Source organism: Pelophylax lessonae, assembly GCF_965119305.1.
Source record: "Pelophylax lessonae genome assembly, chromosome: 2".
Classification (NCBI taxonomy): domain Eukaryota; kingdom Metazoa; phylum Chordata; class Amphibia; order Anura; family Ranidae; genus Pelophylax; species Pelophylax lessonae.
The window spans coordinates 1,043,579-1,181,382 of NC_138769.1; the positions used below are offsets into that span (position 1 = coordinate 1,043,579).

The 137,804-nt window shown below is 52.1% G+C and overlaps 2 protein-coding genes across 2 annotated transcripts in view; both read left to right on the plus strand.

The window, feature by feature from the left end:
* AGPAT3 (1-acylglycerol-3-phosphate O-acyltransferase 3) overlaps positions 1-21,564 on the plus strand; it is a 46,868-nt gene extending 25,304 nt beyond the window's left edge. The window contains exons 2-9 of the mRNA XM_082247073.1: positions 1,256-1,487; positions 3,841-4,010; positions 4,487-4,648; positions 16,374-16,527; positions 17,815-17,917; positions 18,792-18,867; positions 20,814-21,012; positions 21,101-21,564. Of these exons, the coding sequence (XP_082103199.1) occupies positions 1,310-1,487; positions 3,841-4,010; positions 4,487-4,648; positions 16,374-16,527; positions 17,815-17,917; positions 18,792-18,867; positions 20,814-21,012; positions 21,101-21,189 (1,131 nt within the window). The 5' untranslated portion in view covers positions 1,256-1,309 and the 3' untranslated portion in view covers positions 21,190-21,564. The remainder of the gene's footprint in view (positions 1-1,255; positions 1,488-3,840; positions 4,011-4,486; positions 4,649-16,373; positions 16,528-17,814; positions 17,918-18,791; positions 18,868-20,813; positions 21,013-21,100) is intronic.
* Positions 21,565-56,757: 35,193 nt separating this feature from the next.
* TRAPPC10 (trafficking protein particle complex subunit 10) lies at positions 56,758-116,026 on the plus strand. Its single transcript, XM_082245825.1, has 22 exons — positions 56,758-56,919; positions 75,294-75,375; positions 75,737-75,872; positions 87,038-87,234; positions 90,570-90,765; positions 93,228-93,339; positions 93,519-93,766; positions 93,845-94,106; positions 95,825-95,901; positions 95,980-96,071; positions 97,382-97,522; positions 100,510-100,622; positions 105,498-106,009; positions 106,156-106,297; positions 106,611-106,769; positions 106,970-107,175; positions 107,250-107,350; positions 107,565-107,682; positions 108,364-108,534; positions 111,788-111,965; positions 113,243-113,434; positions 115,475-116,026. The coding sequence occupies exons 1-22, from the start codon at positions 56,844-56,846 to the stop codon at positions 115,711-115,713; spliced, it is 3,750 nt and encodes a 1,249-aa protein (XP_082101951.1). The 5' UTR covers positions 56,758-56,843; the 3' UTR covers positions 115,714-116,026.
* Positions 116,027-137,804: the final 21,778 nt, after the last annotated feature.

The window sequence follows — 137,804 nt, forward strand, 5'->3', positions numbered from 1 at the left end:
GTGAAGTCATCTACTCCTCTCTATATTACCCCCCCCCCTCTTATCTACTCCTCTCTGTATGATCCCTCCCTCTTATCCACTCCTCTCTGTATGATCCCTCCCTCTTATCCACTCCTCTCTGTATGATCCCTCCCTCTTATCCACTCCTCTCTGTATGATCCCTCCCTCTTATCCACTCCTCTCTGTATGATCCCTCCCTCTTATCCACTCCTCTCTGTATGATCCCTCCCTCTTATCTACTCCTCTCTGTATGATCCCTCCCTCTTATCTACTCCTTTCTGTATGATTTCCCCCCCCCCCTCTTATCTACTCCTCTCTGTATGATTTCCCCCCCCCCCTCTTATCTACTCCTCTCTGTATGATCCCCCCTCCCTCTTATCTACTCCTCTCTGTATGATTCCCCCTCTTATCTGCTCCTCTCTATATGATTCCCCCTCTTATCTGCTCCTCTCTGTATGATTCCCCCCCTCCCTCTTATCTGCTCCTCTCTGTATGATTCCCCCCCTCCCTCTTATCCACTCATCTCTGTATGATTCCCCCCCTCCCTCTTATCCACTCATCTCTGTATGATTCCCCCCCTCCCTCTTATCCACTCATCTCTGTATGATTCCCCCCCCTTATCTACTCCTCTCTGTATGATTCCCCCTCCCCCCCCCTTATCTACTCATCTCTGTATGATTTTCCCCCCCTCTTATCTACTCCTCTCTGTATGATTTCCCCCCCCCTCCCTCTTATCTACTCCTCTCTGTATGATTCCCCCCCCTCCCTCTTATCTACTCCTCTCTGTATGATTCCCCCCCCCTCCCTCTTATCTACTCCTCTCTGTATGATTCCCCCTCCCCCCTCTTATCTACTCCTCTCTGTATGATTCCCCCCCTCCCCCCTCTTATCTACTCCTCTCTGTATGATTTCCCCCCCCCCCCCTCCCTCTTATCTACTCCTCTCTGTATGATTCCCCCCCCCCCCTCCCTCTTTATCTACTCCTCTCTGTATGATTCCCCATCTTATCTACTCCTCTCTGTATGATTCCCCCTCCCCCTCTTATCTACTCCTCTCTGTATGATTCCCCCGTCTTATCTACTCATCTCTGTATGATTCCCCCTCCCCCCTCTTATCTACTCATCTCTGTATGATTTCCCCCCCCCCTGTTATCTTCTCATCTCTGTATGATTCCCCCCCCCCCTTATCTACTCCTCTCTGTATGATTTCCCCCCCCTTCTTATCTACTCACTCCTCTCATTATGTCTCCTCACAGGACGGTGGCGCTGAGCGAGGGCCCGTGTAAGCGGCACTAGATGCTCAGTGCAGAATGGGGGTTTGGGGGTTCGTGAAGACGCAGTTTGTGGTCCATCTGCTCATCGGATTTGTCTTTGTAATAAGCGGCCTCATCATCAACTTCCTGCAGCTCTGCACCCTCCCACTATGGGGCGTCAACAAGCAGCTGTACCGACGAATCAACTGCCGGCTAGCCTACTCTCTGTGGAGCCGTGAGTACGGAGTAGGGGGGAGGGGTGTGTGTGTGAAGGGACACCCCCATATATGAAGCGAGCCCCCTGTATATGAAGGCATCTTCCTGTATGTGATTGGATGCTTCCTGTATATGAAGGGGCCCCTCTTCCCGTGAAAGGTTTTCTCAAGTATATGAAGGGGACCCTCCCCTTGTATGTGTGTGGGGGGATCAAGCATCCCACTTTCAGAATCCAGTCTAGTTGCGGGGTATCATGCTCAGTAATTTCTTGCTGGCATTTGGGGGATCAGTGCTGGATGGGAGCTTCTACCATGAGTGTGGCCCTCAGGGTAGTCTGCAACCAGATTGTGTTGCCGTGTCCCTTTTATGTATAGAAAGGCTCTTAAATGAAGAGGTTATTGGTGGGTGGGGAGAGTGTCACTGGTGGGTGGGGTGGGCGGGGAGAGTGTCACTGGTGGGTGGGGTGAGCGGGGAGAGTATCACTGGTGGGTGGGGTGAGCGGGGAGAGTATCACTGGTGGGTGGGGTGGGCGGGGAGAGTGTCACTGGTGGGTGGGGTGAGCGGGGAGAGTATCACTGGTGGGTGGGGTGAGCGGGGAGAGTATCACTGGTGGGTGGGGTGGGCGGGGAGAGTGTCACTGGTGGGCGGGGAGAGTGGGGAGAGTCACTGGTGGGCGGGGTGAGTGGGGGGATGGAGTGTCACTGGTGGGTGGGGTGAGTGGGGGTGGAGTGTCACTGGTGGGCGGGGTGTGTGGGGGGGAGTGTCACTGGTGGGCGGGGTGAGTGGGGGGGAGTGTGGGGGGAGTGTCACTGGTGGGCGGGGTGAGTGGGGGGGTGTCACGGGTGAGTGGGGGGGTGAGTGGGGGGAGTGTCACTGGTGGGCGGGGTGAGTGGGGGGAGTGTCACTGGTGGGCGGGGTGAGTGGGGGGAGTGTCACTGGTGGGCGGGGTGAGTGGGGGGAGTGTCACTGGTGGGCGGGGTGAGTGGGGGGAGTGTCACTGGTGGGCGGGGTGAGTGGGGAGAGTGTCACTGGTGGGCGGGGTGAGTGGGGAGAGTGTCACTGGTGGGCGGGGTGAGTGGGGAGAGTGTCACTGGTGGGCGGGGTGAGTGGGGAGAGTGTCACTGGTGGGCGGGGTGAGTGGGGAGAGTGTCACTGGTGGGCGGGGTGAGTGGGGGGAGTGTCACTGGTGGGCGGGGTGAGTGGGGGGAGTGTCACTGGTGGGCGGGGTGAGTGGGGGGAGTGTCACTGGTGGGCGGGGTGAGTGGGGGGAGTGTCACTGGTGGGCGGGGTGAGTGGGGGGAGTGTCACTGGTGGGCGGGGTGAGTGGGGGGAGTGTCACTGGTGGGCGGGGTGAGTGGGGAGAGTGTCACTGGTGGGCGGGGTGAGTGGGGAGAGTGTCACTGGTGGGAGGGGAGAGTGTCACTGGTGGGCGGGGTGAGTGGGGAGAGTGTCACTGGTGGGCGGGGTGAGTGGGGAGAGTGTCACTGGTGGGCGGGGAGGGAGGGGAGTGTGTCACTGGTGGGAGGGGAGGGAGGGGAGTGTGTCACTGGTGGGAGAGGAGTGTGTCACTGGTGGGAGGGGAGTGTGTCACTGGTGGGAGGGGAGTGTGTCACTGGTGGGAGGGGAGTGTGGGGAGAGTGTCACTGGTGGGCGGGGTGAGTGGGGAGAGTGTCACTGGTGGTGGGCGGGGTGAATGGGGAGGGAGAGTGTCACTGGTGGGGAGGGAGAGTGTCACTGGTGGGGAGGGAGAGTGGGGAGAGTGTCACTGGTGGGCGGGGTGAGTGGGGAGTGTCACTGGTGGTGGGCGGGGTGAATGGGGAGGGAGAGTGTCACTGGTGGGGAGGGAGAGTGTCACTGGTGGGGAGGGAGAGTGTCACTGGTGGGGAGGGAGAGTGTCACTGGTGGGAGGGGTGAGTGGGGAGAGCGTCACTGGTGGGAGGGGTGGGCGGGGAGAGTGTCACTGGTGGGTGGGGAGAGTGTCACTGGTGGGCGGGGTGAGTGGGGAGAGTGTCACTGGTGGGGAGGGAGAGTGTCACTGGTGGGGAGGGAGAGTGTCACTGGTGGGAGGGGTGAGTGGGGAGAGCGTCACTGGTGGGAGGGGTGGGCGGGGAGAGTGTCACTGGTGGGCGGGGAGAGTGTCACTGGTGGGCGGGGTGAGTGGGGAGAGTGTCACTGGTGGGAGGGGTGAGTGGGGAGAGTGTCACTGGTGGGGAGGGAGAGTGTCACTGGTGGGAGGGGTGAGTGGGGAGAGCGTCACATGGTCGACTGTTGGAAAACTAAAAGGGTGACTACAGCTGGCCCTCTACATATAGTTCGGGGAATGTATAGAGATTGTACATGGATCAGACCTGACCCCGCCTTCTCTCATACAGAGCTGGTGATGCTATTGGAATGGTGGTCCGGCACGCAGTGTACCCTCTTCACAGACCAGGAGACGGTGGATCACTTCGGGAAGGAGCACGTCATCATCATTCTTAATCACAACTTTGAAATTGACTTCCTATGTGGCTGGACCATGTGTGAGCGCTTTGGAGTGTTGGGAGTAAGTACACTGACAGTTTGCAGCTGGGTCACTTACAGCCCTCAACCTACCTGCATGGTTTCCCCCTCCTAGAAATGAGCATACCTGTCTGAGTGATGGCCTTCCGCCCCCCCCCCCCCCCCCATACCTGTCTGTGTGATGGCCTTCCGCCCCCCCCCCCCCCATACCTGTCTGTGTGATGGCCTTCCGCCCCCCCCCCCCCCATGCCTGTCTGTGTGATGGCCTTCCGCCCCCCCCCCCCCCATGCCTGTCTGTGTGATGGCCTTCCGCCCCCCCCCCCCCCCATACCTGTCTGTGTGATGGCCTTCCGCCCCCCCCCCCCCCATACCTGTCTGTGTGATGGCCTTCCGCCCCCCCCCCATACCTGTCTGTGTGATGGCCCCCCCCCCATGCCTGTCTGTGTGATGGCCCTGTAATTGAGTATTATATTTTCATTGTATTTCTCCTTTCTGTCTGCCTCTCCATTTACTCTCCAGAGCTCGAAAGTTCTTGCGAAGAAAGAGCTTCTAATGGTTCCTCTCATTGGCTGGACATGGTACTTCCTGGAAATTGTGTTCTGTAAACGCAAGTGGGAAGAGGACAGAGACACGGTGATTCAGGGACTACACGACCTGCGGGACTACCCTGAATACATGTGGGTGAGTGGGGGGATGTTTCTTCTGGTGGGCAGATGTTGGGTGGTATTCTCCTCAGTGTGATGGGTATGAGGGGTGTTCATAGAATCAGTGATAGAAGACTCGGCACTGTGATACCTTTTGTCCTATCTCCTGGATAGGCAGTCCGAGGTCTGTAATCACCTTTTACGATGCTGGAAATCCCTCGCTAGGCAGGTATAGTGTTGTTATTGGGAACATGGTGAAGGAGAACCTCCAGGAGGCACGAATGGTACAAATTTACAGTTTTTTGTGAAAAAAGTGTTTTAAGTGAGAGCCGCTAAATAAAAGTGCAGTACAGGACCTACAAATTGACCTATTATAGAAAGTCTCTGATGCCCAAGTCTGTCTTCCATTTCATGCCACATTAAGCTGCCAATTCAGGCTGAAATTAGGATAAAAAAGCATTTCCCTTCTTTACGAATCCATGAAAAATAGATCTTCCATGTATTCCATCTAGGATGGCAGTCCATCTGAGGACATGTGAGGGGTACACTAAATGGGAGAGGACATGCGAGGTGTACAGTAGAGGGGGAGGTCTGAGGACATGTGAGGTGACTCTAGAGGGAAGAGAGCCATCTGAGGACGTCAGGGGCTCACTACAGAGGAGAGGGCCATATGAGGACATGTGAGGGGTACACTAGAGGGGAGAACGCCATTTGAGGTTATGAGGGGTTCCTAGAGAATAGAGGGCAATCGGAGGACATGTGAGGGGTAAAGTAGAGGGGAGAAGTCCATCTGAGGACATGTGAGGGGTACACTAGAGGGGAGAGGACTATCTGCGAACATATGAGGTGGACACTAGAGGGGAGAGGACCATCTGCGAACATATGAGGTGGACACTAGAGGGGAGAGGTTAATCTGAAGACGTGAGGTATAGACACTAGGAGGGAAAGGTCCATCTGAGGTACACTAGAGGGGGAGGGCCATCTAAGGACATGTGAGATGTACAATATAAGGGAGAGGGCCATCTGAGGACATGTGAGGGGTACAATATAAGGGAGAGGGCCATCTGAGGACATGTGAGGGGTACAATATAAGGGAGAGGGCCATCTGAGGACATGTGAGGGGTACAATATAAGGGAGAGGGCCATCTGAGGACATGTGAGATGTACAATATAAGGGAGAGGTCATCTGAGGACATGTGAGATGTACAATATAAGGGAGAGGGCCATCTGAGGACATGTGAGGTGTACAATATAAGAGAGAGGTCATCTGAGGACATGTGAGATGTACAATATAAGGGAGAAGGCCATCTGATGACATGTGAGGGGAACAATATAAGAGAGGGGGCCATCTGAGGACATGTGAGGGGTACAATATAAGGGAGAGGGCCATCTGAGGACATGTGAGGGGTACAATATAAGGGAGAGGGCCATCTGAGGACATGTGAGGGGTACAATATAAGGGAGAGGTCATCTGAGGACATGTGAGGGGTACAATATAAGGGAGAGGTCATCTGAGGACGTGAGGGGTACAATATAAGGGAGAGGTCATCTGAGGACATGTGAGGGGTACAATATAAGGGAGAGGTCATCTGAGGACATGTGAGGGGTACAATATAAGGGAGAGGGCCATCTGAGGACATGTGAGGGGTACAATATAAGGGAGAGGGCCATCTGAGGACATGTGAGGGGTACAATATAAGGGAGAGGGCCATCTGAGGACATGTGAGGTGCACACTAGAGGGGAGAGAGCCAACGGAGGTCATGTGAGGGGTACAAGTCCTGTGTTGCTCCAGGACAAAAAGCCTCTGTTTAAAGTTTAGCCTTAAAGAGGAAATTCAGTTGCATGCCCTGGTTGCAACAAAGGCATATGGAAGAAATGGACTGGATGGCAGCACTCCAAAAAAATTAGACATTTATTGAAGAAAACAAAAATGCAAAAATACATGGTGTGAACAAGGACAAGCGTTTGGACCACACTGAAAGGATCCTTTTAAACTGTAACCAATGGGCACAATGTTGTTTGCTCGTGTATAGACTAGGGGGACGGTGTTCTGCTCGTGTATAGACTAGGGGGACGGTGTTCTGCTTGTGTATAGACTAGGGGGACGGTGTTCTGCTTGTGTATAGACTAGGGGGGCGGTGTTCTGCTCGTGTATAGACTAGGGGGGCGGTGTTCTGCTCGTGTATAGACTAGGGGGGCGGTGTTCTGCTCGTGTATAGACTAGGGGGGCGGTGTTCTGCTCGTGTATAGACTAGGGGGGCGGTGTTCTGCTCGTGTATAGACTAGGGGGGCGGTGTTCTGCTCGTGTATAGACTAGGGGGGCGGTGTTCTGCTCGTGTATAGACTAGGGCAGTGGTCCTCAACCCTGGCCTACAGGGCCCACTAACAGGCCAGGTTTTAAGTATTACCTTGGGGAGATGCAGACTAGAATACTGCAATCACTGGGCAGCAAATGATATCACCTGGGATGTATTTCAGTTATCTTGCAAACCTGGCCTGTTAGTGGGCCCTGTAGGCCAGGGTTGAGGACCACTGGACTAGGGGACAGTGTTCTGCTCGTGTATAGACTAGGGGACAGTGTTCTGCTCGTGTATAGACTAGGGGACAGTGTTGAAACACGAAAAAAAAAGGACCACTACAGACCCCCCCCCCTTATCAGCATTCCTGATAACAATATTTCTATACTTAGATTTTACAGAGCTCTGGTCTCAGGAATGGTCAGATTGGTAGATATAGAACCCTCTGAACACTTCCTAGCAAGGAGAGTTAAATCCTTCGCCACAAGTTTTTGAATTAAATCCATATCCTTACCCCGAGAATTACCAGGATAAAAGTATTCGTAGTCTGAATGGTATAATAATGTGGCCACCTGACAAATCTGCCGGGTAAGGATTCGATTCGGATGCCAAATCCTCAAGGTCACATAATGAAAAGATCGGAAAATTGAAGTGGAGAGGTTGAAGACTCACTGGCAGGATTAGTGTTACCGGAGTTATCCTGAGCCACAACATCGGGTATCTGAAAGTAGTGCTGGGTGCGCACAAATTTATTGGCATCCAGAATAGTGTTAAACAAATCAAAATGGCGACTAGGGCAGAAATTAAGACCTTTAGACAATAAGGAAATCTCAGAATGATTCAAAGTTCGTTGTGACCAATTAAGGACATTACTGATCACTTCCGTGTCCGTCCCCGTTGCTGATACCGAGCGGCTTCCTCCATGTTTTGTGTCTCCTTCCTCCCCTCCCTGCTCTTTCTTTTTGGATCCACTGGTTTTGTTTAACCTCCCTGGCGGTATTCCCAAGTGTGGCTCGGGGTTAATTTTCGGTACCAAAAGCGGTAACCCCCGAGCCACACTCAGGATTACCCCAGAATGTTACCTTCCCTGTGATTCCCCCGCCCTCCTCACACTCTCTCCCGGCTCTGTGCACGGCCGATGCCGGAAACTGTCTTCGGTTCCCTTCCCTGCGAGCATTGCGACTCGGGGGGTGGAACCGGTGGCAATTTCAAAAATGTAAATCTACCAAATGAGATTATAGAAAGCTGTGATTGGATTACACTGTATCATCCCATTTCACCACAGGATTTCACCTGGTGACTTTTCCAGTGCCTTGCTTGTGCTTTTCCAGTTCTTTTTGCCTGAAAAATAGAGAACGACCATGGCGTCCAAAAAGAGTTCTTTTTGCGCAAAAGCGCTTTTAGACGAACTGGAAAACAGCGACAGGAAAACGGAGTTACTTGAAGAGCTAAGCGATAGCGATTGGTGGGAAAATTGGTCATCGGGTACTGAAAGTGAGGACAGCGACGATTCTGATGTCTCTTTCTGGCACATCGCTCCGTTGGAAATTCTGAAGAATCATTTGATATACTTCCCAAATTCCACATCTATGTGCCAGAAAGAGACATCAGAATCGTCGCTGTCCTCACTTTTTCCGTACCTGATGACCAATTTTCCCACCAATCGCTATCGCTCAGTTCTTCAAGTAACCCAATTTTGCCGTCACTGTTTTCCAATTTGTCTAGAAGCGCTTTTGTGCAAAAAGAACGCTTTTTGGATGCCATGGTCGTTCTCTATTTCCAGGCACAAAACTGGAAAGCCACAGGCAGGGCACTGGAAAAGCCACCAGGTGAAATTCTGTGGTGAAATGAAATGATTCAGTGTAATCCGATAGGATCACAGCTTTCTTTCATCTCATTTGGTGTATTTACATTTTTGAATTTGCCGCCAGTTCCACCCCCCTGCGTTGCAACGCTCACAGGAGGGAACCGGAAGGCAAGTGTGCCTGCATCGGCCGAGCACAGATCGGCGAGGACGGCGAAGAGAGGGACGGCGGGGAGAGAGAGTGAGGAAGGCGGGGAGGACGGCTGGGAGAGACAGGAAGCCATTGAGGAAGCTGGGGAGGATGGCGGGGAGAGAGTGTTAGGACGGCGGGGAGAGACAGGAAGCCGGTGAGGACGGCGGGGAGAGACAGGAAGCCGGTGAGGACGGCGGGAAGAGAGTGAGGAAGCCGGTGAGGACGGCGGGAAGAGAGTGAGGAAGCCGGTGAGGACGGCGGGAAGAGAGTGAGGAAGCCGGTGAGGACGGCGGGAAGAGAGTGAGGAAGCCGGTGAGGACGGCGGGAAGAGAGTGAGGAAGCCGGTGAGGACGGCGGGAAGAGAGTGAGGAAGCCGGTGAGGACGGCGGGAAGAGAGTGAGGAAGCCGGTGAGGACGGCGGGAAGAGAGTGAGGAAGCCGGTGAGGACGGCGGGAAGAGAGTGAGGAAGCCGGTGAGGACGGCGGGAAGAGAGTGAGGAAGCCGGTGAGGACGGCGGGAAGAGAGTGAGGAAGCCGGTGAGGACGGCGGGAAGAGAGTGAGGAAGCCGGTGAGGACGGCGGGAAGAGAGTGAGGAAGCCGGTGAGGACGGCGGGAAGAGAGTGAGGAAGCCGGTGAGGACGGCGGGGGGAGAGACGGGAAGCCGGTGAGGACGGCGGGGGGAGAGACGGGAAGCCGGTGAGGACGGCGGGGGGAGAGACGGGAAGCCGGTGAGGACGGCGGGGGGAGAGACGGGAAGCCGGTGAGGACGGCGGGGAGAGAGAGTGAGGAAGCCGGGGAGGATGGCGGGGAGAGACAGGAAGCCGGTGAGGACGGTGGGGGGAGAGAGTGAGGAAGCTGGGGAGGACGGCGGGGAGAGACAGGAAGCCAGTGAGGAAGCCGGGGAGGACGGCGGGGAGAGACAGGAAGCCGGGGAGGACGGCGGGGAGAGACAGGATGGCGGAGAGAGACAGCGAGGACGGCGGGGAGAGACAGGAAGCCGGCGAGGACGGTGGGGAGAGAGAGTGAGGAAGCTGGGGAGGACGGCGGGGAGAGACAGGAAGCCAGTGAGGATGGCGGGGAGAGAGTGAGGAAGCTGGGGAGGACGGCGGGGAGAGACAGGAAGCCGGGGAGGACGGCGGGGAGAGACAGGAAGCCGGTGAGGACGGCGGGGAGCGAGAGACAGGAAGCCGGTGAGGACGGCGGGGAGCGAGAGACAGGAAGCAGGGGAGGACGGCGGGGAGAGACAGGAAGCAGGGGAGGACGGCGGGGAGAGACAGGAAGCAGGGGAGGACGGCGGGGAGAGACAGGAAGCAGGGGAGGACGGCGGGGAGAGACAGGAAGCCGGGGAGGACGGCGGGGAGAGACAGGAAGCCGGGGAGGACGGCGGGGAGAGACAGGAAGCCGGGGAGGACGGCGAGGAAGCCGGGGGAGGGGGGGGGGGGAGTGTGATTCTGGGGTAATCCCGAGTTTGGGTTACTGCTTTTGGTACTGAAAATTAACCCAGAGCCATACTCGAGAATACTGCCAGGGGGATTAATCCCGATGCATTAGCAGAAGATTTGCCAGTAATAGACCGACATGCACTATCAGGGGAGGAATCGGATGCGGTGATGGCCAGAGTATCATTAGTGGATTCATTCTCTGTATCTGAAAAGTTACCATGTTTCTTGGCGGAATACTTCCGTGATCGATATGGAAACAATGGTTCCTTCCAGACATATACATTATTGCTATCATAATCAATACGATCTCTGGCCAGCTTGTCCTTTTTGCCCATCCTAACATCCCACTCTAGTCTATCCAATTTCTTATTTAAACATCCATCCAAAATCAAAAATTCATTCTGATGCTGTAATACAGTTGGATCTTTTTTTGTACAACAGAAATCTCACCTTGTAGCGTCTCTAGTGCCTCAGTTCTTGAATCGATGATAATCTGAATCAATTTATACGGAACATGCTGACAAAGTATCTATCCGTGCTTTTTTATAACCGTCATTAAAAAGATCAAAGATAGGAAATTTCTTAATCCTCGAGGGATCTGCTCCAAGCTCATACATTATCTCACAAAAGTAAGTACACCCTCACATTCTATATTTACATTGTAGCAAAGTCTCATTTCTTCAGTGTTAAGTAGTGAGTGTACAGCTTGTATAACAGTGTAAATTTGCTGTCCTCTCTAAATAACTCAACACACAGCCATTAATGTCTAAACCGCTGGCAACAAAAGTGAGTACACCCCTAAGTGACAATGTCCAAATTGGGCCCAAAGTGTCAATATTTTGTGTGGCCACCATTATTTTCCAGCACTGCCTTAACCCTCTTGGGCATGGAGTTCACCAGAACTTCACAGGTTGGCACTGGAGTCCTCTTCCCCTCCTCCATGATGACATCACAGAGCTGGTGGATGTTAGAGACCTTGCGCTCCTCCACCTTCCGTTTTGAGGATGCCCCACAGATGCTCAATAGGGTTTAGTTCTGAAGACATTCTTGGCCAGTCCATCACCTTTACCCTCAGCTTCTTTAGCAAGGCAGTGGTCATCTTGGAGGTGTTTGGGGTCGTTATGTTGGAATACTGCCCTGCGTCCCAGTCTCTGAAGGGAGGGGATCATGCTCTGCTTCAGTATGTCACAGTACATGTTGGCATTCATGGTTCCCTCAATGATCTGTAGCTCCCCAGTGCCGGCAGCACTCATGCAGCCCCAGACCATGACACTCCCACCACCATGCCTGACTGTAGGAAGACACACTTGTCTTTGTACTCCTCACCTGGTTGCCGCCACACACGCCTGACACCATCTGAGCCAAATAAGTTTATCTTGGTCTCATCAGAGCACAGGAGATGGTTCCAGTAATCCATGTCCTTAGTCTGCTTGTCTTTAGCAAACGTTTTACCGCCGTTCTTGTGCATCATCTTTAGAAGAGGCTTCCTTCTGGGGCGACATGCAGACCAATTTGATGCGGCGTATGGTCTGAGCACTGACAGACTGACCCCCCCCCCAACCCTTTCAACCTCTGCAGCAATGCTGGCAGCACTCATATGTCTATTTCCCAAAGACAACCTCTGGATATGACGCTGAGCACGGCACTCAACTTCTTTGGACCATGGCAAGGCCTGTTCTGAGTGGAACCTGTCCTGTTACACCGCTGTATGGTCTTGGCCACTGTGCTGCAGCTCAGTTTTAGGGTCTTGGCAATCTTCTTATAGCCTAGGCCATCTTTATGTAGAGCAACAATTCTTTTTTTCACATCTCTAGAGCGTTCTTTGCCATGAGGTGCCATGTTGAACTTCGTTACCAGCATGAGAGAGTGAGAGCGATAACACCAAATGAAACACACCTGTCCCCCATTCACACCTGACACCTTGTAACACTAACGAGTCACATGACACCAGGGAGGAGAAAAGGCTAATTGGGCCCAATTTTCGACATTGTCACTTAGGGGTGTACTCACTTTTGTTGCCAGCGGTTTAGACATTAATGGCTGTGTGTTGAGTTATTTTGAGGGGACAGCAAATTTACACTGTTATACAAACTGTATACTCACTACTTTACATTGTAGCAAAGTGTCATTTCTTCAGTGTTGTCACATGAAAAGATAGAATGGGAGGGGTGTACTTACTTTTGTGAGATACTGTATATTCCGTAAGGGTGTTTGACATCCCAGAAGGATCGAATCGTCATACTTTGCCATCAGACTCTCCAACTTGCGGAAAAGCAGCTTTAATGTAACTTCCCCATCGTTGGATGATTGAAACGTGTGTTGATGCTGACCCGATGTCAAGGAATTATCCGATGGCGCTGACCCGATCTCAGGGAAATATCCGATGGCGCTGACCCGATCTCAGGGAAATATCCGATGGCGCTGACCCGATCTCAGGGAAATATCCGATGGCGCTGACCCGATCTCAGGGAAATATCCGATGGCGCTGACCCGATCTCAGGGAAATATCCGATGGCGCTGACCCGATCTCAGGGAATTATCCGATGGCGCTGAACCGATCTCAGGGAAATATCCGATGGCGCTGAACCGATCTCAGGGAAATATCCGATGGCGCTGACCCGATCTCAGGGAATTATCCGATGGCGCTGACCCGATCTCAGGAAATTATCCGATGGCGCTGTAATTGGTCTCCACTGAAGCTGGTGTGTTCATATCCTTCATGGTATAAAACAGAAACTGAGGTTGATAAAATAATAAGAATATGAGGGGTAAAGGTCTGAGCAAACACTGAAGCAATCAATCCGAAACACAAGCAAGACAAAAAGTCTCCGTTCAAAGTTCAGCCTCGGAGAGGAAATTCAGGTGCACGCCCTGGTTGCAACAGAAGAACATGGAAGAAATGGACTGGATGGCGGCACTCCAAAAAAAATGAGTCATTTATTGAAGAAAGCAAAAATCCTACCACAGCGGAGATGACACTGGCAGCTAATGCGTTTCACACCCAAGCTGGTGCCAAGTCATTTTACTTTACTTCATCGATGAGACTTCGGTGTCACAAAGTAACTTTTTTGGCATTTTATTGATTTTTATGTTTTATTTTCTTTCTATTTGTTTCAGGAATTTGGCCTTTACGGTTTGTCTATGGCCATCTCCTGTTGCTAATAGTTAATTTGTGTTGTCCAATTTTCTCTAATTGGAGATGTGCAGGTTGTCGTGGAAATGAATAGGGCTTGGAGCATAGAAACCTGCTCAGTGGGCCCAAGATTATTACGCACCAAACGCTATTAATAGCTTGTACTGAAAAGTACAATTGTACCGCTCTTTTGTGTAAAGGTTTCCAAGCGCTGGCAGTAAAGTAATTGAACAGACAAGCTTGCTGTAGTCAATTCGATGCTCTCTGGAGGGTCCCTCTGAGTAACTGCTTCCTCCAGGACACATCGGGTTTATTTAACAAAAGGGAGTTACAGGGAGTGGCTTCAAGACCACCAATCACAGAACATGTATACATTCAAAAAACACAATAGAAACTGTGGAGTACATGCCCATGAATGGACACGAGCGAACAAAGGGCTCAACTGCCACAAGAGGCACATTGCTTTTCATTGTTCATTCATGTCAATCCATAAACATGAATCCATTACCTGTTAGTGGGTCTTCATCAAACATGATTCACATATAAAGCATATTTGATAGTGACCATTCTATTTGTTCCAGTTGATGAGGTTTTATCTGCATAAGATAATAGCAACAGCCCCTCAATCACACCGATCAAATGTGACTGAAAGGTGCCATCTATTAATCTTGGTAAAATGATAAGAATTTCCATATCAAAAACATATCTCAGCAGTACAGGGCCCCGAACTGCGGACATAGATCCGTGCGATGGACTCTCTTTGCTACTAGTATTGTGCCATCTCATCCAATGGAAGGTTTTCACTAACAAGTCTTTCCTGTAATGACAGTTAAAGCAATAATCACTGTGAATAGCGATTATCGGTAAAACTCGACACTGGGAGACATTATGACTATTTAAAGAAATGTCCACAACCAAAATTTCCACAACAAGGTGAGCCTGGTTAGAATGAGCTCTAGAGGTATTCACTGTTGTTTATATATATATATATATATATATATATATATATATATATATATATATATATATATATATATATATATAATGTATGTATCTATATCTGCATATTTGCCCATTATTCCAGCTGTGACTAAGCACCAGCTGGGGTGTGAAACGTGTTGGTTGCCAATGTCATCCTCTCCGCTGTGGTATGATCACCCTTTTATGTATTTTTGCATTTTTGTTTTCTTCAATAAAGGACTCATTTTTTGGAGTGCTGCTATCCAGTCCATTTCTTCCATGTGAGGGGTACACTAGAGGGGAGAAGTCCTATCTGAGGATATGTGAGGGGTACACTAGAGGGGAGAAGTCCTATCTGAGGATATGTGAGGGGTACACTAGAGGGGAGAGGTCCATCTGAGGATATGTGAGGGGTACACTAGAGGGGAGAAGTCCTATCTGAGGATATGTGAGGGGTACACTAGAGGGGAGAAGTCCATCTGAGGGTATGTGAGGGGTACACTAGAGGGAAGAAGTCCCATCTGAGGATATGTGAGGGGTACCCTAGAGGGGAGAGGTCCATCTGAGGACATGTGAGGGGTACCCTAGAGGGGAGAGGTCCATCTGAGGATATGTGAGGGGTACACTAGAGGGGAGAGGTCCATCTGAGAGTATGTGAGGGGTACACTAGAGGGGAGAGGTCCATCTGAGGACATGTGAGGGGTACCCTAGAGGGGAGAGGTCCATCTGAGGATATGTGAGGGGTACACTAGAGGGGAGAGGTCCATCTGAGGACATGTGAGGGGTACACTAGAGGGGAGAGGTCCATCTGAGGACATGTGAGGGGTACCCTAGAGGGGAGAGGTCCATCTGAGGATATGTGAGGGGTACACTAGAGGGGAGAGGTCCATCTGAGGACATGTGAGGGGTACACTAGAGGGGAGAAGTCCCATCTGAGGATATGTGAGGGGTACACTAGAGGGGAGAAGTCCCATCTGAGGATATGTGAGGGGTACACTAGAGGGGAGAGGTCCATCTGAGGATATGTGAGGGGTACACTAGAGGGGAGAGGTCCATCTGAGGGTATGTGAGGGGTACACTAGAGGGGAGAGGTCCATCTGAGGATATGTGAGGGGTACACTAGAGGGGAGAGGTCTATGTGAGGGGTACACTAGAGGGGACAGGTCCATCTGAGGATATGTGAGGGGTACCCTAGAGGGGAGAGGTCCATCTGAGGATATGTGAGGGGTACACTAGAGGGGAGAGGTCCATCTGAGGGTATGTGAGGGGTACACTAGAGGGAAGAAGTCCCATCTGAGGATATGTGAGGGGTACACTAGAGGGAAGAAGTCCCATCTGAGGACATGTGAGGGGTACACTAGAGGGGAGAAGTCCATCTGAGGACATGTGAGGGGTACACTAGAGGGGAGAGGTCCATCTGAGGATATGTGAGGGGTACACTAGAGGGGAGAGGTCCATCTGAGGATATGTGAGGGGTACACTAGAGGGGAGAGGTCCATCTGAGGATATACAGTGTGAGGGGTATACTGAGGACATACAGTGTGAGGGGTATACTGAGGACATACAGTGTGAGGGGTATACTGAGGACATACAGTGTGAGGGGTATACTGAGGACATACAATGTGAGGTGTGTATCCGAGCGTAGAGGTGTGTATTGGTGGTGAACCATTAGCAAATTCTACAAGAAAATTTTTTGAGAAGGGTGATAAATGGGTGAATGTCTCCTGAATCTATTTCATGTAATCTAGAGGTGTCCTATTCATTTAAATCCAGTGTGTCACTTTAAGATCTCCTTTTTTTTTGGCTCCCAACCACCAATCAGTTGCAGATCTTCGTTGCATCTTTTGCTCTCCATGGAAGGTTGGAATCTGATTGGTGATTGTGGAGTCCTATGAGACAAATGTCCTCCTCATTGCTCTCCTTTGTCCTCAGTTCCTGTTGTACTGTGAGGGGACGCGCTTCACAGAGACCAAGCATAAAATCAGCATGGAGGTGGCAGATAAGAAAGGTCTGGCTCGTCTGAAATATCATCTCCTGCCTAGAACCCGAGGATTCACCACCGCGGTGCAGTGTCTCCGAGGAACAGGTAACCCCGACAACACTTGACTCCTATTTCATACTTTGTATCATTGTGTTTGTGTGTGTGGTGCCAAAAAGAGAGAAGCAAAGGAGCCGCTGCTGATGGTCTCTCAATCCCCCCCATCTCCCTAGTTATGGTTTATCGATCGCCATGTGCCAACATTTTAGTCCATCTCTGGGATACTGCCAGCCCTGCCAGGGCCAATGCTGTTCATGCCCAGACAACGCCTACTTTCTGGTGTGGTTCAGCTCTTAGATATGTGGGAGCGCCCCTATAATCTTTTCAGTTCTCACTGCTCCTTAACGCAAATAAGGATGATGCCTATAATGCCAGGACATCATCAGGACAGAGGTCTGAGATGTGGGACTGTCCTGGCATGGCCAGAAAAGATGGCATCAGCGCGGCTTCTTCCTTCGTAGGTCTACCACCTCTCACCCCTAGGTCACAGTCTGACACCTCTCATTGCCAGGTGTTAGTATCTACTGGGCTGCAGGGGATATGGTGGCCTTAATGGAGCGTCCTGTCCTCTCCTGGGTTGCAGGGGATATTGTGCTCTTCATGGAGCGTCCTCTCCTCTCCTGGGCTGCAGGGGATATTGTGCTCTTCATGGAGCGTCCTCTCCTCTCCTGGACTGCAGGGGATATGATGGCTTTCATGGAGTGTCTTGTCCTCTCCTGGGCTGCAGGGGGTATTGTGCTCTTCATAGAGCGTCCTGTCCTCTCCTGGACTGCAGGGGATATTGTGCTCTTCATGGAGCGTCCTGTCCTCTCCTGGGCTGCAGGGGATATTGTGCTCTTCATGGAGCGTGCTGTCCTCTCCTGGGCTGCAGGGGATATTGTGCTCTTCATGGAGCGTGCTGTCCTCTCCTGGGCTGCAGGGGATATTGTGCTCTTCATGGAGCGTCCTGTCCTCTCCTGGGTTACAGGGGATATTGTGCTCTTCATGGAGCGTCCTGTCCTCTCCTGGACTGCAGGGGATATTGTGCTCTTCATGGAGCGTCCTGTCCTCTCCTGGACTGCAGGGGATATTGTGCTCTTCATGGAGCGTCCTGTCCTCTCCTGGACTGCAGGGGATATTGTGCTCTTCATGGAGCGTCCTGTCCTCTCCTGGGCTGCAGGGGATATTGTGCTCTTCATGGGGCGTCCCTTCATATGTCTGTCTCTGATAAAACACATCCATACAATAGAATGTGTAATGCTTGAGCTGACTGAACATGGAGATCTCTGTATTAGACTGAGGTCTCCTCCAGTCATTCATCATTTGTTTTGCCGACCTTCTTCTTCTCTCTTGCAGTCTCAGCTGTTTATGATGTGACGTTAAACTTCCGGGAAAACAAGAATCCGTCCTTGCTGGGAATTTTGTACGGGAAAAAATACCAAGCGGACATGTGTGTGAGGTGTGTGTTACTTATTACTCCCTCACCTTGGGGCTGTCCTCCCATATTTTTTTATTTGATTCTTTTTTCTACTGACCTCTCTTCTTTTCTTGGTCCTCTGCTGATCGGTATTTCTTTTTCTTCTGACCTCTGTATGTTCTCCTCTGATCTCTCGCCTGACTGACACTGACATGTTCTTCGCTCTATCCTCCACCGACCTCTTCTTCCTCCTCTTCTCTTTCCTCCGCTCTTCTTCTCCTGTCTGCTCTTCTTCTCTGTCCTCCGCTCTTCTTCTTCTTTGTCCTCCGCTCTTCTTCTTCTTTGTCCTCCGCTCTTCTTCTTCTTTGTCCTCCGCTCTTCTTCTTCTCTGTCCTCCGCTCTTCTTCTTCTCTGTCCTCCGCTCTTCTTCTTCTCTGTCCTCCGCTCTTCTTCTTCTCTGTCCTCCGCTCTTCTTCTTCTCTGTCCTCCGCTCTTCTTCTTCTCTGTCCTCCGCTCTTCTTCTTCTCTGTCCTCCGCTCTTCTTCTTCTCTGTCCTCCGCTCTTCTTCTTCTCTGTCCTCCGCTCTTCTTCTTCTCTGTCCTCCGCTCTTCTTCTTCTCTGTCCTCTGCTGACCCTTCCGTTCTTCTCTGTCCTCTGCTGACCCTTCCGTTCTTCTCTGTCCTCTGCTGACCCTTCCGTTCTTCTCTGTCCTCTGCTGACCCTTCCGTTCTTCTCTGTCCTCTGCTGACCCTTCCGTTCTTCTATGTCCTCTGCTGACCCTTCCGTTCTTCTATGTCCTCTGCTGACCCTTCCGTTCTTCTATGTCCTCTGCTGACCCTTCCGTTCTTCTATGTCCTCTGCTGACCCTTCCGTTCTTCTATGTCCTCTGCTGACCCACCCTTTCTTCCATGCTCAGGCGTTTCCCACTGGAAGAGATACCTGAGGATGAGAAGGAAGCGGCAGTCTGGCTTCACAAACTCTACCAGGAAAAGGTAAGCTGTGCATCTCCTGGGCTTAGTGGACAGATGGCAGAGGGTGAGGGAGTGTTATAATCTGGATTGAAGATAATGTGGAGTAGATCTGAGGGTGGCAATGTGAGATGTTGCAGCTCAGAGGTGATGAAGTACAGTTATCACCGAGTAAAAATCTGATGGATCAGCTCTTTTTATATCCTTTTTATGTTTGGTTTTCCCGGGAGTAAAGATGCTGTCATGGTCGTCATGGAGCACCACATCTCCTCCTGTATGATATACAGGTAGTCTGTACATGAAGACCCTCAGTGTGTTTCCATAGATGACCCCTACAGTATGATATACAGACACCCTCTACATGAAGACCCTCAGTATATTTCCATGGATGACCCCCCCAGTATGATATACATACACCCTCTACATGAAGACCCTCATTTTTCCATGGATGACCCCTACAGTATGATATACAGACACCCTCTACATGAAGACCCTCAGTATATTTCCATGGATGACCCCCTCTCCCTCCCAAGTATGATATGTTTTCAGGAGATGGATCCATGCTGAATCAGCCAGTCCATGGTGGGTTTTCAGGAGATGGATCCATGCAGAACCAGCCAGTCCATGGTGGGTTTTCATGAGATGGATCCATGCTGAACCAGCTAGTCCATGGTGGGTTTTCATGAGATGGATCCATGCAGAATCAGCCAGTCCATGGTGGGTTTTCATGAGATGGATCCATGCTGAACCAGCTAGTCCATGGTGGGTTTTCATGAGATGGATCCATGCAGAATCCGCTAGTCCATGGTGGGTTTTCAGGAGATGGATCCATGCAGAACCAGCCAGTCCATGGTGGGTTTTCAGGAGATTGATCCATGCAGAATCAGCTAGTCCATGGTGGGTTTTCAGGAGATGGATCCATGCAGAATCCGCTAGTCCATGGTGGGTTTTCAGGAGATGGATCCATGCAGAACCAGCCAGTCCATGGTGGGTTTTCAGGAGATGGATCCATGCAGAATCAGCTAGTCCATGGTGGGTTTTCAGGAGATGGATCCATGCAGAATCAGCTAGTCCATGGTGGGTTTTCAGGAGATGGATCCATGCAGAATCAGCCAGTCCATGGTGGGTTTTCATGAGATGGATCCATGCTGAACCAGCCAGTCCATGGTGGGTTTTCAGGAGATGGATCCATGCTGAACCAGCCAGTCCATGGTGGGTTTTCATGAGATGGATCCATGCTGAATCCGCTAGTCCATGGTGGGTTTTCAGGAGATGGATCCATGCAGAACCAGCCAGTCCATGGTGGGTTTTCAGGAGATGGATCCATGCAGAATCAGCCAGTCCATGGTGGGTTTTCATGAGATGGATCCATGCTGAACCAGCCAGTCCATGGTGGGTTTTCATGAGATGGATCCATGCAGAATCAGCCAGTCCATGGTGGGTTTTCAGGAGATGGATCCATGCAGAATCAGCTAGTCCATGGTGGGTTTTCAGGAGATGGATCCATGCTGAACCAGCCAGTCCATGGTGGGTTTTCATGAGATGGATCCATGCAGAATCAGCCAGTCCATGGTGGGTTTTCAGGAGCTGGATCCATGCAGAATCAGCCAGTCCATGGTGGGTTTTCAGGAGATGGATCCATGCAGAATCAGCCAGTCCATGGTGGGTTTTCAGGAGATGGATCCATGCTGAACCAGCCAGTCCATGGTGGGTTTTCAGGAGATGGATCCATGTAGAACCAGCCAGTCCATGGTGGGTTTTCAGGAGCTGGATCCATGCAGAATCAGCCAGTCCATGGTGGGTTTTCAGGAGATGGATCCATGCAGAATCAGCCAGTCCATGGTGGGTTTTCAGGTGGAGGTTATCTGTGCTTAGCAGATCTGGTAAGCTTAAGTTGCTCTGACTCTTCTACATGTATGTTGGTGATTGTTCTCATGATGTGGATTACGTCTGTTTTTCCTCATTTGCAGGATGCTCTACAGGAACGGTATTTCCAAGAGGGCACCTTCCCTGGTCCCCAGATAATACCCCACCGCCGACCATGGACCCTCCTAAATTTCCTGTTCTGGGCCACCCTCCTCCTCTCACCTCTAATCTCGTTTGCAATTGGTATCTTCGCCAGTGGTTCCCCCCTTTTGATCCTCTCCTTCTTGGGCTTTATGTGGACAGGTAAGGAGATAGTTCTACCTTTGTGATGATTTTATGCTTCTGGATCCCTCTGCCTCTTCTAACCAGCTTGTGTTCTTCTCTCTCTCAGCCTCGTTTGCTGTCCGACGTCTCATTGGGGTGACGGAGATAGAACGAGGGTCTAGCTATGGTAACAGCGAGGTAAAGAAGATGGATTAGCTGCAGGCGGCATGCACTAAAGAGGCATTATGGACTTTCTCTGGATTTATATTTCTTACTAATGTGAACTGAGGGGGAGGAAATGCCTTTCCGGCCATTCGTCAGGGAGCGGCACAACCAGCCAATAGGAATCTGCCATTTCTTGTGTGCGAGAAACCCAGCGTACTGCTCGCTCTGCAACACCACAGGCTGTGTTACCCCTAATCTCCGCCCTCCGCTCCATCCTGTCCCCCATCACTGGATCTGTATTACCCCCTGGTACAATCTGCTGCTGGATCTGTATTACCCCCCTACTCCCCATTTCACCTCAATGCACTACAGCCATTATATTACCCTCTAATCTCCATCCTTCCTACCTCCATCACTGGATCTGTATTACCCTCTGGTGCACTCTGCTGCTGGATCTGTATTACCCCCTACTCCATTTTACCCCTCAATACCACAAGATGTACATTTCCCTCCAGTATCTGCCCTTCTCTCCTTCCTGCCCTGTCCAGGATCTGTATTACCTATGCTATTGATTTCCCTGATACCCAGCCTTTCTTTCTGGATTAGGATTGTCCCCTCCTCTGTTCTCCCCCTGTACTGGATGTCACTCTTACTCCTCTCGGCCTGTTCTACTCCTGCTCTGTGTTATGTCCTACTGTATATCATCTGCTCTGCCTCATTGCTGTCCTTCTATAGATCTGAATTCTCCTTCCAGAGAGTCAGCGCTGTCGCTCCTGGTCTCTCTTGTTCCTCCAGAGTGTCAGCGCTGTCGCTCCTGGTCTCTCTTGTTCCTCCAGAGAGTCAGCGCTGTCGCTCCTGGTCTCTCTTGTTCCTCCAGAGAGTCAGCGCTGTCGCTCCTGGTCTCTATTGTTCCTCCAGAGAGTCAGCGCTGTCGCTCCTGGTCTCTATTGTTCCTCCAGAGAGTCAGCGCTGTCGCTCCTGGTCTCTATTGTTCCCCCAGAGATTCAGCACTGTACCTCCTGATCTGTGTTCTCTTCTCTTTCCATAGTGAGCTCTGTCCTTCCTGGTCTGTATTCTCCTTCTATAGTCGGCACTGTCCCTCCCGGTCTGTATTCTCCTTCCTGATCAGTACTGTCCTTCCTGGTCTGCATTCTCCATCCATAGAGTTAGCATTGTCCCTTCTGGTCTGCATTGTCCCTCCCTGTCTGTATTCTCCTTCCATAGTCAGTATTGTTGGTCCTGGTCTGTTTTCCTTCCATAGAATCAGCACTGTCCTTCCTGGTCTCTTGTTTCCCTTCCATAGTCAGCTCTGTCCCTCCTGGTCTGTGTTTCCCTTCCATAGTCAGCTCTGTCCCTCCTGGTCTGTGTTTCCCTTCCATAGTCAGCTCTGTCCCTCCCGGTCTGTATTCTCCTTCCTGATCAGTACTGTCCTTCCTGGTCTGCATTCTCCATCCATAGAGTTAGCATTGTCCCTTCTGGTCTGCATTCTCCATCCATAGAGTTAGCATTGTCCCTCCCTGTCTGTATTCTCCTTCCATAGTCAGTATTGTCGGTCCTGGTCTGTTTTCCTTCCATAGAATCAGCACTGTCCTTCCTGGTCTCTTGTTTCCCTTCCATAGTCAGCTCTGTCCCTCCTGGTCTGTGTTTCCCTTCCATAGTCAGCTCTGTCCCTCCTGGTCTGTGTTTCCCTTCCATAGTCAGCTCTGTCCCTCCTGGTCTGTGTTTCCCTTCCATAGTTAGCTCTGTCCCTCCTGGTCTGTGTTTCCCTTCCATAGTCAGCTCTGTCCCTCCTGGTCTGTGTTTCCCTTCCATAGTCAGCTCTGTCCCTCCTGGTCTGTGTTTTCCTTCCATAGTTAGCTCTGTCCCTCCTGGTCTGTGTTTCCCTTCCATAGTTAGCTCTGTCCCTCCTGGTCCTGTGTTTCCCTTCCATAGTCAGCTCTGTCCCTCCTGGTCTGTGTTCTCTTTCTCCCCTCCTCTCCTGATCTGTTTCCAGAGTCGGCACCACCCCCCTCTATTCTTTCCTCCCTTCTCTCTGCACCTTTATCATGTTTTGTCTGATCCTCCATGGTTGTCCCAAGTGTCACAACTGACAGAGGGTCCCCATGACTCTCGTACACAGGTAATCTGAGCCGGCCCCAGGACTTCATACGTAACCAGGATGTTCCAGCATGGAGTCACAGCTACTGTCCGAAAACATTTCTGCATTACCCACAATGCTTTGCAGCCTGGGACAAACCAGCAGCTGCTGTGAATGTTTCTATCATGCACATCCACCCTACCACTCTGTTATTTTGCAGTTGGACTCTACTCAAGATGCTGAGAGTGTAGTCTATTGTATACCTCCGACCCCCCCCCTCCCCCACACCTCCCGCCACCACTATTGGCCGTCTCAGGAAGGGCATTCCAGGTGTCGTGGTTCTGGGAGACTCACCGCCGCCCCCTATTGTTACCGGTGTGCAGTCCATGTGGCTGCCTCTGCCAGGGATTAGCACTTAGTTTCTAACATTTCACTAGCATGTAACGACCAGAGACGGTCCCATGCGTTAACATAATGTCAGACATATCATCCCCTAGGGAGGAGATACTGCATGTAGGGGCTAATCCTGTGTGTTCACACGTGTGGGAGTGACACCCAGTCATGGATGTGACATGTAGTCACCGCTGTCTGCACTCCTCACCAAGGCCGTACACTGAGAAGGCTTGCTCTGTGTGAACACTGTAGATTGCTATCATGTCGCTGCCTGTCTGATCACCCCTTTCCTTTACAGAGAAATTAGGAGTACAAATAAAGAGATGAATTGAAGAGTGGTCATGCTGGTGTGCTGGCTATTTATTTCATTACATTGAAGCAGTGGGGTTTTGGGGGGGGGGGGGGTCACAGTTTGGATGGAGGCTGCTGAGTGTTGGAATGAGGGGACGTGGAGCCTGAGAGTACGGGAGCTGTGGATTGTGGCTGCTGAGTTATTGGTGTATGGATAGAGGCCAGACTTGGGTGGAGGCTCCATTGTTGTTGAGGTGTGTGAATGGAGGCCAGATTTGAGTCAAGTTTGTGAAGTGTGTGGAGGCTTCAGAGTGAGTTGTGGATAGAGGCTGGACTTGGGTAGGGGTTGTGAAGTGGGTGGGGGCTGGACTTGGATGCAGTCTGGGGTGTGGATGGAGGCTACAAAGTTGTTTGGGTGTGGATGGAGGCTGAAGAGAGTTGAGGGGAAGGGGGAGTGGAGGTTGCAGAATGGTTGGGGTGTGAATTGTGGCCAGACTTGCTTTGGGACTACAGAGTTATTTGGGTGTGAACGGAGGCTGGACTTGAATAGAGGTTGTGAAGTGTTCGGGGTGTGGATGGAGGCTGCAGAATGTTGAGGAAAGGAGGAGTGGAAGCTGCAGACTGGATGGTGTATTGAGATCCGGCTACAGAATTTAGGTATGGATGTCAGCTGTAGAGCTGTTAGGGTGTGGATGTCGACTGGAGTCGGTGCAAGCTGCAGAGTGGTTAGAATGTGATTGGGTGGAGACTGGAGTGGATGGAGGCTGCATTTTAGTGGAGATTGTGGAATGGATGGATCCTGGATTTGGGTGGAAATTGTGAAGGGGTTGGGGTGTGGGTTGTAGCTGGAATTAGGTGGTGACTGTGAAGTGGATGGAGGCTTGGTGTGTATGAGACTGTGGAGTGGATGGGGCTGGCTTTGGGTGGAGACTGGGGTGGTCAGGGTGTGGATTGAGGCTACATTTGGGTGGAGGCTGGATTTGGTTGGGTGGAAATTGTGGCATGGCTGGATTTGGATGGAGAATGGAGTGGATGGAGGCTGGATTTGGTTGGATGGAATTTGTGGAGTGATTGGTGTGTGGATTTTGGCTGGATTTGGGTGAAGACTGTGGAGTGGATGGAGGCTGCATTTTGGTGGAGAGTCTGCAGCGGTTGGAGCGTGGATGGAGGCTGCATTTGGGTGGAGACTCTGCAGCGGTCGGGGCGTGGATGGAGGCTGCATTTGGTTGGAGACTGTGCAGTGTCCGGGTGTGGGTGGAGACTGTGTGCAGTGGTCAGGGTGTGGATGGAGGCTGCATTTGGGTGGAGACTGTGCAGTGGCCGTAGCGTGGGTGGAGGCTGCATTTGGGTGGAGATTGTGTGCAGTGGGTGGAGGCTGCATTTGGGTGGAGACTGTGAGCAGTGGTCGTAGCGTGGGTGGCGGCTGCATTTGGGTGGAGACTGTGCAGTGGTCGGGGTGTGGGTGGAGACTTTGCTGTGGTCGGGGGTATGTGTGGAAGCTGCATTTGGGTGGAGACTTTGCTGTGGTCAGGGGTGTGGGTGGAGACTTTGCTGTGGTCAGGGGTGTGGGTGGAGACTTTGCTGTGGTCAGGGGTGTGGGTGGAGACTTTGCTGTGGTCGGGGTGTGGGTGGAGACTTTGCTGTGGTCGGGGTGTGGGTGGAGACTTTGCTGTGGTCGGGGTGTGGGTGGAGACTTTGCTGTGGTCGGGGTGTGGGTGGAGACTTTGCTGTGGTCGGAGATTTTGCTGTGGTCAGGGGTGTGTGGAGACTGTGCAGTGGTCAGGGGTGTGGGTGGAGACTGTGCAGTGGTCGGGGTGTGGGTGGAGACTGTGCTGTGGTCAGGGGTGTGTGTGGAGACTTTGCTGTGGTCGGAGTGTGGGTGGAGACTTTGCTGTGCCCGGGGGGGGGGGTGGTGGTGGAGACTTTGCTGTGGTCGGGGTGTGGGTGGAGACTTTGCTGTGGTCGGGGGTGTGTGTGGAAGCTGCATTTGGGTGGAGACTGTGCTGTGGGTGGAGACTTTGCTGTGCCCGGGGGGGGGGGGTGGAGACTTTGCTGTGCCCGGGGGGGGGGGGGGTGGAGACTTTGCTGTGCCCGGGGGGGGGGGGTGGAGACTTTGCTGTGGTCGGGGGTCTGTGTGGAAGCTGCATTTGGGTGGAGACTGCAGTGTGAATGGAGGACAGCTCAGATGGGAGGGTAGAGCGTCTGTTCGCAGAGGAACCAGAGCCATTGATGATGTATTTTCCGAGGTTGCCCTATAGATCTGGTTGCACTGCGCTGGGACTAGAGGGCGGTACGGAGCTCCTGGCAGATCTGAATTTATGATCTGTTGTAGAACAAACTGCACCATTACCAATTTGATCACTCAAAATTAATTTTAAATGTGACTTTCAGCACGATGGTGACGACTACAGATGGGTCTTTAGAAAACAATTTGGTGTGAGGGACTCTGGTCGTTGTATAATGACATCGGGGGGGAAAACTCCATTCCGTAACATGAGACACCGCTACATTCAATCTCTTCAATCCGTATCTGGGCACGTAGACGGCCTCATCAGCGGGAGGAACGGTTGGAGAAATTCCCCCTCTAGCAACCAATAGCTGACAGTGATTTTATTAACCTGTAAACAAATCCACATAAACATATTTTCTGTTTCAATCGTTTTTATTTGTATTTTGTGTAAAAGTAAGAAAAATACTGTAAAATATAGAGCATCGAACGATCCTCGAGTGCCCTAATAAAAGAAAGTGAAGATCCATTGGTGGGAAAACATCAACGGAGAACTCAGAAGAGGATTACTTCTACTTAGAGGTTGAGGATGTATTATTGGTTGCCAAGTGTATTCTAATGAACCAGTTAAGGATGAGATTTGTAGAAACATGAATATGAAATATACCTGATAATCTAGTCAACAACAGTAGATACCCCCCCCCCCCCCGCATATCTGTTGTTTTAAGGATTCCATGTCGAGCACAAGAGCTTTAGACCCGGAGTTCAAAGTTGATTCGGACTGACCTGACCGGCCACGGGTCTCCCCAATTGAGGAGCCATGTCCGGCCCTCAGCAAATACTAAACTTTCTCTTTCATTCTGTGACGGACACAGCTCCATATCTTCTTTGACCCTTGGGTTATGCTGCTCTCCATAGGAGTAGGACTAGGCGGAAACAAATTGACTACTTCCCTAGGGCAGTCCTAGGGGGTATACTTTCTACTTCCTGCTATAGGACTTCAGTTTTTTTCTGCCAAGTAAGGGCCTAGTTCCTTGCTGAGATCTCTGGTCCTGGCATTTATTCCTTTTAAATGGAACATTTTTTTTTTCTTTTGGTGGTGATGTCAGGGTGGTAGTCCCTGTTAGGGCCCCCCCTTGCAGACTGCAAGTACCTGGAGGGCATGGGTGCCGCACCGCCATTTTGCTGTGGATGGCTGTTTTACAGCTTCGGCAGCCATGTTTTCGGAGTTTCCCATTGAAATCAATGCGGCGGCCATTTTCCTGTAGCCTGTGGCGCAGTACGGTGGGCCTCTAGTGGCAGTGACGGCGCTTCCTCCTTTTCTTTGATCCCTGCGTGGCAAGCAGCTCGGTGCTCTGCATCCTTCCCTAAGTCGGTAGTGGGGAGTCCCTGCGGGTGTAGAGTTCCCTCTTTATACTATAGCAGCGCCGCTGGTGCACTGGGACTTGTAATACTACCGCTGCAGCGGTGAGGGGGGGGCTTTATTGTAACTTTTTTCACATATTGCAGGCGGCCTCCGGGTTAACCATGGAGACCCTGGAGCATGTCTCACCACCTAACCCACTCTTGGAAGCTGTGGGAGCCTCTGGGTCTTAGTCTACCCTGGCGGCCATGATTGTGGTCCTGCAGTCACTAGTGTCTAAAGTTTATTTCTCTAGCGCTCATCGACAGACGTAGTCCTCGGTGATACACCACCTTCGGGTTATGTTACCTCCGCAGGAGCAGGACTAGACAGGAAATTAAAAAGCTCTGGCCACACCCTAGGGGCAGTCCCAGAGGGTATATCCTCTCTCTCTCTGCCTCAGCAAATCAGTTATTTTCTGTCTAGTTAGGAGTAAGGACCTAGTTACCTTGCTGGGATCTTCGGTCCTGGCAAGATTTTTTTCTTAAAAAGATTTTTTAGACAGCTTTTTTCTCCAGTGTTCCTGTGAGATCTTCAAGCAAGAAAGCTGAACTGGGCGACGGGCTGGATGTTGAGATCCGGTGGTCACCCCAGTTCAGCCTACGAGCGCGTGCAGGCCATAGCTCCGCGCTGGGTCGGCCGCGACAAAGTCCCATTAAGGGACTGACCCCGCGAGTTAAACGTCTCGCTGAAACGCCAAAGACCATGAGTCACGGCGTCCGTATTGGTCGACAGCCCTCCCGCCCCGGTGGAGAGGGGTACTGTCAGGAGTTGGTGCCCGCCTGGTTCCGGTATGGTGAGTAGTATGTTCCCCCTTTTTCCCTGACGGGTTTTGTGGTGAACGCGGGCCCATCTCTGTATGGTAAGAAAGAGTCCTTTCTATCCTATAACATGTCACAAATCCTCCTACTTTGAGTGTGATTTATGTGTGCAAAAGCCAGGAGGCTTGGTTTGGGAGCTAACAATCTATTGTATACATGTTTTAAAGATGTAATCTGTGGCATTCTGGGAATCTTATGGGTTAAGTATAAGCTACCTACCAGTCAGAAGCCACGGACATGTAGACTGCCTTCCAAATCAGATCTCCAGCTATTTAGCAGGCCTCCCGAACGGCCACGCGGTCCGCCAGGGCCGGTACCGCCAACCACGCATATCCCCATGCAGAGAGAGTGTTGTGTGCCCTGCAGCACACCGCTATTCAGTTTAGGCCGCCGCCATTTTTTTTTTTTTTTGCTGGATCGCACGAGCCGCCATTTTGGCGTAGCCTCGTGTCTCCAGCATGGGGGCGGCCATGTTTGAGGTGATTCTACACCTCGTGGAGCTTGGGGGAGGCGCTGGAAGGCGTGCAGAGGGGCGGAGCCGCCTCCTTTCTTCCTGGGCAGCCAGCCAAAAGACTTCCTGTTTGTCAAGACAGCGCTGTAACCTGTTGCAGTTTAACTCTGAGCATCAAGTGTTGAGCCTGGGGGTCTATCTCTCTCTCTCTCGATCGATAGGGATCCCTAAGCAGGTAACACTAAGGGGCTTTTTGTGGCGCTGGGGGTCAGAAAAGAAAAAAAAAAAAAAAAAAAGTTTTTTTCTTTACTTTTGAATGATATTATCCAGGAAGTAACTGGAGTCATTATGGACCCTGCCACACATATTCCCCCACCTGTTTCCCTTGAGGGGGCCTCGGGACCCGCCGGTGCACAGAGTATAGAGTCATTTACAGCAATTTTGGAGTCTATGGTGGCTCGGGTGGAGGCGGCCTGTCAGGGACGGGGGTCAAGGAAGCGACCCCCGCCTACCCCTATACCATCTGACACCTCTGACTCAGATTCAGAGATGGTCACGGCAGTTGCAGGTTCCTCTGCAAGGGCTGTTATCCCAGGTAAAGCCCCCTCAGACAGTGAGGAGGACGCTTCTTCTCCTGCTATAATTCAGGAAGAAGCATTGGTGGACGCACTAGTTGTGGCAGTGCAAGAAACCTTAAAACTTGAGGCTTTACCGGCAGAGGCAACTGAAACAGAGAGGCCTTTTGGGACTAATAAGCCCATCAAGACGGCGAAGGCTTTTCCTGTACCTAAATGTTTTGGTAATCAGATTAAAGGAGAATGGGAGCATTCTAAACGTACCTTTACTATTTCCAAGCGTATTGCTAGACGCTATCCGTTTGAGGAATCCATCATTAAGAAATGGACGGTACCACCAGTCGTGGATCCGCCTATTTCCAGGCTGAATAAAGCCACGGTTATTCCAGTGGAGGACACTTCCTCCTTTAAGGACCCGGTGGATCGAAAGATAGAAGCAGAGTCCCGCACTATCTTTTCTCTGATAGGGTCAGCATTTAGACCAGTAATCGTTATTGGTCTAGTTTCCCAGACACTTACGGAATGGGCGAAAATGGTACGCCAAGATCTTAGGGGAAAAGATATTCCCCAGGAGACATCTGATTTGATGGAACAGATCATACAAGGGCTACGGTTTATCTGTGACGCAGCCTTGGACACTACTCCCCTATTAGGGCATGCATCTAAGTTAGCAGTGATCCTCAGACGTGTGCTGTGGTTAAAATGCTGGTCAGCTGACCTAGGTTCCAAAAAGACCTTGACCAATCTCCCCTTTCAGGGGAATCGTCTATTTGGAGCCAACCTAGATGAAATCATTAAGGATGCCACTGGGGGCAAGAGCACTTTTTTGCCACAGGCTGCAAAAGCTAAGGGACCTCGCAACAAGCGAGGACCTTTCTTTACCGCCCATAAAGGGCGCCCGGCTGGTACTAGCGGGAAAGGCAAGACTCCTCCAGGAGGGTTCAAGAAGGGGACCAACCCAGCCAAACCCGAAGCAAAGGAGTACACAGCCTGAAGGTGCGCCCCCACCCGGTTTCAGGGTGGGGGGACGTTTTCACCGGTATTCAGGACATTAGATCGAGCATCAACCACTACTACCGGTGCGATTCTTCCCTTCCAACATTTAAGTACCACAGGAAGCGGTAGTTACCGTTCCCTGAAAAGATCTTTTCCCTTACCTTTTCCTAAGATTAGTCTTGATACCTCACAGGAATCGGATCTGGTTGACCAGATAGGCCAAGTAGCCTCTAGTCGGGTGACTTCGGTCCCTGAGGTTCAACCAGAAAAGATCACCTTTCCTGATAACCATCAGGTATCTGATAAATGTGTGGGAACAGAAAACGACCAGACTTTCTTGGATGGTCGGGGCCAGATACCTCTAGGGACGCCTGGTTCAGATCCAATCAGCGCCAGTGGTCCTAGAAATTCTAGGCTGGCCTCCTCAAGCCGGCCTGGCCGACTTGGACATGTTAGTCGCAGACGTTCCGTGGGAACTTCGTCTCAGGGAGTGTCTGTGGTCTCAAGGACCAATTTACCTTCGTGCTTTACAGTCGCTGGTTTTAATGGCCTGGCCATTGAGACCCAAGTACTGAAGGACAGAGGTTTGTCTACTTCAGTCATTCCTACCCTTATTAAAGCAAGGAAAGCGACTTCCAGCAAAGTCTATTATCACACATGGAAGTCTTATATTGCGTGGTGCGAATCTTTAGGATTTCCTCCACGTACCTATTCGGTGACTCGAATATTGGCCTTTTTACAACAAGGGGTTGAGCAGAAGCTAGCCTTGAGCACCATCAAGGGTCAAGTTTCAGCATTAGCAATCTTCTTTCAGAAGCCTTTAGCTACCAAATCCTTGGTGCGGAATTTCATCCAGGGGGTGCGGCACCTGGCTCCTCCAGTCCGCGCGCCCTTACCGCCCTGGGATCTTAATTTGGTTTTGTCGGTTCTACAGAAACCTCCCTTTGAAAACATCAGGGAGATTCCCTTGCTTACTCTATCCCAGAAGGTGGCCTTCTTGGTGGCTATTACTTCTGCTCGCAGGGTGTCAGAACTGGCTGCATTATCATGCCAGTCACCATACCTAGTGATTCATAGGGATAAGGTAGTACTTCATCCTAAGCCATCTTTTCTTCCCAAGGTGGTTTCAGATTTTCATCTGAATGAAGATATTGTACTACCTTCCTTGTGTCCTCAGCCCAATCATCATCGGGAACATGCGTTGCATTCCTTAGTTGTGGTTCGGGCAATCAGGGTATACCTGAAGGCTACGGAATCATTCCGTAAGACGGATTCACTTTTTGTGATCACGGGTGGCCCCAGAAAGGGTTTGCCTGCATCTGCCGCGACCATTGCCAAATGGATTAGACAAACGGTGGTACAGGCTTATTCTATTAAGGGTCAGAGTCCTCCGTTCCCTGTTAGGGCGCACTCCACTCGAGCGCTCAGTACTTCCTGGGCCTTTCGCCATCAGGCGTCAGTGGTCCAGGTATGTAAGGCGGCCACCTGGTCGTCGGTACATACCTTTACAAAATTCTATAAAATTGATGTGACGGCATCGGCGGATGCCTCATTTGGCCGCAAGGTTTTGCAGGCCGCAATTTGAGGAGACCGGTGGTCTACCTCGAGGGTTTTTTCTGTTTGAAAAAAAAAAAAAAAAATTGTTTTCTCTTTTTTTGGTTGAGTCTCATCATTAAGGATGAGCATTGTAAACTTCTAGTTGGCACCGGTTGGGCCTTCTAGATTGGGATTTGATTTCCATTTTCCCACCCCTCAGTTGTGATACTGCTCTGGGACGTCCCGAAGGTGGTGTATCACCGAGGACTACGTCTGTCGATGAGCGCTAGAGAAAAATGGATTTTTGTAAAATCTTACCGTAAAATCCTTTTCTCTTAGCTCATCGACAGACGTAGTCCCCGCCCCTCTGTTTTGGAGTTGGGTTGGGTTAAATTCTCTAAGCACTGCTTTTTCACATAACTGATTTGCTGAGGCAGAGAGAGAGAGGATATACCCTCTGGGACTGCCCCTAGGGTATGGCCAGAGCTTTTTAATTTCCTGTCTAGTCCTGCTCCTGCGGAGGTAACATAACCCGAAGGTGGTGTATCACCGAGGACTACGTCTGTCAATGAGCTAAGAGAAAAGGATTTTACGGTAAGATTTTACAAAAATCCATTTATGACCTTTCCAAAGTGGCCTAGAAAGAAGCGCAACCCCCCCGCCTTCATTTGTCTCCTCTGCCTCCACAGATTCTGAGGTGGATTTGGCCGCGGTGGACGCAAGTCAGCCCCATGGGGTCTGCGTCCATGTACCCTGAGTGCTCTGACAGTGAGGATGAATCCTCTTCCACTACGGCCGCGCATTAAAATTGAAGGACTGTATCTGTGCAATTTGGTACCCGCAGACCATCCAAGGTGACTAAGGCGTTCCCCTTTCCTGCCTATTTCGATGAGATTGTCGCAAGTCATTGGGGATCCCCGAAATGCATAGTTGGGATACCTAAGCGTTTCGCTAGGAGGTATCCTTTTGAAGAGCCGTTTTGAAAAAACGAATGGTTCCACCGTTGGTGGATTTTCAGGTTTCCAGAATGAATAAAGCCACGCTTCTTCTGGTGGAAGATTCCCCGTCTTTTAAGAGCTGAGGCTCTGGTCTGATACCTTTTACACTGTGGCATGTTCAATGCTGAGCCTAGTGTTTGCCATAACCTTGGTCTCCCAGACCTAACAGAATGGTCCAAGCTTCTGCGCCAGGATTTGAAAGGGGGTCAGCATCCTCCTGAGCTGGCGGATCAGTTGATACAGGGGTTACAGTATATCTGTGATGCCTCTCTGGATACGGCCCTTTTAGCCTGCAGATTGTCTGTGACAGCTGCGACCCTTCGCCGCATGATTTGGCTGAAATACTGGTCTGCGGACCAGACTTCCAAGAAGGTATTGACTGGATCTCCCTTTTTTTTTTTTTTTTAATGAATCTTTATTTAGTTTAATAGAGGAACATACAAAAAGGTGAGACAACACCGTCGAGGGTAAAGGAGGGGAGGTGTAGCCAAACAATGCCACAGCTCTGGGGGTACAAAAGTGCAATTTGATACGTATCGTAGAAAAGGCAGTAAAATTCAAACATTGTGCATAGCAAAACCAACTGTTGACAGAGGGCAGACTGCCGGAGGCCACGAACCATAGTTGACCAATGACAGCCACAGGTGTCTATTAGGCGCGGAACCCTGGCCTGGGAGAGCCCCAAGCCAAAGCCTACCGCAGGGGGAGGGGGGGGGGGACAATGGCCTCCATCAGACCTCCCCCAATGCGGCTCCTCAACCCGGGGCCCCCCCGAGCCCGTCCACCCACCCAAAGCGGGCAGGAGGGGGTGCCCGACAGAAATTCAGGCCCCCATGGGAAAACTGCGCAACCCCCAGGCCACCCGAACGGCCTGAGAAGGTTGGGGGGGAAAAAACACATTCAGCTCCGGCAGTCTGCGAGACACATTCTTAAAGCATCCCACCTGAGATAGGCTGGGCTGCATGTGGTAAAAGAAAAGAAAGGGAAAAGTGGAGAAAGAGAGGAGAAAAAGGGAATAGAGAAGGGAAAAAGGAGAGAAGAGAGTAAGGGAAAGACCCAAGGAAGGGAACTGGATCTCCCTTTTGTAGGAGACTGCCGGTTCGGAGCTTCTATGGAAGAAATCATTAAAGGTCTTACGGGAGGTAAAAGTACTCTGCTTCCACAGGTTGCAAAGAGCCTCGTCGGGTCCTTCTCGGCTCACAAATGGTCCTTTCTTCTCGACTCACAAACAGCCCTTTTCGTCCCGCGGGCTCGCAGGACAAAGGACAAAAATCCACCCGTAACTTCGCGGGAGGTTCCAAGAAGCCCTGGGCTGGTAAGTCAAAAGCAGGTTTCACTGGTTCTGAAGATGAGTCCTCCTCGACCAGAAGGGGCGCCCTCACCCATATCTGGAGGGGGGGGGGACGTCTTTGTTTCTTTCCAGACCTGTGGATCTGTTTCATTCAAGACAAATGAGTCCACAAGTTGATTTGGTCCGGTTACAAGATTGAGTTTCGGTTCTTGCCTCCGGCAAGGCTCTTCCCTTCCAACTTGCACTTGTCCCCGGATCAGCTGCAAGGCCTTTATGGGGGCGGTGCAGAATCTGCTATCACAGGGAGAAATTGTCCCGGTTCCAGAGTTGGAACATTTTCAGGGATTTTATTCAAATCTGTTTACTGTTCCCAGTAAAGGAAGGAAGGCAAGCTCTGTCCAATCTTGGACCTCAAGGCCCTGAATCGCTTTGTGTGGGTTCAGAAATTTCGGATGGAGTCCATTCACACGGTGGTGGCATCCCTTCATCAAGGGGATTTTCTGGTCTCTATTGATATCAAGGATGTTTCATCTTCCAATATATGTCTGGCACCAGCGTTTTCTTCACTTTGCCTTTGGAGAGGAGCATTGTCCATTCGTGGCGTTACCCTTTGGTCTCACCTCAGCTTCTCGGGTGTTCACAAAAGTGTTGGCCCCAGTGTTAAGCCCCGTACACACGCGTCGATAATTGGCCGTGAATTTTTGGCCAAACGTCCGATCGGCCGATTTTCGGCTTGTTAGTATGATGCTTCCAACAACAGACTCCGACTTTTCGGCCGAAAAAAATCTGGTGTGCAGGCTATAAAATTTTTGTTGGCCGTCAACACAAAGGCCGATTTTCCGTCAGTCAGTACAGATTTCGGCAGACAAAAATCTGATGAGCAAGACTGGGCATGCTCAGAGAAGAAAAAACACAAAGAAAGCAATCCAACACATGACATCACTTCTGAAAAAGAATTTTGTTGGCCGAGAAAATTTGTGTGCAGTCTAGGCACATTCCAATCAACAAAACACCACTCTGGACAAAAGTCGGACGATCGGTCGGCCGATAATCGTTGCGTGTGTACAAGGCTTTAGACTTGCTCAGGCAGAGGGGGATTGCGGTACTGGGGTACCTGGACGATCTCCTTCTGTGAGCAGAGTCTCCGTCTGTCTTACAAGACAATCTGGACACCACTGTGCGAAGTCTGCAAGAGTTCAGCTGGATACTGAATTTTCAGAAATCAGCTCTGACTCTAACAACCTGGACTACTTGGGCCTGACTTTGGATTCAGCCTCAGCCAGGGTGTTTCTTCCAGAGGTGAAACTGCAGAAGTTGCAGCATGCGATTCGGCTCCTGTTGTCCAACCGTTGGTCATCTCCCAGGACTTGCATGCAAGTGCTAGGCTTCATGGTCTCCACCTTCGAGGCGGTTTCATTTAATCAGTTCCATACCAGACCTCTGCAAAAGGAGATTCTTGCCAAATGGGACAAGAATCCTCACTCTCTAGACAATCTGATCCTGTTGAGCCGGGGTGTGAGGGGATCCTTGTTGGGGTGGCTCCGTTCCCCGGCGCTTCGACAGGGGAAGTTCTTTCTCCCTCTGTACGGGTCAGTGGTTTCCATGGACGCCAGTTTGGCTGGGAAGGAAGGTGTCTTGGGTACAGTTTTGGCTCAAGGTGTTTGGTCTCGGGAGGAGTCCAGCCTGCCAATCAATATCCTGGAGATTCCAGCGATCAGGCTTTGCCTGTCCCTTTGGATGGATCGTCTGCAGGGGTGTCCGTTAAGGATTCAATCGGACAATGCCACTGCTGTGGCATATGTCAATAATTAACGGGGCACCAAAAGTGCCCTGGCGGCCAGAGAAGTAGCTGGCATTCTAAGGTGAGTAGAATATGTTCCGGCCCTCTCTGCTGTGCACATTCTAGGGGTGGAAAATTGGCAGGCGGACTACCTCCGTTGACAGGCGTTTGAGCCGGGCAAATAGTCTCTTCACGTGAAAGTGTTTCAACAACTGTCTCTCCGGTGGGGGACTCCCGATGTGGACCTGTTGGCCTCTCATCAGGAAGGTTCAGATGTTTGTGGCAAGATCTCGGGATCCTTTGGCCGATGGCGCCGAAGCACTGGTGGCCCCTTGGGGGTCAGTATCGTCTGATTTTATGCCTTTCCTCCACTGCAGCTTCTGCCGAGACTTCTGTGCAGATTTGAGGTAGAAGGGGTTCTAGTGGCTCTGGACTGGCGTTGCCGGTCTTGGTATGCAGGCCTAGTAAGACTGGTAGCCGATGTTCCTTGGAGACTTCCTCTCAGAGAAGATCTTTTATCTCAAGGGCCGATCTTCCATCCTGCTTTACGGTCGCTGGCTTAAACGGCCTGGCTATTGAAAGCCAGGTCCTGAAGGATAGAAGGTTGTCTGATTCAGTGATTCCTACTGTGTTAAAAAGCTAGAAAATCTACTTCTAGGCATACATTTCTTGGTGTGAGTCTCGAGGGGTTTCTCCCCCTCACTGCCCTGGAGCAGGCAGACTGTGGTGCAGGCCTATTCCATCAGGGGTCAGGGTCCACCTTTACCAGTTAAGGCGCATTCTACAAGGTTGCATAGTGTCTCCCTGGGCATTCCATCATCAGGCGTCCGGGGATTCAGGTGTGCAAGGCAGCCACCTGCTCGTCTGCATACATTCACAAATAGGGAAGGTAATATTGGGCGTATGCTATAGGCCCCCCAACCAGAGGGAGTAGGGGGAGGCGGTCCTCATTTTACAGATACGATTGGCAGCAAGGATGGGAAATGTCATTATAATGGGGGACTTTAATTATCCAGATATAGACTGGGCAGAAGGAACCGCACACTCAGGCAAGGCTCAGCAGTTCCTAAATGTATTCAGGACAATTTCATGGGTCAGATGGTGAATGCACCGACAAGAAACAATGCGGTACTTGACCTACTGATTACCAACAATACAGACCTGCTCACGGATATAGAAATACGGGACAACTTAGGAAACCGTGACCATAGGTCAATAAGTTTCAGTATTAATTACAGTTATAGGAAGCAGAGGGGTAATATAAGGACACTGAATTTCAAAAGAGCCAATTTCCCAAAACTGCGCTCTCTGCTAGAAAATATCAATTGGGATAGAACCCTGGGAACAAAGAACACGGAGGAAAAATGGGAGTGCTTCAAGAGCATACTAAACAAAGAGATTGGCCAGTGCATTCCAAAGGGGAATACATTTAAAAGAGCAAAACTGAACGCTGGGTGGCTAAACTCCAACATAAAAATGCATATTAGTGCTAAAGAAAAGGCCTTCAAAAAAATACAAGATTGAGGGGTCATTGGCAGCATTCAAGCATTTTTTTTGTTGGTTTTTTTTATGAACTTATTCACTTCACATAATTGTTTGGGTAATTATCACCAATTCAATTGTCAATATCTTAGCGACTCAAAATCGCAGGGATTATATATTTTTATAAATATTTGTTATTTTTTTTCCTTTGGTTTTTGTGAACATATTCGCTTTACACATATTTTGGTGCACACCATTAATTTTATTGTTATATATTTTGAATATTGAAGTTTTGGGTTAGTGCTACACATTCTTTGCAATATCATCTGGATTCTCTATAGCAGCTTCTCTCCTATATCACATAGGGTATTTCTTTTATGAGTTATAGTCACTTGTTTTATACATATTGAATAGTAATTTTTTAGCGCAGAAAATCACCCTTCCTTCCACTCAGAACAGGCCTCACCATGGTCCATCAAAGAAGTTGAGGGCCGTGCTCAGCGTCATATCCAGAGGTTGTCTTTGGGAAATAAACGTATGAGTGCTGCCAGCATTGCTGCAGAGGTTGAAGGGGTGAGGGGTCAGCCTGTCAGTGCTCAGACCATACGCCGCACACTGCATCAAATTGGTCTGCATGGCTGTCATTCCAGAAGGAAGCCTCTTCTAAAGATGATGGACAAGAAAGCCCGCGGTTTGCTGAAGACAAGTAGACTATGGTCATGGATTACTGGAACTGTCTCCTGTGCTCTGATGAGACCAAGATAAACTTATTTGGTGTCAGATGGTGTCAAGCGTGTGTGGGGGCAACCAGGTGAGGAGTACAAAGACAAGTGTGTCTTCCTACAGTCAGGCATGGTGGTGGGAGTGTCATGGTCTGGGGCTGCATGAGTGCTGCCGGCACTGGGGAGCTACAGATCATTGAGGGAACCATGAATGCCAACATGTACTGTGACATACTGAAGCAGAGCATGATCCCCTCCCTTCAGAGACTGGGCCGCAGGGCAGTATTCCAATATAACGTCCCCAAACACCTCCAAGACGACCACTGCCTTGCTAAAGAAGCTGAGGGTAAAGGTGATGGACTGGCCAAGCATGTCTTCAGACCTAAACCCTATTGAGAATCTGTGGGGGATCCTCAAATGGAAGGTGGAGGAGCGCAAGGTCTCTAAAATCCATCAGCTCTGTGATGTCATCATGGAGGAGGGGAAGAGGACTCCAGTGACAATCTGTGAAGCTCCGGTGAACTCCATGCCCAAGAGGGTTAAGGTAGTGCTGGAAAATAATGGTGGCCACACAAATTATTGACACTTTGGGCCTAGTTTGGAGATTGTCACTTAGGGGTGTACTGACTTTTGTTGCCAGCGGTTTAGACATTAATGGCTGTGTGTTGAGTTATTTTGAGGGGACAGCAAATTTACACTGTTATACAAGCTGTACACTCACTACTTTACATTGTAGCAAAGTCTCATTTCTTCGGTGTTGTCACATGAAAAGATAGAATGGGGGGGGGGGTACTTACTTTTGTGAGATACTTTATATCCTGCAGTAATTCTATAACAAGGTAAAGTGGTCACGAGATTAATCTCATGAACAAGAGAGGATCAGACAGACATAAACAATAGGTGATCCAATTAGCAATGGGAGAGACATACTTAGCTGAAAAACATAACACCTTAATAAACAGACTATAGCAGGAAACCTACTTAGCATGAACACATTATGGCCGGGCACCCCAGTGGTTTGAGCGGATTACATTAAAATCGGTCATTGCTGGTTTGAGGCAATGGACCCCAAATATATATATGGAACCTCCAGTTCCCAGCGTCTGAGTGTTTTGGGGAGATATGGACTTGAATCCACAGCAAAACCACTCCAAGTATCCCCCAGGCACACACCTCCCGAAGAGTGGTGTTCCCTTAACTTGTTGTTGCCCGCGCTATAGCCAAAGTACGGCTACAGCGCGGACTCGAATTTCCGGGAGGCCGTCTTTATACGGCCTCCCAGTGACAGGCTCCCCGCATGCTCCCGCGAGCGCGCATCGGGGGGAAAATCTGTGTCGGCCATGTCCCTTGGACACAGCCAATCACAGATCGTGGTAAATGGCCAATCACAGCGGCCATTCACCACGTGATCGGACCGTGCAATGAGAGATGATCTCATATGTAAACATATCTCTCATCTCTCATCGACAGCGCTCCTTCCTCACATGGAGACTGCAGTGTGAGGAAGAGCAGAGCTGAACAGCGATTAGGGGACACAGAGACATGTAATCAGGGCACTGATCACCAGTGCCCTGATTACACAAGAGGGAAATAAAATACAATAACTGCCCACCATCAGTGCCCATAGTGCTGCCAGTCAGTGCTCATCAGTGCCTGCTCATCTAGGCACTGATGGGCACTGACTAGCAGCACTATGGGCACTGAGTGTGGGCACTGATGGTGCTGCCCATCAGTGCCACCCGTCAGTGTCAATCAGTGCCACCTATCAGTGCTCATCAGTGCGGCATATTAGTACTTCCTCATCAGTGCCCATCAGTGCAGCCTATCAGTGCCGCCTCATCAGTGCACATCAGTGAGGTCCGGTTCACACTTATGCGATGCGGGAAGGCTGCAAATTCGCAGCCTGTTCCCGCATCGCACACGCACCCCCGGGAGTTCACACTGCCATATGCGATATGCTGGGGGTGTCAATGTAATCTTAACGACACCCCCAGTTTGATCGCATATCGCAGTGCGATCGTGCAGTTCGCACAGGATCGGATCGCACAAGTGTGAACCGCTGTGCGATCCGATCCTGAAGCGGCTTCCAATAAGGGTCCTGTGCGTGTTTGCTGCGGCTGCGGTGCGAATTTAGCCATACAAAGTGTATGGCTAAACTCGCACCGCACAGCCGATCGCATGTAATGTCGGAGCAGAGCGCTCCGACATTACATGCGAACCCCGCACACGCATAAGTGTGAACCGGGGCTGAAGGAGAAAAGTTTATTTATTTTCAAAATTTACTCGCAGAAAATAAGAAAAACGTTTTTTTTTTTTCAAAAATTTCTGTCTTTATTCTTTTTTTTTGTAAAAAATAAAAAACCCAGAGATGATTAAATACCACCAAAAGAAAGCTCTATTTGTGTGAAAAAAATGATAAAAATTTCATATGGGTGCAGTGTAGCATGACCGCGCAATTGTCATTCAAAGCGTGAGAGCGCTGAAAGCTGAAAATTGGCCTGGGCAGGAAGGGGGGTGAAAGTGCCCGGTAGGCAAGTGGTTAAAAACCAAGGCCCATAGTCTATAAGCAGGAGGCCACCCTGCAGTCCTCTCCAAAAGCCCCTGTCCTGGTTGGATCTCTCATGGGTTGGGTTGAAAGGTAGATTCCATGTTGTTGCCCTTAGGCCCCAGCAATAACATTTCACCGTACACCAGCCGAGGAAAACTGGCCGAATCTGGTGATCGATACGCTGAGCTGCTCCACTCAATGTCTGGAAGGAGCTGATAAAATTTCGGATGTAGGAAAGAGATGAAACCATGAATGTAACGTTCTATTTTCCTGTACAAGTCACATTTGGACTATGGCGATCGGTTTTGGGCACCACATTGAAAAAAGGAGAACGTTTGGGAGAAGTTTCAGGGGATGACCGCTGCGTTGTGAGCGCCATCCTAGGAGGAATCCAAAGAAATATTCCCAACGCAAATGTTCCTGGTCAACCATAAAAACAGTGCTTGATAAAAGCATGTAATACAATTCTGGGCAATATAAAAAGTCTGTTAGAAATAAATAAAACCAAAAGTGAAGAAAAAATGTTTATAAGTCCCAAGGAGAAACAAAGCAAAAAAACAATCCCAAGGGACCGGTGATCCTGTTGACCAAACGTAAAGGTGTATCCCAAAAGAGACAAAATTCAAACTCCAACTGAATCACCACAGTGAGGGCAAGTCCCAAGAAAGGAGGGTGGGAAAAGTGGTTGGCCAGTCCTGGGGATGGATCGGGGTGGGAAGTGGTTGGCCAGTCCCGGGGATAGATGGGGGGGGGGGGGGGGTTGGCCAGTCCCGGGGATAGATGGGGGGGGATAGAAGTGGTTGGCCAGTCCCGGGGATGGAGGGTGGGAAGTGGTTGGCCAGTCCCAGCGATGGAGGGTGGGAAGTGGGTGGCCAGTCCTGGGGATGGAGGGTGGGAAGTGGTTGGCCAGTCCTGGGGATGGATGGGGGGGGGAGTGGTTAGCCAGTTGCGGGGATGGGGGGGAGTGGTTGGCCAGTTGCGGGAATGGAGGATGGGAAGTGGTTGGCCAGTCCCGGCCCGGGGATGGATGGGGGGGAAGTGGTTGGCCAGTCCCGGGGATTCGAGGGTGGGAAGTGGTTGGCCAGTCCAGGGGATGTATGGGGTGGGAGGTGGTTGGCCAGTCCTGGGGATGGATGGAGGGTGGGAAGTGGTTGGCCAGTCCCAGGGATGGAGGGTGGGAAGTGGTTGGCCAGTTGCGGGGATGGGGGGGAAGTGGTTGGCCAGTTGCGGGGATGGGGGGGGGGAGTGGTTGGCCAGTTGCGGGGATAGAGGATGGGAAGTGGTTGGCCAGTCCCGGGGATGGAGGGTGGGAAGTGGTTGGCCAGTCCCAGGGATGGATGGGGGGGGGGAATGGTTGGCCAGTTGCGGGGATGGGGGGAAGTGGTTGGCCAGTTGCAGGGATGGGGGGGAGTGGTTGGCCAGTTGCGGGGATGAAAGATGGGAAGTGGTTGGCCAGTCCCGGGGATGGATGGGGGGGAAGTGGTTGGCCAGTCCCGGGGATTCGAGGGTGGGAAGTGGTTGGCCAGTTCCGGGTATGGAGGGTGGGAAGTGGTTGGCAAGTCCAGTGGATGGATGGGGTGGGAGGTGGTTGGCCAGTCCTGGGGATAGATGGAGGGTGGGAAGTATTTGGCCACTCCTGGGGATAGATGGAGGGTGGGAAGTGGTTGGCCAGTCCCAGGGATGGAGGGTGGGAAGTGTTTGGCAAGTCCAGGGGATGGATGGGGTGGGAGGTGGTTGGCCAGTCCTGGGGATGAATGGAGGGTGGGAAGTGGTTGGCCAGTCCCAGGGATGGAGGGTGGGAAGTGTTTGGCAAGTCCAGGGGATGGATGGGGTGGGAGGTGGTTGGCCAGTCCTGGGGATGAATGGAGGGTGGGAAGTGGTTGGCCAGTCCCAGGGATGGAGGGTGGGAAGTGGTTGGCCAGTCCCAGGAATGGAGGGTGGGAGGTGGTTGGCCAGTCCCAGGGATGGAGGGTGGGAAGTGGTTGGCAAGTCCAGGGGATGGATGGGGTGGGAGGTGGTTGGCCAGTCCTACGGATAGATAGAGGGAGGGAAGTGGTTGGCCAGTCCCAGGGATGGAGGGTGGGAAGTGGTTGGCAAGTCCAGGGGATGGATGGGGTGGGAGGTGGTTGCCCTGTCCTGGGGATAGATAGAGAGTGGGAAGTGGTTGGTAAGTCCCAGGGATGGATGGAGGGTGGGAAGTGGTTGGCCAGTCCTGGGGATGGAAGGTGCGAAGTGGTTGGCCAGTCCCGGGGATGGATGGGGGGGGGGAAGTGGTTAGCCAGTTGCGGGGATGGGGGGGAGTGGTTGGCCAGTTGCGGGGATGGAGAATGGGAAGTGGTTGGCCAGTCCCGGGGTTTGATGGGGGTTGAAGTGGTTGGCCAGTCCCGGGGTTTGATGGGGGTTGAAGTGGTTGGCCAGTCCCAGGGATTCGAGGGTGGGAAGTGGTTGGCCAGTTCCGGGGATGGAGGGTGGGAAGTGGTTGGCAAGTCCAGTGGAAGGATGGGGTGGGAGGGGATTGGCCAGTCCTGGGGATAGATGGAGGGTGGGAAGTGGTTGGCCAGTCCCAGGGATGGAGGGTGGGAAGTGTTTGGCAAGTCCAGGGGATGGATGGGGTGGGAGGTGGTTGGCCAGTCCTGGGGATGGATGGGGGGGATTGGTTGGCCAGTCCCGGGGATAGATGTGGGGGGGGGAAAGTGGTTGGCCAGTCCCCCGGATGGAGAGTGGGAAGTGGTTGGCAAGTCCAGGGGATGGATGGGGTGGGAGGTGGTTGGCCAGTCCTGGGGATGGATGGGGGGGATTGGTTGGCCAGTCCCGGGGATAGATGTGGGGGGGGGAAAGTGGTTGGCCAGTCCCCCGGATGGAGAGTGGGAAGTGGTTGGCAAGTCCAGGGGATGGATGGGGTGGGAGGTGGTTGGCCAGTCCTACGGATAGATAGAGGGTGGGAGGTGGTTGGACAGTTCCGGGGATGGATGGAGGATGGGAAGTGGGTGGCCAGTCCTGGGGATGGATGGGGGGGGGGGGGGAAGTGGTTAGCCAGTTGCGGGGTTTGATGGGGGTTGAAGTGGTTGGCCAGTCCCGGGGATTCGAGGGTGGGAAGTGGTTGGCCAGTTCCGGGTATGGAGGGTGGGAAGTGGTTGGCAAGTCCAGTGGATGGATGGGGTGGGAGGTGGTTGGCCAGTCCTGGGGATAGATGGAGGGTGGGAAGTATTTGGCCACTCCTGGGGATAGATGGAGGGTGGGAAGTGGTTGGCCAGTCCCAGGGATGGAGGGTGGGAAGTGTTTGGCAAGTCCAGGGGATGGATGGGGTGGGAGGTGGTTGGCCAGTCCTGGGGATGAATGGAGGGTGGGAAGTGGTTGGCCAGTCCCAGGGATGGAGGGTGGGAAGTGTTTGGCAAGTCCAGGGGATGGATGGGGTGGGAGGTGGTTGGCCAGTCCTGGGGATGAATGGAGGGTGGGAAGTGGTTGGCCAGTCCCAGGGATGGAGGGTGGGAAGTGGTTGGCCAGTCCCAGGAATGGAGGGTGGGAGGTGGTTGGCCAGTCCCAGGGATGGAGGGTGGGAAGTGGTTGGCAAGTCCAGGGGATGGATGGGGTGGGAGGTGGTTGGCCAGTCCTACGGATAGATAGAGGGAGGGAAGTGGTTGGCCAGTCCCAGGGATGGAGGGTGGGAAGTGGTTGGCAAGTCCAGGGGATGGATGGGGTGGGAGGTGGTTGCCCTGTCCTGGGGATAGATAGAGAGTGGGAAGTGGTTGGTAAGTCCTAGGGATGGATGGAGGGTGGGAAGTGGTTGGCCAGTCCTGGGGATGGAAGGTGCGAAGTGGTTGGCCAGTCCCGGGGATGGATGGGGGGGGGGAAGTGGTTAGCCAGTTGCGGGGATGGGGGGGAGTGGTTGGCCAGTTGCGGGGATGGAGGATGGGAAGTGGTTGGCCAGTCCCGGGGTTTGATGGGGGTTGAAGTGGTTGGCCAGTCCCGGGGTTTGATGGGGGTTGAAGTGGTTGGCCAGTCCCAGGGATTCGAGGGTGGGAAGTGGTTGGCCAGTTCCGGGGATGGAGGGTGGGAAGTGGTTGGCAAGTCCAGTGGATGGATGGGGTGGGAGGGGATTGGCCAGTCCTGGGGATAGATGGAGGGTGGGAAGTGGTTGGCCAGTCCCAGGGATGGAGGGTGGGAAGTGTTTGGCAAGTCCAGGGGATGGATGGGGTGGGAGGTGGTTGGCCAGTCCTGGGGATGGATGGGGGGGATTGGTTGGCCAGTCCCGGGGATAGATGTGGGGGGGGGAAAGTGGTTGGCCAGTCCCCCGGATGGAGAGTGGGAAGTGGTTGGCAAGTCCAGGGGATGGATGGGGTGGGAGGTGGTTGGCCAGTCCTGGGGATGGATGGGGGGGATTGGTTGGCCAGTCCCGGGGATAGATGTGGGGGGGGGAAAGTGGTTGGCCAGTCCCCCGGATGGAGAGTGGGAAGTGGTTGGCAAGTCCAGGGGATGGATGGGGTGGGAGGTGGTTGGCCAGTCCTACGGATAGATAGAGGGTGGGAGGTGGTTGGACAGTTCCGGGGATGGATGGAGGATGGGAAGTGGGTGGCCAGTCCTGGGGATGGATGGGGGGGGGGGGGAAGTGGTTAGCCAGTTGCGGGGTTTGATGGGGGTTGAAGTGGTTGGCCAGTCCCGGGGATTCGAGGGTGGGAAGTGGTTGGCCAGTTCCGGGTATGGAGGGTGGGAAGTGGTTGGCAAGTCCAGTGGATGGATGGGGTGGGAGGTGGTTGGCCAGTCCTGGGGATAGATGGAGGGTGGGAAGTATTTGGCCACTCCTGGGGATAGATGGAGGGTGGGAAGTGGTTGGCCAGTCCCAGGGATGGAGGGTGGGAAGTGTTTGGCAAGTCCAGGGGATGGATGGGGTGGGAGGTGGTTGGCCAGTCCTGGGGATGAATGGAGGGTGGGAAGTGGTTGGCCAGTCCCAGGGATGGAGGGTGGGAAGTGTTTGGCAAGTCCAGGGGATGGATGGGGTGGGAGGTGGTTGGCCAGTCCTGGGGATGAATGGAGGGTGGGAAGTGGTTGGCCAGTCCCAGGGATGGAGGGTGGGAAGTGGTTGGCCAGTCCCAGGAATGGAGGGTGGGAGGTGGTTGGCCAGTCCCAGGGATGGAGGGTGGGAAGTGGTTGGCAAGTCCAGGGGATGGATGGGGTGGGAGGTGGTTGGCCAGTCCTACGGATAGATAGAGGGAGGGAAGTGGTTGGCCAGTCCCAGGGATGGAGGGTGGGAAGTGGTTGGCAAGTCCAGGGGATGGATGGGGTGGGAGGTGGTTGCCCTGTCCTGGGGATAGATAGAGAGTGGGAAGTGGTTGGTAAGTCCCAGGGATGGATGGAGGGTGGGAAGTGGTTGGCCAGTTCCGGGGATGGAGGGTGGGAAGTGGTTGGCCAGTCCTGGGGATGGAAGGTGCGAAGTGGTTGGCCAGTCCCGGGGATGGATGGGGGGGGGAAGTGGTTAGCCAGTTGCGGGGATGGGGGGGAGTGGTTGGCCAGTTGCGGGGATGGAGGATGGGAAGTGGTTGGCCAGTCCCGGGGTTTGATGGGGGTTGAAGTGGTTGGCCAGTCCCGGGGTTTGATGGGGGTTGAAGTGGTTGGCCAGTCCCAGGGATTCGAGGGTGGGAAGTGGTTGGCCAGTTCCGGGGATGGAGGGTGGGAAGTGGTTGGCAAGTCCAGTGGATGGATGGGGTGGGAGGGGATTGGCCAGTCCTGGGGATAGATGGAGGGTGGGAAGTGGTTGGCCAGTCCCAGGGATGGAGGGTGGGAAGTGTTTGGCAAGTCCAGGGGATGGATGGGGTGGGAGGTGGTTGGCCAGTCCTGGGGATGGATGGGGGGGGATTGGTTGGCCAGTCCCGGGGATAGATGTGGGGGGGGGAAAGTGGTTGGCCAGTCCCCCGGATGGAGAGTGGGAAGTGGTTGGCAAGTCCAGGGGATGGATGGGGTGGGAGGTGGTTGGCCAGTCCTACGGATAGATAGAGGGTGGGAGGTGGTTGGACAGTTCCGGGGATGGATGGAGGATGGGAAGTGGGTGGCCAGTCCTGGGGATGGATGGGGGGGGGGGGGGAAGTGGTTAGCCAGTTGCGGGGTTTGATGGGGGTTGAAGTGGTTGGCCAGTCCCGGGGATTCGAGGGTGGGAAGTGGTTGGCCAGTTCCGGGTATGGAGGGTGGGAAGTGGTTGGCAAGTCCAGTGGATGGATGGGGTGGGAGGTGGTTGGCCAGTCCTGGGGATAGATGGAGGGTGGGAAGTATTTGGCCACTCCTGGGGATAGATGGAGGGTGGGAAGTGGTTGGCCAGTCCCAGGGATGGAGGGTGGGAAGTGTTTGGCAAGTCCAGGGGATGGATGGGGTGGGAGGTGGTTGGCCAGTCCTGGGGATGAATGGAGGGTGGGAAGTGGTTGGCCAGTCCCAGGGATGGAGGGTGGGAGGTGGTTGGCCAGTCCCAGGGATGGAGGGTGGGAAGTGGTTGGCCAGTCCCAGGAATGGAGGGTGGGAGGTGGTTGGCCAGTCCCAGGGATGGAGGGTGGGAGGTGGTTGGCCAGTCCCAGGGATGGAGGGTGGGAAGTGGTTGGCAAGTCCAGGGGATGGATGGGGTGGGAGGTGGTTGGCCAGTCCTACGGATAGATAGAGGGAGGGAAGTGGTTGGCCAGTCCCAGGGATGGAGGGTGGGAAGTGGTTGGCAAGTCCAGGGGATGGATGGGGTGGGAGGTGGTTGCCCTGTCCTGGGGATAGATAGAGAGTGGGAAGTGGTTGGTAAGTCCCAGGGATGGATGGAGGGTGGGAAGTGGTTGGCCAGTTCCGGGGATGGAGGGTGGGAAGTGGTTGGCCAGTCCTGGGGATGGAAGGTGCGAAGTGGTTGGCCAGTCCCGGGGATGGATGGGGGGGGGAAGTGGTTAGCCAGTTGCGGGGATGGGGGGGAGTGGTTGGCCAGTTGCGGGGATGGAGGATGGGAAGTGGTTGGCCAGTCCCGGGGTTTGATGGGGGTTGAAGTGGTTGGCCAGTCCCGGGGTTTGATGGGGGTTGAAGTGGTTGGCCAGTCCCAGGGATTCGAGGGTGGGAAGTGGTTGGCCAGTTCCGGGGATGGAGGGTGGGAAGTGGTTGGCAAGTCCAGTGGATGGATGGGGTGGGAGGGGATTGGCCAGTCCTGGGGATAGATGGAGGGTGGGAAGTGGTTGGCCAGTCCCAGGGATGGAGGGTGGGAAGTGTTTGGCAAGTCCAGGGGATGGATGGGGTGGGAGGTGGTTGGCCAGTCCTGGGGATGGATGGGGGGGGATTGGTTGGCCAGTCCCGGGGATAGATGTGGGGGGGGGAAAGTGGTTGGCCAGTCCCCCGGATGGAGAGTGGGAAGTGGTTGGCAAGTCCAGGGGATGGATGGGGTGGGAGGTGGTTGGCCAGTCCTACGGATAGATAGAGGGTGGGAGGTGGTTGGACAGTTCCGGGGATGGATGGAGGATGGGAAGTGGGTGGCCAGTCCTGGGGATGGATGGGGGGGGGGGGGAAGTGGTTAGCCAGTTGCGGGGTTTGATGGGGGTTGAAGTGGTTGGCCAGTCCCGGGGATTCGAGGGTGGGAAGTGGTTGGCCAGTTCCGGGTATGGAGGGTGGGAAGTGGTTGGCAAGTCCAGTGGATGGATGGGGTGGGAGGTGGTTGGCCAGTCCTGGGGATAGATGGAGGGTGGGAAGTATTTGGCCACTCCTGGGGATAGATGGAGGGTGGGAAGTGGTTGGCCAGTCCCAGGGATGGAGGGTGGGAAGTGTTTGGCAAGTCCAGGGGATGGATGGGGTGGGAGGTGGTTGGCCAGTCCTGGGGATGAATGGAGGGTGGGAAGTGGTTGGCCAGTCCCAGGGATGGAGGGTGGGAGGTGGTTGGCCAGTCCCAGGGATGGAGGGTGGGAAGTGGTTGGCCAGTCCCAGGAATGGAGGGTGGGAGGTGGTTGGCCAGTCCCAGGGATGGAGGGTGGGAGGTGGTTGGCCAGTCCCAGGGATGGAGGGTGGGAAGTGGTTGGCAAGTCCAGGGGATGGATGGGGTGGGAGGTGGTTGGCCAGTCCTACGGATAGATAGAGGGAGGGAAGTGGTTGGCCAGTCCCAGGGATGGAGGGTGGGAAGTGGTTGGCAAGTCCAGGGGATGGATGGGGTGGGAGGTGGTTGCCCTGTCCTGGGGATAGATAGAGAGTGGGAAGTGGTTGGTAAGTCCCAGGGATGGATGGAGGGTGGGAAGTGGTTGGCCAGTTCCGGGGATGGAGGGTGGGAAGTGGTTGGCCAGTCCTGGGGATGGAAGGTGCGAAGTGGTTGGCCAGTCCCGGGGATGGATGGGGGGGGGAAGTGGTTAGCCAGTTGCGGGGATGGGGGGGAGTGGTTGGCCAGTTGCGGGGATGGAGGATGGGAAGTGGTTGGCCAGTCCCGGGGTTTGATGGGGGTTGAAGTGGTTGGCCAGTCCCGGGGTTTGATGGGGGTTGAAGTGGTTGGCCAGTCCCAGGGATTCGAGGGTGGGAAGTGGTTGGCCAGTTCCGGGGATGGAGGGTGGGAAGTGGTTGGCAAGTCCAGTGGATGGATGGGGTGGGAGGGGATTGGCCAGTCCTGGGGATAGATGGAGGGTGGGAAGTGGTTGGCCAGTCCCAGGGATGGAGGGTGGGAAGTGTTTGGCAAGTCCAGGGGATGGATGGGGTGGGAGGTGGTTGGCCAGTCCTGGGGATGGATGGGGGGGGATTGGTTGGCCAGTCCCGGGGATAGATGTGGGGGGGGGAAAGTGGTTGGCCAGTCCCCCGGATGGAGAGTGGGAAGTGGTTGGCAAGTCCAGGGGATGGATGGGGTGGGAGGTGGTTGGCCAGTCCTACGGATAGATAGAGGGTGGGAGGTGGTTGGACAGTTCCGGGGATGGATGGAGGATGGGAAGTGGGTGGCCAGTCCTGGGGATGGATGGGGGGGGGGGGGGAAGTGGTTAGCCAGTTGCGGGGTTTGATGGGGGTTGAAGTGGTTGGCCAGTCCCGGGGATTCGAGGGTGGGAAGTGGTTGGCCAGTTCCGGGTATGGAGGGTGGGAAGTGGTTGGCAAGTCCAGTGGATGGATGGGGTGGGAGGTGGTTGGCCAGTCCTGGGGATAGATGGAGGGTGGGAAGTATTTGGCCACTCCTGGGGATAGATGGAGGGTGGGAAGTGGTTGGCCAGTCCCAGGGATGGAGGGTGGGAAGTGTTTGGCAAGTCCAGGGGATGGATGGGGTGGGAGGTGGTTGGCCAGTCCTGGGGATGAATGGAGGGTGGGAAGTGGTTGGCCAGTCCCAGGGATGGAGGGTGGGAGGTGGTTGGCCAGTCCCAGGGATGGAGGGTGGGAAGTGGTTGGCCAGTCCCAGGAATGGAGGGTGGGAGGTGGTTGGCCAGTCCCAGGGATGGAGGGTGGGAGGTGGTTGGCCAGTCCCAGGGATGGAGGGTGGGAAGTGGTTGGCAAGTCCAGGGGATGGATGGGGTGGGAGGTGGTTGGCCAGTCCTACGGATAGATAGAGGGAGGGAAGTGGTTGGCCAGTCCCAGGGATGGAGGGTGGGAAGTGGTTGGCAAGTCCAGGGGATGGATGGGGTGGGAGGTGGTTGCCCTGTCCTGGGGATAGATAGAGAGTGGGAAGTGGTTGGTAAGTCCCAGGGATGGATGGAGGGTGGGAAGTGGTTGGCCAGTTCCGGGGATGGAGGGTGGGAAGTGGTTGGCCAGTCCTGGGGATGGAAGGTGCGAAGTGGTTGGCCAGTCCCGGGGATGGATGGGGGGGGGAAGTGGTTAGCCAGTTGCGGGGATGGGGGGGAGTGGTTGGCCAGTTGCGGGGATGGAGGATGGGAAGTGGTTGGCCAGTCCCGGGGTTTGATGGGGGTTGAAGTGGTTGGCCAGTCCCGGGGTTTGATGGGGGTTGAAGTGGTTGGCCAGTCCCAGGGATTCGAGGGTGGGAAGTGGTTGGCCAGTTCCGGGGATGGAGGGTGGGAAGTGGTTGGCAAGTCCAGTGGATGGATGGGGTGGGAGGGGATTGGCCAGTCCTGGGGATAGATGGAGGGTGGGAAGTGGTTGGCCAGTCCCAGGGATGGAGGGTGGGAAGTGTTTGGCAAGTCCAGGGGATGGATGGGGTGGGAGGTGGTTGGCCAGTCCTGGGGATGGATGGGGGGGGATTGGTTGGCCAGTCCCGGGGATAGATGTGGGGGGGGGGAAAGTGGTTGGCCAGTCCCCCGGATGGAGAGTGGGAAGTGGTTGGCAAGTCCAGGGGATGGATGGGGTGGGAGGTGGTTGGCCAGTCCTACGGATAGATAGAGGGTGGGAGGTGGTTGGACAGTTCCGGGGATGGATGGAGGATGGGAAGTGGGTGGCCAGTCCTGGGGATGGATGGGGGGGGGGGGGAAGTGGTTAGCCAGTTGCGGGGTTTGATGGGGGTTGAAGTGGTTGGCCAGTCCCGGGGATTCGAGGGTGGGAAGTGGTTGGCCAGTTCCGGGTATGGAGGGTGGGAAGTGGTTGGCAAGTCCAGTGGATGGATGGGGTGGGAGGTGGTTGGCCAGTCCTGGGGATAGATGGAGGGTGGGAAGTATTTGGCCACTCCTGGGGATAGATGGAGGGTGGGAAGTGGTTGGCCAGTCCCAGGGATGGAGGGTGGGAAGTGTTTGGCAAGTCCAGGGGATGGATGGGGTGGGAGGTGGTTGGCCAGTCCTGGGGATGAATGGAGGGTGGGAAGTGGTTGGCCAGTCCCAGGGATGGAGGGTGGGAGGTGGTTGGCCAGTCCCAGGGATGGAGGGTGGGAAGTGGTTGGCCAGTCCCAGGAATGGAGGGTGGGAGGTGGTTGGCCAGTCCCAGGGATGGAGGGTGGGAGGTGGTTGGCCAGTCCCAGGGATGGAGGGTGGGAAGTGGTTGGCAAGTCCAGGGGATGGATGGGGTGGGAGGTGGTTGGCCAGTCCTACGGATAGATAGAGGGAGGGAAGTGGTTGGCCAGTCCCAGGGATGGAGGGTGGGAAGTGGTTGGCAAGTCCAGGGGATGGATGGGGTGGGAGGTGGTTGCCCTGTCCTGGGGATAGATAGAGAGTGGGAAGTGGTTGGTAAGTCCCAGGGATGGATGGAGGGTGGGAAGTGGTTGGCCAGTTCCGGGGATGGAGGGTGGGAAGTGGTTGGCCAGTCCTGGGGATGGAAGGTGCGAAGTGGTTGGCCAGTCCCGGGGATGGATGGGGGGGGGAAGTGGTTAGCCAGTTGCGGGGATGGGGGGGAGTGGTTGGCCAGTTGCGGGGATGGAGGATGGGAAGTGGTTGGCCAGTCCCGGGGTTTGATGGGGGTTGAAGTGGTTGGCCAGTCCCGGGGTTTGATGGGGGTTGAAGTGGTTGGCCAGTCCCAGGGATTCGAGGGTGGGAAGTGGTTGGCCAGTTCCGGGGATGGAGGGTGGGAAGTGGTTGGCAAGTCCAGTGGATGGATGGGGTGGGAGGGGATTGGCCAGTCCTGGGGATAGATGGAGGGTGGGAAGTGGTTGGCCAGTCCCAGGGATGGAGGGTGGGAAGTGTTTGGCAAGTCCAGGGGATGGATGGGGTGGGAGGTGGTTGGCCAGTCCTGGGGATGGATGGGGGGGGATTGGTTGGCCAGTCCCGGGGATAGATGTGGGGGGGGGAAAGTGGTTGGCCAGTCCCCCGGATGGAGAGTGGGAAGTGGTTGGCAAGTCCAGGGGATGGATGGGGTGGGAGGTGGTTGGCCAGTCCTACGGATAGATAGAGGGTGGGAGGTGGTTGGACAGTTCCGGGGATGGATGGAGGATGGGAAGTGGGTGGCCAGTCCTGGGGATGGATGGGGGGGGGGGGGAAGTGGTTAGCCAGTTGCGGGGTTTGATGGGGGTTGAAGTGGTTGGCCAGTCCCGGGGATTCGAGGGTGGGAAGTGGTTGGCCAGTTCCGGGTATGGAGGGTGGGAAGTGGTTGGCAAGTCCAGTGGATGGATGGGGTGGGAGGTGGTTGGCCAGTCCTGGGGATAGATGGAGGGTGGGAAGTATTTGGCCACTCCTGGGGATAGATGGAGGGTGGGAAGTGGTTGGCCAGTCCCAGGGATGGAGGGTGGGAAGTGTTTGGCAAGTCCAGGGGATGGATGGGGTGGGAGGTGGTTGGCCAGTCCTGGGGATGAATGGAGGGTGGGAAGTGGTTGGCCAGTCCCAGGGATGGAGGGTGGGAGGTGGTTGGCCAGTCCCAGGGATGGAGGGTGGGAAGTGGTTGGCCAGTCCCAGGAATGGAGGGTGGGAGGTGGTTGGCCAGTCCCAGGGATGGAGGGTGGGAGGTGGTTGGCCAGTCCCAGGGATGGAGGGTGGGAAGTGGTTGGCAAGTCCAGGGGATGGATGGGGTGGGAGGTGGTTGGCCAGTCCTACGGATAGATAGAGGGAGGGAAGTGGTTGGCCAGTCCCAGGGATGGAGGGTGGGAAGTGGTTGGCAAGTCCAGGGGATGGATGGGGTGGGAGGTGGTTGCCCTGTCCTGGGGATAGATAGAGAGTGGGAAGTGGTTGGTAAGTCCCAGGGATGGATGGAGGGTGGGAAGTGGTTGGCCAGTTCCGGGGATGGAGGGTGGGAAGTGGTTGGCCAGTCCTGGGGATGGAAGGTGCGAAGTGGTTGGCCAGTCCCGGGGATGGATGGGGGGGGGAAGTGGTTAGCCAGTTGCGGGGATGGGGGGGAGTGGTTGGCCAGTTGCGGGGATGGAGGATGGGAAGTGGTTGGCCAGTCCCGGGGTTTGATGGGGGTTGAAGTGGTTGGCCAGTCCCGGGGTTTGATGGGGGTTGAAGTGGTTGGCCAGTCCCAGGGATTCGAGGGTGGGAAGTGGTTGGCCAGTTCCGGGGATGGAGGGTGGGAAGTGGTTGGCAAGTCCAGTGGATGGATGGGGTGGGAGGGGATTGGCCAGTCCTGGGGATAGATGGAGGGTGGGAAGTGGTTGGCCAGTCCCAGGGATGGAGGGTGGGAAGTGTTTGGCAAGTCCAGGGGATGGATGGGGTGGGAGGTGGTTGGCCAGTCCTGGGGATGGATGGGGGGGGATTGGTTGGCCAGTCCCGGGGATAGATGTGGGGGGGGGGAAAGTGGTTGGCCAGTCCCCCGGATGGAGAGTGGGAAGTGGTTGGCAAGTCCAGGGGATGGATGGGGTGGGAGGTGGTTGGCCAGTCCTACGGATAGATAGAGGGTGGGAGGTGGTTGGACAGTTCCGGGGATGGATGGAGGATGGGAAGTGGGTGGCCAGTCCTGGGGATGGATGGGGGGGGGGGGGAAGTGGTTAGCCAGTTGCGGGGTTTGATGGGGGTTGAAGTGGTTGGCCAGTCCCGGGGATTCGAGGGTGGGAAGTGGTTGGCCAGTTCCGGGTATGGAGGGTGGGAAGTGGTTGGCAAGTCCAGTGGATGGATGGGGTGGGAGGTGGTTGGCCAGTCCTGGGGATAGATGGAGGGTGGGAAGTATTTGGCCACTCCTGGGGATAGATGGAGGGTGGGAAGTGGTTGGCCAGTCCCAGGGATGGAGGGTGGGAAGTGTTTGGCAAGTCCAGGGGATGGATGGGGTGGGAGGTGGTTGGCCAGTCCTGGGGATGAATGGAGGGTGGGAAGTGGTTGGCCAGTCCCAGGGATGGAGGGTGGGAGGTGGTTGGCCAGTCCCAGGGATGGAGGGTGGGAAGTGGTTGGCCAGTCCCAGGAATGGAGGGTGGGAGGTGGTTGGCCAGTCCCAGGGATGGAGGGTGGGAGGTGGTTGGCCAGTCCCAGGGATGGAGGGTGGGAAGTGGTTGGCAAGTCCAGGGGATGGATGGGGTGGGAGGTGGTTGCCCTGTCCTGGGGATAGATAGAGAGTGGGAAGTGGTTGGTAAGTCCCAGGGATGGATGGAGGGTGGGAAGTGGTTGGCCAGTTCCGGGGATGGAGGGTGGGAAGTGGTTGGCCAGTCCTGGGGATGGAAGGTGCGAAGTGGTTGGCCAGTCCCGGGGATGGATGGGGGGGGGAAGTGGTTAGCCAGTTGCGGGGATGGGGGGGAGTGGTTGGCCAGTTGCGGGGATGGAGGATGGGAAGTGGTTGGCCAGTCCCGGGGTTTGATGGGGGTTGAAGTGGTTGGCCAGTCCCGGGGTTTGATGGGGGTTGAAGTGGTTGGCCAGTCCCAGGGATTCGAGGGTGGGAAGTGGTTGGCCAGTTCCGGGGATGGAGGGTGGGAAGTGGTTGGCAAGTCCAGTGGATGGATGGGGTGGGAGGGGATTGGCCAGTCCTGGGGATAGATGGAGGGTGGGAAGTGGTTGGCCAGTCCCAGGGATGGAGGGTGGGAAGTGTTTGGCAAGTCCAGGGGATGGATGGGGTGGGAGGTGGTTGGCCAGTCCTGGGGATGGATGGGGGGGGATTGGTTGGCCAGTCCCGGGGATAGATGTGGGGGGGGGGAAAGTGGTTGGCCAGTCCCCCGGATGGAGAGTGGGAAGTGGTTGGCAAGTCCAGGGGATGGATGGGGTGGGAGGTGGTTGGCCAGTCCTACGGATAGATAGAGGGTGGGAGGTGGTTGGACAGTTCCGGGGATGGATGGAGGATGGGAAGTGGGTGGCCAGTCCTGGGGATGGATGGGGGGGGGGGGGAAGTGGTTAGCCAGTTGCGGGGTTTGATGGGGGTTGAAGTGGTTGGCCAGTCCCGGGGATTCGAGGGTGGGAAGTGGTTGGCCAGTTCCGGGTATGGAGGGTGGGAAGTGGTTGGCAAGTCCAGTGGATGGATGGGGTGGGAGGTGGTTGGCCAGTCCTGGGGATAGATGGAGGGTGGGAAGTATTTGGCCACTCCTGGGGATAGATGGAGGGTGGGAAGTGGTTGGCCAGTCCCAGGGATGGAGGGTGGGAAGTGTTTGGCAAGTCCAGGGGATGGATGGGGTGGGAGGTGGTTGGCCAGTCCTGGGGATGAATGGAGGGTGGGAAGTGGTTGGCCAGTCCCAGGGATGGAGGGTGGGAGGTGGTTGGCCAGTCCCAGGGATGGAGGGTGGGAAGTGGTTGGCCAGTCCCAGGAATGGAGGGTGGGAGGTGGTTGGCCAGTCCCAGGGATGGAGGGTGGGAGGTGGTTGGCCAGTCCCAGGGATGGAGGGTGGGAAGTGGTTGGCAAGTCCAGGGGATGGATGGGGTGGGAGGTGGTTGCCCTGTCCTGGGGATAGATAGAGAGTGGGAAGTGGTTGGTAAGTCCCAGGGATGGATGGAGGGTGGGAAGTGGTTGGCCAGTTCCGGGGATGGAGGATGGGAAGTGGTTGGCCAGTCCTGGGGATGGATGGGGGGGGGAAGTGGTTAGCCAGTTGCGGGGATGGGGGGGAGTGGTTGGCCAGTTGCGGGGATGGAGGATGGGAAGTGGTTGGCCAGTCCCGGGGTTTGATGGGGGTTGAAGTGGTTGGCCAGTCCCAGGGATTCGAGGGTGGGAAGTGGTTGGCCAGTTCCGGGGATGGAGGGTGGGAAGTGGTTGGCAAGTCCAGTGGATGGATGGGGTGGGAGGGGATTGGCCAGTCCTGGGGATGAATGGAGGGCGGGAAGTGGTTGGCCAGTCCCAGGGATGGAGGGTGGGAGGTGGTTGGCAAGTCCAGGGGATGGATGGGGTGGGAGGTGGTTGGCCAGTCCTACGGATAGATAGAGGGTGGGAGGTGGTTGGACAGTTCCGGGGATGGATGGAGGATGGGAAGTGGGTGGCCAATTCCGGGGATGGATGGGGGGGGGGTGGATTGGTGGAGGGGCCCCTCTGTACAGAGGAGATGTATCGGGGTCCCGGGCCCCTGATTGGTGGAGGGGCCCCTCTGTACAGAGGAGATGGGTGGAGTTCCCCCTTAGAAGGACAGGCTGTGATTGGGGGACCTCCTGGTGCTGCCATGGTAACAGGCTGAGGGGTGTATGGAGGGGCGGAGCTCTGTGTACAGGACACACCCCCTAGGAATGTCTGAGTTGCCCACTGCAGCCACATACTGGGCTGCCCACAACAAATATGGCGGCTCCGCTCACTCCCGTCGGCGTCATGACGTCACCGCTAATCACAATTCAGCTGCTGGAGACTTACCCCCAACCCGCTGACCATTGAGGAGGCGGTGCCGGGACCGGAAGTCGGGGTCAGGAGGAAGCCGGAAGTGAGTGCGCGGCAGCCGAGGGCCCAGGATGGAGCGGTGACCGGAGGGGCCCATGGAAGGGGCGGAGCCCGGGGGAACCGGAGACCCGGGAGTGCTGTACACCATGGAGAACAAACCCATCGTCACCTGTGAGACCCCCCTCCCCCACCACCCACCATACATGTCACCTGTGAGACCCCCTCCCCCATACATGTCACCTGTGAGACCCCCTCCCCCATACATGTCACCTGTGAGACCCCCTCCCCCACCACCCACCATACATGTCACCTGTGAGACCCCCCTCCCCCATACATGTCACCTGTGAGACCCCCTCCCCCATACATGTCACCTGTGAGACCCCCTCCCCCATACATATCACCTGTGAGACCCCCCTCCCCCATACATGTCACCTATGAGACCCCCTCCCCCACCTGACATTCTATATACCCCCCTCCCCCACCTAATAGTATACACCCCCCTACCCCCTCCATGTCACCTGTGAGACCCCCTCCCCCCACTTGATATTATATACCCCCCCCCCCATACATATCACCTGTGAGACCCCTATTCCCCCCTTCATTGACATTCTATATACCCCCTCCCCCACATATATATAGAAAAACAAATCCAGAGATGGGGGTCACCCCCCCCCCAACACCCCATAGAAAGTATTCCGGGGACACACAGAATTCACCTATAGGAATACAGAGAATGTAAGGGGGGGAGGGGACCGTCACCCCCCAACACCCCATAGAAAGTATTCCGGGGACACACAGAATTCACCTATAGGAATACAGAGAATGTAAGGGGAGGGGGGGACCGTCACCCCCAACACCCCATAGAAAGTATTCCGGGGACACACAGAATTCACCTATAGGAATACAGAGAATGTAAGGGGAGGGGGGGGACCGTCACCCCCCAACACCCCATAGAAAGTATTCCGGGGACACACAGAATTCACCTATAGGAATACAGAGAATGTAAGGGGAGGGGGAGGGGACCGTCACCCCCCAACACCCCATAGAAAGTATTCCGGGGACACACAGAATTCACCTATAGGAATACAGAGAATGTAAGGGGGGGGGAGGGGACCGTCACCCCCAACACCCCATAGAAAGTATTCCGGGGACACACAGAATTCACCTATAGGAATACAGAGAATGTAAGGGGGGAGGGGACCGTCACCCCCCAACACCCCATAGAAAGTATTCCGGGGACACACAGAATTCACCTATAGGAATACAGAGAATGTAAGGGGGGGAGGGGAGCGTCACCCCCCAACACCCCATAGAAAGTATTCCGGGGACACACAGAATTCACCTATAGGAATACAGAGAATGTAAGGGGGGGAGGGGACCGTCACCCCCCAACACCCCATAGAAAGTATTCCGGGGACACAGAATTCACCTATAGGAATACAGAGAATGTAAGGGGGGAGGGGACCGTCACCCCCAACACCCCATAGAAAGTATTCCGGGGACACACAGAATTCACCTATAGGAATACAGAGAATGTAAGGGGGGGAGGGGACCGTCACCCTCAACACCCCATAGAAAGTATTCCGGGGACACACAGAATTCACCTATAGGAATACAGAGAATGTAAGGAGGGGGAGGGGACCGTCACCCCCCAACACCCCATAGAAAGTATTCCAGGGACACACAGAATTCACCTATAGGAATACAGAGAATGTAAGGAGGGGGAGGGGACCGTCATCCCCCAACACCCCATAGAAAGTATTCCAGGGACACACAGAATTCACCTATAGGAATACAGAGAATGTAAGGGGGGAGGGGGGGGCCGTCACCCCCAACACCCCATAGAAAGTATTCCGGGGACACACAGAATTCACCTATAGGAATACAAAGAATGTAAGGGGGGGAGGGGACCGTCACCCCCAACACCCCATAGAAAGTATTCCGGGGACACACAGAACTCACCTATAGGAATACAGAGAATGTAAGGAGGGGGAGGGGACCGTCACCCCCAACACCCCATAGAAAGTATTCCGGGGACACAGAATTCACCTATAGGAATACAGAGAATGTAAGGAGGGGGGGAGGGGACCATCACCCCCCAACACCCCATAGAAAGTATTCCGGGGACACAGAATTCACCTATAGGAATACAGAGAATGTAAGGGGGGGGAGGGGACCGTCACCCCCAACACCCCATAGAAAGTATTCCGGGGACACACAGAATTCACCTATAGGAATACAGAGAATGTAAGGGGGGGAGGGGACCGTCACCCCCCAACACCCCATAGAAAGTATTCCGGGGACACACAGAATTCACCTATAGGAATACAGAGAATGTAAGGGGGGGGGAGGGGACCGTCACCCCCAACACCCCATAGAAAGTATTCCGGGGACACACAGAATTCACCTATAGGAATACAGAGAATGTAAGGGGGGAGGGGACCGTCACCCCCCAACACCCCATAGAAAGTATTCCGGGGACACACAGAATTCACCTATAGGAATACAGAGAATGTAAGGGGGGGAGGGGACCGTCACCCCCCAACACCCCATAGAAAGTATTCCGGGGACACACAGAACTCACCTATAGGAATACAGAGAATGTAAGGGGGGGAGGGGACCGTCACCCCCCAACACCCCATAGAAAGTATTCCGGGGACACACAGAATTCACCTATAGGAATACAGAGAATGTAAGGGGGGGAGGGGACCGTCACCCCCCAACACCCCATAGAAAGTATTCCGGGGACACAGAATTCACCTATAGGAATACAGAGAATGTAAGGGGGGGAGGGGACCGTCACCCCCAACACCCCATAGAAAGTATTCCGGGGACACACAGAATTCACCTATAGGAATACAGAGAATGTAAGGAGGGGGAGGGGACCGTCACCCCCCCCAACACCCCATAGAAAGTATTCCGGGGACACACAGAATTCACCTATAGGAATACAGAGAATGTAAGGAGGGGGAGGGGACCGTCACCCCCAACACCCCATAGAAAGTATTCCGGGGACACAGAATTCACCTATAGGAATACAGAGAATGTAAGGAGGGGGGGAGGGGACCGTCACCCCCCAACACCCCATAGAAAGTATTCCGGGGACACAGAATTCACCTATAGGAATACAGAGAATGTAAGGAGGGGGAGGGGACCGTCACCACCCAACACCCCATAGAAAGTATTCCGGGGACACACAGAATTCACCTATAGGAATACAGAGAATGTAGGGGGGGGAGGGGACCGTCACCCCCCAACACCCCATAGAAAGTATTCCGGGGACACACAGAACTCACCTATAGGAATACAGAGAATGTAAGGAGGGGGAGGGGACCGTCACCCCCCCAACACCCCATAGAAAGTATTCCGGGGACACACAGAATTCACCTATAGGAATACAGAGAATGTAAGGAGGGGGAGGGGACCGTCACCCCCAACACCCCATAGAAAGTATTCCGGGGACACACAGAATTCACCTATAGGAATACAGAGAATGTAAGGGGGGAGGGGACCGTCAACCCAAACACCCCATAGAAAGTATTCCGGGGACACACAGAATTCACCTATAGGAATACAGAGAATGTAAGGAGGGGGAGGGGACCGTCACCCCCCAACACCCCATAGAAAGTATTCCGGGGACACACAGAACTCACCTATAGGAATACAGAGAATGTAAGGGGGGGGGAGGGGACCGTCACCCCCCAACACCCCATAGAAAGTATTCCGGGGACACACAGAATTCACCTATAGGAATACAGAGAATGTAAGGAGGGGGAGGGGACCGTCACCCCCCCAACACCCCATAGAAAGTATTCCGGGGACACACAGAATTCACCTATAGGAATACAGAGAATGTAAGGAGGGGGAGGGGACCGTCACCCCCAACACCCCATAGAAAGTATTCCGGGGACACAGAATTCACCTATAGGAATACAGAGAATGTAAGGAGGGGGGGAGGGGACCGTCACCCCCCAACACCCCATAGAAAGTATTCCGGGGACACACAGAATTCACCTATAGGAATACAGAGAATGTAAGGGGGGGAGGGGACCGTCACCCCCAACACCCCATAGAAAGTATTCCGGGGACACACAGAATTCACCTATAGGAATACAGAGAATGTAAGGGGAGGGGGAGGGGACCGTCACCCCCCAACACCCCATAGAAAGTATTCCGGGGACACACAGAATTCACCTATAGGAATACAGAGAATGTAAGGGGGGGAGGGGACCGTCACCCCCAACACCCCATAGAAAGTATTCCGGGGACACACAGAATTCACCTATAGGAATACAGAGAATGTAAGGGGAGGGGGAGGGGACCGTCACCCCCCAACACCCCATAGAAAGTATTCCGGGGACACACAGAATTCACCTATAGGAATACAGAGAATGTAAGGGGGGGAGGGGACCGTCACCCCCAACACCCCATAGAAAGTATTCCGGGGACACACAGAATTCACCTATAGGAATACAGAGAATGTAAGGGGGGGGAGGGGACCGTCACCTCCCAACACCCCATAGAAAGTATTCCGGGGACACACAGAATTCACCTATAGGAATACAGAGAATGTAGGGGGGGGAGGGGACCGTCACCCCCCAATACCCCATAGAAAGTATTCCGGGGACACACAGAATTCACCTATAGGATTACAGAGAATGTAAGGAGGGGGAGGGGACCGTCACCCCCAACACCCCATAGAAAGTATTCCAGGGACACACAGAATTCACCTATAGGAATACAGAGAATGTAGGGGGGGGAGGGGACCGTCACCCCCCAACACCCCATAGAAAGTATTCCGGGGACACAGAATTCACCTATAGGAATACAGAGAATGTAAGGAGGGGGAGGGGACCGTCACCCCCCAACAACCCATAGAAAGTATTCCGGGGACACACAGAACTCACCTATAGGAATACAGAGAATGTAAGGGGGGGAGGGGACCGTCACCCCCAACACCCCATAGAAAGTATTCCAGGGACACACAGAATTCACCTATAGGAATACAGAGAATGTAAGGAGGGGGAGGGGACCGTCACCCCCCCAACACCCCATAGAAAGTATTCCGGGGACACACAGAACTCACCTATAGGAATACAGAGAATGTAAGGAGGGGGAGGGGAACGTCACCCCCCAACACCCCATAGAAAGTATTCCGGGGACACACAGAATTCACCTATAGGAATACAGAGAATGTAAGGGGGGGGGAGGGGACCGTCACCCCCCAACACCCCATAGAAAGTATTCCGGGGACACACAGAACTCACCTATAGGAATACAGAGAATGTAAGGGGGGAGGGGACCATCGCCCCTCAACACCCCATAGAAAGTATTCCGGGGACACACAGAATTCACCTATAGGAATACAGAGAATGTAAGGGGGGGGAGGGGACCGTCACCCCCCAACACCCCATAGAAAGTATTCCGGGGACACACAGAATTCACCTATAGGAATACAGAGAATGTAAGAGGGGGAGGGGACCGTCACCCCCCAACACCCCATAGAAAGTATTCCGGGGACACACAGAATTCACCTATAGGAATACAGAGAATGTAAGAGGGGGAGGGGACCGTCACCCCCCAACACCCCATAGAAAGTATTCCGGGGACACACAGAATTCACCTATAGGAATACAGAGAATGTAAGGAGGGGGAGGGGACCGTCACCCCCAACACCCCATAGAAAGTATTCCGGGGACACACAGAATTCACCTATAGGTATACAGAGAATGTAAGGAGGGGGAGGGGACCGTCACCCCCCAACACCCCATAGAAAGTATTCCGGGGACACACAGAATTCACCTATAGGAATACAGAGAATGTAAGGAGGGGGAGGGGACCGTCACCCCCCAACACCCCATAGAAAGTATTCCGGGGACACACAGAATTCACCTATAGGAATACAGAGAATGTAAGGGGAGGGGGAGGGGACCGTCACCCCCAACACCCCATAGAAAGTATTCCGGGGACACACAGAATTCACCTATAGGAATACAGAGAATGTAAGGAGGGGGAGGGGACCGTCACCCCCCAACACCCCATAGAAAGTATTCCGGGGACACACAGAATTCACCTATAGGAATACAGAGAATGTAAGGAGGGGGAGGGGAGCGTCATCCCCCAACACCCCATAGAAAGTATTCCGGGGACACACAGAATTCACCCATAGGAATACAGAGAATGTAAGGGGGGGAGGGGACCGTCACCCCCCAACACCCCATAGAAAGCATTCCGGGGACACACAGAATTCACCTATAGGAATACAGAGAATGTAAGGGGGGGGGAGGGGACCGTCACCCCCCAACACCCCATAGAAAGCATTCCGGGGACACACAGAATTCACCTATAGGAATACAGAGAATGTAAGGAGGGGGAGGGGACCGTCACCCCCCAACACCCCATAGAAAGTATTCCGGGGACACACAGAACTCACCTATAGGAATACAGAGAATGTAAGGGGGGAGGGGAGGGGATCTTCTATGTGTTTGTAATCCCTCCATATGTATTATTATTATTTATGCATAAAAATCCCCCAAAACTATCAACACATCTTTATTCACAATGTATATAATGTATAGAGTGTATATAATGTATATATAATGTATAGAGAGTTTTGGGGGACTTTTATGTACAAATAATCTTTGTACCCCCTCCCAGAGCGCCCCCACAGTGTTCCCTCTGTAATGTGAGGGTAAATACTGGGGTTTGGACTCCCGGTATTTTCTTACAGGGTGGGCGGTCCTCTCCTGGTTTTTTCTTACAGGGTGGGCGATCCTCTCCCGGTATTTTCTTACAGGGTGGGCGGTCCTATTCCGGTATTTTCTTACAGGGTGGGCGGTCCTCTCCTGGTATTTTCTTACAGGGTGGGCGGTCCTCTCCCGGTTTTTTCTTACAGGGTGGGCGGTCCTCTCCCGGTTTTTTCTTACAGGGTGGGTGGTCCTATTCCGGTATTTTCTTATAGGGTGGGCCGTCCTCTCCCGGTATTTTCTTATAGGGTGGGCCGTCCTCTCCCAGTATTTTCTTACCGGGTGGGCCGTCCTCTCCCGGTATTTTCTTACCGGGTGGGCGGTCCTCTCCCGGTATTTTCTTACCGGGTGGGCGGTCCTCTCCTGGTATTTTCTTACCGGGTGGGCGGTCCTCTCCTGGTATTTTCTTACCGGGTGGGCGGTCCTCTCCCGGTATTTTCTTACCGGGTGGGCGGTCCTCTCCCGGTATTTTCTTACCGGGTGGGCGGTCCTCTCCCGGTATTTTCTTATAGGGTGGGCGGTCCTCTCCCGGTATTTTCTTACAGGGTGGGCGGTCCTCTCCCGGTATTTTCTTACAGGGTGGGCGGTCCTCTTCCTGGTATTTTCTTACAGGGTGGGCGATCCTCTTCCTGGTATTTTCTTACCGGGTGGGCAGTCCTCTCCTGGTATTTTCTTACTGGGTGGGCGGTCCTCTCCCGGTATTTTCTTACCCGGTGGGCGGTCCTCTCCCTGTATTTTCTTACCGGGTGGGCGGTCCTCTCCCTGTATTTCTTACCGGGTGGGCGGTCCTCTCCCTGTATTTTCTTACCGGGTGGGCGGTCCTCTCCCGGTATTTTCTTACCGGGTGGGCGGTCCTCTCCCGGTATTTTCTTACCGGGTGGGCGGTCCTCTCCCGGTATTTTCTTACCGGGTGGGCGGTCCTCTCCCGGTATTTTCTTACCGGGTGGGCGGTCCTCTCCCGGTATTTTCTTACCGGGTGGGCGGTCCTCTCCCGGTATTTTCTTACCGGGTGGGCGGTCCTCTCCCGGTATTTTCTTACCGGGTGGGCGGTCCTCTCCCGGTATTTTCTTACCGGGTGGGCGGTCCTCTCCCGGTATTTTCTTACCGGGTGGGCGGTCCTCTCCCGGTATTTTCTTACCGGGTGGGCGGTCCTCTCCCGGTATTTTCTTACCGGGTGGGCGGTCCTCTCCCGGTATTTTCTTACCGGGTGGGCGGTCCTCTATCATATAAAAGTGGTTCCAGCGGTGAATTCCCCACAGGAACACTTTCATGGGCGGCGGGATAGATCCTGTGAGAACAAGCTGGCCCCGCTCCACTCTATGGCCTTGGAGGACCGGAGTGACCTCATAAATCACTTCCAACGGACTTTATTGGCCCATTTTCTCTTTCGTTTATTTACAGACACGGCTCCTGGTTCTTCCTAACAATTGGGTTATACTGCCCCCTACAGGAGTAGGACACAAGGCAGGAAAATGTCTGGCTACGCCTATGGGCGGTCCCAGGGGGTATACTCCCCCCCCCCCCCCCCCTCTCTGCTATAAGCACTCAGTTTTTTCTGCCTAGTCAGGAGTAAGGACCTCGTTCCTTGCTGGGAACTCTGGTCCTGGTGATTCAGTGGGGGATGGCGGTACTGGGGTACCTTGATAATCTTCTGCCAGCAGAGTCAGACTGCTCTGATGGATTACTGGAGATTGCTCAGCAAACTCTGAAGGAGTTCGGTGGGATCCTGAACCTTCAGGAGTCTGCTTTGGTTCTGACCACAAAAAATGGCCTATCTGGGTCTGACTCGGCCTCAGCCCGAGTGTTTCTTCCTCCACTCCAGACATTGCAGGAGGAAATTCAGCAGATGGTCATCTATCCAGACATTGCAGGAGGAAATTCAGCAGACCGTTATCCCTCCAGACTTGCATGCACATGCTGGGCCTGATGGTGTCCACCCTCGAGGCGGTCTCTTCCACACAACATCTCTGCTAAAGAGATTCTGGTAAAATGAGTTAAGGATCCTCGGTCTCTAGAGGTGGCTTCATTCTCCGGCTCTTCAATAGGGAAAATCCTTCTCCTCCAGTACTGGATGGTTGTCTCCTCAGATGCCAGCCTGTCCGGGTGGAGAGACGTCCTCACAGGGGGTCCGGACTCTGGCAGAGCCCAGACTGCTGATTAGTGTTCTGGAACTCCGAGCGATCAGACTTTGTCTGGCTCATTGGACAGTCGTCTTCAGGGGTGTATGGTATAAATTAATTAGGACAATGCCACGGCCATGCTCTGTCATTTACCAAGGAGGCACAAGAAGTGTCCTGGCGGCTCGGTAAGTAGCCGGCATTCTAAGGTGGGCTGACCCATTTGTTCCAGCCCTCTCAAACTTCTGCCATGGCACCTGTGCAGGATTCGAGCAGAAGGGTTTCTGGTCATTCTAGTGGCTCCAGACTGACCTTGCTGGTCTTGGAATGCCGATGTGGCACGGCTGGTTGCCAGCGCTCCTTGGGGGATTTCCTCTCAGGGAGGGTCTGCTGTCCTAAGGACCAATTTTCTATTCTGCCTTACAGTCACTGCCTTTAACAGCTTGGCTATTGAACACCAGGTGCTGAAGGTTTGTTGGATCAGTGTTACAAAATTAGAAAGAAGTAATACAAAAAAAGGGGGGGGGGTGTATCTATCCCTGAAAATATAGTAAAAAGGCCACAGAGGGACAAAGGGGGGGGGGGGGGAATTGGGACTATGCGATAGAGAACATTCTCTATTACATTGTTCTTTATTTGGTATTGGAAAGTCCCAATTCCCCCCTTTGTCCCTCTGTGGACTTTTCACTATATTTTCAGGGATAGATACACCCCCCCCCCCTTTTTTTTTTTTTTTTTTATCTATCCCTGAAAATATAGTGAAAAGGCCACAGAGGGACAAAGGGGGGAATTGGGATTATGCAATACCAAATAAAGAACAATGTAATAGAGAATGTTCTCTATCGCATGGTCCCAATTCCCTCCTTGTCCCTCTGGACTTTTACTTGTGGAATCAGTGATTCCTACGCTGGTAAAGGCTTAGAAATCTGCCTCTAGGAAGATCTACCATCGTACATTGCGTGTGGTGAGTCTGTTGAGGTTCATACTTTTTTTTTGGGGGGTATTTTTTTACTTTTTCCTTATTACTATACAATAATTCTATATGTGTATTCCCCGGTAATAGGGTGTCCCCAATATACTCTTTATGGGGTGTTGGAGGGTGACTACATCCGGATTGTCTCTCTGGGATTTTGGGACGGATATAAAGAAATGTGTTCTGATTGGTGGTGGGAAATATATAAAGGATGTAATGATATTATTTCATGTTTGTACCTGAAGAAGGGTGCAAGCTTTATATCCCCAAACTGTTCCCGGGAACGATCTACAACTTATCTGTATGTGAATTCTCTTCTATAAATGTTAGTGCAACAATCCCTGGATTAGATTTTCTATATACGGCCCGAGGGATGGCCTGATTGCTTGCACTGAAACTAGGGGTGCACCGATCCGTCTTTTCTTGTCCCAATACTGATATTTGGCATTGTGTATCTGCCGATACCGATCCGGAACTACACACATACACAATATGCATGCGGCTGCAGTACAGAGCAAAGCCGCTGCTTCATGTGTACGGCTCCTCCATTCACAGACGGAGTGCATCTGATATCACTCCACCTGTGAGCCGGCCCTATACAGGAAGTAGCGGCTCCTATCCCATACTACTACTACACCAAGTAAGGGACGGCTGAGCCGGGACTCAGCAAAACCGGATCGGCCCATGGATCGGTTAATTTTACCGATCCCTTGATCCAGCTATTGTGGCAGTATCGGCAGCGATATCCGATCCTAATATCGGATCGGTGCATCCCTAACTGAAACACCATGTGATCTCACCTGTGAAGATGTGTGTGTGTGTGTATATATATATATATATGTATGTGTATATACCTGTCATAAGTATTCACCCCAGTGGTTGTAGCATTTCATGGACCAGCCCTGTGTCGGTGGTTCTGGCTGGCCATGGACCGGCCCTGTGTCGGTGGTTCTGGCTGGCCATGGACCGGCCCTGTGTCGGTGGTTCTGGCTGGCCATGGACCGGCCCTGTGTCGGTGGTTCTGGCTGGCCATGGACCGGCCCTGTGTCGGTGGCTCTGGCTGGCCATGGACCGGTCCTGTGTCGGTGGTTCTGGCTGGCCATGGACCGGTCCTGTGTCAGTGGTTCTGGCTGGCCATGGACCAGCCCTGTGTCGGTGGTTCTGGCTGGCCATGGACCAGCCCTGTGTCGTAGGTTCTGGCTGGCCATGGACCGGCCATGTGTCGGTGGCTCTGGCTGGCCATGGACCGGCCATGTGTCGGTGGCTCTGGCTGGCCATGGACCGGCCATGTGTCGGTGGCTCTGGCTGGCCATGGACCGGTCCTGTGTCGGTGGCTCTGGCTGGCCATGGACCGGTCCTGTGTCGGTGGCTCTGGCTGGCCATGGACTGGTTTCTGTTTCGGTGGTTCTGGCTGGCCATGGACTGGTTTCTGTGTATGTGGAGGTCCATGGACCAGTCCTATGTATGTGTTTGTGGTTGTGGAGGTCCATGGATCGGTCCTGTGTCAGTAGTTGTAGAAGTCCATGGCCTGGTCTTGTGTGGGTGGTACTGGAGGTCAAGGGACCGGTCTTGTGTCAGTGGTTGTAGCGGTCCATGGGCTGATCCTGTGTCGGGGGGTCTATGGGGTCAGATCAGTGGCAGAGTATTCAGGAATATAATGGGGTCCTGAATACTGTGATTTGCACTGTAAAGCAAGAGGATGACGATGATCCTTCAGAACTGTTAGTGACCTCATTGTCCTCCAGTTTAATATAACCTCTGGAGATATTCCCCAAACACCCACCCTCCATCATTTATCTGTACCCAACGCTAACACCCAACCCCCCTTTAGTAGCAATCCACACAATTTAGTTTCCATTCCTCTTCTTCCCAAAGCCAGCTTCCCCTTCTCCTGCGCTCTTTGGAAAGCCTGCTCTGTCTTCAACCTCTTTATCACTGACTTCTTTAATCTGCTCACTGTTACTGAAAGCTGGCTTCATGAACCAGACTCTGCTTCTCCTGCTTCCCTTTCCCATGGTGGTCTTCTCTGGACTCACTCCCCCAGGCCCAGTGGACAGAAGGGAGGTGCAATGTTTCTATACTTTAATAGCACCTTCCAGGTTTTTCACCCACCCCTCTCTCTGTCCCTCTCCTCCTGGGAAGCACAGGGTCGCTGATAAGGCAGTACAACTGGTCCTGTTGCACTGGGCCCCCAGCCTCATTAGCTAAACAGGGGGGCTTGGGGCAGCTACATTTGTTCATTTCTGCCTAAATTAATAAATTGGTTTTACTGGACCACAGCTCGACTCCTATTTGCTTACCAGGGCTTTCATTACATTTCCCTGGGCCCCATCAAGTCAACAGTGGGGCCCAGGAGGTGAGCGCAGAACGTTTTTTTTTTTTTTCATTTTCTGGACATAGGCAGAAACCAGTCAGTGCCACTGTTCCACTGCACTGGGGGAGGATTGGCCTGTAGGCAGGGTTGGGGGGTCCCATCAGGAAGACTGTACGGAGCCCCGTGATTTCTAACAGCAGCCCCGGTGAAGCACATTGTATTCGTCTGTTCCCAGTCTCTTTTAAGATTCGCTGTGATCTACCAGCCCCGTGGATCGTTCCCAACCTTCTTTGATGATTTCTCTGCCTGGCTACCCTACTTTCTCTCTTCTGAAATTCCCACGTTCTTGGTGACTTCAACATCCCTGGTGACAATCCTACTTCTAAACTTCTCATACTAACCTCCTCCTCTGACCTCATGCAATGGATGCATGCTTCTACTCACTCTGATGGCAACACCTTTGACCTTGTATTCTCCCATCTCTGTACTCTGTACAACCTCTTCAACAATCCTGTTCCTCTCTCTGATCACTACCTTATTAGTTTCACTCTCTCCCTGTCTTCTACCTTCTTTCCCTCCAACTGCCTAACGGTTACCCGTAGAAATCTTTACCACTTCAACCCTTCTCTTCTCTATTCTGCTACTAATCACCTCTGACAAAATCTCACCCTTGTTCTGCCCCAACCTGGTCACTTCCATCTCTAACGCTTCACTGTCATCCTCCTTGGGCACACTGGCCCCACCCGCTTTACTCAGAATCGGGCCCCGACCCCCTACAACCTTGGCAAACGGAAGACACCAGAAGTCTCAAAAAACTTGACGCGCTCTTGAGCGTCTGTGGCGTAAGACTAAGGGGGTTGATATTCTAAAAGTAAATAGTCTGCATACCGCAAGTGCAGTTGCTCTAGATCAGAGGGGAACATGCAAGGAAAATAAAAAACAAAAACTGAATTTTTTGCTTGCACATGATTGGATGATAGAAATCAGCAGAGCTTCTCATTTCAGAGATTCAACCTCCTGGTTTCAAAAAAGATTTCAACCAATAAATCTGACCTCCAGAAATACAATACCTGCCTCCTCACTGCCAAGCAGAACGATTTCATCACTCAATAACACCTTCCCATCCCATCCTGTCACCTCTTCTCTACCTTCAACTCTACTTCGTCCTCCACCAACTCCACCCACCAACTCACTCACTGCCAGACAAGACCGATTTCATCACTCAATAACACCTTCCCATCCCATCCCGTCATCTCTTCTCTACCTTCAACTCTACTTCGTCCTCCACCAACTCCACCCACCAACTCACTCACTGCCAGACAGACAGATTTCATCACTCAATAACACCTTCCCATCCCATCCTGTCACCTCTTCTCTACCTTCAACTCTACTTCGTCCTCCACCAACTCCACCCACCAACTCACTCACTGCCAGACAGACCGATTTCATCACTCAATAACACCTTCTCATCCCATCATCTCTTCTCTACCTTCAACTCTACTTCGTCCTCCACCAACTCCACCCACCAACTCACTCACTGCCAGACAGACAGATTTCATCAATCAATAACACCTTCCCATCCCATCCCGTCATCTCTTCTCTACCTTCAACTCTACTTCGTCCTCCACCAACTCCACCCACCAACTCACTCACTGCCAGACAGACCGATTTCATCAATCAATAACACCTTCTCATCCCATCATCTCTTCTCTACCTTCAACTCTACTTCGTCCTCCACCAACTCCACCCACCAACTCACTCACTGCCAGACAGACCGATTTCATCACTCAATAACACCTTCCCATCCCATCCCATCCCGTCATCTCTTCTCTACCTTCAACTCTACTTCGTCCTCCACCAACTCCACCCACCATCTCACTCACTGCCAGACAGACTGATTTCATCACTCAATAACACCTTCCCATCCCATCCCGTCATCTCTTCTCTACCTTCAACTCTACTTCGTCCTCCACCAACTCCACCCACCAACTCATTCACTGCCAGACAGACAGATTTCATCAATCAATAACACCTTCTCATCCCATCATCTCTTCTCTACCTTCAACTCTACTTCGTCCTCCACCAACTCCACCCACCATCTCACTCACTGCCAGACAGACTGATTTCATCACTCAATAACATCTTCTCATCCCGTCCCATCAATTCTTCTCTACCTTCAACTCTACTTCGTCCTCCACCAACTCCACCCACCATCTCACTCACTGCCAGACAGACAGATTTCATCACTCAATAACACCTTCCCATCCCATCCCGTCATCTCTTCTCTACCTTCAACTCTACTTCGTCCTCCAACTCACTCACTGCCAGACAGACCGATTTCATCACTCAATAACACCTTCCCATCCCATCCCATCCCGTCATCTCTTCTCTACCTTCAACTCTACTTCGTCCTCCACCAACTCCACCCACCATCTCACTCACTGCCAGGCAGACCGATTTCATCACTCATTAACACCTTCTCATCCCATCCCGTCATCTCTTCTCTACCTTCAACTCTCTACTTCGTCCTCCACCAACTCCACCCACCAAATCACTCACTGCTCAGGAGATCCCCAATCACTTCAAACTTACAGAGATCACTGTACAGATATCGGCCAGAGCGGGTACCTGTCAAATCTAGGTACCCTTTACTTCCTGCCCGTAACTCAAGTATGCATGCAGGAGAGTGTGCTGAGAAAACCCCTCCTGAAGACTCCTGGGATGTATGACATCATTTGCCTCGGTCAGAAACCAGGAAGTAACTTAAAAAATGTAAAAAAAAAAAAAGTTTAAAACAAGTACATATAATATACTTTGCTATCTATTTACTAAAGCTAGCAGTATGAGGAGAAAAAATAATCATTGGGAGAGTGAAGTTCCACTTTAAAAAGCCCTTCACTGGACCCCACAAATCTTAGCAATCTACACCCCATCGTCTTTCTCCCGCTTTCCTCCAAACACCTTCAACATCTCTGCTCTACAACCGACTTAGTGACCACCTCACTGAGAACAACCTTCCACCCCCAACACTCCACGGAAAGTACTCACAGCGCTTCACTTCTTCCACATGTTGTTATGTTACAGCCTTATTCCAACATGGATTAAATTCATTATTTTCCTCAAAATTCTACAAACCCCTCCCCCATAATGACAACGTGAGAGAAGTTTGTTTGAAATCTTTGAAGATTTATTAAAAATAAAAAAAAAATAAAAACTCCCACTTACATAAGTATTCATACCCTTTGCCATGTACATAAGTATTCATACCCTTTGCCATGACACTCAGAATTGAGCTCAGGTGCCTCCTGTTCCCACTGATCATCCTTGAGATGTTTCTACAACTTGATTGGAGTCCACCTGTAGTAAATTCAGTTGATTGGACATGATTTGGAAAGGCACGCAGCTGTCTATAGAAGGTCCCACAGGTAACAGTGCATGTCAGAGCACAAACCAAGCCATGAAGGCCAAGGAATTGTCTGTAGACCTCGGAGACAGGATTGTATGGAGGCACAGATCGGGGGAAGGGTACAGAAACATTTCTGCAGCATTGAAGGTCCCAATGAGCACAGTGGCCTCCATCATCTGTAAATGGGAGAAGTTTGGAACCCCCAGGACTCTTCCTAGAGCGGGCCGCCCGGCCAAACTGAGTGATCGGGGGAGGGGGGCCTTAGTCAGGGAGGTGACCAAGAACCCAATGGTCACTCTGACAGAGCTCCAGTGTTTCTCTGTGGAGAGAGGAGAACCTTCCAGAAGAACAACCATCTCTGCAGCACTCCACCAATCAGGCCTGTGTAGAGGAGTGGCCAGACGGAAGCCACTCCTCATTAAGTCACATGACAGCCCGCCTGGAGTTTACCAAAAGTCCCCTGAAGGACTCTCAGACCATGAGAAACAAAATTCTCTGCTCTGATGAAACAAAGATTGAACTCTTATGCCTGAATGGCAAGCGTCATGTCTGGAGGAAACCAGGCACCGCTCATCACCTGGCCAATACCATCCCTACTGTGAAGCATGGTGGTGGCAGCATCATGGTGTGGAGATGTATTTCTGTGGCAGGAACTGGGAGACTAGTCAGGATGGAGGGAAAGATGAATGCAGCAATGTACAGAGACATCCTTGATGAAAACCTCCAGAGAGCTCTGGATCTCAGACTGGGGTGAAGGTTCATCTTCCAACAGGACAACGACCCTAAGCACACAGCCAAGATAACAAAGGAGTGGCTACGGGACAACTCTGTGAATGTCCTTGGGTGGCCCAGCCAGAGCCCAGACTTGAAACCGATTGAACATCTCTGGAGAGATCTGAAAATGGCTGAGCACCGACCCTCCCCCATCCAACCTGATGGAGCCTGAGAGGTCCTGCAAAGAAGAATGGGAGAAACTGCCCAAAAATAGGAGTGCCAAGCTTGTAGCATCATACTCAGAAATACTGGAGGCTGGAATTGGTGCCAAAGGAGCCTCACCAAAGGGGGTGAATACTTATGTACAGAATGTACATGTGTGAGAACTTTCCAGATGCATTGTACTTACTAACAGCAAAATCCAATGGACATTATTCTGTACTATTACTACTGGACCTCTACGCTTCCTTTGACACAGTGGACCACCTCCATAGAAAACCAAGTCTTTGGTCTCCATGACTTTATTCTTCCCTGGTTCTAATCATCCTATGTATCCAACCGCACCTTTAGCCTTACCATTCTACTGCCTCCTCTCCTTCCTTTGTTGGGGTTCTGTCCTTGGACCTCTCCTATTCTCCATCTACACCTCCTCCATGGGTCAGCTGATGGCCTTCCATGATTTGCAATATAATTTCTATGCTGACAACACCAAAATCTATCTCTCCTCCCCTCCGCTCCTTCCATCAGTCTCCCATACTAACAGATATATCAGTCTGGATGTCACACCTCAAACCCAATCTATCCAAACCAAGCTCATAATATTACCCCCCCACCCCACCCCCGATTTCTCTATCAAGATCAACCCATCTCCACATGCCAGGGTGCTAGGTGTTATCTGAACCCCGCCAACATCCCTGGAATACTCCCCTTCCTAACCAATGACACCACAAAGCTCCTAATCCACTCCCTGGTCATCTGTCACCAACTACTGCAACTTCCTCCTCATTGGCTTGCCTTTATATAGGCTCCTCCCCCATCAGTCCATCATGAATGCTGCTGCCAGACTCATCCTCCTTACCAACCGTTCAGTGTCTGCTACTCCTCTCTGCCAATCCCTCCACTGGCCTTCACCCCTCTCTGCCAATCCCTCTACTGGCCTCCACCCCTCTCTGCCAATCCCTCCACTGACCTCCATTCAGTGTCCTCCACCCCTCTGTGCCAATCCCTCCACTGACCTCCATTCAGTGTCCTCAACCCCTCTCTGCCAGTCCCTCCATTGGCCTCCATTCCGTGTCCTCCACCCCTCCCTGCCAATCTCTCCACTGCCCTCCATTCAGTGTCCTCCACCCCTCTCTCCTGATTCCTCCACTGACCTCCATTCCGTGTCCTCAACCCCTCTCTGCCAATCCCTCCATTGGCCTCCATTCCGTGTCCTCCACCCTTCTCTACCAATCCCTCCACTGGCTTCCATTCAGTGTCCTCCACCCCTCTCTGCCAATCCCTCCACTGGCCTCCATTCTGTGTCCTCCACCCCTCTCTGCCAATCCCTCCAGTGACCTCCACTCAGTGTCCTTTACCCCTCTCTACCAATTCCTCTACTGGCCTCCATTCAGTGTCCTCTACCCTTCTCTGCCAATCCCTCCACTGACCTCCATTCAGTGTCCTCCACCCCTCCCTGCCAATCTCTCCACTGCCCTCCATTCCGTGTCCTCCACCCCTCTCTGCCAATCCCTCCACTGACTTCCACTCCCAACAAATTAATTCAAAATACTAACAACTTACAAAGCCATCCACAACTCTGCCTCCAGCTACACCACTAACCTGGTCTCAAAATACCAACCAAGCCGCTCTCTTCAAGACCCTCCTGCTCTCTAGCTCCTTTATCACCTCTGCCCATGCTCACCTCCAGGACTTTGCCCGAGCCACTCCCATCCTCTGGAGCTCCCTACCCCAATCTGTCCGACTATCTCCTAATCAATCCACTTTTAGGTGATCCCTGAAAACTCCTCTCTTCACGAAGGGCCTACCCTGTCCCCACCTAACAATTGTACTTTTATTTTGTCCTTCAGCTCACCCCCCCCCCCCCCCCCCACAGTTATTACCTTTTTGTATTAATTGACTCTCCCATTTAGATTGTAAGCTCCTAGGATCAGGGCCCTCTGATTCCTCCTGTATTGTACCTATTCTGTCTGCCCTCATATTGTAAAGCGCTGTGCAAACTGTTGACGCCATAATCCTGTATAATAATGATATCCATTCTCCTCTCACTCTGCAGGTGCCGGAGACCAGAGCTTGTTCACCTCCGTTTACTCCACCCTGACTCAGCAACTGCCCCGAGAGCCGATGGAATGGAGGAGGTGAGCACCCCCTACTGAACTACTTCACCATTGCCTCTGTAATTTATATTGTCTGCTGGTTACGTAATACTTTGGTACACAGTCCCTCTTCTCTCTGTCCGTCTCTTTGTCCCCTCTTCCCTCACTGTCCCCGCGCTCCGTCCCCTCTTCCCTCACTGTCCCCGCGCTCCGTCCCCTCTTCCCTCACTGTCCCCACGCTCCGTCCCAGCGCTCCGTCCCCGCCCTTTCTCTTCTCCGTTTATTCTTACCCCCAGCGTCCCTCCCCTTTCTTTCTCCGCCCTCTCGCTGTCCCTTGCCTCTGCCCTCTGTGTAGCTCTAATCCTCTTTGCTCATATCTTCTCACCATTTTATCTTTTTTCAGATCATATGGACGCGCTCCGAAGATGATCCACCTAGAGTCAAATTTTGTCCAGTTTAAGGAGGAGCTTCTTCCGAAGGAAGGAAACAAAGCACTGCTTACCTTTCCTTTTCTACACATCTACTGGACTGAATGTTGTGTAAGTAATGTCGGGGTGTAGTATGAGTGTTGTAGTCTGTTCTTGGACATCGTGGGTCTCTCCAGAGATGCCATCTGTCCTCAGGCATCAGGAGTCTCTCCAGAGATGTCATCTGTCCTCAGGCATCAGGAGTCTCTCCAGAGATGTCATCTGTCCTCAGGCATCAGGAGTCTCTCCAGAGATGTCATCTGTCCTCAGGCATCAGGAGTCTGTGCAGAGATGCCATCTGTCCTCAGGCATCAGGAGTCTGTGCAGAGATGCCATCTGTCCTCAGGCATCAGGAGTCTGTGCAGAGATGCCATCTGTCCTCGGGCATCAGGAGTCTGTGCAGAGATGCCATCTGTCCTCGGGCATCAGGAGTCTGTGCAGAGATGCCATCTGTCCTCGGGCATCAGGAGTCTGTGCAGAGATGCCATCTGTCCTCAGGCATCAGGAGTCTGTGCAGAGATGCCATCTGTCCTCAGGCATCAGGAGTCTGTGCAGAGATGCCATCTGTCCTCAGGCATCAGGGGTCTATGCGGAGATGCCATCTGTCCTCAGACATCAGGGGTCTATGCGGAGATGTCCTCTGTCCTCAGACATCAGGGGTCTATGCGGAGATGTCCTCTGTCCTCAGACATCAGGGGTCTATGCGGAGATGTCCACTGTCCTCCGGCATCAGGAGTCTCTGTTGAGATGTCATCTGTCCTCAGGTGTCATGGATGTCTCAGGAGATGTCATCTGCCATATGCATCTTGGGTCTCTCTGGAAATGTCATCTGTCCCCAGGCAGTATGAGATTTTATCTGTCCTAAGAAGTCTTGGGTCTCCCAAGATATGTCCCTCTGTCTTGAGGCATTGGGGGCAACTCTGGGGATCGCATTTGTCCTGAAACATCTTGAGTTTTTCCAAAGATGTAATTTGTCATCGGTCCTGAGGCTTTATGACTCTTCCCTGGAGTAGTCCTCTGAGGTTTCATGAATCTCTCCACAGATGACATCCATTCTGAGGTGTCATAATGCTCTAAGGTGATGTCTACCTGGAGGAATTATGGTTCTTTCTGGAGATGTCCTCCAATCTGAAGGAATCATGGGTCTCTCTGTAGATTTTATCCATCCTGAGGAATTATGGGTCTCTCTGGAGCTGTCATTCATCTTGAGGCTTCATGGGTCTCTCCAGAAATGCCATCCATCCTTAGGCATGATGGGTCTCGCTGGAGATGTCTTCCATCCTGTGAAACCATGGGTTTCGCTGGAATTGTCTTCCATCCTGAAGAATCATGGGTTCCTGTCTAGAGATGTCATCCATTGTGGAGCATCATGGGTCTCGCTGGAGGTGTCTTCCATCCTGTGAAAGCATGGGTCTCGCTGGAGATGTCTTCCATCCTGAAGAATCATGGGTTCCTGTCTAGAGATGTCATCCATTGTGGAGCATCATGGGTCTCGCTGGAGGTGTCTTCCATCCTGTGAAAGCATGGGTCTCGCTGGAAATGTCTTCCATCCTGAAGAATCATGGGTTCCTGTCTAGAGATGTCATCCATTGTGGAGCATCATGGGTCTCGCTGGAGATGTCTTCCATCCTGTGAAACCATGGGTCTCGCTGGAGGTGTCTTCCATCCTGTGAAACCATGGGTCTCGCTGGAGATGTCTTCCATCCTGTGAAACCATGGGTCTCGCTGGAGGTGTCTTCCATCCTGTGAAAGCATGGGTCTCGCTGGAGATGTCTTCCATCCTGTGAAACCATGGGTCTCGCTGGAGGTGTTTTCCATCCTGTGAAAGCATGGGTCTCGCTGGAGATGTCTTCCATCCTGTGAAACCATGGGTCTCGCTGGAGGTGTCTTCCATCCTGTGAAAGCAGGGGTCTCGCTGGAGATGTCTTCCATCCTGTGAAAGCATGGGTCTCGCTGGAGGTGTCTTCCATCCTGTGAAACCATGGGTCTCGCTGGAGGTGTCTTCCATCCTGTGAAAGCAGGGGTCTCGCTGGAGATGTCTTCCATCCTGTGAAAGCATGGGTCTCGCTGGAGGTGTCTTCCATCCTGTGAAACCATGGGTCTCGCTGGAGGTGTCTTCCATCCTGTGAAACCATGGGTCTCGCTGGAGGTGTCTTCCATCCTGTGAAACCATGGGTCTCGCTGGAGGTGTCTTCCATCCTGTGAAACCATGGGTCTCGCTGGAGATGTCTTCCATCCTGTGAAAGCATGGGTCTCGCTGGAGGTGTCTTCCATCCTGTGAAACCATGGGTCTCGCTGGAGGTGTCTTCCATCCTGTGAAACCATGGGTCTCGCTGGAGGTGTCTTCCATCCTGTGAAACCATGGGTCTCGCTGGAGATGTCTTCCATCCTGTGAAAGCATGGGTCTCGCTGGAGGTGTCTTCCATCCTGTGAAAGCATGGGTCTCGCTGGAGGTGTCTTCCATCCTGTGAAAGCATGGGTCTCGCTGGAGGTGTCTTCCATCCTGTGAAAGCATGGGTCTCGCTGGAGGTGTCTTCCATCCTGTGAAAGCATGGGTCTCGCTGGAGGTGTCTTCCATCCTGTGAAAACATGGGTCTCGCTGGAGGTGTCTTCCATCCTGTGAAACCATGGGTCTCGCTGGAGGTGTCTTCCATCCTGTGAAACCATGGGTCTCGCTGGAGATGTCTTCCATCCTGTGAAAGCATGGGTCTCGCTGGAGGTGTCTTCCATCCTGTGAAAACATGGGTCTCGCTGGAGGTGTCTTCCATCCTGTGAAAGCAGGGGTCTCGCTGGAGATGTCTTCCATCCTGTGAAAGCATGGGTCTCGCTGGAGGTGTCTTCCATCCTGTGAAAGCATGGGTCTCGCTGGAGATATCTTCCATCCTGTGAAAGCATGGGTCTCGCTGGAGGTGTCTTCCATCCTGTGAAAACATGGGTCTCGCTGGAGGTGTCTTCCATCCTGTGAAAGCAGGGGTCTCGCTGGAGATGTCTTCCATCCTGTGAAAGCATGGGTCTCGCTGGAGGTGTCTTCCATCCTGTGAAAGCATGGGTCTCGCTGGAGGTGTCTTCCATCCTGTGAAAGCAGGGGTCTCGCTGGAGATGTCTTCCATCCTGTGAAAGCATGGGTCTCGCTGGAGGTGTCTTCCATCCTGTGAAAGCATGGGTCTCGCTGGAGATGTCTTCCATCCTGTGAAAGCAGGGGTCTCGCTGGAGATGTCTTCCATCCTGTGAAAACATGGGTCTCGCTGGAGGTGTCTTCCATACTGTGAAACCATGGGTCTCGCTGGAGGTGTCTTCCATCCTGTGAAACCATGGGTCTCGCTGGAGGTGTCTTCCATCCTGTGAAACCATGGGTCTCGCTGGAGGTGTCTTCCATCCTGTGAAACCATGGGTCTCGCTGGAGGTGTCTTCCATCCTGTGGGGCATTATGGGTCTCTCTGGAGAAGTCATCCATACAAATGTTGTGTGTTGGTTATTTTCACTTTTGTAGCAATATATAAAAATTTGCCCAAAAAATTAGATTCATAGAGAAAACCAAAATGAAACTACGGGACTTTATAGGTGTTGAACTCCCCCCTTTATTATAATTATAGATACATACATACAGTATCTCACAAAAGTAAGTACACCCCTCAGATTTTTGTAAATATTTTATTCGATCTTTCCATGTGACAGCACTGAAGAAATGAGACTTTGCTACAATGTAAAGTAGTGAGTGTACAGCTTGTATAACAGTGTAAATTTACTGTCCCCTCAAAATAACTCAACACACAGCCATTAATGTCTAAACCGCTGGCAACAAAAGTCAGTACACCCCTAAGTGACAATGTTCAAATTGGGCCCAAGGAGCCATTTTCCCTCCCCTGTGTCATGTGACTCGTTATTGTTACAAGGTCTCAGGTGTGAATGGGGAGCAGGGGTGTTAAATTTGGTGTTATCGCTCTCACTCTCTCATACTGGTCACTGGAAGTTCAACATGGCACCTCATGGCAAAGAACTCTCTGAGGATCTGAAAAAAAGAATTGTAGCTCTGCATAAAGATGGCCTAGGATATAAGAAGATTGCTAAGACCCTGAAACTGAGCTGCAGCACAGTGGCCAAGACCATACAGCGGTGTAACAGGACAGGTTCCACTCAGAACAGGCCTCGCCATGGTCCACCAAACAGTTGCGTGCCGTGCTCAGCGTCATATCCAGAGGTTGTCTTTGGGAAATAGATGTATGAGTGCTGCCAGCATTGCTGCAGAGGTTGAAGGGGTGGGGGAGGGGTCAGCCTGTCAGTGCTCAGACCATACGCCGCACACTGCATCAAATTGGTCTGCATGGCTGTCATCCCAGAAGGAAGCCTCTTCTAAAGATGATGGACAAGAAATCCTGCAAACAGTTTGCTGAAGACAAGCAGACTAAGGACATGGATTACTGGAACCATCTCCTGTGCTCTGATGAGACCAAGATAAACTTATTTGGTGTCAGATGGTGTCAGGCGTGTGTGGGGGCAACCAGGTGAGGAGTACAAAGACAAGTGTGTCTTCCTACAGTCAAGCATGGTGGTGGGAGTGTCATGGTCTGGGGCTGCATGAGTGCTGCCGGCACTGGGGAGCTACAGATCATTGAGGGAACCATGAATGCCAACATGTACTGTGACATACTGAAGCAGAGCATGATCCCCTCCCTTCAGAGACTGGGGGGCAGGGCAGTATTCCAACATAACGACCCCAAACACCTCCAAGATGACCACTGCCTTGCTAAAGAAGCTGAGGGTAAAGGTGATGGACTGGCCAAGCGTCTCCAGACCTAAATCCTATTGATCATCTGTGGGGATCCTCAAACAGAAGGTGGAGGACGGGAAGGTCTCTAACATCCACCAGCTCTGTGATGTCATCATGGGGGAGGGGAAGAGGACTGCAGTGACAACCTGTGAAGCTCTGGTGAACTCCATGCCCAAGAGGGTTAAGGCAGTGCTGGAAAATAATGGCGGCCACACAAAATATTTACACTTTGGGCCCAATTTGGAGATTGTCACTTAGGGGTGTACTGACTTTTTTTGCCAGCGGTTTAGACACAATGACCTCTATGGTAATGTCTTCATGCCAAGTCACGTGACCCCCCCCCCCCATTCCTCCGGTGTGTGGTATGATTGTGTATGGCACACCATGTATTGCAGTGTATGGAGGATATCAGGACAAATCTCCAGCAGAGAACATATAACCACGCACGTCGCCTCTGTGTCTATCTGAGCTCCACAGTTTCCCACACCGGGGTGGGCTGGAACGCTGGGATTCCCGCAGTTTGGGTCGGAGGGGTCAGGAGTCTCCTGTGAGGTCAGGATGGGGGGAGGGGCGAGGGGACGCAGGCTCTGGCAGTGACGTACGGTTAGCATCACTTCATGTATAAAGGAGCAGACTGTGTCCTAATTACCTCTGTACTGGGCAGAGATCTGTATGGAGAGCCGCGTATATACAACAGGAGGTCTGTATACTGCTATATACGGGGGGGGGGTGAGCTGTGTATATACAGGAGGTCTGTATACTGCTATATACAGGGGGGGGTGAGCTGTGTATATACAGGAGGTCTGTATACTGCTATATACAGGGGGGGGGGGGTGAGCTGTGTATATACAGGAGGTCTGTATACTGCTATATACAGGGGGGTGTGAGCTGTGTATATACAGGAGGTCTGTATACTGCTATATACAGGGGGGTGTGAGCTGTGTATATACACAAGGTCTGTATACTGCTATATACAGGGGGTGTGAGCTGTGTATATACAGGAGGTCTGTATACTGCTATATACAGGGGGTGTGAGCTGTGTATATACAGGAGCTCTGTATACTGCTATATACAGGGGGGGTGAGCTGTGTATATACAGGAGGTCTGTATACTGCTATATACAGGGGGGTGAGCTGTGTATATACAGGAGGTCTGTATACTGCTATATACAGGGGGGGTGAGCTTTGTATATAAAGGACTTCTGTATACTGCTATATACAGGGGGGTGTGAGCTGTGTATATACAGGAGGTCTGTATACTGCTATATACAGGGGGGGGTGAGCTGTGTATATACAGGAGGTCTGTATACTGCTATATACAGGGGTGTGAGCTGTGTATATACAGGAGGTCTGTATACTGCTATATACAGGGGGTGTGTGAGCTGTGTATATACAGGAGGTCTGTATACTGCTATATACAGGGGGGGGTGAGCTGTGTATATACAGGAGGTCTGTATACTGCTATATACAGGGGGGTGTGAGCTGTGTATATACAGGAGGTCTGTATACTGCTATATACAGGGGGGGGGTGAGCTGTGTATATACAGGAGGTCTGTATACTGCTATATACAGGGGGGTGTGAGCTGTGTATATACAGGAGGTCTGTATACTGCTATATACAGGGGGGTGTGAGCTGTGTATATACAGGAGGTCTGTATACTGCTATATACAGGGGGGGTGTGAGCTGTGTATATACAGGAGGTCTGTATACTGCTATATACAGGGGGGTGAGCTGTGTATATACAGGAGATCTGTATACTGTTATATACAGGGGTGTGTGAGCTGTGTATATACAGGAGGTCTGTATACTGCTATATACAGGGGGGGTGAGTTGTGTATATACAGGAGGTCTGTATACTGCTATATACAGGGGGGTGTGAGTTGTGTATGTACAGGAGGTCTGTATACTGCTATATACAGGGGGGTGTGAGCTGTGTATATACAGGAGGTCTGTATACTGCTATATACAGGGGGTGTGAGCTGTGTATATACAGGAGGTCTGTATACTGCTATATACAGGGGGGGTGAGCTGTGTATATACAGGAGGTCTGTATACTGCTATATACAGGGGGGGTGAGTTGTGTATATACAGGAGGTCTGTATACTGCTATATACAGGGGTGTGTGAACTGTGTATATACAGGAGGTCTGTATACTGCTATATACAGGGGGGGTGAGCTGTGTATATACAGGAGGTCTGTATACTGGTATGTACAGGGGGGGTGAGCTGTGTATATACAGGAGGTCTGTATACTGCTATATACAGGGGGTGTGAGCTGTGTATATACAGGAGGTCTGTATACTGCTATATACAGGGGGGGTGAGCTGTGTATATACAGGAGGTCTGTATACTGCTATATACAGGGGGGGTGAGTTGTGTATATACAGGAGGTCTGTATACTGCTATATACAGGGGTGTGTGAGCTGTGTATATACAGGAGGTCTGTATACTGCTATATACAGGGGGTGTGAGCTGTGTATATACAGGAGGTCTGTATACTGCTATATACAGGGGGGGTGAGCTGTGTATATACAGGAGGTCTGTATACTGCTATATACAGGGGGGGTGAGTTGTGTATATACAGGAGGTCTGTATACTGCTATATACAGGGCGTGTGTGAACTGTGTATATACAGGAGGTCTGTATACTGCTATATACAGGGGGGGTGAGCTGTGTATATACAGGAGGTCTGTATACTGGTATGTACAGGGGGGGTGAGCTGTGTATATACAGGAGGTCTGTATACTGCTATATACAGGGTGTGTGAACTGTGTATATACAGGAGGTCTGTATACTGCTATATACAGGGGTGTGTGAACTGTGTATATACAGGAGGTCTGTATACTGCTATATACAGGGTGTGTGAACTGTGTATATACAGGAGGTCTGTATACTGCTATATACAGGGGTGTGTGAACTGTGTATATACAGGAGGTCTGTATACTGCTATATACAGGGGGGGTGAGCTGTGTATATACAGGAGGTCTGTATACTGCTATATACAGGGCGTGTGTGAGCTGTGTATATACAGGAGGTCTGTATACTGCTATATACAGGGGGTGTGTGAGCTGTGTTTATACAGGAGATCTGTATACTGCTATATAGGAGGTTCAGATCTATATACAGGGGGGTCTGTGTAACGGATCCACCGACCCACACTGTACTTGTGGATTTCTGTCAGTATACGGCTTCCTCCCAGTCGTGAACATGGATACCAGATTTTCCCAGCCAACCCCATACAAAGCTAGCCAACAACTAAGCGTGTACTGGAATCTCCTGTATTGAACAGTCACACAGAATTTATATACAGCATGGACCTCCCCCCTCCTGATCAGATTACCACACACAGGTCAGGGGTTGCATGATTACATTATCATATGCAGATGAAATTCTATAGAGAAATAGAATTAACCTGAACTAATTATCTAGCCACCTGGAAACTTTGTGCGGTCATTAACAATGGAACAGACAGACTTAACACAATCCACATCACACCTTAATAGACAGACAATAGGGAGAGCCTTCCATTGACAGTCTGTCCGTCTCCTACATTGAAGTACATGGAATTCACATCTGAGCATTTGTTGTGGACATTTCTTTATATGTGACGGCGAGTACTGTCAGTCTGTATACTGCTATATACAGGGGGGGTGAGCTGTGTATATACAGAAGGTCTGTATACTGCTATATACAGGGGGTGTGAGCTGTGTATATACAGGAGGTCTGTATACTGCTATATACAGGGGGGGTGAGCTGTGTATATACAGGAGGTCTGTATACTGCTATATACAGGGGGGGTGAGTTGTGTATATACAGGAGGTCTGTATACTGCTATATACAGGGGTGTGTGAACTGTGTATATACAGGAGGTCTGTATACTGCTATATACAGGGGGGGTGAGCTGTGTATATACAGGAGGTCTGTATACTGGTATGTACAGGGGGGGTGAGCTGTGTATATACAGGAGGTCTGTATACTGCTATATACAGGGGGTGTGAGCTGTGTATATACAGGAGGTCTGTATACTGCTATATACAGGGGGGGTGAGCTGTGTATATACAGGAGGTCTGTATACTGCTATATACAGGGGGGGTGAGTTGTGTATATACAGGAGGTCTGTATACTGCTATATACAGGGGTGTGTGAACTGTGTATATACAGGAGGTCTGTATACTGCTATATACAGGGGGGGTGAGCTGTGTATATACAGGAGGTCTGTATACTGGTATGTACAGGGGGGGTGAGCTGTGTATATACAGGAGGTCTGTATACTGCTATATACAGGGTGTGTGAACTGTGTATATACAGGAGGTCTGTATACTGCTATATACAGGGGTGTGTGAACTGTGTATATACAGGAGGTCTGTATACTGCTATATACAGGGTGTGTGAACTGTGTATATACAGGAGGTCTGTATACTGCTATATACAGGGGTGTGTGAACTGTGTATATACAGGAGGTCTGTATACTGCTATATACAGGGGGGGTGAGCTGTGTATATACAGGAGGTCTGTATACTGCTATATACAGGGCGTGTGTGAGCTGTGTATATACAGGAGGTCTGTATACTGCTATATACAGGGGGTGTGTGAGCTGTGTTTATACAGGAGATCTGTATACTGCTATATAGGAGGTTCAGATCTATATACAGGGGGGTCTGTGTAACGGATCCACCGACCCACACTGTACTTGTGGATTTCTGTCAGTATACGGCTTCCTCCCAGTCGTGAACATGGATACCAGATTTTCCCAGCCAACCCCATACAAAGCTAGCCAACAACTAAGCGTGTACTGGAATCTCCTGTATTGAACAGTCACACAGAATTTATATACAGCATGGACCTCCCCCCTCCTGATCAGATTACCACACACAGGTCAGGGGTTGCATGATTACATTATCATATGCAGATGAAATTCTATAGAGAAATAGAATTAACCTGAACTAATTATCTAGCCACCTGGAAACTTTGTGCGGTCATTAACAATGGAACAGACAGACTTAACACAATCCACATCACACCTTAATAGACAGACAATAGGGAGAGCCTTCCATTGACAGTCTGTCCGTCTCCTACATTGAAGTACATGGAATTCACATCTGAGCATTTGTTGTGGACATTTCTTTATATGTGACGGCGAGTACTGTCAGTCTGTATACTGCTATATACAGGGGGGGTGAGCTGTGTATATACAGAAGGTCTGTATACTGCTATATACAGGGGGTGTGAGCTGTGTATATACAGGAGGTCTGTATACTGCTATATACAGGGGGGGTGAGCTGTGTATATACAGGAGGTCTGTATACTGCTATATACAGGGGGTGTGAGCTGTGTATATACAGGAGGTCTGTATACTGCTATATACAGGGGGTGTGAGCTGTGTATATACAGGAGGTCTGTATACTGCTATATACAGGGGGGTGTGAGCTGTGTATATACAGGAGGTCTGTATACTGCTATATACAGGGGGGGTGAGCTGTGTATATACAGAAGGTCTGTATACTGCTATATACAGGGGGTGTGAGCTGTGTATATACAGGAGGTCTGTATACTGCTATATACAGGGGGGGGTGAGCTGTGTATATACAGGAGGTCTGTATACTGCTATATACAGGGGGGTGAGCTGTGTATATACAGGAGGTCTGTATACTGCTATATACAGGGGGTGTGAGCTGTTTATATACAAGAGGTCTGTATACTGCTATATACAGGGGGGTGTGAGCTGTGTATATACAGGAGGTCTGTATACTGCTATATACAGGGGGGGGTGAGCTGTGTATATACAGAAGGTCTGTATACTGCTATATACAGGGGGGTGAGCTGTGTATATACAGGAGGTCTGTATACTGCTATATACAGGGGGGTGTGAGCTGTGTATATACAGGAGGTCTGTATACTGCTATATACAGGGGGGTGTGAGCTGTGTATATACAGGAGGTCTGTATACTGCTATATACAGGGGGGTGAGCTGTGTATATACAGGAGGTCTGTATACTGCTATATACAGGGGGTGTGAGCTGTTTATATACAAGAGGTCTGTATACTGCTATATACAGGGGGGTGTGAGCTGTGTATATACAGGAGATCTATATACTGCTATATAGGAGGGTCTCTGACTCTGTATACGGGGGGGGGGGTGAGCTGTGTGTATGCAGGAGATCTGTACACTACTATATAGAGGGGGGTGTGAGCTGTGTATATACAGGAGATCTATATACTGCTATATAGGAGGGTCTCTGACTCTGTATACGGGGGGGGGGGGGCTGTGTGTATATACAGGAGAACTATATACTGGTATATAGGAGGGTCTCTGACTCTGTATACGGGGGGGGGGGCTGTGTGTATATACTGGTATATAGGAGGGTCTCTGATTCTGTATACAGGAGGTGTATATATGTGGGAAAAGTATATGTAGAAGGCTCTCTAGTATATAACATGTTTACTAATGATTTGTCTCCTCCCCCGCACAGGACACAGAGGTTTATAAAGCCTCCACCAAGGATGACATCACCAAGTGGCAGAACGCTCTGCGTGCCCACGGCTCCACCGATTGGCTGATTGTGGTTGTTGAGAGTGAAGCAAAGAAGAAGAACAAAACCAACATCCTCCCGCGGACCTCCATCGCCGACAAGATCCGTAGTGACTTCTGTAACAAGCAGAGCGACAGGTGAGGGCAGATTTCTGCTAGACGAGTGGTAAGTGGTCAATGGTTGTGCTGGGTGAGGGGTAGGGTTGAGGCACTGCTGTTAGTGGTGAATGAGGCTCTGTGGTTGGTGGGTAGGTGTGGTGAATGAAGCTCTGTGGTTGGTGGGTAGGTGTGGTGAGTGAAGCTCTGTGATTGGTGGGTAGGTGTGGTGAACGAGGCTCTGTGGTTGGTGGGTAGGTGTGGTGAGTGAAGCTCTGTGATTGGTGGGTAGGTCTGGTGAATAAGGCTCTGTGGTTGGTGGATAGGTGTGCTAGGTGAGGCTCTGTGGTTGGTGGGTAGGTGTGGTGAATGAGGCTCTGTAATTGGTGGGTAGGTGTGGTGTGAATGAGGCTCTGTGGTTGGTGGGTAGGTGTGGTAGGTGAGGCTCTGTGGTTGGTGGGTAGGTGTGGTGAATGAGGCTCTTTGGTTGGTGGGTAGGTGTGGTAAAGGAGGCTCTGTGGTTGGTGGGTAGGTGTGGTAGGTGAAGCTCTGTGGTTGGTGGGTAGGTGTGGTGAATGAGGCTCTGTGGTTGGTGGGTAGGTGTGGTGAATGAGGCTCTGTGGTTGGTGGGTAGGTGTGGTAAAGGAGGCTCTGTGGTTGGTGGGTAGGTGTGGTAGGTGAAGCTCTGTGGTTGGTGGGTAGGTGTGGTGAATGAGGCTCTGTGGTTGGTGGGTAGGTGTGGTGAATGAGGCTCTGTGGTTGGTGGGTAGGTGTGGTGAATGAGGTTCTGTGGTTGGTGGGTAGGTGTGGTGTGAATGAGGCTCTGTGGTTGGTGGGTAGGTGTGGTGTGAATGAGGCTCTGTGGTTGGTGGGTAGGTTTATCTCTGGTTGGTGGGTAGGTGTGGTGAATGAGGCTCTGTGGTTGGTGGGTAGGTTTATCTCTGTGGTTGGTGGGTAGGTGTGGTGAATGAAGCTCTGTGGTTGGTGGGTAGGTGTGGTGAATGAAGCTCTGTGGTTGGTGGGTAGGTGTGGTAAAGGAGGCTCTGTGGTTGGTGGGTAGGTGTGGTGAATGAGGCTCTGTGGTTGGTGGGTAGGTGTGGTAGGTGAAGCTCTGTGGTTGGTGGGTAGGTGTGGTGAATGAGGCTCTGTGGTTGGTGGGTAGGTTTATCTCTGTGGTTGGTGGGTAGGTGTGGTAAAGGAGGCTCTGTGGTTGGTGGGTAGGTGTGCTAGGTGAGGCTCTGTGGTTGGTGGGTAGGTGTGGTGAATGAGGCTCTGTGGTTGGTGGGTAGGTGTGGTGAATGAGGTTCTGTGGTTGGTGGGTAGGTGTGGTGTGAATGAGGCTCTGTGGTTGGTGGGTAGGTGTGGTGTGAATGAGGCTCTGTGGTTGGTGGGTAGGTGTGGTGAATGAGGCTCTGTGGTTGGTGGGTAGGTTTATCTCTGTGGTTGGTGGGTAGGTGTGGTAAAGGAGGCTCTGTGGTTGGTGGGTAGGTGTGGTGAATGAGGCTCTGTGGTTGGTGGGTAGGTGTGGTAGGTGAAGCTCTGTGGTTGGTGGGTAGGTGTGGTGAATGAGGCTCTGTGGTTGGTGGGTAGGTTTATCTCTGTGGTTGGTGGGTAGGTGTGGTAAAGGAGGCTCTGTGGTTGGTGGGTAGGTGTGGTAGGTGAAGCTCTGTGGTTGGTGGGTAGGTGTGGTGAATGAGGCTCTGTGGTTGGTGGATAGGTGTGCTAGGTGAGGCTCTGTGGTTGGTGGGTAGGTGTGGTGAACGAGGCTCTGTGGTTGGTGGATAGGTGTGCTAGGTGAGGCTCTGTGGTTGGTGGGTAGGTGTGGTGAATGAGGTTCTGTGGTTGGTGGGTAGGTGTGGTGTGAATGAGGCTCTGTGGTTGGTGGGTAGGTGTGGTGTGAATGAGGCTCTGTGGTTGGTGGGTAGGTGTGGTGAATGAGGCTCTGTGGTTGGTGGGTAGGTGTGGTGAATGAGGCTCTGTGGTTGGTGGGTAGGTGTGGTGAGTGAAGCTCTGTGATTGGTGGGTAGGTCTGGTGAATAAGGCTCTGTGGTTGGTGGATAGGTGTGCTAGGTGAGGCTCTGTGGTTGGTGGGTAGGTGTGGTGAATGAGGCTCTGTAATTGGTGGGTAGGTGTGGTGTGAATGAGGCTCTGTGGTTGGTGGGTAGGTGTGGTGAATGAGGCTCTTTGGTTGGTGGGTAGGTGTGGTAAAGGAGGCTCTGTGGTTGGTGGGTAGGTGAAGCTCTGTGGTTGGAGGGTAGGTGTGGTAAAGGAGGCTCTGTGGTGTGTGGGTAGGTGTGGTGAACGAGGCTCTGTGGTTAGTGGGTAGGTGTGGTGAATGAGGCTCTGTGGTTGGTGGGTAGGTGTGGTAGGTGAAGCTCTGTGGTTGGTGGGTAGGTGTGGTGAATGAGGCTCTGTGGTTGGTGGGTAGGTGTGGTGAATGAGGCTCTGTGGTTGGTGGGTAGGTGTGGTGAATGAGGCTCTGTGGTTGGTGGGTAGGTGTGGTGAACGAGGCTCTGTGGTTGGTGGGTAGGTGTGGTAGGTGAAGCTCTGTGGTTGGTGGGTAGGTGTGGTGTGAATGAGGCTCTGTGGTTGGTGGGTAGGTGTGGTGAATGAGGCTCTGTGGTTGGTGGGTAGGTTTATCTCTTTGGTTGGTGGGTAGGTGTGGTAAAGGAGGCTCTGTGGTTGGTGGGTAGGTGTGGTGAATGAGGCTCTGTGGTTGGTGGGTAGGTGTGGTAGGTGAAGCTCTGTGGTTGGTGGGTAGGTGTGGTGAATGAGGCTCTGTGGTTGGTGGGTAGGTGTGGTGAATGAGGCTCTGTGGTTGGTGGGTAGGTTTATCTCTTTGGTTGGTGGGTAGGTGTGGTAAAGGAGGCTCTGTGGTTGGTGGGTAGGTGTGGTGAATGAGGCTCTGTGGTTGGTGGGTAGGTGTGGTGAATGAGGCTCTGTGGTTGGTGGGTAGGTTTATCTCTGGTTGGTGGGTAGGTGTGGTAAAGGAGGCTCTGTGGTTGGTGGGTAGGTTTATCTCTTTGGTTGGTGGGTAGGTGTGGTAAAGGAGGCTCTGTGGTTGGTGGGTAGGTGTGGTAGGTGAGGCTCTGTGGTTGGTGGGTAGGTGTGGTGAATGAAGCTCTGCGGTTGGTGACTTCATGTAGAGAATGAGGCTCTTTGGTTGATGGGTAGGTGTGGTAGGTGAAGCTCTGTGGTTGGGGGGGGGGGGGGGGAGTAGGTGTGGAAAATGAGGCTCTTTGGTTGGTGGGTAGGTGTGGCTGTGGTGTAACATCATGGTCCCCTATATCGATAGGTGGACCGCTTTGAAACAAATGATCTGGATGGTGGGGGTAGTTGGTGTGGAGGCGGACATGAGTATTTCTGTGTCTCCTCAGGTGTATGGTGCTGGTGGACCCCCTGAAGGAGACTTCCCGCTCCCAGGAGTCTTGGTCCCTCTTCCTATCCAAACTGCGCACATTGCTGCTGACGTCCTTCACCCGAAACTTAGGACACTTCGAGGATGAGATGAGGACACTGCGAGAGAAGAGGACTGAGCCGGGGTGGAGCTTCTGCGACTATTTCATGGTGCAGGTACAAGTTCTGCCCCCACTACATCACATGACATCTCCTCCTTCTATAGAGGACACTGCGTTCCTTCTGTACACCAGACTCCTCCTATATCCTCAATACCCCCCCCTATACAAAGCTTCCTCCACCTATAGAGGACGCTGCATTCCTTCTGTACACCAGACTCCTCCTATATCCTCTATACAAAGCTTCCTCCACCTATAGAGGACACTGCGTTCCTTCTGTACACCAGACTCCTCCTATATCCTCTATACCTCCATATACAAAGCTTCCTCCACCTATAGAGGACGCTGCATTCCTTCTGTACACCAGACTCCTCCTATATCCTCAATACCCCCTATACAAAGCTTCCTCCACCTATAGAGGACACTGCGTTCCTTCTGTACACCAGACTCCTCCTATATCTCCATATACAAAGCTTCCTCCACCTTTAGAGGACACTGCGTTCCTTCTGTACACCAGACTCCTCCTATATCCTCTATACCTCCATATACAAAGCTTCCTCCTTCTATAGAGGACACTGCGTTTCTTCTGTACACCAGACTCCTCCTATATCCTCAATACCCCCCCTATACAAAGCTTCCTCCACCTATAGAGGACGCTGCATTCCTTCTGTACACCAGACTCCTCCTATATCCTCTATACAAAGCTTCCTCCACCTATAGAGGACACTGCGTTCCTTCTGTACACCAGTCTCCTCCTATATCCTCTATACCCCCTATACAAAGCTTCCTCCACCTATAGAGGACAGTGCATTCCCTGCACTGCACATTGGAAAATATACAGTTATCTACACCCCATGTCCTCCCCTCCCCTCTGTGCTGCACATTTAAAAATATACAGCTATCTACACCGCAGGTCCTCGCCTCCTCCCTGTGCTGCACATTGAATAGTATACAGTTATCTACACTGCAGGTCCTCCCCTCCTCCCTGTGCTGCACATTCAATAATATACAGTTCTCTACACCGCAGGTCCTTGCCTCCCCACTGTGCTGCACTTTCAATAATATAAAGTTCTCTACACAGCAGGTCCTCGCCTCCTCCCTGTGCTGCACATTGAATAGTATACAGCTATCTACACTGCAGGTCCTCGCCTCCTCCCTGTGCTGCACATTCAATAATATATAGTTCTTTACACAGCAGGTCCTCCCCTCCTCCCTGTGCTGCACATTCAATAATATACAGTTCTCTACACCGCAGGTCCTTGCCTCCCCACTGTGCTGCACTTTCAATAATATAAAGTTCTCTACACAGCAGGTCCTCCCCTCCTCCCTGTGCTGCACATTGAATAGTATACAGTTCTTTACACAGCAGGTCCTCCCCTCCTCCCTGTGCTGCACATTGAATAGTATACAGTTCTTTACACAGCAGGTCCTCCCCTCCTCCCTGTGCTGCACATTGAATAATATACACTTATCTACACCGCAGGTCCTCCCCTCCTCCCTGTGCTGCACATTGAATAGTATTCAGTTCTTTATACAGCAGGTCCTCCCCTCCTCCCTGTGCTGCACATTGAATAGTATACAGTTCTTTACACAGCAGGTCCTCCCCTCCTCCCTGTGCTGCACATTGAATAATATACAGTTCTTTACACAGCAGGTCCTCCCCTCCTCCCTGTGCTGCACATTGAATAATATACACTTATCTACACCGCAGGTCCTCCCCTCCTCCCTGTGCTGCACATTGAATAGTATTCAGTTCTTTATACAGCAGGTCCTCCCCTCCTCCCTGTGCTGCACATTGAATAGTATACAGTTCTTTACACAGCAGGTCCTCCCCTCCTCCCTGTGCTGCACATTGAATAATATACAGTTCTTTACACAGCAGGTCCTCCCCTCCTCCCTGTGCTGCATGTTGAATAATATACACTTATCTACACCGCAGGTCCTCCCCTCCTCCCTGTGCTGCACATTGAATAGTATACAGTTCTTTACACAGCAGGTCCTCCCCTCCTCCCTGTGCTGCATGTTGAATAATATACACTTATCTACACCGCAGGTCCTCCCCTCCTCCCTGTGCTGCACATTGAATAGTATTCAGTTCTTTATACAGCAGGTCCTCCCCTCCTCCCTGTGCTGCATGTTGAATAATATACAGTTATCTACCCCGCAGGTTCTCACCACCTCCCTGTGCTGCACATTCAATAATATACAGTTCTTTATACAGCAGGTCCTCCCCTCCTCTCTGTGCTGCACATTCAATAATATACAGTTCTTTGCACCCCTCCTCCCTGTGCTGCACATTGAATATTGTATAGTTCTCTACCCCCCAGACCCTCCCCTCCTCCCTGTGCTGCACATTGAATATTATATAGTTCTCTACCCCCCAGGCCCTCCCCTCCTCCCTGTGCTGCACATTGAATATTATATAGTTCTCTACCCCCCAGGCCCTCCCCTCCTCCCTGTGCTGCACATTGGCATCTATTGGTTGTAGCATTGCTCACTTTGGAATTTTTGTTGGTCCAGGAGGAGCTGGCCTTCGTCTTTGAAATGTTGCAGCAGTTTGAAGATGCGTTGGTTCAGTACGATGAGCTGGATGCTCTCTTCTCGCAGTATGTGCTGAATTTCGGAGCTGGAGGTGAGTGATGCCGGGGCACAATAGGTGGATTTGGTGCTGAGTGGAAAGATCTGAGATGTGATTGGCTGAGAATCCTCTATGAAGCTCAGATTCATAATCTATGACTGGTCAGGGTGACATATTCTATGGATTGGCGTATTTTGACCTCCTGTTCTCATTTTCTCCGGCCCGTTTCCCAGATGGAGCCAATTGGCTGAGCTCGTTCTGCCAGCCAGTTCAGAGCTGGGATGGCCTGTCCTTACGGAAGCCCATAGATATGGAGAAGAGGGATATGATCCAGAGGAGGAGAGCCAATCTCTTGGAATTACGCAGCTACTTGTTCTCCCGGCAGTGCACTTTACTCCTCTTCCTGCAGAGGCCTTGGGAGGTGTCCAACCGGGCCCTGGAGCTTCTTCATAACTGCGTTCAGGAGCTGCGCCTGCTGGAGGTGAGCCCATGTCACCAGTGCTGAAGCTCAGGGAGGTTTGAGGTCAATCCATCATTGTGTTCTTCCTCCTGTCTGCAGGTCTCTGTCCCCCCGGGGGCTCTGGATTGTTGGGTCTTCCTGAGTTGTCTGGAGGTTCTGCAGAGGATAGAAGGCTGCTGTGAACGGCCTCAGCTCGAGGCCAACATCTCCCACACCGTGGGGCTCTGGAGCTACGCCATGGAGAAGCTGCAGTCTCTGGGCTCCCTGTGTGGTCTGGTCTCAGAAGGTGGTCCATGCTCGGAGGATCTTCAGAGGACGGTGGATCTGTTGGCTGGACTGGGAGCGGAGAGGCCGGAGACTGGTGAGAACGGATGTTACATATACAGTGCCTTGCGAAAGTATTCGGCCCCCCTTGAACTTTGCGACCTTTTGCCACATTTCAGGCTTCAAACATAAAGATATAAAACTGTAATTTTTTGTGAAGAATCAACAACAAGTGGGACACAATCATGAAGTGGAACGAAATTTATTGGATATTTCAAACTTTGTTAATAAATAAAAAACTGAAAAATTTGGCGTGGAAAATTATTCAGCCCCTTTCCTTTCAGTGCAGCAAACTCTCTCCAGAAGTTCAGTGAGGATCTCTGAATGATCCAATGTTGACCTAAATGACTAATGATGATAGAATCCACCTGTGTGTAATCAAGTCTCCGTATAAATGCACCTGCACTGTGATAGTCTCAGAGGTCTGTTTAAAGCGCAGAGAGCATCATGAAGAACAAGGAACACACCAGGCAGGTCCGAGATACTGTTGTGGAGAAGTTTAAAGCCGGATTTGGATACAAAAAGATTTTCCAAGCTTTAAACATCCCAAGGAGCACTGTGCAAGCGATAATATTGAAATGGAAGGAGTATCAGACCACTGCAAATCTACGAAGACCTGGCCATCCCTCTAAACTTTCAGCTCATACAAGGAGAAGACTGATCAGAGATGCAGCCAAGAGGCCCATGATCACTCTGGATGAACTGCAGAGATCTACAGCTGAGGTGGGAGACTCTGTCCATAGGACAACAATCAGTCGTATACTGCACAAATCTGCCCTTTATGGAAGAGTGGCAATAAGAAAGCCATTTCTTAAAGATATCCATAAAAAGTGTCATTTAAAGTTTGCCACAAGCCACCTGGGAGACACCAAACATGTGGAAGAAGGGGCTCTGCTCAGATGAAACCAAAATCAAACTTTTTGGCAACAATGCAAAACGTTATGTTTGGTGTAAAAGCAACACAGCTCATCACCCTGAACACACCATCCCCACTGTGAAACATGGTGGTGGCAGCATCATGGTTTGGGCCTGCTTTTCTTCAGCAGGGACAGGGAAGATGGTTAAAATTGATGGGGAAGATGGATGGAGCCAAATACAGGAGCATTCTGGAAGAAAACCTGATGGAGTCTGCAAAAGACCTGAGACTGGGACGGAGATTTGTCTTCCAACAAGACAATGATCCAAAACATAAAGCAAAATCTACAATGGAATGGTTCACAAATAAACATATCCAGGTGTTAGAATGGCCAAGTCAAAGTCCAGACCTGAATCCAATCGAGAATCTGTGGAAAGAACTGAAAACTGCTGTTCACAAACGCTCTCCATCCAACCTCACTGAGCTCCAGCTGTTTTGCAAGGAGGAATGGGCAAAAATGTCAGTCTCTCGATGTGCAAAACTGATAGAGACATACCCCAAGCGACTTACAGCTGTAATCGCAGCAAAAGGTGGCGCTACAAAGTATTAACTTAAGGGGGCTGAATAATTTTGCACGCCCAATTTTTCAGTTTATTTGTTAAAGTTTGAAATATCCAATAAATTTCGTTCCACTTCATGATTGTGTCCCACTTGTTGTTGATTCTTCACAAAAAATTACAGTTTTATATCTTTATGTTTGAAGCCTGAAATGCGGCAAAAGGTCAAAGTTCAAGGGGGCCGAATACTTTCGCAAGGCACTGTAGATGTGGTGTGAGGCTCTTAGTGCTCCGTACATGTGATATACTGAATGTTGTTACCACCCCCCCTTTCCTCCACAGCCAATACAGCGCAGAGCCCATACAAGAAGCTGCAGGAGGCGCTGTCCTCAGAGGAGGCCTTTGAGAAGCATTATCTGGTGAGTGTTTCATATCCTCTGACGGTAAATCATGCGATTATTTCTGCATCCTTCTGACCCCGCCCTCTGTGCCCGCAGGAGCTCGCCCACGCCACCATCCAGATGTACAACACCATCGGCAGAACACGCTCCGCCAAGCTGGTGGGGAAGGATCTGGCCGAGTTTTACATGTAAATCTTCTAACTGTTCCTAATAATCACAGCCTTGCCTCCCCAGCGGGGGGTGCTGTACTGTGGGAGGTCAGAGGTTGGCTGAGCCTGCATTCTGTGCTCTGATTAGTTGCATGCCAAATCCATTGTACATGGAAAGGGGATAGAGGTATACAGTGTATAGGCCCCAGACTAGATGAATTCCCCCCCCCCCCCCCACCCTGTGTAGGGGCATTGTCACCCCACCCCCCAGCTACCCTGTTCTGTGTATGTGATCACAATGTAAAAGTGTATGGGAGGAGGTCTGTATATATGTATGGGGGTCACTCAAGGGAGGGTACAGGGATGAGGGGAGGGGGGGAAGGAGTCATTCTGGTCTCATCTCTCCACTCGGTCCCCTGTATGGGGGTCACTCAGGGGAGAGTACAGGGATGGGGGGGGGGGTCACTCAGGGGAGAGTACAGGGATGGGGGGGGGGTCACTCAGGGGAGAGTACAGGGATGGGGGGGGGGTCACTCAGGGGAGAGTACAGGGATGGGGGGGGGGGGGTCACTCAGAGGTGAGTACAGGGATGGGGGGGTCACTCAGGGGAGAGTTCAGGGATGGGGGGGTCACTCAGGGGAGAGTACAGGGATGGGGGGAGGGGTCATTCTGGTCTTATCTCTCCACTCTGTTCCCTGTATATTCTGTGTATGGGGGTTACTCAGGGGAGGGTACAGGGATGGATGGGGGGGTCACTCAGGGGAGGGTACTGGGATTGGGGGGGTCACTCAGGGGAGGGTACTGGGATTGGGGGGGGTCACTCGGGAGGGTACAGGGATGGGGGGAGGGGTCATTCTGGTCTTATCTCTCCATTCTGTTCCCTGTATATTCTGTGTATGGGGGTCACTCAGGGGAGGGTACAGGGATGGGGGGGTTACTCAGAGGAGGGTACAGGGATGGGGGGGTTACTCAGGGGAGGGTACAGGGATGGGGGGGTCACTCAGGGGAGGGTACAGGGATGGGGGGGTCACTCGGGGAAGGGTACAGGGATGGGGGGGTCACTCGGGGAAGGGTACAGGGATGGGGGGGTCACTCGGGGAAGGGTACAGGGATGGGGGGGTCACTCGGGGGAGGGTACAGGGATGGGGGGGTCACTCGGGGGAGGGTACAGGGATGATGGGGTCACTCGGGGGAGGGTACTGGGATTGGGGGGGGTCACTCGGGAGGGTACAGGGATGGGGGGGAAGGTCACTCAGGGAAGGGTACAGGGATGGGGGGGAAGGTCACTCAGGGGAGGTAACTGGGCTGTTTTTGTGTTCTCTGATCTATTGTCTCTCTTCTCTCTCAAGGAGGAAATCCTTACCACAGAAAGCTGAGCCCTACCTGCAGGGGGCGCTCCGGATGTACCAGTCAGAGGGGTGGTCTCTGCCCCTCACCCACACCAGGAAACAGCTGGCAGAGTGTCAGAGACTGCTGGGACAGACGGAACCGTATCCTTCTATAACCACCATCCAGCCTCTTCCACACACCGCCAGTCCCGGTCACCCGGGGATGAGGCCGGCATTCCGGAGGCTGGGAAATGTCATATTTCATGTAGAATTCCTCAGATCCACAACCAGCACCCCCCCCCCCCCCCCGCCGCGCTTGCTGCCGTCCTGCGCAAGGAGATGACCCGTTCCTCTACTAATAGAACAGCATTGTGTTCAGCACCTAACCCACCTCCCACTCCCCAGATCATTACTCGCCTGTCCCACCTCCCGTACCTCAGATCATTACTCGCCTGTCCCACCTCCCGTACCTCAGATCATTACTCACCTGTCCCACCTCCCACTCCCCAGATCATTACTCGCCTGTCCCACCTCCCGTACCTCAGATCATTACTCGCCTGTCCCACCTCCCGTACCTCAGATCATTACTCACCTGTCCCACCTCCCACTCCCCAGATCATTACTCGCCTGTCCCACCTCCCGTACCTCAGATCATTACTCACCTGTCCCACCTCCCGCTCCTCAGATCATTACTCAACTGTCCCACCTCCCGTACCTCAGATCATTACTCACCCGTCCCACCTCCCGCTCCTCAGATCATTACTCACCTGTCCCACCTCCCGCTCCTCAGATCATTACTCAACTGTCCCACCTCCCACTCCCCAGATCATTACTCACCTGTCCCACCTCCCGTACCTCAGATCATTACTCACCTGTCCCACCTCCCGCTCCTCAGATCATTACTCACCTGTCCCACCTCCCGCTCCTCAGATCATTACTCAACTGTCCCACCTCCCACTCCCCAGATCATTACTCGCCTGTCCCACCTCCCGTACCTCAGATCATTACTCACCTGTCCCACCTCCCGCTCCTCAGATCATTACTCAACTGTCCCACCTCCCGTACCTCAGATCATTACTCACCTGTCCCACCTCCCGCTCCTCAGATCATTACTCACCTGTCCCACCTCCCGCTCCTCAGATCATTACTCAACTGTCCCACCTCCCACTCCCCAGATCATTACTCACCTGTCCCACCTCCCGCTCCTCAAATCATTACTTACCTGTTCCACCTCCCGCTCCTCAGATCATTAATACTCACCTGTCCCACCTCCCGCTCCTTCGATCATTATTACTCACCTCTCCCATTTTCTCAGATCACTAATACCTGTTTCATCCCCCGTTCCTTGGATCATTAATACTCCCCTGTCCCACCTCCCATTCCTCGGATCATTAATACTCACCTGTTCCACTCCCATTACTCAGATCTTTTTTTTTTTCACCTGTCCAACCTCCCGATCCTCAGATCAATAATACTCACCTATCTCACCTCCCGTTCCTCACTCACCTGTCCCACCTCCCGATCCTCAGATCAATAATACTCACCTGTCTCACCTCCCGTTCCTCAGATCAATAATACTCACCTGTCTCACCTCCCGTTCCTCAGATCAATAATACTCACCTGTCCCACCTCCCGTTCCTCGCTCACCTGTCCCACCTCCCGATCCTCACTCACCTGTCCCACCTCCCGATCCTCAGATCAATAATACTCCCCTGTCTCACCTCCCGTTCCTCAGATCAATAATACTCACCTGTCTCACCTCCCGTTCCTCACTCACCTGTCCCACCTCCCGATCCTCAGATCAATAATACTCACCTGTCTCACCTCCCGTTCCTCAGATCAATAATACTCACCTGTCTCACCTCCCGTTCCTCAGATCAATAATACTCACCTGTCCCACCTCCCGTTCCTCGCTCACCTGTCCCACCTCCCGATCCTCACTCACCTGTCCCACCTCCCGATCCTCAGATCAATAATACTCCCCTGTCTCACCTCCCGTTCCTCAGATCAATAATACTCACCTGTCTCACCTCCCGTTCCTCACTTACCTGTCCCACCTCCCGATCCTCAGATCAATAATACTCACCTGTCTCACCTCCCGTTCCTCAGATCAATAATACTCCCCTGTCTCACCTCCCGTTCCTCAGATCAATAATACTCACCTGTCTCACCTCCCGTTCCTCACTTACCTGTCCCACCTCCCGATCCTCAGATCAATAATACTCACCTGTCTCACCTCCCGTTCCTCAGATCATTAATAATCACCTGTCCCACCTCCTGTTCCTCACTCACCTGTCCCACCTCCCGCTCGTCAGATCATTAATGCTCACCTGTCCCACCTCCCGCTCCTCAGATCTTTTTTTCCTCACCTGTCCCATCTCCTGTTCCTCAGATCATTAATGCTCACCTGTCCCACCTCCCGCTCCTCAGATCTTTTTTTCCTCACCTGTCCCATCTCCTGTTCCTCAGATCAATAATACTCACCTATCTCACCTCCCGTTCCTCACTCACCTGTCCCACCTCCCGATCCTCAGATCAATAATACTCACCTGTCTCACCTCCCGTTCCTCAGATCAATAATACTCACCTGTCTCACCTCCCGTTCCTCAGATCAATAATACTCACCTGTCTCGCCTCCCGTTCCTCGCTCACCTGTCCCACCTCCCGATCCTCACTCACCTGTCCCACCTCCCGATCCTCAGATCGATAATACTCACCTGTCCAACCTCCCGATCCTCAGATCAATAATACTCACCTATCTCACCTCCCGTTCCTCACTCACCTGTCCCACCTCCCGATCCTCAGATCAATAATACTCACCTGTCTCACCTCCCGTTCCTCACTCACCTGTCTCACCTCCCGTTCCTCACCTGTCCCACCTCCCGATCCTCAGATCAATAATACTCACCTGTCTCACCTCCCGTTCCTCAGATCATTAATAATCACCTGTCCCACCTCCTGTTCCTCACTCACCTGTCCCACCTCCCGCTCCTCAGATCATTAATGCTCACCTGTCCCACCTCCCGCTCCTCAGATCTTTTTTTCTCACCTGTCCCACCTCCCGCTCCTCAGATCTTTTTTTCTCACCTGTCCCACCTCCTGTTCCTCAGTCCATTGTAGAAGTCACATTATCCTTAACACTCCTACAGATACCTTCAGACCTGCAGCCTCCTGGCCGCTGACACCAACCTGTCTCAGGACGAGCGTGTCACCTACTGCCATGAAATCCTGAAGTCCTCTGAGAAGAGTCCCAGCACTGCAGGTATGGAGTCCTAGAGGTGGAGGCATCTAGAGGTGGAGGCATCCTGGATGTAAGGGGCCCCAACGGTGTAGGGGGTGGCCCTGGAGGTATGGGGAATTTTGGAGCTGGATGGTTCTCAGAGGTCATGGGACCCTGGTGGTAGGGTGCCCTGACTGTGGGGGAACCCTGGCATGTTGGGGAATACTGGAGATGGAGCAGCCTGGAGGTCAGGGGACCATGGAGCTAGGGGGGCCCTGTAGGTGGTAGGTGGAGAGATCCTAGAGATGGAGGAGCCCCAGAGGTGAAGAGGCCTCTGGTGATTGTACCAGGAGCACTTTCTGTCCAAGGATGATGAGCACACTAGGAAGAGCAGTGTTCTCACTCTAGAAAGGGATTATTTTAGGACTATATTACCTCCCCCTCTCCATAACCTAGAGGGAAATGTTTTGCAGTCAATGGAGATTTGTAAACCTTTGCAAACTGGAGATTCCTTGCCCCTCCTTGGTTTCTCATATGCATCCTTCTGTGTCACCCTGCAGATTAGTAAATCTCCATCATACCTTCTCAGGCCTGAGTGTGCCTTCCACAGGAGAAACTTCACAATCTCCAGTCCCAGATTCAAACTCGTGAGTGCAGGAGTCATCCGATTGCCCACTTTCACACGAGAGCTCCAGGTCTGGTGGTGGCCTCCTTCAAAGAAGCGCTCTATTGCCCAGTTTTACCCGAGGCTTCTGAAACTAAACATTCTGCCGTTGTAGAACAATTCAATTCGATCTCTGGACAGACCAGGTCCTTTGTTGCTGAGGACCCAGGTTGTCCTTGTCTTGGTGGCTCAGAAATCTGGCTCTGGAGACGGGGGGGAGAGAGTCCTTCCTTTCCTCCCTCCCGTCTTTTTGAGGATCCTCATAATGGATGCTGGCGCTTCTCCTGGGGAATGGAGTCTTGAACACTATTGGTTGTCAGGGGAGTCTAATCTCCTAAATAACATGTAGGAACTTTGGGCAATTGGGCTGTTACTGCAATCATAGACCATCGTACTTGCAAGGTCATCCGATCAGGGAGTCCGAAAACAACACAGTGTTGTCTTACATAAATGATCAGGAAAGAACCAAAAGTCTTGCTGTGGTAAGAGATAGATCTGATCCTTTCCTAGACAAAACTCTATATTTTGGCCTTGTCAGCCGTGTATATTCAAAGAGTAGGCAATTAGCAGGTAGGTTTCCTCAGCTGACAGCGAGGAGTCGTCGTCCCTACACCCTGAGATGTTCCAGAACCTGTGTCACAGGTGGGGGACATCAGAAGTGGACCTCCAGGTTCAACAACAAACTAGTCAGGTGGATGCTCTGGTGGCCACGTAGGTTCAGCACACCCTCCCCTGTCTTGTCTGTTCTGCAGGTTCTCAGGATTGAGATGGAGGGCATTCTGGTGGTCTTCATTGTTCCAGACTGGGCCCAGTGAATGTTGTGCTTTGACCTGATGGGCACTGCCAGATTGTCAGGACTTTCCATTTCAAGGATCAATTTGTCATCTTGCTTTTACAGCAGGGCTGTTTAAATCCAGATTGACAGAGGAGAATCTTATGAATCTGTGATTCCTACGATGCTAGAAAGTCTTATTCCCACAAAGTCTAATATCCAACATGAAAGTCATTCTTCACATGGTTTGAGTCTCAGGGATTCCCCCTTTGTAGTTTCTCCATGGTACGAATCCTCTCCTTCCAGCAGCTGGGTCTGGATCAGATTTTGGCTCTCAGCCCTATCAAGGGTCATGTCCCTTTCATTCCCATTCTGTTTCAGAGACCCCCTGGTATGTTTTTGAGCTCCGTTTTGTACAGGTGGTCTCCAATGTAGCTTCACCACCTGTAGCGGAGAAGTAGTTTAATCTACAGGGTCTCCGCAGATAGACAGGAAAACAGGTAATATTCCAAATAGGAAGGTACAGCATGCAACAATCCAGGTAGCGTTATACCATTCTTCCCTCCCAAGAACTAGACGACACATAGGCTGGGAGTCAACAACACTTTTATTCACAGGCTTTCAGTATTTATGGGATTCCCCATGCAAGGGGCTTCCCCACAGACATTCCAGGGGCTGTACAGCAGCGGACCACATGGGGGACTGAATATTTGTACCTTGAAACAGGCAGTCTTTCAATACACACCCCCTGCGGAGAGATGTCTCCAGTCCAGACCATTGTCTGTGTCATGAATCCACACAATTAGACACAGAAACAGGAGGGGGGGGGGGGTGGGGGAGGAAGGGCTGTAGCATTACATTACAAACACTTGGTTCTTAAATGTATACACATGCAATAAACATAATGCATACATGAAGGACAATATACAGTGGCTGTGTTTGCCACACCACCCCTTTCCCTTTGACTCTGTGGGACCTTATTCTGGTTCTGTCTGCACTTATCAGAAAGATCCCATCAGAGTTCCCAACTTCTGGTTTCACCCACAAGATGGTGGTTCTTTATTCACCTTTATAAGGCGAGTGTCACTCTGAACTGGCGAGCTTATTCTTCAATCTCTTTATGGTTCTGCATAGGGACAAGGGGGCGTTGAGGCCCAGGACTTCTGCCTTTCATCTCAACCAGGATTTTGGTCTTCTACCCCTCTGTCTTGCTCCTGTGCATCAAAAGGAAATTTCCTATGTGGAAGTGGTTTGGGTTGTGAGAGATTCTCAAACACTTGGAAAAGACTGATTCTCTTTTTACCTTCCCAAATGGGTGTTGGTTTCAGCTGTACAAAAACGATCATAACTTTTTATCTTACATCGTACCTAGAGAACGCTTGTTCAATTTTTCACTTGGGGTAGAAGAGAATCCCCGCTTTGTCCCAATTGTAATACCGATAATGGTGACCTGTTACCCTCCATGATGGGCCCTGTAAGAGGTGTTCCAGCTTCTGATTTCATTATCTGTAGGTGTCTCAGGCAGACCTCCATCCAAACCTACGGTCTCAAAGATCGGCTTCCACCCTTTTTCTGTCAAAGCACACTCTACTAGATCGGTGGGTATTTCTTAGGCTTTTCTAAGTGGATGTTCAGGCCTCATCCGATGACAACTTCGGAGGTAAGGTCCTTCAGGCGGCTTTTTGAGCTGCAGGCAGTCCCCAGTTCTGGTTTGTTTTTTCTCTTGATTCTGTTAACTTTTGCTGTACTGCCCACCCCTCAGATGGACTGCTTTTGTACCTCCAGCAGGTTAAAGACTTCTGTATCCCTCAATGTACGAGAAGAAAAAGGATTTTTGTACTCCTTGTAACATCCTTTTTATGGAATCCTTTGAAGGACACAGGCCCCACCCCTCTCTGTTTATGGTCATGCAGTCTGTACAGTTTTGCTACAAAACTGAGGCATGCTGATAGGAGAGGTTTTTCTGGGATGCCCTTAAGTATTTTTTTTTGTTTGCCAGGGTCTAAGCCTCCTGTAGGTTGCAGCATAACCTGAAGGTTAAAGATTTCATGCATCCTTTAATGGACTACAAGAAAAGGGTTTCACAGTGAGAGCGAGGGGGAGTCGCTGCTTGGGAGCGAAGGGGGAGTGGAGTCGCTGCTTGGGAGGGAGTGGAGTCGCTGCTTGGGAGCGTGGGGGCAGTGGAGTCGCTGCTTGGGAGCGTGGGGGCAGTGGAGTCGCTGCTTGGGAGCGTGGGGGCAGTGGAGTCGCTGCTTGGGAGCGTGGGGGCAGTGGAGTCGCTGCTTGGGAGCGTGGGGGCAGTGGAGTCGCTGCTTGGGAGCGTGGGGGCAGTGGCGTCGCTGCTTGGGAGTGTGGGGGCAGTGGCGTCGCTGCTTGGGAGCGTGGGGGCAGTGGCGTCGCTGCTTGGGAGCGTGGGGGCAGTGGCGTCGCTGCTTGGGAGCGTGGGGGCAGTGGCGTCGCTGCGTGGGGGCAGTGGTGTCACTGCTTGGGAGCATAGGGGCAGTAGCATCGTTACTTGGGGAGCGTGGGGGCAGTGGCGTCGCTGCTTGGTAACGAGCGGGCAGTGGCGTCTCTGCTTGGGAAGCGTGGGGGCAGTGGCGTCGCTGCTTGGGAAGCGTGGGGGCAGTGGCGTCGCTGTTTGGGGAGCGTGGGGGCAGTGGCGCCGCCGCGTGGGAGCGAGAGGAGTGATGTTCATTGGGGACGGGAAGGAGTCACTGCTCAGGAGCCAGGGGGAGAAGTCACTGCTGGGAGGGAGAGGAGTTATGTTCATTGGGGACGAGAAGGAGTCGCTGCTCGGAGAGAGAGGAGTTATGTTCATTGGGGACGGGAAGGATTTGCTGCTGAGAGGGAGAGGAGTTATGTTCATTGGGGACAGGAAGGAGTCGCTGCTGGGAGGAGTTATGTTCATTGGGGATGGGAAGGAGTCACTGCTCAGGAGCCAGGGGGAGAAGTCACTGCTGGGAGGGAGAGGAGTGATGTTCATTGGGGAAGGGAAGGATTTGCTGCTGAGGGGGAGAGGAGTTATGTTCATTGGGGACAGGAAGGAGTCGCTGCTGGGAGGAGTTATGTTCATTGGGGATGGGAAGGATTCGCTGCTCTGGGGTTGCTGGAGGAGAAGCAGCAGCTGCCTGCGAGTGAGGGGGAAGAGAAGTGACTGTTCCTGAGGGAGGAGTATGACGAGTCACTGCTCTGGAGAAAGAGGGAGAAGTCACTTCTCTCTCATTTCTGCATTTAAATTGCAGCTTCAGCTATTGAGCTCTTTATACAACAGGCAGCACGGATACAGGAAAGAGACTAGCGGAAATGTTGGTTTATTATGAAAATATGAAATCCTTCTGTACATCTTTTATATTTATCTGCCAAAAAATTTTAGTCCCGCCCAGAATAGGCTGTACACAGAACCTCCATACATTTCATTGGTTGCTGTGGGCTGCATGTATTGCCAGGTCCACCATGTTAATGCTCTTCTCTTATCTCCCAGGTCACTTCGGCCTCCCATTTGGCTCGTTTGCTCGGCTGACTTCGCTGAGGTTTGATCCCCCTAATGCGGTGATTCACGTGGGCGGGTCGCTGTGTATGGAGTTAACCATTCTCAGTCTGATGCCGGAACCCTTCCACCTGGAGCACCTCTCAGGACACTTTCATTATAGTTTGGACAAGAACAGCTACCGAAAAACTGCCGAATGGTTGACCCGCCACAAACCTGCAGGTGGCTCTGTCCACTTTCAGACAGAAGGCGCGCTGGGACTTCCGGGCCCTCCCCCGGCACTAGAACTGGCAGAAATGCATGAAAAAAGCCCGTCAGAGGGGGGGCTGGTGAGCACGGGGGTCATCTGCAAAAATGTGCACATGTTACTGCGAGCGCATGACTCCAGCGCATCCTCCCCCATGGACAGACACTCCACCCTAAACCTGGACGATGGGGTGCACACCGTCAAGTGTAGCCGCGTCACCCTGCAGCCCGGGGTCAATCACCTGACCTTCCAAGCCCAGGTAATGTAGAGTACTGTATGCTGATCACATGACATGGCTGGCCAATCAGTGTGATAGGAAACCAAGAGGAGGTATTAGAGACTGATGTGACTGGCTCAGGGCGGGGGAGGGGGCTGACTGTAATCTACTATCTTGTCTGTCTCCAGGCACAGGAGGCCGGAACCTACACGTTACGTCAGCTTGCGGCGTCATTCGGAAATGTGCAGCTGCTCCTGCCGCACGTCTACCCAATAGTGCAATATGACGTTTACTCTCAGGAGCCCCAACTGAAGGTGGAGCCGCTGAACGGTAAGTGAGCCTTGTGCCCCAGTGCAGCGCCATCTTCCATGATTGTAAATGCAGAATGAATCATCACCATCCCCCCCACCACACTGAACCCTCACCCCCTCCATCAGGCTCCAGAAAATCTGACTCCCCCACCATTCTGCCACAGAGATGGTATCTGCCTCATCGTAGCATATTGGACAGAGGTAGGTCCCTCTGTTACTTCCTGAATCCCCTCCTAATCTATTGCCCCCTCCCCCAAACACAGTTCATACGTGACCCGTGTATATGTGTGTCTGGTTTTTCCGCCCGTCACTGACTATTCTCCTCCCTGTAGATTTCCTCCTGGCCGGGGTTCCTCAAAAGTTAAAGTTTACAGTGACAACTGGACATTATCGGGTGAAGGAGGGGGACACGCTGCAGCTTAGTAATGCCGATACGATGCCCATTATTCCGGCACCGGACACCAAGGCCTCCATCTACCAGAACAGTCAAAGTGAGTATGTCAGTCCTGCCGGGGCCCGGCCTGTACAACTACTGAAACTTTCTCCTGGGATCTGACCGTTCAATGGGAGCGAAGCTGTTGTTGCCTTTTCCATATTTGGTTCTCTAGGTCATGGTGGTCATGTCTCACCATCTGCCATGGCATTGGGTAATAATCCTGATCAACTCCCAGTCTGTGTCTTGTCTTTCCAGGTGAGGTGTCATTAAGTCCTTTGACCATCCATCGATCAGACAAAGTAACCAGCATCGCTCTCCCGCCAGCCCCCCCTTATCATCTCATGGAGTTTGAGCTGGATGTGGTGTGCCTGTTACCAGAAACGGGACGTCTATTGAATGGCGAAGTTCCACGTAGAGGAAAGGATACGCAGGACTCCCGGGGGAACGTTACAGAGCAACGGGTGAGTGACAACATCTTACACACAACTACTGGGAGTCCTTAATGACACCACTGACACTTCTTTGTTTTCCAAAGGTGTCTGTGGACTGTCCGTGGTCCATCTATTCCACCATTATCAGTCTGACCTTTCACCTCCCGCTGAGAGCCCAACATGCCTTACTTTCCTCCGGAACAAGGTGAGCACTGCAGGATTGGCGCCATACCTCCCAGGAGAGGTCTGCCTCTACCTCCACTGTCCTCCATGTCCCTCACTGTCCTTCAAGTCTGTTCTATCATGCTTTGTGAGCTTTTCTTACTGCAGGACTTCCCATTCTAAATCCCTTACCCTGCTCCCTGCCATGTTTTGGATCCTGTGTGTTGCCGTCTTGTGATCTCTCTCCATTCCTCCAGAAAATATATCCAGATTCGTGTGGAAAACATGTGTGACTTCAACTTCCAATTATCGAATAGTTGCCTCACCTCCTCCCGGGATCTGCAGTTCCTCCCCCTCCACTCCCAAGACAGCCAGGTAATAATGGCACTGTGCCCCCTATATGTGTTCTTTAGATGTCAATGTCTCCTTTCTTTCAATCACTTCCTCTCCCCCTGGAGTTATCTACCAACATCCTGTCACATCCTCATCCATGGAGTGGTCTACAAGCCTTCTGTCACCACCTTTCCCCTGGAGTGGTCTCCCAACCCCTCATTTCATCCCATGCCCTGGAGTGATCTACCAACTTCCCATCCATTCCCCTGCCCTGGAGTTGTCCACCAACTTCCCATCTATTCCTCTGCCCTGGAGTTGTCCACCAACCTCCCATCTCTTCCTCTGCCCTGGAGTTGTCCACCAACCTCCCATCTCTTCCTCTGCCCTGGAGTGGTCTACCAGCCTTCTGTCACCTCTTTTCCCCTAGAGTGATCCACTAACCACCTATCTCTTTCCATGTCCTGAAGTGATCTACCAGCATCCCATCTCTTCCTCTGCCCTGGAATGGTCCACCAACCTCCCATCTCTTCCCCTGCCCTGAAATGGTCTACCAACCCTCCCTCACCACCTTTCCCCTGGGATGGTTTTCCAGCATTCCACCATTTCTCCCCTGGAGTGGTCTCCCGTCACATTCTCTCCTGTTTTCCAGTCACTACTTCTTCCCTGTGTGGTCTTCAGCCTGGTCTCACTTTCTCCTATTGTCTCTTGTGTTTTTTTTTGCAGGACATCCAAAGTCAGCAATGTCTCTTCTATGTGTGGGAGGTGACGTGGCACAAGGATCTGCCGCTGGTTCTACCCTGCAGCTTCTCAGTCAGCTTCTACCCCCTGCCTCTTCCCCAGAGCTGTGGACATCTACAGCCCTTCACCTACCTCTTCCACTTGGAGCACTTTTATGTGAGTCGGCCTCGTACAGTAGTGTTTATCCTTGTTTGGGGTCTATGCAGATTAGTGTGGGGTCTGTTTATTTGAAGAGGGTATCTGGCAGTCTTAAAAGGCCTGGTGTCCATCCATGGCCTGGTGTCCATGGGCTCGCGTCCATCCACGGTGTCCATGGGCTCGCGTCCATCCACGGTGTCCATGGGCTCGCGTCCATCCACGGGAGGGATTGTCACGCTTGGGTTGGTCTGTAATCATACTCTTGATATTACTATCCTCAAAACTGTTGCATGCCTTGGTTGGTAAGGGATTGTCACGCTTGGGTTGGTAAGGGATTGACATGCTTGGGTTGGTAAGGGATTGTCACGCTTGGGTTGGTAAGGGATTGTCACGCTTGGATTGGTAAGGGATTGTCACGCTTGGGTTGGTAAGGGATTGTCACGCTTGGGTTGGTAAGGGATTGTCATGCTTGGATTGGTAAGGGATTGTCACGCTTTGGTTGGTAAGGGATTGTCACGCTTTGGTTGGTAAGGGATTGTCACGCTTGGATTGGTAAGGGATTGTCACGCTTTGGTTGGTAAGGGATTGGCACGCTTTGGTTGGTAAGGGATTGGCACGCTTTGGTTGGTAAGGGATTGTCATGCTTGGATTGGTAAGGGATTGTCACGCTTGGATTGGTAAGGGATTGTCACGCTTGGGTTGGTAAGGGATTGTCACGCTTGGGTTGGTAAGGGATTGTCCTGTTTGGGTTGGTAAGGGATTGTCACGCTTGGGTTGGTAAGGGATTGTCACGCTTGGATTGGTAAGGGATTGTCACGCTTTGGTTGGTAAGGGATTGTCACGCTTTGGTTGGTAAGGGATTGGCACGCTTTGGTTGGTAAGGGATTGGCACGCTTTGGTTGGTAAGGGATTGGCACGCTTTGGTTGGTAAGGGATTGGCACGCTTTGGTAGGTAAGGGATTGTCACTCTTGGATTGGTAAGGGATTGTCACGCTTGGATTGGTAAGGGATTGTCACGCTTGGATTGGTAAGGGATTGTCACGCTTGGTTTGGTAAGGGATTGTCACGCTTGGGTTGGTAAGGGATTGTCACGCTTGGGTTGGTAAGGGATTGTCACGCTTGGGTTGGTAAGGGATTGTCACGCTTGGGTTGGTAAGGGATTGTCACGCTTGGATTGGTAAGGGATTGTCACGCTTGGGTTGGTAAGGCATTGTCAGGCTTGGGTTGGTAAGGGATTGTCACGCTTGGGTTGGTAAGGGATTGTCACGCTTGGGTTGGTAAGGGATTGTCACGCTTGGATTGGTAAGGGATTGTCACACTTGGATTGGTAAGGGATTATCACGCTTTGGTTGGTAAGGGATTGGCACGCTTTGGTTGGTAAGGGATTGGCATGCTAGGATTGGTAAGGGATTGTCACGCTTGGGTTGGTAAGGGATTGTCACGCTTGGATTGGTAAGGGATTGTCACACTTGGGTTGGTAAGGGTTTGACATGCTTGGGTTGGTAAGGGATTGTCACGCTTGGATTGGTAAGGGATTATCACGCTTTGGTTGGTAAGGGATTGGCACGCTTTGGTTGGTAAGGGATTGGCATGCTAGGATTGGTAAGGGATTGTCACGCTTGGGTTGGTAAGGGATTGTCACGCTTGGATTGGTAAGGGATTGTCACACTTGGGTTGGTAAGGGTTTGACATGCTTGGGTTGGTAAGGGATTGTCACGCTTGGATTGGTAAGGGATTATCACGCTTTGGTTGGTAAGGGATTGGCACGCTTTGGTTGGTAAGGGATTGGCATGCTAGGATTGGTAAGGGATTGTCACGCTTGGATTGGTAAGGGATTGTCACGCTTGGATTGGTAAGGAATTGTCACGCTTGGGTTGGTAAGGGATTGTCACGCTTGGGTTGGTAAGGGATTGTCACGCTTGGGTTGGTAAGGGATTGTCACGCTTGGGTTGGTAAGGGATTGTCACGCTTTGGTTGGTAAGGGATTGTCACGCTTTGGTTGGTAAGGGATTGGCACGCTTTGGTTGGTAAGGGATTGTCATGCTTGGATTGGTAAGGGATTGTCACGCTTGGATTGGTAAGGGATTGTCACGCTTGGGTTGGTAAGGGATTGTCACGCTTGGGTTGGTAAGGGATTGTCCTGTTTGGGTTGGTAAGGGATTGTCCTGTTTGGGTTGGTAAGGGATTGTCACGCTTGGGTTGGTAAGGGATTGTCACGCTTGGATTGGTAAGGGATTGTCACGCTTTGGTTGGTAAGGGATTGTCACGCTTTGGTTGGTAAGGGATTGGCACGCTTTGGTTGGTAAGGGATTGTCACGCTTGGATTGGTAAGGGATTGTCACGCTTGGGTTGGTAAGGGTTTGACATGCTTGGGTTGGTAAGGGATTGTCACGCTTGGGTTGGTAAGGGATTGTCACTCTTGGTTTGGTAAGGAATTGTCATGCTTGGGTTGGTAAGGGATTGTCACGCTTGGGTTGGTAAGGGATTGTCACTCTTGGTTTGGTAAGGAATTGTCACGCTTGGATTGGTAAGGGATTGTCACTCTTTGGTTGGTAATGGATTGGCACGCTTTGGTTGGTAAGGGATTGGCACGCTTGGGTTGGTAAGGGATTGTCATGCTTGGATTGGTAAGGGATTGTCACGCTTGGATTGGTAAGGGATTGTCACGCTTGGTTTGGTAAGGGATTGTCACGCTTGGGTTGGTAAGGGATTGTCACGCTTGGGTTGGTAAGGGATTGTCACGCTTGGGTTGGTAAGGGATTGTCACGCTTGGGTTGGTAAGGGATTGTCACGCTTGGGTTGGTAAGGGATTGTCACGCTTGGGTTGGTAAGGGATTGTCACGCTTGGGTTGGTAAGGGATTGTCACGCTTGGGTTGGTAAGGGATTGTCACGCTTGGGTTGGTAAGGGATTGTCACGCTTGGTTTGGTAAGGAATTGTCACGCTTGGGTTAGTAAGGGATTGTCACGCTTGGTTTGGTAAGGAATTGTCACGCTTGGGTTGGTAAGGGATTGTCACGCTTGGATTGGTAAGTAATTGTCATGCTTGGGTTAGTAAGGGTTACAACATTACAATTCTTTGTTGGTGTCCAAATCTTCATATAGGCAGCGGTATAATCCGACAGTCTGAGTTTTTTCCCTCGGTGAACACCAAAAAATGGCTAAAATCCCAGTTTTCATAATTCCTCCGTTTCTACATCTGCTTTAAAATTCTAAGTGACCCCCACCCCCGCCTAATGGACAGGTGTAACCTCAATGTCCTCCTTTCCCTAGACGCTGTACACGGTGCGTGCTGAAATCTCTCCGGCTGCAGATTCCGACTTTTGTAAGATGGGTTCCCTGTGCTCGCTGGAAGTTTGTATCACTCGTCTGTGTGACCATCTGGAGGGTGACAAGGAGGAGACTCTGATAGACTGTGAGGGGTACAGCAGCACGCAGCTCTTCTACCAGGGTAAGGAGATCTACCTGGAGCCTGGGGGTGGGGAGTATGGCTGTAAGATCTTGGGGGCAGGGACTGATGGCTCAGAGATCTGGGGGAGGGGCAGGGACCGATGGCTGAGAGATTTGGGGGGGGGGGGGGACCGATGGCTGTGACATCTGTGGGGGGTGGGAACAGGTGGCTTTGAGATCTGTGGGGGGTGGGAACAGGTGGCTTTGAGATCTGTGTGGGCGGGAACAGGTGGCTTTGAGATCTGTGGGGGGTGGGAACAGGTGGCTTTGAGATCTGTGGGGGGTGGGAACAGGTGGCTTTGAGATCTGTGTGGGCGGGAACAAGTGGCTTTGAGATCTGTGGGGGCGGGAACAGGTGGCTTTGAGATCTGTGGGGGTGGGAACAGGTGGCTTTGAGATCTGTGGGGGGTGGGAACAGGTGGCTTTGAGATCTGTGGGGGGTGGGAACAGATGGCTTTGAGATCTGTGGGGGTTGGGAACAGGTGGCTTTGAGATCTGTGGGGGCGGGAACAGGTGGCTTTGAGATCTGTGGGGCGGGAACAGGTGGCTTTGAGATCTGTGGGGGGGGGGGAACAGGTGGCTTTGAGATCTGTGGGGGCGGGAACAGGTGGCTTTGAGATCTGTGGGGGCGGGAACAGGTGGCTTTGAAATCTGTGGGGGCGGGAACAGGTGGCTTTGAAATCTGTGGGGGCGGGAACAGGTGGCTTTGAAATCTGTGGGGGCGGGAACAGGTGGCTTTGAAATCTGTGGGGGCGGGAACAGGTGGCTTTGAAATCTGTGGGGGCGGGAACAGGTGGCTTTGAAATCTGTGGGGGCGGGAACAGGTGGCTTTGAAATCTGTGGGGGCGGGAACAGGTGGCTTTGAAATCCGTGGGGGCGGGAACAGGTGGCTTTGAAATCTGTGGGGGCGGGAACAGGTGGCTTTGAAATCTGTGGGGGCAGGAACAGGTGGCTTTGAAATCTGTGGGGGCAGGAACAGGTGGCTTTGAAATCTGTGGGGGCGGGAACAGGTGGCTTTGAAATCTGTGGGGGTGGGAACAGATGGCTTTGAGATTTGTGGGGGTGGGAACAGATGGCTTTGAGATCTGTCGGGGTGGGAACAGATGGCTTTGAGATCTGTGGGGGCGGAGACAGGTGGATGTGAGATCTGTGGGGGCGGAGACAGGTGGATGTGAGATCTGTGGGGGCGGAGACAGGTGGATGTGAGATCTGTGGGGGCTGTGGGATCTCGAGGGCGGGACAGAGCTGTGACTGATGGCTTACACTTTGTGTTTTCAGTGGTGGATGGAGGAAGTAACTGGGCGGTGTGTGGGCGGAGCTCTGGTGTGGTGATGATGCCGGTCAGACGAGGAGCCTGCCACACCGTGCGGATGGAAGTTATGCCGCTGTTCGCCGGACACTTACCGTACCCCGATGTACAGCTTTTCCGATACCTTCCGCATCACGCGCACTCTCAGCAACTGGACTCTGGTGAGTACTTACCTCTGCCAACCAATGAGAAGTGAGCCCGGTGTTTGTGGTGTTAAGATGAGTCCTGTGTGTGGGAAAACACTGTCTGTAGGTGACATGGATAGTGCTGGAAGATGTTCAGCCCAGTCTGAGGGTGGAGGTGTGGGCAGATACGGTGTCTAATGGTGGAAAGGGCCGGAAGATTCTACAGGCCGAGGAACCGGCAAATATCTACGCCGTGTGGCAAATGGTGAACAGTGCCAGCAGATATCTACATGGTGTCAAATATCATCTTTGAGTCTAATGGTGGGCGGGGCTAGAGGAATATCTATGTTCCCTATTATGGTGGGCGGGGCTGGTGGATATCTACGTTCCCTATAGTGGTAGGCGGAGCTTGTGGATATCTACGTTCCCTGTAGTGGTGGGTGGGGCTGGTGGATATCTACGTTCCCTATAGTGGTGGGTGGGGCTGGTGGATATCTACGTTCCTTATAGTGGTAGGCGGAGCTGGTGGATATCTACGTTCCTTATAGTGGTGGGTGGGGCTGGTGGATATCTACGTTCCTTATAGTGGTGGGTGGGGCTGGTGGATATCTACGTTCCCTATAGTAGTGGGTGGGGCTGGTGGATATCTACGTTCCCTGTAGTGGTAGGCGGAGCTGGTGGATATCTACGTTCCCTGTAGTGGTAGGCGCAGCTGGTGGATATCTACGTTCCCTATAGTGGTAGGCGGAGCTGGTGGATATCTACGTTCCCTGTAGTGGTAGGCGGAGCTGGTGGATATCTACGTTCCCTGTAGTGGTAGGCGGAGCTGGTGGATATCTACGTTCCCTATAGTGGTGGGTGGGGCTGGTGGATATCTACGTTCCCTATTATGGTGGGTGGGGCTGGTGGATATCTACGTTCCCTATTATGGTGGGTGGGGCTGGTGCATATCTACGTTCCCTATTATGGTGGGCGGGGCTGGTGGATATCTACGTTCCCTATAGTGGTAGGCGGAGCTGGTGGATATCTACGTTCCCTATAGTGGTAGGCGGAGCTGGTGGATATCTACGTTCCCTATAGTGGTAGGCGGAGCTGGTGGATATCTACGTTCCCTGTAGTGGTAGGCAGGGCTGGTGGATATCTACGTTCCCTATTATGGTGGGTGGGGCTGGTGGATATCTACGTTCCCTATTATGGTGGGTGGGGCTGGTGGATATCTACGTTCCCTATAGTGGTGGGTGGGGCTGGTGGATATCTACGTTCCCTATAGTGGTAGGCGGAGCTGGTGGATATCTACGTTCCCTGTAGTGGTAGGCGGAGCTGGTGGATATCTACGTTCCCTGTAGTGGTGGGTGGGGCTGGTGGATATCTACGTTCCTTATAGTGGTGGGTGGGGCTGGTGGATATCTACGTTCCATATTATGGTGGGTGGGGCTAGGGGCTGGCAGATATCTACGTGCCGTATAATAGTGGGCACGTAGATATCCGCCAGCCCTACCCACCATTATACGGCTCAGAGGAGGTGCTAGATAGTAAGCAGGAGGTGGAGCCTTCCATGTGGGGGTGGAGCATTCCATATGGTAGACTTCTTAGAGAGACTCAAGAACTGGTTGGTGACACTTGGAGGTTTTCAGAGCTTTTATTGATGGGATATTTGATTTGGGATATTTATTGATTGGGGATACTTAATTGAGGGTATTTATTGGTCAAGGATATTTACAAATATAAGGGATATTTATTGATGAGTTATTTATTAAGAGCAGGGATATTTTATGAAGTATCCCCAATTAAGGATATTTATTGATCAGGGATATTTCCGAATATAATGGCTATTTATTGATGAGATATTTACTGATGGGATATTAATTGATTAGGGGTATTTATGAAGAGCAGGGATATATTTGCGGATAGGGGATATTTATTGATTAGGGATATTTATTGATTATGGATATTTATTGATTGGGGATGTTTATCTTTTTCTACCTTCTTGATATTTGACACGTTTAATCACTTTCTTCCACCATGATGGAGAAGAGCCGCGTGGGTAATTTGCCTTCTGATCTTCTGTTTCTGCAGATAGCTGGATGGAGAATGACTCCGTGTCGGTGGAAGACCCCTGCGAGGCCCCTAGTGGCCGGCCTCCCAGCACATCTCTCTCTCCGGGGCCCCTTGGCCCCTCATCAGAACAGAAAGGACTTCTCATGCCCCGCCTACAACCATTCCACGCTGGGCAGATCAGCAACAGCAGCATGGGGCAGCAGATTCTGGTTATTCCCAGTATGGACGACCACGTGCTGGAGGTCAATGTCACATGACACAGCGCCCTGCTGTAGCGGAAGGGGGTGGGAGGAGCCAAACATGTATTATGTATATATTGGGTGTGGGGTCTGGACTAAGGTTGGACATGATGGAATCTCCTGAGAATGACAGCAGAAGCTGTTCCTATAGTGCAATATTCCCGCCAGACATTGACAATCCCCGCCTCTCTGGCCGCTGTAATCCGCGGAGGTCCATCTCTTGCATGTTCTTATCTGCTGGGTCCCTTCCTTCTGTCAGCCCTCTGGTGATGGCCGGGTTTAGGGTGTCACATGGTGGTGTCACCGATGAGCGAGGACGACGCTGAGCAGAGAGGGGGTACAGGCTGACCGCACACAATACTCCACCGGGGTCATACAGGACTGCACGTCATATGTCAGATTGTACATCGCCACGGTCAGTGTCGTCTGCATCTCAGGAAGTTTCTCCACACCTAGCTGAGTGACAGTTCTGAGGTCTGTGATTGGTCAGACACCTACCTAGCCTTAGGCTGAAGCCAGGCCTGGTCCATCTCATTCTCTGCACCGAGAATCTGTCATTTCAACCAATCAGGGCACATTGAAAGCTCAGCCCCGACCCAATGATACCCATCAATGCTGAGCTTGGAAACACTCGAAGTACGGGGGAGCCATGTGATCTCCACTCCTCCCCAGGATTTCAGCCAATCACCTGGCCTCAGCACTTAGGGGGAGGGGAGGAGGCCTGTAACGTGTAAGCTCTATAAGGGACTGTATACAGGAATTAGACCCAGGGATCTAACAGACATAAGAAGCATTAGGGGGAATATGGGGTGGTGGGCTGTCAAGAGGTTCTCTATGAAGGACAACGCCTCTAAGTTACCTCCCCGCCCCCTTCTTCTTTAACACTGTAGTAGAGCCGAGTCTATGAGGTCTCGGCGCATAGGGATGCGGTCCTTCTACAGATGTCAGGAGCCAGGTGGGGGGGTTTTGCTTCAGTTGGTGGAGTTGTCCTTAAGAATGATTTTAATGATGTTGGAGGTATCTGCTCCATGCGTGGTCTCCTATCCTTGCGGGTTCTATGCAGAGCGGTGCTGGTATCTGGTTGGATCGGTCCCCGGGCACTGTACACACTACTCTGCTCACCTCTCTGGAGGTTTCCTTGCTGCTATACGAGTGCAGTTCTCGAGTCTTCGGGTCCTTCTGAGAGATGGCGCCGCGGTTCTACGAGGACGGCAATCTCTTCTACAGACCGGTCTCCTCTATAAATCAGACAGATCGGAGGGGGGAGGGGTCAGGTTCTCAGCGGGCCAGGCGCCGTTGCCATATGATGGGGTTTTAAGGTGACAGCACTATTTATTTTTTGGTATACTGTACCTTGAAGAGAAAGTGGACGCTAGTATTCAGAGTACCCCGAAATAAATGTTTTACCACCATGCTTTGTGTCTTTACTGTCTGTGTGCCGCGTGTTTACTGGGGGAAGGTTCTCTGTGTGCGCAGCGCACTTCCTGTATGGTGGCCTATTGAAGTTCCAGACATTTCCGGGATTACAGGATCATCTTCTATCTGCTGGAGGTCCCTGAATCTGATGTCCAGGAGCCAAGCGCTCTACAGCTTCACTCAAATCAATAAAATGCTTTCTCTTTTGTTCATTGACGGACACAGCTCCTGATCTTCATAACTATTGGGTTATACTGCCCCCTACAGGAGTAGGACACTAGGCAGGAAAAAGTCTGGCTACGCCTATGGGAAGTCCCAAGAAGGATGCTCCCTCTCTCTGCTATGGGCACTTTTTCTGCCTAGTCAGGAGTAAGGACCTCGGTCCTTGCTGGGATCTTTGGTCCTGGCAATTTATTTTCTTTTTAGATAGAATTTTTTCTCTTGGATTTTTCCTGTAAGCTCTACAATCAACTGCCGGACTGGGCGACGAGCTGGATAATCTAGATCCAGTGGTCACCCCAGTCTGGCCAGCGTGCGCACGCAGACCTCAGCTCCACGGTAGGTCGGCCGTGACATAACCTCACTGGACAGGGGCTAGCCTGCGAGTTAAATGTCTCGCAAGGTCCCATATGAGCAGGTCTCAGCCCGAGTCTCAGCATTCCTCCTGGCCGACAGCCCCCACAATTTGATGGTCGAGGAGGTTCTGTCTGGAGCGGTGCCCACCTGGTTCCTGGCATGGTGAGTAGCTGTCTCCCCTCTTCCCATTGAGTGTTTTGGGGTGGACGTGGGCCCCTCCTTGGGACAGTTGTACACCTGGGTTCCCCTCCCTTTCTTCTGTACACCATCCTACCCCCCCATATGCTGGGACTGTGTGGGTGGTCTGGCCCACCTCCTGCGGGACCGGGGAGGTGCGCCGCCGGCAAACGGATAATCGGCTGTGTGTGGGAGGGGGGGTTGTAGTTGGTAGGGGCTCCTCCTGCCTGGGCCTGTCCTTGAGGCCTAGGTATTTCTCCTGGGTCCCTGAAGGCCCCGTGATGCCACATGGGGGTTTGCCATTTTGCTTTAGCCTCTGTGTTTCTATGCACAGCGGCCATGTTTGTGTAATCCGAGGGCCAGTTTGCCATTGAAAATAGCGGCGGCCATGACAGTGGAGCCCTGTGGGTGGCAATTTTGGCGGTGGGAGCCCCTCCTTATCCCCTGGTGCTGACTCGTGGATCTTTTCACTTCCTGAGAGCCACATGTGGAGTGCAGATTATCCTGGGGGCTGCAGGTGCCTGTTTTCTGCTGGGTGGTGAGTCTGGTGGGTGTAATGGAACCGCGACCCACACTGTGCTTGTGGGCTTCCGTCCGAATACCGCTTCCCCCCCAGTCTGAACATAGATATCAAATATTTTAATGCCCCCCCCCCCCCATATATACAAAACTATCCGGAACTTACCTTGTATAGATCTGGAACCTGTATTGAACAGACTCACACACAATCTATACCACACAGGACGACACCCCCCTCCTGATCAGATTACCCCACCAGGTCGGGTGCCTGATTACATTATCTTATGCAGATGAATTTAGGTACAGAAATATAATTAACATATCAAAGGAACAACTAACACAAACAGAATTCTACTTTTCCACTAGCAACTAATAGATGACAGTGAGTTAATGAACTAGCAGACTTGATGTCATCGAGCTCACAAAGCACAATACACATTATTATAAGTGTAAACACATCCCCACAGTAGACAATAGGTGAGTTAATCAGCACAATCATTAATGTGTGGAAGACAGGTGAGTGAACTGATATTAGCATCTGCTATGAGTCTGACTGTGTGGAACAGCCCCCTATTGATAATAGGCAGCTAGGCCTAGATTCCCAGAGTCTTCATATATTCCTTCAGGCATATGGTTGATAAATATTACTCTCCAGTTGAAGTAATCTAAACCATATTCTCAGTGTCCACCAAGGAGCTCTCCATCATTTTCTCGATCATCCTGTGCCCCTAATAGACACAGGGTGACTTACACATAAGAGGGGCCTAGGGGGCAGAGACAGGGATTTCTCAACCTCTCGAAGGTAAGCTGGGTTCCACAGCCCCCCAACCAGCGGGGTTCTGTCCCCCTCTGCTGAGGATCGCTTGGTGCTTGTTAGGGATGCCCCGATCCGATATTGGGATCAGATATCGGCATTGATACTGCCAAAATAGCTGGATCGGGGATCGGTAAAATGAACCTACCGTGGTGTCTGCTGAGTCCCGGTGTAACGTTAGAAAACCATACCTTGTTAGAATTCCATACCCACATCACTTCCTGTCTGAAACAGCGTAGCAGTGCGCATGCTCAGAGCCCCGGATACATCATTGAACAGCTGTGAAGCTGACAAGTGCGCATGCTCGGAGGGTAGGAAATTATCACGGCACTGTGTGTAATGTTATACTTGCGGAGGTTACATTAAAACAGTTCGGCTGCAACATGATTCATCTCCGCTCCTATCCCGGTCACTTCCCAGATGTTGGCTACTAAATATAAAAGCGGCGGCGGGTGTATGAAATGTAAATGACGGAGATCTCGGCTCCGTGATCCGCTTTTATATTTACTAGCCGAGGTCAGGGCAGTGACAGGGATAGGAGTGGAGATGAGATCAGGGAAGTGACAGGGATAGGAGTGGAGATGAGATCAGGGAAGTGACAGGGATAGGAGTGGAGATGACTCATGTTGCAGAGGAGTTGTTTTAATGTAACGACGGCAAATGTAACATCACATACACTACCGTGATAAATCCATTCCTATCCGTAGGTGCACCGGAAGTGACGAGGGTAGGTTTTCTCACGGGTATGTTTTTTTCACGGAACACCGGTGTTCCGTGAGAATTACCTACCCGTGAGAAAAACCTACCCTCGTCACTTCCGGTGCACCCTCATTGTCTGTAACGCGGCGGTGACATGAAAACAGCTGCCCGACAATATGAATCATCTCCGCTCCTTCCCCTGTCACTTCACTGATGTCGGATAGTAAATATAAAAGCGCCGGCGGGTGTATGAGAAGATACATAACGGAGCCGCCAGCCGCTTTTATATTTACTCGCCGACATCAGTGAAGTGACAGGGGAAGGAGCGGAGTTGATTCATATTGTAGGGCAGCTGTTTTAATGTCACCGCCGCGTGGGTAGCTTTTTTTCACGGACACCCTAATACTGTCATACTACTGCGCATGCCCAGTAGTCAGCTCCTTATCTTTTTCATTCGTTTCAGGGGCTCTGAGCATGCGCAGTGCTGCGCTGCTCAGCTGTTCCTGCCCGGAAGTGACGAAGGTAGGTTTTTCTCACGGGGTAGGTAAATCTCACGTTACACCGGCTCAGCCATCACTTACTTGGTGTAGTAGTAGTATGGGATAGGAACCGCTACTTCCTGTATAGGTCCGGCTCACAGGTGGAGTGATATCAGATGCACACCGCCTGTGAATGGAGGAGCCGTACACATGAGGCAGCGGCTTTGCTCTGTACTGCAGCCGCATGCTTCCTGGGCTCAGCCACAGATCCCGGCAATTACCCTTATTGCGATTACTGTATGTGTATATATATATATTTCTCAGGTTCAGCTGCCATGTCATATGTGGCATTTTAAATTCCTGTTTGCAGGATTTTGCATTTCATATTTTTTATGTTTACGGTTTGATATGTTCAAGCAATACACTTTATTTTTTTTTTTCTTGTGGTTACATTTTATTCTTTTTAATTTTGAGTTTGATTACATATATTTTAGATTTTGAATGCACAATTGTTATAACAAAACAAGGAGTTCCGGATCGGTATCGGCACATACACAAAGCCAGGCATTGGTATCAGGACTAGAAAAGTCGGAGTGGTGCATCCCTAGTGCTTGTGCCTGGCGACTGGGTGGTGCTGCCAGTGCGGTGGGGGTTTTCCCTTTGCAGTGTTTTACACTTTTTGTGGGGTCCCCATGGTGACTCATGGAGTCTTTGGAGCACATCTCCCCAAGATGGAGGACGCAGCTGAAGCTGTGACGGAGGCGCAGATTCCCTTTGGCACTCGCAAGTCTTTCAGAGCGGCAAAGGTGTTTCCTTTCCCCGACTATTTTCACAAAATTGTTGCTAAAGAGCGGGGACATCCAAAGTGTCCCCTTGGGGTCTCTAAGCAATTTTTTTTGGAGTTGCCCCTATGAGGAGTCTTTTTTTAAGAAGTGGACTGTTCCACCAGTGGTGGACCCCTGGGCATCGCCAGACTTGGTACACCGATCTGGTGCAGCTGGTCGCCGATGTTCCTTGGAGGCTTCCTCTTAGGAAGAATCTTCTGTCCCAAGGACCAATCCCCCATCCTGCTTTACAGTCGCTGGCTTTGACCACTTGGCTGTTGAATGCCAGGTGCTGAAGGATAGAAGTTTATCCAAGGCGGTGATTCCTACACTGGTAAAAGCTAGGAAATCTACTTCTAGGAGGATCTACCATCGTACGTGGAAGTTCATCCTCACTCCTCCTCCGTGGCTCGGATCTTGACCTTCCTTCAATAAGAGGTTGAACAGAAATTGGCCTTGAGCACCATCAAGTGCCGGGTGTCGGCTTTGGAGGTCTTCCAATGACCTTTGGCCTCACACTCCCTGATGCCTAACTTTCTTATGGGTGTCCGACACTTGGTTCCTCCAGTGCAGTCCATGTTGCCGCCTTGGGACCTTGGGTGCTTTCGGTCCTCCAGAAGCCTCCCTTTGAGAATCTACGGAAGATTCCCTTGCTTACGCTGTCCCAGTAGGTGGCCTTTTTGATGGCAATCACCTCTGTGCACAGGGTGCAAGAACTGGCGGTATTATCCTGTCATTCACCTTACCTCCTGATTCACAGAGAAGGTCGTTCTTCGCCTCTGTCCGTCATTCCTTCCAAAGGTTGTCTCTGATTTTCATTTGAATGAAGACATTGTGTTGTCTTCACTGTGCCCCGAGGCCTAAACATCTGAAGGAAATTGCTTTGCATTCCCTGGATGTGGTTCAGGTGATTATGGTGAACCTGGCAGCTATGAAGTCTTTCAGGAAGTCAGACTCCCTATTTGTGCTCATGGATGGGCCTTGGAAAGGATTGTCCACTTCCTCTGTGACATTTCCAGATGGATCGGACAGACGGTGGTTCAGGCCTCTTCCATCATCAGGGGTCCGGTTCCTCCTTTCCCTGTTGAGGCACTCTAATCGGGTGCTCAGTGCCTCCTGGGCCTTCCATCATCAGGGGTCCAGTTCCTCCTTTCCCTGTTGAGGCGCTCTAATCGGGTGCTCAGTGCCTCCTGGGCCTTCCATCATCAGGGGTCCGGTTCCTCCTTTCCCTGTTGAGGCACTCTAATCGGGCGCTCAGTGCCTCCTGGGCCTTCCTCCATCAGGGGTCCGGTTCCTCCTTTCCCTGTCAAGGCACTCTAATCGGGCGCTCAGTGCCTCCTGGGCCTTCCATCATCAGGGGTCAGGTTCCTCCTTTCCCTGTTGAGGCGCTCTAATCGGGCGCTCTGTGCCTCCTGGGCCTTCCATCATCAGGGGTCCGGTTCCTCCTTTCCCTGTCAAGGCACTCTAATCGGGCGCTCAGTGCCTCCTGGGCCTTCCTCCATCAGGGGTCCGGTTCCTCCTTTCCCTGTTGAGGCACTCTAATCGGGCGCTCCGTGCCTCCTGGGCCTTCCATCATCAGGGGTCCGGTTCCTCCTTTCCCTGTTGAGGCACTCTAATCGGGCGCTCCGTGCCTCCTGGGCCTTCCATCATCAGGGGTCCGGTTCCTCCTTTCCCTGTTGAGGCACTCTAATCGGGTGCTCAGTGCCTCCTGGGCCTTCCATCATCAGGGGTCCGGTTCCGCCTTTCCCTGTTGAGGCTCCGTGCCTCCTGGGCCTTCCTCCATCAGGGGTCCGGTTCCTCCTTTCCCTGTTGAGGCACTCTAATCGGATGCTCAGTGCCTCCTGGGCCTTCCATCATCAGGGGTCCGGTTCCTCCTTTCCCTGTTGAGGCTCCGTGCCTCCTGGGCCTTCCTCCATCAGGGGTCCGGTTCCTCCTTTCCCTGTTGAGGCACTCTAATCGGGTGCTCAGTGCCTCCTGGGCCTTCCATCATCAGGGGTCCGGTTCCTCCTTTCCCTGTTGAGGCTCCGTGCCTCCTGGGCCTTCCTCCATCAGGGGTCCGGTTCCTCCTTTCCCTGTTGAGGCACTCTAATCGGGTGCTCAGTGCCTCCTGGGCCTTCCATCATCAGGGGTCCGGTTCCTCCTTTCCCTGTTGAGGCTCCGTGCCTCCTGGGCCTTCCTCCATCAGGGGTCCGGTTCCTCCTTTCCCTGTTGAGGCACTCTAATCGGGTGCTCAGTGCCTCCTGGGCCTTCCATCATCAGGGGTCCGGTTCCTCCTTTCCCTGTTGAGGCTCCGTGCCTCCTGGGCCTTCCTCCATCAGGGGTCTGGTTCCTCCTTTCCCTGTTGAGGCACTCTAATCGGGTGCTCAGTGCCTCCTGGGCCTTCCATCATCAGGGGTCCGGTTCCTCCTTTCCCTGTTGAGGCTCCGTGCCTCCTGGGCCTTCCTCCATCAGGGGTCCGGTTCCTCCTTTCCCTGTTGAGGCACTCTAATCGGGCGCTCAGTGCCTCCTGGGCCTTCCATCATCAGGGGTCCGGTTCCTCCTTTCCCTGTTGAGGCTCCGTGCCTCCTGGGCCTTCCTCCATCAGGGGTCCGGTTCCTCCTTTCCCTGTTGAGGCACTCTAATCGGGTGCTCAGTGCCTCCTGGGCCTTCCATCATCAGGGGTCCGGTTCCTCCTTTCCCTGTTGAGGCGCTCTAATCGGGTGCTCAGTGCCTCCTGGGCCTTCCATCATCAGGGGTCCGGTTCCTCCTTTCCCTGTTGAGGCACTCTAATCGGGCGCTCAGTGCCTCCTGGGCCTTCCTCCATCAGGGGTCCGGTTCCTCCTTTCCCTGTCAAGGCACTCTACCCGGGCGCTCCGTGCCTCCTGGGCCTTCCATCATCAGGGGTCCGGTTCCTCCTTTCCCTGTCAAGGCACTCTAATCGGGCGCTCAGTGCCTCCTGGGCCTTCCATCATCAGGGGTCAGGTTCCTCCTTTCCCTGTTGAGGCTCTCTAATCGGGCGCTCTGTGCCTCCTGGGCCTTCCATCATCAGGGGTCCGGTTCCTCCTTTCCCTGTCAAGGCACTCTAATCGGGCGCTCAGTGCCTCCTGGGCCTTCCTCCATCAGGGGTCCGGTTCCTCCTTTCCCTGTTGAGGCACTCTAATCGGGCGCTCCGTGCCTCCTGGGCCTTCCATCATCAGGGGTCCGGTTCCTCCTTTCCCTGTTGAGGCACTCTAATCGGGCGCTCCGTGCCTCCTGGGCCTTCCATCATCAGGGGTCCGGTTCCTCCTTTCCCTGTTGAGGCACTCTAATCGGGTGCTCAGTGCCTCCTGGGCCTTCCATCATCAGGGGTCCGGTTCCTCCTTTCCCTGTTGAGGCTCCGTGCCTCCTGGGCCTTCCTCCATCAGGGGTCCGGTTCCTCCTTTCCCTGTTGAGGCACTCTAATCGGGTGCTCAGTGCCTCCTGGGCCTTCCATCATCAGGGGTCCGGTTCCTCCTTTCCCTGTTGAGGCTCCGTGCCTCCTGGGCCTTCCTCCATCAGGGGTCCGGTTCCTCCTTTCCCTGTTGAGGCACTCTAATCGGGTGCTCAGTGCCTCCTGGGCCTTCCATCATCAGGGGTCCGGTTCCTCCTTTCCCTGTTGAGGCTCCGTGCCTCCTGGGCCTTCCTCCATCAGGGGTCCGGTTCCTCCTTTCCCTGTTGAGGCACTCTAATCGGGTGCTCAGTGCCTCCTGGGCCTTCCATCATCAGGGGTCCGGTTCCTCCTTTCCCTGTTGAGGCTCCGTGCCTCCTGGGCCTTCCTCCATCAGGGGTCCGGTTCCTCCTTTCCCTGTTGAGGCACTCTAATCGGGTGCTCAGTGCCTCCTGGGCCTTCCATCATCAGGGGTCCGGTTCCTCCTTTCCCTGTTGAGGCTCCGTGCCTCCTGGGCCTTCCTCCATCAGGGGTCCGGTTCCTCCTTTCCCTGTTGAGGCACTCTAATCGGGCGCTCAGTGCCTCCTGGGCCTTCCATCATCAGGGGTCCGGTTCCTCCTTTCCCTGTTGAGGCTCCGTGCCTCCTGGGCCTTCCTCCATCAGGGGTCCGGTTCCTCCTTTCCCTGTTGAGGCACTCTAATCGGGTGCTCAGTGCCTCCTGGGCCTTCCATCATCAGGGGTCCGGTTCCTCCTTTCCCTGTTGAGGCGCTCTAATCGGGTGCTCAGTGCCTCCTGGGCCTTCCATCATCAGGGGTCCGGTTCCTCCTTTCCCTGTTGAGGCACTCTAATCGGGCGCTCAGTGCCTCCTGGGCCTTCCTCCATCAGGGGTCCGGTTCCTCCTTTCCCTGTCAAGGCACTCTACCCGGGCGCTCCGTGCCTCCTGGGCCTTCCATCATCAGGGGTCCGGTTCCTCCTTTCCCTGTCAAGGCACTCTAATCGGTCGCTCAGTGCCTCCTGGGCCTTCCTCCATCAGGCGTCGGTCGTCGGTGAACACTTCCACAAAGTTGTATAAAGTGGATGTGTTGGTGTCGGTGGTTCCTTCTTATGGCCCTGAGGTTTTGCAGGCTGCTGTTGAGAGGACCTGGTCCTCATTGAGGGTCCTTAGAAGGAAGACAGTCGCATGGCTCCACCCACTTTACCATGCCGCAGGAAGGGGTGGAGCCTTCCATCACTCTTCCCCCCGGAAAGTATGAGGAGCCGAGGGAAGGAGATGTTCGGAGGCCGATGTCTCCTTCCTCCTCGTTATCGGATGGCCAGAGGGGGAAGGGTGTGCCCAGCTGAACCTTCCCCCCAGGCTTAGGAAGAGGACAAACCATTGCAGAGAATATGAGGGGGGTTCCTCAGCTGGAATCCTGCAAATCATCCCTCAGGGGGTCACCATTCCAGAGAATCGGGGACCCTCCAATGGCTCTCTCCCAGCTTCCTGGTCTACAAACCCCTTCCTCCTCACAGATAGGTCCCCTAATATTACGCACGTCCCCCCTCCCCCCCGCACTGCGTTCCTCCTGGAAATATAGAAAAGAGTTGGCTGCAGCCACAAAGGGGAACAGGAAGGAAGGGGAATCTTCTAATGGGGACACTAGTTCTGGTGACAACCATGGATCCCTCACTTCCTGTTGGGGCTCCGGGAACAGGAAATGAAGAGAATTCATCCAATGGGGACAATAATTCTGGTGACAATAATGGATCCCTCACTTCCTGTTGGGGCTCTGGGAACAGGAAGTGAAATCATCCAATGGGGACACTAGTTCTGGTGACAACCATGGATCCCTCAGTTCCTGTTGGGACTCTGGGAACAGGAAATGAAGAGAAATCACCCAATGGGGACACTAATTCTGGTGACAACCATGGATCCCTCACTTCCTGTTGGGGCTTCTTGGAACAGGAAATGAAGAGAAATCATCCAATGGGGACACTAGTTCTGGTGACAACCATGGATCCCTCACTTCCTGTTGGGGCTCTGGGAACAGGACGTGAAATCATCCAATGGGGACACTAGTTCTGGTGACAACCATGGATCCCTCACTTCCTGTTGGGGCTCTGGGAACAGGAAGTGAAATCATCCAATGGGGACACTAGTTCTGGTGACAACCATGGATCCCTCACTTCCTATTGGGGCTCTGGGAACAGGAAATGAAGAGAAATCTTCCAATGGGGACACTAGTTATGGTGACAACCATGGAGCTCCTCTCACTGTTGGAGATTTTCTCACTTCCTGTTGGGGCTCTTGGAAAGGGATGTGATGATAAATCATCCAATGGGGACACTATTTCTGGTGACAACCATGGGTCCCTCACTTCCTGTTGGGGTTTTTGGAACAGGAAATGAAGAGAATTAATCCAATGGGGACATTAGTTCTGGTGACAACCATGGATCCATCACTTCCTGTTGGGGCTCTGGGAACAGGAAGTGAAATCATCCAATGGGGACACTAATTCTGGTGACAACCATGGATCCCTCACTTCCTGTTGGGGCTCTGGGAACAGGAAATGAAGAGAAATCTTCCAATGGGGACACTAATTCTGGTGACAACCAGGGAGCTCCTCTCACTGTTGGAGATTTTCTCACTTCCTGTTGGGGCTCTTGGAACAGGATGTGATGATAAATCATTCAATGGGGACAATATTTCTGGTGACAACCATGGATCCCTCACTTCCTGTTGGGGCTCGGGGAACAGGAAGTGAAATCATCCAATGGGGACACTAGTTCTGGTGACAACCATGGATCCCTCACTTCCTGTTGGGGCTTCTTGGAACAGGAAATGAAGAGAAATCATCCAATGGGGACACTAGTTCTGGTGACAACCATGGATCCCTCACTTCCTGTTGGGACTCTGGGAACAGGAAGTGAAATCATCCAATGGGGACACTAGTTCTGGTGACAACCATGGATCCCTCACTTCCTGTTGGGACTCTGGGAACAGGAAGTGAAATCATCCAATGGGGACACTAATTCTGGTGACAACCATGGATCCCTCACTTCCTGTTGGGGCTCCGGGAACAGGAAATGAAGAGAATTCATCCAATGGGGACACTAATTCTGGTGACAACCATGGATCCCTCACTTCCTGTTGGGGCTCTGGGAACAGGAAATAAAGAGAAATCACCCAATGGGGACACTAATTCTGGTGACAACCATGGATCCCTCACTTCCTGTTGGGGCTTCTTGGAACAGGAAATGAAGAGAAATCATCCAATGGGGACACTAGTTCTGGTGACAACCATGGATCCCTCACTTCCTGTTGGGGCTCTGGGAACAGGACGTGAAATCATCCAATGGGGACACTAGTTCTGGTGACAACCATGGATCCCTCACTTCCTGTTGGGACTCTGGGAACAGGAAGTGAAATCATCCAATGGGGACACTAGTTCTGGTGACAACCATGGATCCCTCACTTCCTGTTGGGGCTCTGGGAACAGGAAGTGAAATCATCCAATGGGGACACTAGTTCTGGTGACAACCATGGATCCCTCACTTCCTGTTGGGACTCTGGGAACAGGAAGTGAAATCATCCAATGGGGACACTAATTCTGGTGACAACCATGGATCCCTCACTTCCTGTTGGGGCTCCGGGAACAGGAAATGAAGAGAATTCATCCAATGGGGACACTAATTCTGGTGACAACCATGGATCCCTCACTTCCTGTTGGGGCTCCGGGAACAGGAAATGAAGAGAATTCATCCAATGGGGACACTAATTCTGGTGACAACCATGGATCCCTCACTTCCTGTTGGGGCTCTGGGAACAGGATGTGATGATAAATCATCCAATGGGGACACTATTTCTGGTGACAACCATGGATCCCCCACTTCCTGTTGGGATTTTTGGAACAGGAAATGAAGAGAATTCATCCAAAGGGGACACTAGTTCTGGTGACAACCATGGATCCCTCACTTCCTGTTGGGGCTTCTTGGAACAGGAAATGAAGAGAAATCATCCAATGGGGACACTAGTTCTGGTGACAACCATGGATCCCTCACTTCCTGTTGGGGCTCTGGGAACAGGACGTGAAATCATCCAATGGGGACACTAGTTCTGGTGACAACCATGGATCCCTCACTTCCTGTTGGGACTCTGGGAACAGGAAGTGAAATCATCCAATGGGGACACTAGTTCTGGTGACAACCATGGATCCCTCAGTTCCTGTTGGGACTCTGGGAACAGGAAATGAAGAGAAATCACCCAATGGGGACACTAATTCTGGTGACAACCATGGATCCCTCACTTCCTGTTGGGGCTTCTTGGAACAGGAAATGAAGAGAAATCATCCAATGGGGACACTAGTTCTGGTGACAACCATGGATCCCTCACTTCCTGTTGGGGCTCTGGGAACAGGACGTGAAATCATCCAATGGGGACACTAGTTCTGGTGACAACCATGGATCCCTCACTTCCTGTTGGGGCTCTGGGAACAGGAAGTGAAATCATCCAATGGGGACACTAGTTCTGGTGACAACCATGGATCCCTCACTTCCTATTGGGGCTCTGGGAACAGGAAATGAAGAGAAATCTTCCAATGGGGACACTAGTTATGGTGACAACCATGGAGCTCCTCTCACTGTTGGAGATTTTCTCACTTCCTGTTGGGGCTCTTGGAAAGGGATGTGATGATAAATCATCCAATGGGGACACTATTTCTGGTGACAACCATGGGTCCCTCACTTCCTGTTGGGGTTTTTGGAACAGGAAATGAAGAGAATTAATCCAATGGGGACATTAGTTCTGGTGACAACCATGGATCCATCACTTCCTGTTGGGGCTCTGGGAACAGGAAGTGAAATCATCCAATGGGGACACTAATTCTGGTGACAACCATGGATCCCTCACTTCCTGTTGGGGCTCTGGGAACAGGAAATGAAGAGAAATCTTCCAATGGGGACACTAATTCTGGTGACAACCAGGGAGCTCCTCTCACTGTTGGAGATTTTCTCACTTCCTGTTGGGGCTCTTGGAACAGGATGTGATGATAAATCATTCAATGGGGACAATATTTCTGGTGACAACCATGGATCCCTCACTTCCTGTTGGGGCTCGGGGAACAGGAAGTGAAATCATCCAATGGGGACACTAGTTCTGGTGACAACCATGGATCCCTCACTTCCTGTTGGGGCTTCTTGGAACAGGAAATGAAGAGAAATCATCCAATGGGGACACTAGTTCTGGTGACAACCATGGATCCCTCACTTCCTGTTGGGACTCTGGGAACAGGAAGTGAAATCATCCAATGGGGACACTAGTTCTGGTGACAACCATGGATCCCTCACTTCCTGTTGGGACTCTGGGAACAGGAAGTGAAATCATCCAATGGGGACACTAATTCTGGTGACAACCATGGATCCCTCACTTCCTGTTGGGGCTCCGGGAACAGGAAATGAAGAGAATTCATCCAATGGGGACACTAATTCTGGTGACAACCATGGATCCCTCACTTCCTGTTGGGGCTCTGGGAACAGGAAATAAAGAGAAATCACCCAATGGGGACACTAATTCTGGTGACAACCATGGATCCCTCACTTCCTGTTGGGGCTTCTTGGAACAGGAAATGAAGAGAAATCATCCAATGGGGACACTAGTTCTGGTGACAACCATGGATCCCTCACTTCCTGTTGGGGCTCTGGGAACAGGACGTGAAATCATCCAATGGGGACACTAGTTCTGGTGACAACCATGGATCCCTCACTTCCTGTTGGGACTCTGGGAACAGGAAGTGAAATCATCCAATGGGGACACTAGTTCTGGTGACAACCATGGATCCCTCACTTCCTGTTGGGACTCTGGGAACAGGAAGTGAAATCATCCAATGGGGACACTAATTCTGGTGACAACCATGGATCCCTCACTTCCTGTTGGGGCTCCGGGAACAGGAAATGAAGAGAATTCATCCAATGGGGACACTAATTCTGGTGACAACCATGGATCCCTCACTTCCTGTTGGGGCTCTGGGAACAGGAAATAAAGAGAAATCACCCAATGGGGACACTAATTCTGGTGACAACCATGGATCCCTCACTTCCTGTTGGGGCTTCTTGGAACAGGAAATGAAGAGAAATCATCCAATGGGGACACTAGTTCTGGTGACAACCATGGATCCCTCACTTCCTGTTGGGGCTCTGGGAACAGGACGTGAAATCATCCAATGGGGACACTAGTTCTGGTGACAACCATGGATCCCTCACTTCCTGTTGGGACTCTGGGAACAGGAAGTGAAATCATCCAATGGGGACACTAGTTCTGGTGACAACCATGGATCCCTCACTTCCTGTTGGGGCTCTGGGAACAGGAAGTGAAATCATCCAATGGGGACACTAGTTCTGGTGACAACCATGGATCCCTCACTTCCTGTTGGGACTCTGGGAACAGGAAGTGAAATCATCCAATGGGGACACTAATTCTGGTGACAACCATGGATCCCTCACTTCCTGTTGGGGCTCCGGGAACAGGAAATGAAGAGAATTCATCCAATGGGGACACTAATTCTGGTGACAACCATGGATCCCTCACTTCCTGTTGGGGCTCCGGGAACAGGAAATGAAGAGAATTCATCCAATGGGGACACTAATTCTGGTGACAACCATGGATCCCTCACTTCCTGTTGGGGCTCTGGGAACAGGATGTGATGATAAATCATCCAATGGGGACACTATTTCTGGTGACAACCATGGATCCCCCACTTCCTGTTGGGATTTTTGGAACAGGAAATGAAGAGAATTCATCCAAAGGGGACACTAGTTCTGGTGACAACCATGGATCCCTCACTTCCTGTTGGGGCTTCTTGGAACAGGAAATGAAGAGAAATCATCCAATGGGGACACTAGTTCTGGTGACAACCATGGATCCCTCACTTCCTGTTGGGGCTCTGGGAACAGGACGTGAAATCATCCAATGGGGACACTAGTTCTGGTGACAACCATGGATCCCTCACTTCCTGTTGGGACTCTGGGAACAGGAAGTGAAATCATCCAATGGGGACACTAGTTCTGGTGACAACCATGGATCCCTCACTTCCTATTGGGGCTCTGGGAACAGGAAATGAAGAGAAATCTTCCAATGGGGACACTAGTTATGGTGACAACCATGGAGCTCCTCTCACTGTTGGAGATTTTCTCACTTCCTGTTGGGGCTCTTGGAAAGGGATGTGATGATAAATCATCCAATGGGGACACTATTTCTGGTGACAACCATGGGTCCCTCACTTCCTGTTGGGGTTTTTGGAACAGGAAATGAAGAGAATTAATCCAATGGGGACATTAGTTCTGGTGACAACCATGGGTCCCTCACTTCCTGTTGGGACTCTGGGAACAGGAAGTGAAATCATCCAATGGGGACACTAATTCTGGTGACAACCATGGATCCCTCACTTCCTGTTGGGGCTCTGGGAACAGGAAATGAAGAGAAATCTTCCAATGGGGACACTAATTCTGGTGACAACCAGGGAGCTCCTCTCACTGTTGGAGATTTTCTCACTTCCTGTTGGGGCTCTTGGAACAGGATGTGATGATAAATCATTCAATGGGGACAATATTTCTGGTGACAACCATGGATCCCTCACTTCCTGTTGGGGCTCGGGGAACAGGAAATGAAGAGAATTCATCCAATGGGGACACTAATTCTGGTGACAACCATGGATCCCTCACTTCCTGTTGGGGCTTCTTGGAACAGGAAATGAAGAGAAATCATCCAATGGGGACACTAGTTCTGGTGACAACCATGGATCCCTCACTTCCTGTTGGGACTCTGGGAACAGGAAGTGAAATCATCCAATGGGGACACTAATTCTGGTGACAACCATGGATCCCTCACTTCCTGTTGGGGCTCCGGGAACAGGAAATGAAGAGAAATCTTCCAATGGGGACACTAATTCTGGTGACAACCAGGGAGCTCCAATCACTGTTGGAGATTTTCTCACTTCCTGTTGGGGCTCCGGGAACAGGAAATGAAGAGAATTCATCCAATGGGGACACTAGTTCTGGTGACAACCATGGATCCCTCACTTCCTGTTGGGGTTTTTGGAACAGGAAATGAAGAGAATTCATCCAATGGGGACACTAGTTCTGGTGACAACCATGGATCCCTCACTTCCTGTTGGGGCTCTGGGAACAGGAAATGAAGAGAAATCTTCCAACGGGGACACTAATTCTGGTGACAACCAGGGAGCTCCAATCACTGTTGGAGATTTTCTCACTTCCTGTTGGGGCTCCGGGAACAGGAAATGAAGAGAATTCATCCAATGGGGACACTAGTTCTGGTGACAACCATGGATCCCTCACTTCCTGTTGGGACTCTGGGAACAGGAAGTGAAATCATCCAATGGGGACACTAGTTCTGGTGACAACCATGGATCCCTCACTTCCTGTTGGGGCTCTGGGAACAGGAAATGAAGAGAAATCTTCCAATGGGGACACTAGTTCTGGTGACAACCAGGGAGCTCCTCTCACTGTTGGAGATTTTCTCACTTCCTGTTGGGGCTCCGGGAACAGGAAATGAAGAGAATTCATCCAATGGGGACACTAATTCTGGTGACAACCATGGATCCCTCACTTCCTGTTGGGGCTCTGGGAACAGGATGTGATGATAAATCATCCAACGGGGACACTATTTCTGGTGACAACCATGGATCCCCCACTTCCTGTTGGGATTTTTGGAACAGGAAATGAAGAGAATTCATCCAAAGGGGACACTAGTTCTGGTGACAACCATGGATCCCTCACTTCCTGTTGGGGCTTCTTGGAACAGGAAATGAAGAGAAATCATCCAATGGGGACACTAGTTCTGGTGACAACCATGGATCCCTCACTTCCTGTTGGGGCTCTGGGAACAGGACGTGAAATCATCCAATGGGGACACTAGTTCTGGTGACAACCATGGATCCCTCACTTCCTGTTGGGACTCTGGGAACAGGAAGTGAAATCATCCAATGGGGACACTAGTTCTGGTGACAACCATGGATCCCTCACTTCCTATTGGGGCTCTGGGAACAGGAAATGAAGAGAAATCTTCCAATGGGGACACTAGTTATGGTGACAACCATGGAGCTCCTCTCACTGTTGGAGATTTTCTCACTTCCTGTTGGGGCTCTTGGAAAGGGATGTGATGATAAATCATCCAATGGGGACACTATTTCTGGTGACAACCATGGGTCCCTCACTTCCTGTTGGGGTTTTTGGAACAGGAAATGAAGAGAATTAATCCAATGGGGACATTAGTTCTGGTGACAACCATGGGTCCCTCACTTCCTGTTGGGACTCTGGGAACAGGAAGTGAAATCATCCAATGGGGACACTAATTCTGGTGACAACCATGGATCCCTCACTTCCTGTTGGGGCTCTGGGAACAGGAAATGAAGAGAAATCTTCCAATGGGGACACTAATTCTGGTGACAACCAGGGAGCTCCTCTCACTGTTGGAGATTTTCTCACTTCCTGTTGGGGCTCTTGGAACAGGATGTGATGATAAATCATTCAATGGGGACAATATTTCTGGTGACAACCATGGATCCCTCACTTCCTGTTGGGGCTCGGGGAACAGGAAATGAAGAGAATTCATCCAATGGGGACACTAATTCTGGTGACAACCATGGATCCCTCACTTCCTGTTGGGGCTTCTTGGAACAGGAAATGAAGAGAAATCATCCAATGGGGACACTAGTTCTGGTGACAACCATGGATCCCTCACTTCCTGTTGGGACTCTGGGAACAGGAAGTGAAATCATCCAATGGGGACACTAATTCTGGTGACAACCATGGATCCCTCACTTCCTGTTGGGGCTCCGGGAACAGGAAATGAAGAGAAATCTTCCAATGGGGACACTAATTCTGGTGACAACCAGGGAGCTCCAATCACTGTTGGAGATTTTCTCACTTCCTGTTGGGGCTCCGGGAACAGGAAATGAAGAGAATTCATCCAATGGGGACACTAGTTCTGGTGACAACCATGGATCCCTCACTTCCTGTTGGGGTTTTTGGAACAGGAAATGAAGAGAATTCATCCAATGGGGACACTAGTTCTGGTGACAACCATGGATCCCTCACTTCCTGTTGGGGCTCTGGGAACAGGAAATGAAGAGAAATCTTCCAACGGGGACACTAATTCTGGTGACAACCAGGGAGCTCCAATCACTGTTGGAGATTTTCTCACTTCCTGTTGGGGCTCCGGGAACAGGAAATGAAGAGAATTCATCCAATGGGGACACTAGTTCTGGTGACAACCATGGATCCCTCACTTCCTGTTGGGACTCTGGGAACAGGAAGTGAAATCATCCAATGGGGACACTAGTTCTGGTGACAACCATGGATCCCTCACTTCCTGTTGGGGCTCTGGGAACAGGAAATGAAGAGAAATCTTCCAATGGGGACACTAGTTCTGGTGACAACCAGGGAGCTCCTCTCACTGTTGGAGATTTTCTCACTTCCTGTTGGGGCTCCGGGAACAGGAAATGAAGAGAATTCATCCAATGGGGACACTAATTCTGGTGACAACCATGGATCCCTCACTTCCTGTTGGGGCTCTGGGAACAGGATGTGATGATAAATCATCCAACGGGGACACTATTTCTGGTGACAACCATGGATCCCCCACTTCCTGTTGGGATTTTTGGAACAGGAAATGAAGAGAATTCATCCAAAGGGGACACTAGTTCTGGTGACAACCATGGATCCCTCACTTCCTGTTGGGGCTTCTTGGAACAGGAAATGAAGAGAAATCATCCAATGGGGACACTAGTTCTGGTGACAACCATGGATCCCTCACTTCCTGTTGGGGCTCTGGGAACAGGACGTGAAATCATCCAATGGGGACACTAGTTCTGGTGACAACCATGGATCCCTCACTTCCTGTTGGGACTCTGGGAACAGGAAGTGAAATCATCCAATGGGGACACTAGTTCTGGTGACAACCATGGATCCCTCACTTCCTATTGGGGCTCTGGGAACAGGAAATGAAGAGAAATCTTCCAATGGGGACACTAGTTATGGTGACAACCATGGAGCTCCTCTCACTGTTGGAGATTTTCTCACTTCCTGTTGGGGCTCTTGGAAAGGGATGTGATGATAAATCATCCAATGGGGACACTATTTCTGGTGACAACCATGGGTCCCTCACTTCCTGTTGGGGTTTTTGGAACAGGAAATGAAGAGAATTAATCCAATGGGGACATTAGTTCTGGTGACAACCATGGGTCCCTCACTTCCTGTTGGGACTCTGGGAACAGGAAGTGAAATCATCCAATGGGGACACTAATTCTGGTGACAACCATGGATCCCTCACTTCCTGTTGGGGCTCTGGGAACAGGAAATGAAGAGAAATCTTCCAATGGGGACACTAATTCTGGTGACAACCAGGGAGCTCCTCTCACTGTTGGAGATTTTCTCACTTCCTGTTGGGGCTCTTGGAACAGGATGTGATGATAAATCATTCAATGGGGACAATATTTCTGGTGACAACCATGGATCCCTCACTTCCTGTTGGGGCTCGGGGAACAGGAAATGAAGAGAATTCATCCAATGGGGACACTAATTCTGGTGACAACCATGGATCCCTCACTTCCTGTTGGGGCTTCTTGGAACAGGAAATGAAGAGAAATCATCCAATGGGGACACTAGTTCTGGTGACAACCATGGATCCCTCACTTCCTGTTGGGACTCTGGGAACAGGAAGTGAAATCATCCAATGGGGACACTAATTCTGGTGACAACCATGGATCCCTCACTTCCTGTTGGGGCTCCGGGAACAGGAAATGAAGAGAAATCTTCCAATGGGGACACTAATTCTGGTGACAACCAGGGAGCTCCAATCACTGTTGGAGATTTTCTCACTTCCTGTTGGGGCTCCGGGAACAGGAAATGAAGAGAATTCATCCAATGGGGACACTAGTTCTGGTGACAACCATGGATCCCTCACTTCCTGTTGGGGTTTTTGGAACAGGAAATGAAGAGAATTCATCCAATGGGGACACTAGTTCTGGTGACAACCATGGATCCCTCACTTCCTGTTGGGGCTCTGGGAACAGGAAATGAAGAGAAATCTTCCAACGGGGACACTAATTCTGGTGACAACCAGGGAGCTCCAATCACTGTTGGAGATTTTCTCACTTCCTGTTGGGGCTCCGGGAACAGGAAATGAAGAGAATTCATCCAATGGGGACACTAGTTCTGGTGACAACCATGGATCCCTCACTTCCTGTTGGGACTCTGGGAACAGGAAGTGAAATCATCCAATGGGGACACTAGTTCTGGTGACAACCATGGATCCCTCACTTCCTGTTGGGGCTCTGGGAACAGGAAATGAAGAGAAATCTTCCAATGGGGACACTAGTTCTGGTGACAACCATGGATCCCTCACTTCCTGTTGGGGCTCTGGGAACAGGAAATGAAGAGAAATCTTCCAATGGGGACACTAGTTCTGGTGACAACCATGGATCCCTCACTTCCTGTTGGGGCTCTGGGAACAGGAAATGAAGAGAAATCTTCCAATGGGGACACTAGTTCTGGTGACAACCAGGGAGCTCCTCTCACTGTTGGAGATTTTCTCACTTCCTGTTGGGGCTCCGGGAACAGGAAATGAAGAGAATTCATCCAATGGGGACACTATTTCTGGTGACAACCATGGATCCCTCACTTCCTGTTGGGGCTCCGGGAACAGGAAATGAAATCCTCCAATGGGGACACTAGTTCTGGTGACAACCATGGATCCCTCACTTCCTGTTGGGGCTCTGGGAACAGGAAATGAAGAGAAATCTTCCAATGGGGACACTAGTTATGGTGACAACCATGGATCCCTCACTTCCTGTTGGGGCTCCGGGAACAGGAAGTTAAGTGAAATTTCCAGGATGGGGACACCTGACAGAGGCTCTAACCCTCCCTGTGTCACCTCATAGTTCTGTCTCCTCCCCTCACTCCTCCCCCCCTCATCACAGCCATCATCGTATCCTGAGAGCAATGAAGGGGGCGGGGCCTCTTCAGAGTTGCGGAGTCCGCCATTTTGTCGTAGCCCGGTGGTGCAGGTTGCGGGATTGGTCAAAAAATAGATGGCGGAGGGGGCGGGGTTCTGATTGGGCCTCTAATAGTGAGAGGACCCGATATACGGAGGGGGCGTGGTGCACACGCTACAGACAAGTTGGGGGCGTGTCTAGGCGCCCTGTTCTTGAGGCGGTGGGCGGGGTGTA

What these genes read in the sequence shown, in the direction of transcription:
- TRAPPC10 (XM_082245825.1), top strand. Translation starts at nt 56,844, where the DNA reads ATGGAAGGGGCGGAGCCCGGGGGAACCGGAGACCCGGGAGTGCTGTAC. An exon ending in GCGACTATTTCATGGTGCAG is followed by an intron (nt 90,766 to 93,227) that starts GTACAAGTTCTG and finishes TTGTTGGTCCAG; the next exon opens with GAGGAGCTGGCCTTCGTCTT. An exon ending in GATCTGGCCGAGTTTTACAT is followed by an intron (nt 96,072 to 97,381) that starts GTAAATCTTCTA and finishes TTCTCTCTCAAG; the next exon opens with GAGGAAATCCTTACCACAGA.